Below are 125348 nucleotides of genomic sequence, written 5' to 3' on the forward strand. Positions count from 1 at the left end.
CAGTGATGCCCTTAGTTCTGATTAGCAGCTGGGTGGCTGGTGATAACATCAGAGGTGGGGAACAGGAAGAACACCCAGAAGAACACACGTGATGCAAGAGAAGACCCTTGTGGGACATGTGGGGTCTGAGGTGCTGGTCAGACATCCAAGGAGACTTCCCAAAGAAATGGGAAGCAGATAGATGGGTCAGGTGATCCACAGAGGGCTCCAGACCGGGGGCAGAGCCTTGGATACCACCAGGGTAGAGATGGTTCTGGTACCACCAAGGAGCACGTGTGGGGAAGAAGAGCTGAGGAAACACCTCCCCCAAGGGAGCTCAGGCCACTTCCTCCCTCTGCTTGGAGCCCGGTGGTGGATACCTGCCGGCCTCAAGCCTTGAGGCAGTGGGGCCTTCCTGCTCAGCAGCAGAGCCTACGAAGGAAATAACTTTATTAGCTCGTGGATGAAAAACAGGAAATGTACGCTGTGACTCGGGCACCGGCCGAGTTTCACTCACATCTGGTTTCTAGGAAACAGTTATGTGGCCTCAGGCTAGGTTGGGGTTTTCTCAGCCAAGTCTTTCTGGAAATGCCATGCTTTTCTCAGGAAAACCATGTCCTGTAGGCTCCCCCAACTAAGGGGTAGAGCGAGAAGAGGCCCCACTTCCCTTCCCAGTCCCTACCCCCAACAGCCCTCTAAGAGACCTGGGTTGGCCATGACCGATTTCCTGAGCACCTACTACGTGCTGTATGGTCGAAACAAATTGCATACATCAGTAATCACAATAACAAGATGAAGACTGTGAAAGTAAGTAAAAAAAAAAAAAAAATTTAGCTCTAAGAACACAGAAAAGTTGAACGTCAAAGGATGAAACAAATATTACCCAAAGAAATCCGGTATAGCCATATTAATATGAGATAAAACAGACTTGAAGACAGACACATTACTAGCGATAGAGTGGGCCATCGCAAAACGACCAAAGATTCAATTAAGCAGGAAGATATAAAACTGTTGATTTCATATACACATAATAATATCACTTCAAAACACATATACTCTATGTCTATTACTTTTAAGTAACACACACACATATACACGCATATATATATGACAAATAGTGGGAGATCTATCAGGATTTGATAGATCATTTAAAAAAAGAAAAAAGAAATCATTAGGAAGACTCTAGCAACTGAATACATGCATACAGAACCGCACATCTAATGACTGGAGAATGAATCTGATTTTAAAGCATAGAGGACTACCTCTGCATCCTGATAAAAGACGAGGCTATAAAGCAAGCACCAGCAAATTCCAAAGAATCAGTTTCATATAATCCATGTTCTCTGACCACAGGGTTCAACATTAGAGAAATCTATAAATAAACTGCTTTTTCTTAACAGATTAAAAGGCAAAAATTCAAATTATTTCTATAATTATATAGATCATCCATTCAATTTCCGTCCATGGTAAAAAATAAGACTCTTGGCGAATTAGTAATATAAACTTTCTAAACCTGCTATCTACCAAAACCAAAACACATTACAAATTCTGAAGCATTCAAAGCCTTCCCTTTAAAAACAGAACTAAGATAAGGTTGCCTACTATTGCTTCCAAAAACACAATAAGATAAAAAAGAAAAAAAATTATAAGGATGGAAAAGGAAGAAACAGAACAAGGCTGTGATTTGTGTTATGGTTTAGTAGGAGTTTCCAGATAAAAAAGCAAACTAATCTATGATTAAATGATTAGGACTTAATAAGAGAGTTTAGCAATTTGTCTGATGTAAAATCAATATACAAAAACCAGTTATTTTTCCATTTTTCTTTTCAGTTAGAAATGTACTTCAAAAATACAATTTGTACTAGCAATAAAAATATACACTATCTTGGAATAAATCTAACAAAAGATGCACAAGATTGTTAATAAAATTTTATTAAAAGACATTAGAAGGGACCTAAACAGAGATGCACCCCACATTCATGACCAGGAAGGCCCACTATCTTGAAACTGTCAATTCTCCCCAAATTGACCTATAGATTCAATGCAATCCCAAACAAAATTCCCAAAATTTCAATGGAAGAAAAGTTGGCTTGGGTTTGTCTCCTATTTCCTCATGATTAATTTCATCTGGAAGGGTAAAAGTCCAAGACAGGCTACCACTGATCAAAGATAGGATTATATGAACATCAATACTAATAATGAAAATAGATTGAAATGCATCAAAATTAGTAAGTTCACAATAATACTAAAAAGAAACAAAACCTTAGGGGCGCCTGGGTGGCTCAGTTGGTGGACGATGGCCTTCAGCTCAGGTCATGATCCTGGAGTCCCGGGATCGAGTCCCGCATTGGGCTCCTTGCTCAGCAGGGAGTCTGCTTCTCCCTCTGACCCTCCCCCCTCTCATGTACTCTCTCACTCTCATTCTCATTCTCATTCTCTGTCTCAAATAAATAAATCTTTTAAAAAAAAACCTTATTGATCAACTTTGGAAGATGCTAGAAAACTAATTCATAGTTACAAAAACTGGAGTGTAAAAGGAAAGACTCCAACATTTATCCTGACTGTATCTCAAGGAAATGAACCAGTATAACTGATGAAAAGGAAGTTTTTGTTTTTGTAATAAAAAAATTCTAGCTGATAAACAAAGAGAAAAATAGAATACCACCGTTTTGCATTTCCTTAGAGAATGCCTGACTACAGGTTAGGGACAGGAAAAGAACAAGATACACCTAGAACATCTTGTGCCAGAAAGTAAGGAAGTATTCAAAGAATGATGGGGATTTTTCAAAAGGATACAGAAGCTCTTTTGAAGGGACTCCCACCGGCCAAACTGGGGACAATTTGAGCATCTAGATAATGATAGTAACACATTATAACCCATTGAATAAAACAGAAAACCGTAAGTCCACCCTGATATAAACAAGTGAATAAATTAAAAGTTTGTTGAGGAATGAGATATTTGCAGAGTTTCAAAGTATCTCTATAAACTCACAAAGAAGAAAAGAGTAACTTCACTGTGGAGAAGACTGGCAGACGTCACCTTAACCACTGTCAGTAATGGGACAGATGAAAATCCCATGCCATCCGAAGATGCAATGTGGAAAACACAGGGTCACTTCCCTGATTACTTTTTTTAATTGTATTTTATTATAATTACCATACAATACATCATTATTTTTTGATGTAGTGTTCCATGATTCCTTGTTTGCGTATAACACCCAGTGCCCCATTCAATACGTGCCCCCTTTAATACCCATCACCAGGCTAACCCATCCCCCCACCCCACTTCCCTGATTATTGTGTGAAAGATGCATAATCATGAGGAAACATCAAACAAACTCACACTGAGGGAGATCTACAAAGTAACTTCCAAAATGTCAAGGCCTTTTTTTTTTTTTGAGACATAATCAGAGGCAATGAGCAACATTTGGATCTTAGTTTGGATCCTTATTCAAGCAGACACATTACACACACACACACACACACGTGTATATGTACACACATACGTATGCATGTATGTAAAAAGATAACCAGGAAAATTTGATACATTGAGTGCTTGATTATATTAGCAAATCATTAATTTTTAAGGTGTAAAAGTCTTTATTTTTTGGAGCGACTTGCTGAAGTATTAACAGGTGAAACTATATGATGTCTTTAAAATAATTTAGAGTTGCGAGTCTAGACGGAGCACGGTTAGCAATGAATTGATCATTGTTGAAGCTGGGTGAGGAGGTTCATTACACCATCCACTCTACTTTTGTTTATGTGTGGAGTTTCCTTAATTTTTTTTCTTTCCAAAGAAAATGCAAGAAAAAGCTAATGTAATAGATATGTGGCAATGGGGGGCCTGTTTTGGGCTCTGCACTCATTGCATGGAGTCTGCTTGTCCCTCTCCCTCTGCTCCTCCCCCAGCTCACACGCACATTCTCTCTCTCTAAAATAAATAAGTCTTTATAAAAAAATATGTGGCAAATATGAGTGGTGGATACACAGTGCCTACTATGTTCTTTGCTCTACTTTTACTCTATCTGTTTAATTATTTCCTTAAAAACAGTGTTGGTGACTGTGACCCACACGGTGATGCAGTGCTGGTGGGAGTATAAATCACTACAGTCTTCTTGGAGAGTAATTTGTTTATTGAGGTAGAAGGATTTTGAAAAATGATCTTTTGGAAATACCAACATACTTCAATAAGGAGTTGGTTGACTATATTAGAGTCCCTATATTCTCTAAAATAAGATACTCTGTAGGTACTTTTTTTTAATGGGGCAGTTCTATTTTTCTGACGTGAAAATATATTTGACATATTTCTTAGGTGAAAAGCCAAACGGCCCGACAGTGTATGAAGAATAATTTTACCATAATGTATACATAAATGTAGATATAATGTATACATTGTGTGTGTTGGTATCTACACTGAAAACATTTTATAAAAATGTTTTTATATACCAAACCAAAAATGTGGTATATACCAAACTGTCAAACTCTCACTTTCTGTGTTCCACAAATTTTAAAGTAGATCATTCATACTAATATTATGTTAAGAGAAATGTTATATAAATGAACAGTGCTAAGAATTTTTTAATGACCTTTAAAAGACACACAAAAATATAGCAAAGACATTACAGAAGAACAAGATGAGGGTGGGGGAGTTTTGCTCTACCAGATATTAAGACTTAGTATAAAATTCTAGCAATGAACATTGTGAAGTGTTGCAGAGACAGAAGACAGAGGCAGCAAGCAATAAAGATTTATGCTGAGCAGTTGCTTATCTATATTTTAAAAACAAAACTAGCACCCTACTTCACACCCTACACACAAATCAATTCCAGATGAATTAAAGAGGTATGTGAAAGGAAGTATTTTAAATTTTTGGAAAAATATAGGAGCCTCTCTTATAACCTTGAGATAAAAGTGGGTTTTTTTTTTTAAAGATTTTATTTATTTGACAGAGAGAGCGCACAAGCAGGGGAGTGGCAGGCAGAGGGAGAGAGAGAGGGAGAAGGACCCTGGAATCACGACCCGAACTGAAGACAGACCCTCAACCGACTGAGCCACCCAGGCACCCCAAGATAAAAGTGTTTTTTAAAGCAGACAACAAAAGCACAGAGCATAAAGAGAAAAGATGGGTAACTTTGACAAAATGAAAATGAAGACCCTCTGTTCATTACAAGGCATCATATAGAATAGGAAAATACAAGTCCCAAACCAGGGAACATAGTCACAAAATAGGTAACAAATTTATTATCCAGTAGGCCAATCTATTTTTTGATCTATATATACATTTATGAATTTCCGTACTCAATAAGACATACCTCATGTTTCCATCAAATGGCCACCTGCTCCCTCATATGTATGCCCAGTGATGTGGCCCTCACTCCCCAGAAGCAGACACCTCCTCCAAGGACTTGCTCTGACTGGGAGAAAGTCCTTCCCCTCGTGAAGCTGAGAATTAAGTTCTGTTCTACCCCAGGTCCCAGTCTGTCTGTGTCCTGAGGAAGCCAGGGGGACAACCTCAGCTATATGAGTTTCCCAGGGCTGCCGTAACAGAGGACTACATCTGGATGGCTTAAAACAACAGAAATGTTTTCCTCTCACGGTTCTGGAGGCTAGAAGTACAAATCTAGGAGTTGGTAGTCATGTTCTCTCCGAAGCTTCCAGGGGAGGATCCTTCCTTGACTCTTCCAGCCTCTGGTGTTCTAGGCATTCCTTGGTTAATGACAACATGGCCCCAGTCTCTGCCTTTGTCCTCACATGGCTGTCTTCCATCATCTTATAAGGGCATCAGCCATCTTGGATTAGTGCCCACCCTAACGGCCACATCTTAACTTGATTACACCTGTCAAGACCTTATTTCCAAATAAGGTCGCGTTCACAGGTGTGGGGCTAAGGACTTCAACATGTCTTTTGGGGGGACACAATTCAACCCACAATACCAGCCTCCCTTCTGCCCCCCTGATTGGGTCCTTGGTGTCTCAGGACCTGGGGCTACCACAGCCCATGGGAGAGGGGAACTCTGCACACAAGTGAGTCCAGATCTCATTCAGTCCACCCACCAGCTTCCATGTGGGCCCCGTGAGAGCCAATGTGATGCAAAACACAGTCTTACAGCCAAGTGATATAAAATCCAGTCCTAGGTCTGCCATACACTGGTTGTGAAATCTTGAATGGGTCATGCCCTTTCTGAGCCTCAGTTTCTTCATCTGTAAAATGGGAAGTGATAATATATACCTCAAAGGCTTACTGGGAGGGTCGAAAAGAATGATGTTTGGTGGAAGTGCCTGATATAACCAGGCACATGGTTGGCTCTCCCTAAATATTAGTGCTCCTCTCCCCAGTTTCAAAGAGTGCTTCAGGGAGAGAGGAAGCCCAGCCCTGCCACCCCACAGCTTGTAAACCCCTCGAGAACAGGGTCGTGTCACAGATTTCTTAGATCCCTCATGCGTCACCAAGTCTGAGATGAGTGACCCCTGGGAAAGGACAGCCTGACACCAGGAGAAAAGCCAGTTACCACTGGGAAAGCCGTGGGAGTCTCCACACTCATGTCATGAAGCAAAGTCTTGACCCTCAAGAAAGGAACTGAAAGACAGACGCTGGACTTCTCAGTAGGCGGCAGGGCACGTTTTTGTCCCCTTTCCCCTCCTTTGGAGTCTGGGTCCCATTGAGATTTGAGAATGTTATTTATTTATTTATTTATTTATTTTTGGTGGGAAAACAGAGTAGGATAAAATATTTCCTTGCGTCTGGAGAGCTATTTTGAGCCGGGCCAGCCGGGTGATTCTCCTGGCGATGGACGCTGGCTGACCCAGGCTGGGCCCCTGGGCTTCCGGCCTCTCTCCTTCCTGGGCCCACCAGAGCCCTGGCAGCAACGCAGCCTATGGGAGCCTAGGTTCCAACCCCAGCCTTGTGACTCATCCCAGGGTAGGCTTGGGGAAACCTTCAGTGCTCCTGGACCTTGTCTCCCAAAGGGGAGACTGAGGCCTGTGCTGCCCCCTCCTGGGGATCTTGACAGGGAAACTCAGCTCATGGCTATGAATGTGCTGTAGGAATGTGGAAGCCTGCGACAGGACTGCCACACAGCTGGTCCAGCTCAAGATCCCAGAAGTGGAAGGGACCTGACTGGGGGCTCCTCAGACCCCCACCAGCCTCCACACATCTGGCTGTGCCCCCTCCTGTTCATCTCCACTCAGTGGCCACGCTGTCTGGAGAGCCGACCTGACTTGGCCCCAAACTTGCCTAATCCTCTAGCAGCTCCCACTGCTCCCAGACAGAAGTCCAACTCCATCTGACTTCTGCAGGCTCCATCCGAGCTGGACGCCCTCCCCCGCCCACTCCAACCTCCTCCTTCTGGGCTCTGAAGCCAGGCTGGCCTCTGTGCACTCTTCAAACTGCTGACCAGTCACCCAGGAGGTTCACGTGCTTTGTCCTATTTCATCCTCACAATGACCTTCGAGGCAAATGAACCTTCCAGGGCCAAGGGGTCGGCGGAAGTGATGTTTGTGAATGTGCCCGCCACACAATAGGACCTTAATAAATGTTGGTTTTCTTCCTTCCTTATGAACACACACCCTCTTTTCTTTACAAAACCCCCCACGGCATCCACATAAATCTCACTGCAGCAGCTGCTGCTGTCGGGCCAATGGGTGTGGAATGGGAGCAGGAAAGGGCAGCAGCGGGAGCCAGTCCTCTGGGATGCGGAGCTCCTAGGAGCCTGCTCTCAGATGCTTCCCCGCCTTCACCGGGGACCTGGGAAGCTGTGTAACAAGCTCCCCACATCCCGGGGCAGACAGGGCTCTGTCTCCTACAAAAGGCTGGAGGAGGGTCTTGGTGAGGCAGTCCCAACAGGAGGAAGAAACTTGAGATTTTTGATCCTGAAGGGGAAGCAGGAGCAGATAGAGGGGAGAGTCCCCGCAAAGGGAGGACGATGCTCCCGAGGAGTTGTGGCACCCTCTGAACAGCTCCAGGGACTGGGAGTGCTGGGATGAGGGAAAAAAGGGCATTTTAGAGCCCTAGAAGCTTATAGAAGGCTAGACCTGGAGGCCCTAAGGACTCCTCCAGACTCCTGCTCTTAAAATGTGGTCAAGGGCCAGCAGCATCAACAGATTATGGAAGCTTGTTAGAAATGCAGACTCTCGGGCGCCTGGGTGGCTCAGTTGGTTAAGCGACTGCCTTCGGCTCAGGTCATGATCCTGGAGTCCCGGGATCGAGTCCCGCATAGGGCTCCCTGCTCAGCAGGGAGTCTGCTTCTTCCCTCTGACCCTCTTCCTTCTTGTGCTTTCTATCTCTCATTTTCTCTCTCAAATAAATAAATAAAATCTTTAAAAAAAAAAATTTTTTTTTAAATAAAAAAAAGAAATGCAGACTCTCAGGGCCCTGTCCCAGAGCTGCTGAATCAGAATCTATTAGCAAGATCCCAGTGATTCATAAGCACGTGCAAGTCTGAGAAGCACTGTTCGTGGTGATGCCCTTATTTTACAATAAAGAAATGGAGGCCCCGAGAGGAGAAACCCTCCGCCCAGTTCCCCACAGCAAGTGGGCGGCAGTGCTAAGCCCGGAGCTGAACACTCCTGGCCCCATCCGGCGTCCCAGGACTAACGCCCCTCCTCTTGGTTCCCCCATGCAGAGGCCGTCTTCTCTCCCTGGGTACATTCAAAAGGGAAAGGACTGAAACTGGAATGGAAGAGCCCTGGTTAAGGAGGCAGGGGGCCTGGAGTCCCGTCCCAGCTCTGTAACCAATTCGTGGTTAATCTGTGCTGTTGGGACCTCAGTTTCCTCTGTGGTTCTCTGAGATGGGCTGGAGTAGGCATTACAATCAGGCAGTACATTTACTTTCTCACAGCTGCCTGGTGAGGCAGACAGGCCAAGAAATCTCATCCCTGTTCTACAGATGAGGAAACTGAGGCCTGCTAGGCAGTGGCTTCCCTGGGGCTGCCCGCTCTGGCTGCCTTACACTGTTCTGCACAGCCCAGGCGACTCTGAAATGTGCCCCACGATCAGGCTGTCCTCTGTAATGGCTCTTTCAGCTCCTGTCAGTTACCAGGAGCCTTGGCTCGGCTGACAGCCAGCGTGTCTGCTGCTGATGCTTGATGCCCACATTCCTGGGCTGTGACAGGAGCACACCCCAGAGCCTAGGCGAGGGGCACCCGGAGGGGTTCCACTTGGCTGCAAGCCCTGGGGCCTGGCTGTCTGCGAAGTGTCAGGGAAGCAAAGAACTTTCTCTCCTTCTCACTGACAGGGCAATGGGAGATGTCTCTAGAGGTCGATATGGCAGGAGCTAGATAGGGAGCAGGCTCAGCCTGGCCCCGAGGCAAGGCCTAGTCCAGCAAAATGCAGGGCAGCAAGTTGTGAGTGGGGTCAGTAGCTGATCGGGGAGAACTATCTGAGCAGCAAGACTGAAAGACCTCAGGCTGAAGGCCAGACCTGGCTGGATTTTTGTCCAAGTTTTGACATCTTCTAGCTGTGTGACTGGCAGCATGGCATCCATCATCTCTGACCCTCAGTTTCCTCACCTGTAAAGTCCTCAACACAGCCTGGTGCCTACATACTAAGCCTGCAGTGTAACCCTTATGAGGCTAGAGATACTCATGTCTCAGCCTCAGGGTGGCATTGCATTTAAAAAGTGCTCCTAGGGACCCCTGGGTGGCTCAGTTAAGCAGCAGCCTCTTGATTTCAGCTCAGGTCATGACCTCAGGGTTAAGAGATAGCCCTGCATCGGGCTCTCTGCTAGGCATGGAGGGTGCTTAAGATTCTCTCTCTCTCTCTCTCTCTCCCTCTGCCCCTCCCTCTCCCCCCTCTCTCTAGAGCTTTCTCTGTAAAAAAAAAAAAAAAAAGGCGCTCCTAAACAGATAAAGCCTTTAGGATAATCTAATCATTATACTATTATGTAATAATAATCTAAAATAAGTCATTCTTTACTTGATTCGCTTAAAGAGAAAATGAACCTAAATACAGTCCATGCAATGCTCTCAGAATCCACTCTTCTGTTCATGTCTAACCTCTGCCTGGTTCAGCTCATCTCTCCTCAAAACGCTCTGAAAACATCAACCCCAAACTATCTAGCCCTTCCCATTTCCTCCTCCCTCGCCCCCCAGTACTTTATTATGTGGATCCCTTATTATGCGGATCCATTATTTTCCCTAGGGGAAATAATGGGGAAAACTGCAGGACCTCTGGCAGGGCTCCCTTTGGCAGGATGGAGATCCTGCACAGGGACCTGAGGCCCAACCCAATTACTATTTACTTATTATTACTATTATTTAAAGCTGCGGCAGGACAAACATGATTGACACATGAATATCAACGGCTGTTCCTAAACCCTGCCCACTGACAAGCCTCTGCCTTTTCCCTCCGGTTCCTTCCCATCCTTGCCCTGAAGGAGGGTCTTGCAACGCCAGACAGGGTCTTTTACTTTGGGAATGGAAATGGAGCTGGAGAGCAGCCAGCGAAGAGCCAGATCAGAGGGCAGCAGGGAGGGGTAGGACTTGGTAAAAGAAATGCGGCCTGTTTACTTTACTAAGAATACAGGAGGGAGATTTCACTACTGCCCAAGCTGTAGGAAGCTGGAAAGAGTTTGGCTCCCATCCTCTCTCTCAATCTTTCTCTCTCTCTCTCTCTCTCTCTCTCTCTCTCTCACACACACACACACACACACACAAACACACACACGCCAGATAAACTACAAATCAGAACTTTTCTTGAACGCCTCAGAGATCTGAGGTCAGAGGACAACCAAGTAGTCAGACTCTTCTGGAGGGACAGGCCCCTCCAAGGAGAGATGAAAGCAGGGCCTGGCTCACCTGAGACAGAACTAGACATTCTACAGTCACCATACAGGCAGATAAGCAGAAAATAGCTACAAGTTTCCTAACTGCTAATGGCCGAGTGTCGGCTAGCATGACGGTGTCGGGCCCCAGACTCAAGGAGGGCTTGAACATATTTGGGAGGCTGTTTCCCATGGACCTCTACCAGGTACTTATAAGAAGTATTGGAGGAAGCCTGTGAGACTGTAGAGAGCCACCGCTGGAGAGCAGATGTGCAAGAGGAGTACTAGAGGAAAGTACTGTCCCCTGCCAAAACCCTTCTCCCATATGGAACAAAGCCCTTAAGCTACTTGCACAGGGGCAGCAAATCTTGTTCCCAAGGGCATGGGCAAAATCCCATTGCTGATGAGAGAAGGATACAGGAAAAAATCCTCCACACTAATAGAATGCAGAAAACTGTCCCACATCCAAAATCCTGAACTGATACCACTAGTCTATTACTGCTGGAACAAGGCAGGAAAACCCATCCAGTGCAAGACTCACCACAGATGTAAGGCAGAGAGTGGCTTTCATGGGGAGAAGGGGCAAGAATGCTCAGAAAACCCCACCTCTGAGGCCCCGGCACACAGGGCCAGCCTAAGACGGAGGCAGGGGCACAACAAGGAAAACACCTCCCTGGGCCTACAACAAGCTTCTTGTAAGAGTAACAAGCAAATCAGTCTACTACTGGGGAAGGAGAAAAACGTAGAGTGAGTCCCTCTTGTGGTGAAGAAGTGCAGGGATGGCGGAAGTCTGAGGAGGGAGGGTCACTGAGAAAACTCCCCCAGCACCTTCATTCTAATCCTAAACATGAGGCAATTCTAAGGGGATTTGAAAGCTGTGATACACTGAAGATAACCAGTTATAACAAAAACCCAAACACAGCTGAACTCCTACCAGATCAACTCAATCCCACACACTAATAGTTTTGACAGAATAGGAGGCATAAAGACTTTTATCTCAGTCTCTACTATTCTACAAATAGTGTCTGACATTCAGTAAAAAATACCAGATACATCCAAAGAGCAAGAAACAAATGACTCATTGTCCAGAGACAAGTAATCAGTAAAACCAGACTCAGAGATGATCCAGATGTGGAACTATCCAAGGAGGACTTTAAAATAAGTAAAAGTAGTATGCTATAGAATATAGAGGGAAAAGTAGACACTACACAAGAACAGATGGAGAAGGCTCAGCAAAGAGATGGAAATTATAAGATTGAGTCTAAAGAAAATTCTAGAAATAAAAATCACAGTACTAGGGATGAATTCCTTCCATGTTTATAATAGGCTGAAAATAGGTAAGGAATGAACCAGCGAGGACAAGCCAACAGAAATTACCCAAACTAAAAACACAGAGGAAACAAAAGTGGCAAGAAACAAACAAAAACAGAGAATTTAAGAGCTGTGAGATAGGGACACCTGGGTGGCTCAGTCAGTTAATCATCTGCTTTGGCTCAAGGCATGATCCCAGACTCCTCGGATGGAGTCCCACATCAGGCTCTTTGCTCAACAGGGAACCTGCTTCTCTCTCTGCCTGCTGTTCCCCCTGCTTGTGCTCTCTCTCTCTTTCTGACAATAAATAAATAAAATCTTAAGGAAAAAAAAAAGAGCTGTGAGACAATATCAAACAGTTTAAAGAGGAGGGTTAAAAATACGAACTACCTTGGATTTTGGTAAATTCATGATGATCTTTTAACTTCTAAAGAAATCACTAGTAAGATAAAAACAGAATGCATATCTTTCAGACTAGTAGAGGGAAAAATGGAATGGCACCAAATAATCCAAATGAAGGGGGAGAAGGGGAGAGAAGGAAATAAAATGAATGGAATAAATGGAAAGCACAAATAAATGATAGATATAAATCTAACATCAGCACTCAAATTAAATATGAATAGAGTAAATGTTGTAGCTCAATTACAGAGGTTTTCTGTTCATCAAGAGGCATTATAAAGAATGAAAAGCAAGCCATAAAGTAAGGACAAACGTGTACAATATATTTCCCCAGAAAAGAACTTATACCCAGAATACAAAAAGAAATATTAAGAAAAAGATAAGAATCAAATAGAAAAATGGGCAAAAACTTGAATAGGTCCTTCATAAAGAGAAAAATGGCCAATAAATATGTGAAAAACAAATTCAAGCTTAATAATCATAAAAATTAAAATTAAAATATGTGATTACACTCAATCTCATTTGTCATTAGGGAATAAAAAGTTAAGACAATGAGATTCTACTACACACTTATTGGGAATCCAAAACCTGACAATATCAAATGCTGACAAGGATGTGAAGCAACATGAACTCTCATTCATTGCTAGTGGGAATGCAAAATGGTATAGCTACTTTGGAAGACAATCTGAAGGTTCTTATACTTAAAACACAGACTTACCACACAACCCAGAATCACACTCCTGGTATTTACTCAAGCAAATTGAAAACTTAAGTAAATACAAAATCCTGTACGTGAATGTTATAGCAGCTTTATTCATAATTGCCCCAACAGGAAACAACTAAGAGGTCCTTCAAAAGGTGAATGGATAAACAAAACTGCATGTAACAGTCAGGGTTCTCTAGAAAAACAGAACAAATAGGATATATGTAGTTATAGTTATATTTACATGACTATAACAAAAATCAGAAGAGTGGTTTTCTCTTGAGAAGAGAGAAGGAATGTGACCAAGAAAGGTCACACAGACTTGTGGGTGATATCCTATTCTTAACTTGGGGAGTGGTTACACGAATATTTTGATTTATAGTTATTCTTTAAACTGTATGTATATGTTTTATACACTCTTCTGCATGTGTATCTAAACTTAAAAATTATTAAAGAGTATAGAAATATCTATTCCTACAGCACTAGCCTCTTCCCAGGCACTTTAGCCTGGTAACCTCCAGAAAGCAGTCCACCTGTCCCCCTCCAGCCACACCACTGCTAGGGGCAAGGTTGTGTCACTTGGGACACCTGGGTGGCTCAGTCAGTTGAGCATCTGCCTTCAGCTCAGGGTCATGATCCCAGGGTCCTGGGATCGAGTCCCACGTCAGGCTCCTTGTACAGCGAGGAGCCTGCTTCTCCCTCTGGGGCTGCTCCTCCTGCTTTGCTCACTCACTCTCTCTCTCTGACAAATGAATAAATAAAATCCTTAAAAAAAAAAAAGGTTGGTGTCACTTAGGGCATAATCTTCACCCACTCCTGCATCCCTTCATGCCTTGCTTCCTAGTGCCACTATTTGCACCACCACTGCAGACTTCTGGCAGTTCTCTCTGGCCTGGATAACTGGATAGCTCTTATTCGGTCAACAAATAGGGTGCCAGCCATTATTCCATAAACAGTGGATACAGCAGATAGTAAGACAAGAAACATTTTCCTCAATGAGTTTACACTACATTCTAGTACAGGAAGCACATATGTCAATAAACAAAAGGTGGTTTCAGATACTAAGTTCAATGAATAGGTAAAATAGGGTAATGTGAAATAGGAAGTAAGCTTTCCCAGGATAATCTGGAAAGACCTCTCTGAGAGGATACTCGAGATGAAACATAACTGATGAAAAGGAAGCAGTTTTGTTTGAAGAGTTGGTAGAAAAGCCTTCTAGGCTAGCCCTCTAGCCTTCTAAGAGTTGGGTAGAAAAGCTGTATAAAGGTCCTGAGACAGGAATCAGCTTGCCAATGTCCAGGAGCAGAGAGAAGGACACTGTGGCTGAAACACGGTGAATGAAGAGAATGGAGGAAGATGAGGTTGGGAGAGGTGGGCAAGGGTCAATCACGACCAGGATGGGATTGGGCTGTTATGCTAAGTGCAATGAGAAGTCAGCAGCTGTTTGTTTGATACTTAACCCAAGAGGTATTTTACATTTAGAACTACTTTTTAGTACACTGAATTGAGATATAACTCACAAACCACAAAATCATCTAGGTAAAGTGTAAAACTTGAATGATTTCACAATTTAATATATATTCAGTTAGGGCAATTACCACCTCCACAATCAATTTTACAACATTTGCATCACACCGAGAGAGAGAGGAGAGAGAGAGAGAGAAAGAGAGAATACCCCCATACTCATTAGCAGTCACTCCTTCCCACTCCTATTCCATGCCCTAGGCAACCACTAATCTACTCTCTATATGGATTTTGCCTATTCTGGACATTTCATATAAATGAAATTAGACATCTTTTGTGACTGGCTTCTTTATTTAGCATAATGTTTTCTTTTGTTTGGGGTTGGGTTTTTTGGCTTTCTTAGTATGAAAGTTTATTTATTTATTTTCTGTTTGTAATAAGAAAGGAATGCTGAAGACCCTGGACATAATTGTGAATTTGTCTATTTCTCCTTGCAATTCTATCAGTTTTCTCTAATACAGTTAGAAATTCTGTTACCAGGTGGATATGCTTTTAGGATTATGTCCTCTTGATGAATTGAGGCCTTACTCATTAGGAACTGGTGTTCTTTATCTCTGACAATATTCTTTGCTCTGAAATCTACTTTATCTATTAATATAATCAATCCAGCTTTTTTGGTATTCTTTCTTTCGTTCGCATATATTTTTCAATCCATTTACTTTTTTTTTAAAGATTTTATTTATTTGACAGAGAGAGACACAGTGAGAGAGGGAACATAAGCAGGGGGAGTAAGGAGAGGGGAAAAGCAGGCTTCCCTCCGAGGAGGGAGCCCGATGCGGGGCTCAATCCCAGGACCCCAGGATCATGACCTGAGCCGAAGGCAGATGCTTAACGACTGAGGCCACCCAGGTGCCCCTAACCTATTTTACTTTTAAGGTGTGTTTCTTGGAGGCAACATATAGTTGGGTCTTGATTTTATATTTAATCTAATGATCTATGCCGTTTAATTGGGTGTAGATCATTTACATTTAATGTGATTATTTATCTGGTTAGGTTTAAATCTATCATCTTGCTATTTGATCTATCTTTCCTTGTTCCCATGTATACTCACCCAGCTTCACTTAATGACAGCATCCTACATAAGCACAGTGTATTGTCAAAATCATCACCTTCATTTTTAAAACTTACTTCAGCAGGTACAGAATTCTAGGTTGATAGTTATTTTCAGTACATTAAAGGTGCTGTTCCATTCTCTTGCTTAAATTGTTTCCTGAAAAAGAAAATGTTACTATCCTTATTTTTGTTCCTTTGTATTGTAATGTGTCTTTTTGCCTCTGGTGCTTTTACGGTTTTCTCTTTATCACTGGTTTTGAGCAATTGACTATGAGGTGTCTTGGTATACTCTGTCATGCTTCCTGTACTTGGAGTTTTTGAGCTTCCTGCATATGTGGGTTTATAGTTTTTATCAAATTTGGGAAAAAGCTGGCCATTATTTTCAGGTATTTTTTTTCTTCCCTTCCCTTTTATTTCTCCAGGATACCAAATTATTCATGTTAGACCATTTGAAGTCATCTCACAGTTATCTGATGCTCTGCTCATTTTTAAAATGTTTCTTATTTCTCTGTTTCATTTTGGATTATTTCTATTACTGTCATTAAGTTACACTTTCTTCTGAAATGCCTGATCTGCTGTTAACCCCGTTCACTGTATGTATGTATATATATGATCCATATATCAGATGTTGTAATTTTCACCTCTAGAAGTTTGACTTGGATTTTTTTATATCTTCTGTGTCTCCATTTAACATTTGAACACATATATGCCAGTTATAACTTTTTAAATGTCCTGTCTGCTAATTTTTACATCTGTGGTGGTCCTGGGTCTGTTTTGATTGCTTGATTTTTTCTCATTGTAGGTTGTATTTTCCTGCTTCTTTGCATTTCTGATCATTTTTACTTGATGCTAGTAATAGTGAATATTACCTTGTGGAGTGCTGGATATTTTTGTATTTCTGTAAATATTTCATGAACTTTGGTCCTGAGATGCAGTTATATTCGTTGAAAATTGTTTGATCCTTGAGGGTATTTCTTTCAAGATGTGTGGGGCAGGATTAGAGCAGCAGTTAGTACAGGGCTTGTTATTCCTCCTATTGAGGTGAGACTTTTCTGAGTGCTCTACGTGAAGCCTTGTGACATACAAAGTTTTTCAGACTGGCTGGTCAATATTATTCTTAGCCCTGTGTGAGTGTCAGCTACTGTTCCTCTAATCTGCTCAAGTGGTTCTTTCCCTACTCCTGAATTGTTTCTTCACGTGCATATACTCATCAGTACTCTGGTGAACACTCAAGTCCCTCCCGCAGATGTCAGGAGTTCTCTGTGAAGCTCTCCCTTTCCACTACTTTGTCCTGCACATTTGATCTACCTTAGTCTCTCTGGGCTCTTAGTTCAGTCTTCTCGACTCAGGGAGTCCATCAGCTCTGCCTGGGTTCTCCTCCCTGTGCTGGGCCTGGAAACTCTCTCTTGTGTTTGTTTCCCACCTCTCAAGAATCACTGTCCTTTGATGCTTGATGTTCAGTGGTCTTGAAAACCATTGTTTCATATATTTGATTGTTGTTTCAGGCAGAAGAGAAAAACCTAGTTTTTGTTACTCCATATTGGCCAGAAATCAGAAGAATGTGGCCTCAGGGGTCATATTGAGGCATGTTGCAGGTTGGAACGATCCAGGAGAGAGAAACAGAAAGGGATGGTGCCAAAGAGAAAAGGGATAATTGCAGGAGAGAAATCCTTAAAGAAGCAGGAGGGATGAAATCTATGTCCCTGGTAGAGGGTGTGTGACCTTATGAAGGAACTGAAATACTTTCTCCATTATTACTACAGGAAAATCAGGTATGTGGATCCAGATCTAAGTGGATCAGTAGGAAGAGTGAATGGAGGGTCTTTAAAAAAAAAAAAATTATTTGCGAGAGAGCAGCAGGGGGAATGGTAGAGAGAGAGGGAGAAGCAGGCAACCCACTGAGCAGGGAGCCCGATGTGGGGCTCCATCCCAGACCCTGGGATCATGACCTGAGCCAAAGGCAGATGCTTAACCGACTGAGTCACCCAGGCACCCTGAAAGAAGTGTCTTAATTGGGTTTCCCCCAGAAGACCCTGAGATTAGGGTGTCCGTCAGTCACTTAGAAGAGGATCCCAGGAATACTATTACAGGAGTGGAGAAGCAAGGTGGGGGATAAGAAGGCAGCTGATAAAGGCACATTATCAAACAAGTTACCACTATAGGGCTTAATGTGGGGAAAGTGCCTCAGAGTTATCCCAAATTAAAAGGAGACAGAGTTGGCTAATTTTTACATTCCCTCCTACCAATCCTTAGCTGACTGAGGGGCATGAATTTCCCAGCACTTCAGTACCTGCATGGCAGCCCAACACCCCCCACCCCCGGCCGCCCATGGCCAGAGAAAGCCCTCAGGCAGAGAGGCCTATCACTGGCAGAGGGAGTTGGCGAGTCTGTCCTGAAATGGAAAGGCTCAAAGGGGCAAAAAGTGGGGCACTTGACAGCATCTCTGCACATGCCACAGATGGTTACTGGGATTCCAGCATTTAGTCCACACAATACAAGACGAGGACATCATGTGAAGATGGAGATTTGAGGGGAGAGGAAATATGACTCAGTCTGGGTGCATGAGTCCCATGTGTACAGCTGTTGATCAGTCTTTTAATACTGGCACATCTGTGCATGCACATGCACCGTTTTCCCCACAGCGTTCCCACAGTGCTGAGTCCACAAGGCTGGGTACAGCACACAGCATAGATGTGGTGATGCAGCAAGAAGTAGTGAAAAGAGCACTAAATATGGAGCCATGAGCCCTGGTTCTGCCAATTACTGAGGCTTGGCAATGTCAGAAACTGTTTCCCAGTTGGTAAAAAGGTGCTAACTTACCTCTCAGGACTGCCGTGAGAATGTGAAGAGAAACAGGGGAACATGAGACCACTCTATAAACCTTAGAGCACTGTGCACATGGAGGAATTATTACCACCAGAGGCCACCTGGTACTTGTAAGATGCCCCAGGAAAAGAATCGCTAAAGATAAGCTTCCCAATAAAACCCACTGAAGGTCACAAGAAAAATCTCTGGGAGGTCAAATAAAGACCTGATACTGAAAGTGTGGTCTGGTCCAGCAGCACTGACATTGCCTGAAATCTTGTTTAAAATGCAGAATTCAGATTCCAGGCTAGAACTGAATCCAAATCTACTGAATTAGAAACTGCATTTTATCAAGTTCCTCAGGGGGTTCAAAATGCACACTAAGGCAGATTCACTGATCCTATCACTGGGGTCAAGCTCTGCCTCTTTTTCCCTCATTTAGCCCTCTGATTTCTGGGGCAGCTCAGCTGCCTCCACCTTAGATTTTGAACTCTAGTCTGAGTCTGCTCCAGGGAGAGACTGAGCCCAAGTTTCCCCTCCTCTTACGCTTTAGTGAGGCTCTGTATTCTTGTAGCTGAGATGGAAAATTATAACTATGTTCATGATAATGATTCTGAAGAAATAAAGAGTGGGTAGTAGAATCATGTTCAGAAAAGTATGATAATGCATTTCTCAAGTTTACCATCTAAAATGGTTAAAATTAACAACAACAACAACAATGTCCTGTTGCTTAATTTATTTGAACTGTGGCAATCCGGAAAAGTCGTCAGTACAAAATGACTCATTCCTGAGGGTTCTGAATAAGATTCTAAAATCACCACCCATGGTTTTCCTGCACTTTGAAGTGACAGAACAAATGACAACAGAGATGGGCACTGTTCTCTCTGGGTCCAGAGTGCTGATACACAAACATTTCACAACAATAACATCCTCATCCCCAAACAACCTGCAATAGGGATGTTATTTCTGGATGTGCTTGTGCATTTTAGTTAGTGAGCATTTGTGCACCTGTGGGCAGAGCCCCAGGGCCAGTCTGGGAGTTTTCTATACAGCCAATCAACACACTTGTGCCTCCTCCACACCGGGTACTTTTTCCTAAGGCCATGAAGATGAATCCAACTCTCAAGCAAAACTTCCGGGGAACAAACATTAGGAGCCATAAAGGAGATGTAGAGCAGCCATAAAGGAGATACAGATGAGGTGAAGAAGGAGAGAGTCAGGGAAAGCATCCAGGGTGAACTTGGAGACGCAGAGAGAAGGGACCCTGGTCAATAATCAGAGGTCAGTGCATTGTGTGTGAGGAGGGGACAGCCTGTGCAAGGTACAGAGTGTGAAAGGACTGGACAGGGTTCTTCTTCCAGCAGGACAACAACCTAATGCTAAGGAAGAAAAACTCAAAATAAATAGCTCTTTTAATCATGTAACAGCCTCCAGGTGACTGCTCTGAGTTCACTGCCATCTAGTCACCAGACACCCCATCTTAGAGTCCTCTACCTAGTTCATTTTACTCCCTTGCCCATGGAAGAAGTCCACCCTTCTTCCAAGAGCCTCAGCTCTGGGGTTGCCTTTTTGTTGAGGCCTCCACCCCAGCCCCAAACCTGACCTTTCCTCTTCTCAGCATGGATTGGGATGCCATGGACAGGTAGTAACACAGCAGGGAGCATGAATCAGAAGGGAGCTGATCTTCAACTCCTGACAACCTGAAGCTGAAGTGTTTGTAGGAAAACCAGTCAGGGATGTCTCAAGGCAGTGGGCTTTGGCTCAGGAAGAGATAACAATTGTAGACAGGAATTTGGGACTCATTAGAAAATTGAGGCAGATGTAGCTACCTGCCTACCCACTTCTGTCCCTGCATATCTTCTTTCTCTTCTGTTAAAATGGATGAACCCAGAACCTCCACAAATCTCATCTCCTACTATTCAAGAAGAGTACACCAGCAATTTGCCTCTCTTCTGCATTATAAACACTTTCTCCTCTCCACTGGATCAATCTCATCAGGAATCCCATTTTCTTATATTAAAAAACAACAGACCTCTTGGCCCCATTTGCCTTCCAGCAACTGCTCCATATCGCTGCTCTTTAACGGCAACTCATTGAATCACCTGTATTGTCTCTAATTCCCTCTTCACATCCTCCTCTAGCTTTGTCCCCAATTCCACCAAAATTGCTCTTCCAAGGTCACCTATGACTTCACATGGTTCACTCCCTGAGTCCTCATCTTACTTGATTTAGGAGCTTTATCTGTTTCCAAATAAACATGTTTCCAAGACACTAGAATCTCAACTTCCAGCTTTACCTCCCATCCTCCTAGCCATTCCTTCTCAGTCTCTTTTCTGGTTCTGCTTCATCTTCTTGACCCCTATGTACTAGACCACCCAGGGATCAGCCCTTGGAGCTCTTTCCTTTTCTACCTACCTACTTGACTTCTCCATTTGATGTCTAATAGGTGTCTTGAATTTAATTTATCCCCAACTGAGCATTTGGTATTCTCCTTCAGAATTAGATCCTCCCAGAGTCTTTCCTATCAGTAAATGGTTAGTCTCCTCTTCCAAGTTGCTCAGGACAAAAGCATAGTGTTGAGAGTGATGTCAGCAAAATGGCAGAGTAGATAGCTCCAAGCTCCTATACTACCCACACAAACTGAAACATAAGCAGAAACTACCAGAACCAGTTTTTGTCAGAACTCTGGAAAATAGTCAAAGTTTTATATAGCAACACAAATGCTGAATCAAGAAAAAGGCGACTCTGAAAGTGTAGGGTGGTTAATAAGGGATGGGGAAGGTGGGAAGAGGAATTATTATATAATGGCTACAGAGTTTCAGTTTGGGATGATGAAAAAGTTCTGGAACGAACAGTGGTGATGGTTGTACAACAATATGAATGTACACAATGCCACTGAACTGTATGCTGAAAAATGGTTAAAATGATAAGTTTTATCCCATGTATATTTTACCACATAAAAAAAATGAGACAGAAACAAAACTATAGGAAAACTTTGTGGCATTTCTACTAGCCCTCACCCTACCCTCTCCCTGGCTCCGCAATAATCTTAAGGATGCCCATGTTGCCAGGGGTGAGGCCCTGGTCCCTGCTTTTTGAAAGGAACACAGCACACTTTATTTGCAAATTATTGTGTACATTTATTCTAACCTGCCTCAGGGCTATTTGAAGGACTGAAGCAAGGCAGTCATCTCTGTTTCACCTAACTCAGAACTCAGCCAGGCTGGAAATGCAGAATACATTGCTTGTAAACACTGTAAGGCTGACAAACAATCTGCAGACAGCTAAGGCAAAAGATATGGTTGAGACACGAAAGACCACCTAAAGCCTGGGAGGAAAAGACCACGACGGTTTGAGAAATTAGGGCATTCAAAAGCACTTTATATAAAAGAGGAATTTAGAAAGCCACATACATGCTTAGAAAAGAACTGAGAGGACCTCAAGCTTTCACCTCAGGCTGGTCCCTAGGCTCAGTGGAAGTCTGGGTAAGTGTTTGAAGGACCATAGCACAAGGCCAATCTGCAAAGACCAAGAAGTGTGAGTCTGTGTGCATGTGTGTGTGTGTTTGCTTAGCTCCTGGGGTTCAAGGAAATCTCTGTCAAAACACTAGTTGAACACCTGCTGAGAAACAGAGACTTCAGTGACCACACATGAGAAGAATACAGTCTCTGGAAAAAAAAAAAAAACAGAAGACATCAGTAGACAAATGAACCAATACAGTCTTTAACAATAAAAAAAAAAAGAAAACCCAGTAAACCCTGGGGGAAAGGGGAAACTGATTTCTAGTTACCATACCATAATATTCAAATGTTCACTTTCAATAAAAAAAATCACAAAGTATACACATAAACAGAAAAATATGACCTATTCAAAGAAACAAAATTACTTGACTGACACAGTTCTCAAGAAAACCCAGACATTGGACTTACTACACAAAGAGTCAAAGGATAACATGAACGAAGAATGAAAAGGAAATACAAAAAGTGATTTGAGAACAAAATGAGAATTATCAATAAAGAGAAATTATAAAAGGAACCAAATGGAAATTCTGGACATTAAATGTACAATTATTGAAATGAAAACTCCATGGAAAACAGTATAGAGGTTCCTCAAAAAAATTATGAACTACCACGTGATCCAAAAATACCAATTCTGGATATATATTCACAGGAAATGAAATCAGTATCTCAAAGAGCTACCTGCACTCCCATGTTCACTGCAGCATTATTCACAATTGGCCAAGATATAGAAACAACCTAAGTGTCCATCAGTGGATGAATGAATAAAGTAAATATGGTATGTGTGTGTGTGTGTGTGTGTGTGTGTGTGTGTGTGTGTGTGTGTATAATGGAATATTATTCAGCCTTAAAAAAGAAAATCCTATCATTTGCAACAACATGGATGAACATGGAGGACATTACGCTAAGTGAAATAAGTTAGACACAGAAAATAAATACTGCATGCTCTCACTTATATGTGAAATCTTAAAAAGTCAAAGAAGAGCACAGATTGGTGGCTGCCAGGGGCTGGAGAAATGGGAGATGTTGGTAAATTAAAAAAAAAAAAAAAAACTTTACTAGAGGGGTTTCTATAGAAAATTTGTGCATGCAGAAGACAGAATGAGTAAACTTGAAGATAGGACAACTGAAATTATCCTGTTACAGAATTATCCAGGAACAGAAAGGGAAAAAAAGGGAAGAAAAATTTATTAAAAGCACCTATGCAACCTGTGGGACACAATCAAAAGGCTCAATATATGCATTATGGGAGTACCAGGAGGAAAAGTGAGAAAGGGGCAGAAAGAATATCTGAAGAAACAACTGAAAATTTACCAAGTTTGATGAAAGACATGAATCTACATTCAAGAAGTTCAATGAACTCCAAGTAGGATAAACTTACAGAGCTACACTAAGATATATTATAGTCAAACTGTCAAAAGAAAAGAAAATCTAGAAAGAAACAAGAGGGCAGCAACTTGTCAGGTACAAGTTCTCCTCAATAAGGTAAATAGCCAATTTCTCACCAGAAACCATGAAGCCTAGGAAGGCAGTGAGATGATGTAAAGTGCCGAAAGGAAAAAAAACTGCCAATCAAGAATTCAATATCCAGGGCAACTGAGTGGCTCAGTTGGTTAAGCGACTGCCTTCGGCTCAGGTCATGATCCTGGAGTCCCGGGATCAAGTCCCACATCGGGCTCCCTGCTCGGCGGGAGTCTGCTTCTCCCTCTGACCCTCTTCCCTCTCGTGCTATCTCTCATTCTCTCTCTCTCAAATAAATAAATAAAATCTTAAAAAAAAAAGAATTCAATATCCAGCAAAACTGTCATTCAAAAATGAGGGAAAAATTAAGACATTCCCAGATGAACAAAAGCTCAGGGAGTTCATTACCACTAGATCTTCCATAAAGAAATACTAAAAGGAGTCCTTCAGGGGTGCCTGGGTGGCTCAGTAGGTTGAGCATCTGACTTTTGATCTTAGCTCAGGTCTTGATCTCAGGGTCCTGAGTTCAAGTCCCATGTTTAATAAATAAAATGAGTCCTTCAGATTTAAACAAAAGGCCACTCGACAGTTAGTTGAAGCCATATGAAGAAATAAAGACCTCCAGTAAAGGCACCTACATGGGAAAATATAAGAGCCAATATTATTGCATTTTTATTTTGTAACTCCACTTTTTATTTCCTACGTGATTGAAAAGACAAATGCATAAAAGTAATTATAAATCTATTACTGGACACACAATGTATAAGGATGTAATTTGTGATGACAACAATGTAAAGGGGAGATGAAGCAATATAGGGGCAAAGTTTTGTATGCTATTGAAGTTAAATTATTATCAATTCAAACTAGGCATAAATTTAAGATGTTAAATGTAATCCCCATCATAACCAGAAAGGAAATATCTAAATATCTAAAAAATGTACACAAAGGAAATAAAAACAGATCAATACAAAAAAAAAATCAATTAAACACAAAAGGCCATAATGGAGGAAACGAGGAATTTTAAAAAGTATTAGACATGGCAAACAAATATCAAATGGTATAAGTAAATCCTTCCTTACTACTAATTACATTAAAAGTAAATGGATTAAACTCTCCACAATCAAAAGCCAAGACTGGCAGGTTAGATTAAAAAAGGATCCAATATGTTGTCCATAAGAGACTCGTTTTAGATGCAAAGACGTAAATGGGTTGTAAATTAAAGGACAGAAAAATATATTTCATGCAAATGGTAACCAAAAGAGAGCTGAGGTGACTATACTAATATCAGACAGAATAGACTTTAAGTCAAAAACTGTTACAAGACATAAAGAAGGACTATATACTGATAAAGGGGTTGATTCGTCAAGAAATAAATATACATGTACCAAACACAGCTCCTAAATATATGAGCCAAATATTAATAGAACTGAAGGGAAAAGTAGCTCACAATAATGGAGACTTCTGGAGACTTCAGTATACCACTTTCAATCATAGATAGAACATCCACAATGGAATGAAGATAGAAATCAGTAACAGGAAGAAAACTGGACATTTCACAAATATGTGGAAATTAAACAACAAACTCTTAAACAACCAGTGATTGAAGAAATCATAAGAGAAACTAGAAAATACCTTGAGATGAGTGAAAACAAAACATACTAAAATTTACAGAATGCAGCAAAAGCAGTGCTCAAGAGAGAAATTTACAGCTGTAAATACCTACATCAAAAAAGGAAAGACCTCAAATCAATAACTTAACTTTACACTTTGAGGAACTAGAAAAAGGGCGGGGAAAAAAAAAAACAAAACAAAAAACTAAGCCCAAAGCTAGCAAAAGGAAGAAAATAATAAAAGAACAGAATGGAGATAAATGAAATAGAGAATAGGAAAACAAGAGAGAGAACAATAAAAACCAAAAGTCAGTTTCTTGGGAAAGATCATCAAACTGACAACCCCTTAGATACTGACAAAGAAAAAAGAGAGAAGACACAAATAACTAAAATTAGAAATGAAAATGGGGACATTATTGTTGTCCTTGCAGAAATAAGAGGATTATAATATTATGAACAACTGTACACCAACAAATGAGTACCTAAATGAAATGGACAAATTCCTGAAAACACACAAATTACCTAAACTGACTTAAGAAGAAAGAAATAGAAAATCTCAACAGATCTATATAACAAGAAAGGAGATTGAATCAATAATCAAAAACTTCTCAACAAAGAAAAGTCAAGGGACTAGATGGCTTCACTGGTGAATTCTACCCAACATTTAAAGAATTAAACCTAATCCTTCTCAATCTTTTCCAAAAAATTAGAGGGAACACTTCTTAACTCATTTTATGAGGCATTGCCCTAATACCAAAGGCAGCTAAAGACATCATAAGAAAATTACAGACCAATATTCCTCATGAACATAGATACAAGAATCCTTAACAAAATACTAGCACATTGAATGCAAGAGCACATTAAAAGGATTATATATATAACCAAGTGGGATTTATAAAAGGAATGTAAGAGTGGTTCAACATAAGAAAGTCAATCAATTTACATTTATAGAACAAAGGGAAAAACCCACACAATCACCTCAACTGATGCATAAAAAGCATTTCACAAAATCCAACACCCTTTCATAATAAAAAGACTCAGAAAAGTAGGAATAGCTTCCAGTTCTCTCTCTGACCTTATACCCTACTACTCCCTCTCTCCCCATTCACTCTGACCCTTTTTTTTTTTTTTTTACTGTTCTTTGAATATGCCAGGCACAGATCTGTATGCTATTGTTCTTGCTGTCCCCTCCATGTTGAACACTTTCTGCAGACATCAGCCTGGCTGACTCCCTCACTTCCTGCAGTTTTCCAATTCACCTTTTCAGTGAGAACTTCCCTGTCTATTCCATCTAAGATTTAACACCCATAGATCCTAGAATTTCATATTCTCCTTACCCACTTTTCTTGTTCTAATTATCATGATACTATTTATTTTTAACTTATATTTATAGTCCATTTAGAATGTAAGGTACATAGCACAGGTTGTTTTATTTTTCCACTATTTGTTCACTGCTATATCCTAGTGGCTAGAACAGTGCCTGGGTCATAATAACTGCTCAATATTTATTCAATGATTTAACTAATTAATCCATATATGGTAGAGGTCAAAGTGATAGCATAGATGATCGACCCTGGTGAACTCTACCATGCAAGGAAATAGCAGTTGATCCTGTGGAGAACCAAATAGGATGCTACTGACCTGAATATGAGAGTGAATCCTAATCAAGATTATCAATGATTCCACTAAACTCTTTCTAACAAACTTGAATATGTTGATATTCAAGGGCATAAGAGAAAAAAAAAAATCCAGAAAGCTCAGCACCTCTTACTTTAAGCTGAAAGAATTCAGAATGACTCCTTAGAATACTGCATTTCAAGGACCCTCCCAGAGGCACACTGTGAGAAATTGCAAATAATTCACAGTAGATAACCAATGTAAGTGCTAAGTAAACATATTATTTCTCCCCAAATGCTAGAGGAACCCAGCAGTGGGGTGGGATAAGTTCCCCTTGAACACATCCAGGCAGTCTTAGTGAAGGATGTGGTTTTCAAGCTCGGCTTTGAGGAATGAGTGAGCCTTTCAAATACAGAGCAAAAACTGTATGTGTGATGGGGGGGGGCAGGGAGTAGGTCGGGGTAGTGAAATAGGTTATGAATCTAGAGATGTAGACTGAAGCTTTGGCTAAGCCCTTGAATGCCACAGACTCATACTACATATTGGGGAACCAGCGAAGATGTTTGAGAAAAGGACATAAGGAGATGAGACTGGCATCAAAAATGAAAGGTCAAATGTATTTTTCTGTTCTAATGAACCAACATTAACTCCAAATATTTTGTACATGTATTAATTCATTTTGCCGGTTCAATGGCTTAAAACTTTGCAGTGACTTCTTGTTGTTCTAAGAATAAAACCTCAAACCTTTATCGTAACCTGCAAGATCCACACAGAGGTCTGTCTCTACCTTCTGCTCCCACGCTCGCTGCCTTCACTCACTGTGTTGCTGCGACACTGGCCTACTCAGAGTTCCCTTCTCCCCAAGCCCCTCCTACCACAGGGCTTTCATAGCTGCTATCCTTCTGCCTGGACAGCTGTCCCCCATCCTTTTTGCCTAGTTAAATCCTCTTCCTTCAGATCACTTTATAATTCCTTTCTGAGCAAAACTCCCCAACCTCAGTATTTATATACTTATTTTTCCATCATAGCACTTAGCGATGAATACATTTAGTTGCTATCTTTGACTCATATATCTCTTTTACTAGGCTGAAGTTCCATGAGCGTAGGGGCTTCTTTCCCTGGCTCTTATATACCCAGTGTCTGCACGTAGAAAAATGCCCAGTAACTAACTATCTGTTGGAAGGAAAAGAGAAAGTCAGGACATGTAAAAGTGGGAATTAGATAACATAGTAGTATAAACCATTCCATCTTGTGCTATCCAAAGCCTCTTAGAGCTTGTCCAAGCTCACATGGCTTATCAAGATTCAAACCTAGGCTTTTTTTTTTAAGTAAGCGCCATGTTTTCAGTTACAGTCTGTGTGAGCAAGGAAGAGGTAAGAAAGCAGAGCAAGACTTCTCACAAGTACAAATCTGATCGTATGGTGTTTCAATCCTTTTTTCAATATATAGGTCATCAAGCCTCACTTACTTAAAGGCTTATAAATCTGTAAGCAGAGGCAGCAGACTGTTTTCTCACTCTTTTCTGGAAAGGCCTTGCTTATATGGTGCTTTTTCACTCTACTTCCTCTTACCTGGGATTCGTGACACATAACTGAACTCAAAAAACAAACGTGTGTGAGCAACTCTGTGTAAAGGCACCTAAGACTGACAGATTATGTTACAGGCCAACATCAAGTTCCCCTGTCTTTCCAAAAGCCAATCCTATGTTTGGTGGCACACACACACTCCTATATAGAAAGTAGCAACTTGGGGATCAGCAGGATGCCTATTAGCATATAATCTGTGCGTTTTGGTACTTCATTTGTCTCTGAGCCTTCGTTTCCATTTATAAAGTGGGAGTGGTATAAATACTAGACTTAAAAAATAAGAGCACCTAACTCTGTGCCTGGCATTTTTACATGCACTATTTCATCGTCTTCACAATAACTCGAAGGGGGTCAGAAACACTCAACTTTGTATTACGGGGACGGACTGGGACTTGCTCAAGCTCCTATGATCCATTAACACAGGAACCTGGGACTCAAATCCAGACCACTTGGCCACTATTTCCTTGTACTATGTCTCTTATCCTAGCAGGTCATTGAGAGAACCTCACAAAGAAATGTATTTAAAAGTGTTTTCAATTATAAAGCTCTATGCAGTTTTAAGAATGTTAAGCAATTTGTTCCATTAGAGAGGAAGAAGTAAAACGTAATTAAAGTTTTAAGGGTGATGAATTAATTACCAGAGAACAGGTTACTTTTAAGAGTGGTATTATTGCCTGTACTTCAAAAGTTCTCAATTTAAATAATAAAATAGAAAATCATTTAATTTAAAAATGGGCAAAGGACATTTCTCCAAAGATCTTTGAATGGCCAATAAGCAGAGGGAAAGATTCTTATCATTAGCCATCAGGGAAATGTCAATCAGAACCACGAGGTACTACTTCACACACTAAGATGAATATAATTTTAAAAAATAATAAAAACAAAAAACGAATAATAGCAAGCACTGGTGAGGATGTAGAAAAAGTGGAACTGTCCTATACTGCTGTAAAATGTGCAGTCACTGTAGAAAAGATTTTGGAAGTTTCTCAAATCATTAAACATAGTTACTGTAGGACCCAGCAATTACACTCCTAGATATATACCAAAGAGAACTGAAAACATATGTAAAAACTACACAACTGTCCACAGCAGGATTATTCAGAATAGCCAAAAAGTAGAAACAACCCCAATGTCCATCAACCAATGAATGGATAAATAAAATGTGCTATATCCATGCAATGGAATATTACTGAGCCATAAAAGGGACCAAAGAACTAAAACATGCTACAACCTTGAAAATACTATGCCAAATGAAAGAAGCCAGTCACAGAAGACCACGTATTATATGATTCCATTTATATGAAATGTCCAGAATAGGCAAATCCATAGAGACAGAAAGTAGATTCGTGGTTGCCTAGGGCTGGGTGATGGGGTATTTCAGGGGTAACAGCTAAGGGGTACAGGGTTTCTTTTTAGGGTCATGCAAATGTTCTAAAACTGGCTGTAGTGATGGCTGCCCAACTCTGTAAATATAGTTAAAATCACTGAACTGTACACTTTAAATGGGTGAATCGTATGGCATGTGAATTAATTTCAATAAAATATTTTTTTTAAGTTCTCTTAAGTTCAGCATAAACTGCATTCTGCAATGTAAGGCATTTATCAAATTTTAAACCAAATGGGTTTTTCTTATCACTGCCTGTAACAGTTGTTGGGACTCTAAAAATTCTGTAGTATTTGCGGCATAATCTCTGAATATCTTTTACAAGGACTGACTTAAAATTATTTAATTTATGAACTTAAACATATGAAATAGAAATAGATCTAATGCTACGACTTTCAGTAAAAGGATACCTGGAGATCCATATATGGCATCACCATCCATCCACTTAATCAAGAAACCTAAGAGTCACTCGTGTTTCCTCCTTCCTTCGGCCCTGGCATCCATTCCATCAGCAGGAAGCTCTGTTTGTAAACTCCGTAAGGGTAGGATTTTCTGTTTATTTACTGTGGAACCCCTGGTGCTTAGAACAGTACCTGACATGTAGAAGATGTTTTAAATAATATTTGCTGAATAAACAAAAGAATTCACGCTCTCCTTGAACGTAATACCTTTGAAAGAAAAAAAAATGTTAAATCCCTCACTTGACAGTTTGTTAATATATACACACTAATTTTTAAAAGTGTAGCTTGTGGAAGTTTCATCTGCCATTCCAGTTGCTGGAAACATATTAAGGCTAAATTCTCAAAGGGACACAGGTATGCTATGCTGCCAGAATATGGAGAAGTAGAACGTGATAACTTTATTCAAGTTTGCTCTTGTTACCTGACCCGTGAATATTTAAAAGATATTTTATTTTATAAAAACTTACATCTGTAAGTAATAGACTGACCATAACAGAGGGCTTAACCTTGAATACATGGTTAGGCTTAGGGGTCCACAAACCCCTAAGATTGTATGTAAAACCTAACATGTCAATTGGTATGCATGTCTTTTTGGGGAGAGTTCATAGTGTGATCAGATTTCAAAGAAGCCTATGACTGGAGAGGTTAAAAAGTTACTTAACTAGAAACAATCACAAAGTCTTTTAAACATGAATTTGTACAATAAAATAAAATCCAACAGCCCCATCTATGGGTAAGTCATTACCGCTCAGGAGAAATGATGGCAACTACCAGAGGTCAGTGCATCTTATAAATGCTTGTGTTTAAATCTTCAGTGTCACTCTAGTGGGAATTTATTAACTATAGTATCACAGTATTTTTTCTAGATATAGATGCAAAAATTAGGAGACTGTTGATGAAATCTACTTACAGTACTTCAGCACCAAAAAATTGGGCAGTTATGCTGATATATGTATGTACAGTTCAACATTTGTCAGTCTTAAAATGCTTATTTATAGTGAAATCTATATAAAACCGTTAAAAACTTTTCTATTTACATTTTTTAAAAAAAAAATGAAAAGAATTGCTTCCTTTGCCACAACCTGTCAAAACTGACCGTTACCCTCCCACCCTCTTACCCCTCACTCTACTTGTGACAGACAGTGATCACAAGACCCAAACATATTGCTTAAACAAACCGTGTCCTAAAAAGGCAGAATGCTTAAAAACATTACATTTAGAACTGTAAATGAATTTTTATACATTTCAAAGGGGGTTAAACAAAAGTATGTAAAAGTTATCTTCAAAGTCTCAGTCCAACATGAATGTGCAATTTCAATGTTAAGATAGCATCATATGAATAATTTTTCCTGAACATAGCTGAACATTTCCTTTGGGCCAGAAAATGTTTCTTTTCCTCTCCTTCACAATGAAACATTTTCTCTTAAGTTTTCTTAAAGGAGCAGGGAGGGGTGGGAGGTGGAAAGGGCAGGCAATCCTGGTTTACAGAAAATCTGTCAGAAAGAATATGGCCTGCTTTGAAATGTTTACATTTAAATAAATAGAAGGCAAGTGTGCTGCCTAGAGCACAAAGGAACAACAACACAATAAATTAGCATACAATTGGTGAGAATGTACAAGCCACCCAAAAAGCACTTCCCACTGGTTAGGGATCTGATTTCCACCATCTAACAAGGATTCTTTAATGCCAGTATTTTTCTAGTTATTTTATAAACTATAAACTGAGCAAATGTAAAATGTTAACCAATTCAACACTTCCAGGGATTTTCAAAAACATACAAGGTTTTTTAAAAAACTGTTCCTGACACACCATTTCAAAATACAAACTATTAACATTCTCCTTTTCTGATGGTGTTTTGCTCAGTAGAAATCAGTTGAGGAACATTCACAGGAAAAGTCTCTTTCCACTGCATGGCATACTTTTCCATCAGCTGTGGTCCAACAGAGAAAGAATATCAGGTCTTCTGTCACTGCAGATGTGCATCTTTTTCTTTTCTTTCTTTTTTTTTCTTTTCCTTTTTTTTTTTTTTAAAAAAGTACAGTCCCCTGTGAGTTTTATCTTGTTTTAAAATGCTGCTCCTGCAGCAGTTCTTGTTGAAACACTGCGATTCTGGGGTCCACAGCCTAAGCATGGGCAAAGTGCTCTCTTTAGACATCAAAAATCAAGGGCTTCCCTGGACACTTGGTAACCAAGTAGGTTTTAAAGTGCACTCCTGTTTCCAAAACACTTAGGACCGTTCAGCAGAACTCTGAGAGGGGCTGGGCTCGGTTCCATCCTCTGTGCTACTGTCTATGTCTTGCTCCATTGCCGTCTCATCGTCATCCAACTGCTGGCTAGTGAAGTTGTTTAGCTCAAGAAGCCCACTGGGCTCTACAACCACGTTGGAGCTGGAGTGACAAGGAATAGCGTACTGGGGAATGGCCTGGAAGAGAAGACACAGGAGAGAGGCTTTATGGTAAGAAAAAGAAACACGAGGATTTCCCCAACACTAAGGAAGAAAACAAGGAAACTGACATTTATTGGACAACTACTACATGCCAGGCACTGTGCTAGGTGCTTTCTCACATGATATTCTACTAAATCCCCGTAATAACACTATAAGGAAAATGTTACTCCTGTTTTACAAATGAGGAAACCAAGAGGGTAAGTGACTTAATCAAGGTCACACAGTTGGTCAAAGTTAAAGTGCCAGGATTCAAGCTCAAGTCTTCTAACAACTTAAAGTGATCTTTCCACTTCCTGATGGCACCTCTTCTAGTAAAGGAGGCTGAAGTCTGTGCCTAATTCAAGAGAGAGACTTTAAAGGACATTTTCATTTGATCATTAAGCAAATTTTAAATGTAAATGTAGTCAGATTTCACTCATTATTATCTGCAAGATACATGATTAATTCGCTGACACCACAATATATTTTAAACCCTTCAGTAACATTCAGTAACCCTTTGTAGTTAAAAGGGGAAGTTATTTATTTGGGTCACATACTAATACTCTTTCTAAAGAGGACAAAACTGTCTTTTAAACAATGAAAATACCAGTAGACAAACACATATTATGGCCATATTGCCTTGTCAGGTTCTTCTTTCTCATCTTTATCAGATGCCTTTTTAAAAGGTCTATCAGTTCACATTATACCCCTGCTTAAAGTTCTACAACTGTTTCCTATCGTGTTTGCTATAAAATCAAACTTCTTATCACGGTTCCAGGCTCATGCCAAACACACTCGTACTAGGTCTTCCCCTCTTCCTAGAATACTTTTTCTCCAAATTTCTGCATGGCTGGTTCCATCCTGTCATCTGCATCTTAGCTCAAATGCTTTAAGAGTAAAACGTTTTGAGAAGTCTTCCTTCTTTATGACCATGAAACCAGATCACTGGGTAGGTCCCACCCCCACCTCTATTACATTGTTACTTTTTCTTCATTTGTTAAATTTTTTTCTCACCCTTAGAATGGAAGCTCCAGGAGAGTACAGATCTTGATTATCTTTTTTCACTGCTAGATGCCCAGAGCTCTGAAGAGGGCCTGTCACACATTAGATGCGCAATAAACACTTGCCAAATGAATTGACCTATCTTTAACATTAAAAGTCCCAGGGCAAAACTGAATATCAGGAAATACACCTGACCAAAAGAATCTTCTACTGCCAGCGGGGGGGGGGGGGGGGGGGAGAATGGGAACAGGGTTGTAAAAATAATTTTAACAGTATAAAGAAAATACTGTAAGATGCCAAGGCACTGAATCTAGAGTAGTGGAGTTTTCTGTTATTTGTTTTGTCCCACTCTGTTCCATACAGCTAATCTGTGAAGAAGTCTTAAGTGGGGTCAGGAGGCCTGGACTGTAGTTCAACTCTGGCTCAGACTTGCTGTGGACCGCTGAACAAGTCACTTCACCTCATTGAGCTTTAACCTCGTGTAAAATAAGATAGAGAAGATATACTCTAAAGATCCTCAAGGTTCTAAAATTCTATGAGTTCCACATATATAGACTCCTTCAGAACAGAAGATATATTTGTCTTGTTTACTCCTCTAGTCTGCACCTAGCACAGCGCCTAGAACACAGAGGTTAAATAATACATGTGGTATGAATGAATGGATGAATGGACAAACAAATGAATGAAATACAGATTATCTGTCTACAAAGAACAAGGCTTTTCATTCAAAGCACTTATTATTAAACATGTTGGATTCTTATAAAACATTTTTTAAGAATCAAAGCACTTCTGCAGACTGCTTTCATTCATCCCCATACTATTTTACTGAATCTGTAAAATCAGTACTTCTGGTCAAAGCTAAGTGTAACTAGTAAGATCTGAAAATATCCTAACAATATATTCATGATGATTATAGTAACAGGAGCTATAGTTATTGAGTGTTCCTCTGTGTCAGACACTTAACTAGCTGCATTCCATATAGTTTCCCATGAAATCCTCAAAACAACCCTGTGAGGCAACGGTTATGGTCTCCATTTCACAGGGAATGAAATGGTGGTACAGAGGTGAACCCTGCTGCTCCAAACCACAATGCTGGGAGGGAGGAGTACAGGTGAGACTCAAATCCAGGTGTTTCTGACTCCAAAAGCTCGGTTCCTAAACAACACACTGTCCTTCCCTCTGACATGACCACCTAGCACATGGTATACACTGAAAGTTAGTTGTGTGTTCTGTAGAGAGCCGACTCATTTGATACTATCCTTGATATACAAAGCAATTTCAGCCCTGTTCATAAAGTGTAGAAAATTATTTCCAAATAAGCTATCCCAAATTATTTCCAGTTTAGGGAGTACACCAATTTAAACTCTCCCATCCAAGTACTAACCAGGGCCAACCCTGCTTAGCTTCCGAGATCAGATGAGATCGGGCGTGTTCAGGGTGGTATGGCCGTAGACTCTCAGGAGCCACAGTAAATTTTAGTAAAATAGTTAACAGCTACCATTTATTGGGCAATCACCAAGAGCCAGGTACTGTGCTAGGTGCTTCATCTCAATTTTGTGTAATCCTCCCACCAATCATGTAAAGTAGGTATTCCTTATTCCCATTTTTACTGATGAGGAAACTAAGGCACAGTGAGGTTAAATAGCCCTGCCTAAAGTCACATAGTGAGTGGCAAAGCCAGGAACTCATTCCTTTTCTACCTCTGCGGGGGGGGGGGGGGGGGGGGGGGGGGGGGACAACGACGAATCCCTCCATCAAGAATTACTTAATTCGCTAACAATTGTTTTTACAGAGGAACAAATCATTTAATTCAATGGCCAGTTCTATTTGCCTCTGGCATTTTCCCCATACTTATTTATATCATATTTGGGTGAATACTGGTCAGTTTGCATTCTCTTGTAGCCTGGCATCATGGAAAAGGGAAAGTTTACCACAGAAACTTCCAAGTCACACAACAGTGACTCTATGGTAAATCCTAGATTATCCACATTTCAATGAATCCAAATTCTCCATTAACTAAAATGTGCTGTTCTGATAACTTCCAAGCCATCTATCAGCATAGCCAAAAAAAATGACAAGTGTCAAGAAAACAACCTGAAACCCTGCAAGGACAAAGGGAAGTAAAACACAACTTTTAAAGGCTAATCTGAACTCAGTAATTCTTTAGTCTTGATCTGTTATGCATGATGACAGATGAGTTTTAGAATGAAGGGAATGTGAGGCATAGAAGATCTACTGCCAATGAATAATTCATTATGTTCACTAGCCTGTACTTACCAAGGCAGGACAGTAACCATTAACAAGATTTTTCAACAATGATTAAAATAAGAAGCAAAGCTTTATGGTTAATCCCAAATTAAATATAAAATTAAATTATGTAGAAACATTTTCTTACAACATGTTTCTCCAGACAATGCAGTTAATTAAGGTTTAATTGTCCTGAAAACAATAAATTTAGATCAAGATAAAGAACTATGTTTTTCCAAGGAAAGGGTCCCTGAAATTAACTTGAATAAAAGTGCAATCCAGTTATACCCCTTTTTTGAGCAAAGACCGGGGAGTTTGACCCCATCAAATTGCTGATCTTCTGGGTTGACTTAAACTGGCAAGCATGTTTTGTATCTATAAATCAAGCTGACATACGGGCTCAGGGCCCTTGACTGCCTCCGAGGGGTGCTGTGTGATAACATCCACCAATTTTCTAGGATTCTCTTCCAGAAAATATAAATTTGTATATTTGCAACAGGTATTAAACCAAATTTTTCAAATGCCATCTCAAAAATAATCACTATGTCTCTTGCCATCTTGGCTTGACTCTTCCTGCAACACCCCAATCACACCAAACCCACAACCCCCAAGATGCCCAATACTTCTCATGTTCCTTCCAGTTCTTACCTGGATGATAATTTCTGCTGGGCTCTCTTCAGCTTTCTTTTGGCCTACATTCTGAATACGCATGAACTGGCCTGTCGCAGGCACTCCTGGTGCATCGATTTTCCTTGTCGTTAAGGGAGGGCCAACAGCAGATGGACTTGAAGAGGACTCTCTACATTTCTGTTGCTGGGGAGTGGAATTCGCCATCCCTGCCACCACCACGTGGGTGGAAGGTAATGATCCTGCTTCACCAGTGAGCATACTAGTGGCAAGAGCCTTCTTTGGGGGATCCACTACCATATGCTCTACATTTGTATCAATCTGAGCTTCCATCAAAGACATTTTCAAAATGTCTGACACTGCTGTCTTCTCAGAGGCCTGAATGGGAGATATGCTTGTAACTGGTGATGTCAGCTTAGGCACAGAACTGCCACCAGTTATCTTTGTAACTGTGGGAGGCTGGCGCCCCTCAAAAGTTATCTTTGTAACAGAGGATCCTTGGGTTATAATTGGCTGCTCCACCTGAAAACAAATTGGGGTTGTGTGTGTTACAGCTACATCTCTTTGAGAAAAACCTATCCAATACCCCAGATAATATGGCAAAAGAAACATTCGTGCGGTATACTAGGAAGACATTCTGAACGAAGCTTGGTGTTTAAAAGAGGGCTGGATGGGAAAGTATCTGGTTATTTTTAGGAAACCTAGGGAAAGAGGAGGGGTAAAAAGAACCTTCATCTAGCCAGCCAAGGTTCATAGCAGTAAACGAAAAAAAAAGTCACAGCAGCCTTGTTTTCCTTTGGGATTTATATCCCCACACAGTATACCTTCAACCCATTCTCATATTATTTACATCATCTTCAGTTTTTAAAAATAAAAAGTAGGATTTTCAATTTTTTGCTTCAAAATACAGCTATACAAATATATTTTCTATATATGTATTTATAATACACATATATACATCACTCCAAAGCCACTGGTTTTCCCTAATATAATTTTTCTTTCGAATATCCAGATAATTCCTCTGCAATCTAGAAGATAAATCTAGAAAGTAAATTTATTAACTAGATGATGCTGATGTAAACTACAAAGGAAGATGGTTCAGTGAAGCTCCTTAAAAGATTGTAGTTTACTTATTAGCATTACTACCACAGATATGAGAGTTTACAAGCATGGAAAAAAAAATATTTTATATCTAAAAAATACAAATAATTTAGGGATCTTGCTTCTATGCACCGCTGATCAATGCTGAAGTGATTTCGTTAAAAACTGCCTGGAAAATCAAGTTCTGCGTGCTATGCTTTTTTTTTTTCCTTCCTATATTAATGCGTGCATTTCTTCCCTAATGTCAACCTTCTGATGGGGTAAAGTAATACCAGCATAAATGAGGCTTTTGAGTTTCCTCTTGCCAGGAGAAAGCACTGCTAATCACGATAGGGTCGTGATGTTCTCATTTTTTCCGTGAACAGAGAAGTTTAACTTTGCATGCTACCAATATTCCGTTACCTGGCTTGCCGGCTGTTTCTCTGATGCAGCTGGGAGCGGCATTTGGCTCTGGGGGGTTTGGGGTTGCACGTAGATTTTTGGTTGGTTCGGAGCCTGCTGCAGTTTAGGGAGCTGCTGCGTGGTTTTCACTGCGAGCACCTGTACTACAGTTTGCGGGGGCTGTGCCATTAAGGTAGGAAGCTGCCTGTCTTTGGCCACCATGGGATGCTGTGTGTGCTGTACGTCTGGCTTGGGCTGTGCTTGTTCTTGCTGAAGAGGGGTGAGTTTTTGATGCCTGATGGAAAGCTGGGGCATTTGCGGGAGTTTGTGCTGGAGCTGGTCTGCCTGCAGGTGGATGGTCTGCTTCTGTTTAGTCTGGAAGCACTGCAGAGTTTTCACTTGCAGCTGAGTCTGTTCCAGCTGGGGCTGGCTAAGTTTCTGCTGCTTAGCTGACTGTGACTGAGTCAGGGCAGACCGGTAAAACAGACCTGTCTGAGGGTCTAAAGTATCCATCTCTTCAACCTCGCCCTCCTCAGTTCCAAGTTCCTCGCTGTGTTTGGTAAAAGCAGTGTGACTGCTTAATGCCTGAGTAAAAAAGGCACAAAGTAAGAATGAAATAAGAAAAACACCTACATTGCTACATTTTCCTCAAACTGGAAAAGACTTGGTTATGAGATTCATTCAAAAATTTTCAGAAGAAAGAGCCTAAAAAGAAAACTGCAAAAACTGGTCTACTCACTTCTAGAAGAAAAGTCCTCAAGGGCCCAGAATGCATAGGTAGGAGGAATAAGGTTGCCCTGCAGGCACAGCTCAACACAGAAAAGGAAGAGGCTCCCTGGCTCAGGACACAGCTCTCTCGCCTGGTCATCACAGATACCGACCCATCCAAAGAAAAGAACACAGTGACCCAGGAATGAGGTGTTCAGAGAAAAGCCAAGGTTCAGAGAAGCCCGCGTGTGTATGTCCAATGCTGTCCAGAAGGGAAGAGTTACTGTCTGAGGATGCCCATCGGGTCCCCACAGAGGGCCTCTCTGCTCAGAGTGGAAATGGTTCATCAGGCTTCACCAAGGCCTGTGTGAACAATCCTCCGCACTAGTTGCCCTCGCCCCTTCAGTCATATTCTGGGCCCACTGGGCAACAGTTTCCCAGAGACTCGGCTGCCAGGAGGGAAGGAGACTGGGGGAGGGGACGAGAGCACTCCTGTCCGTGGAAAGGGAGATTGTTCCATGTTGGATATAACGGTGATGGGAGGAGGCATTGATCTTGAGGGACATGGTTAGGGTCAGCCTGTTCGACCTCTCTGGGGGTCCTGAGAAAGCTCAACGTCAGGACTTGCTAGCATCCAGGCTGAGATCTGATACTTAGCTAAACCTCTGGCCACCTGGCTTTCCTCAGTGACACAAAATCCACCCCAACCCCATCCTTCCCACTTCCTTATCATGCTATTCCTTCATTCTAAATTTTAAAACTATGAGATTCAATTGAAACTCTCCCCTATCTCATAATGACCTTACACATATAGGTTTTTAATGCACCAATTTCTTTATTGCCATTCAGGTTAGTTTGCTTAAAATTAGGATCAACTGCTACCAGTCAAATGATGGTGATGTATGTGACAACCGATGATAAGTCACGCTTAAATCTGGCATCTATGACATCACTTTGTATAGAGGCAGGATGCTCTGAGTTTAAATCCTGGCTCTGCCACCCAGAATAAGTTACTTAACTTCTGTAAGCATGAGTTTCCTCATTTGTAAGAGGGATAATACACCCACCTTGCAGGATCATATTTGAGAATTAAACAAATTAATGTATTTAAAGCTCAAAGCACAGTATGTGACACAAAATCAGCTGATCAGCATATTCTTTTCTTTTCCCCGTTACTCCTGGTACCAGATTTTCTGTTTTGTATTAACTCATTCTCCTTCCTCATTGAGTCTCCTCCTCCTTAACTGGCCACATATAGTGAAAGAAGTCAGATATTTATACCTACTTATAAATAACGTTTCCTATGAGAATTCATTCAAAAAGCAAAACACCTAGCAACAAACAGCTGAACAAGCCAACTTCTATTTCATTTAAAAATCTCACCTCAGTGATAAATGCTTCCATAACAATGGATATAGAAAGAGTACCAATTCTGAAGTCATAGATTCATCTAGACAGTCCCACCCTTTTGAAATGTTCCAATTTTACAGAAGATCCATGAATACTGTACTTTCCAAGTGTTAAGACTCTCAACTCATTTCCTCTACTCAGTCCTCACAGATGAAAGAACTACACAAATGCTCTTCAATTCAGTTATTTCCTCTCCCATAATCGATGAGACTAAGCCTTATTTCAGGAAGAAGGCGGTTACAGAAGGTAGGAAGAGAAAGAAGAGATACAACCTGCTGCATAATGTGGGTGATTGCTCCAGGGGAAGATGCTGGGATGGACTTCACCACCACCGAAGTCTGTGTTGCGGTCTGTGACTGAGCCACATGCTGGAGCAGGGTCCGCTGGGGCTGGGAGGGCTGTTGGGGCTGGGAGCGATGGCTGACTGAAAATAGAGGAGGTGATGATATTTCTCCAGAAATCACCACAGCATCTGTAACCAGTAGTCATTTTAAACAAATGTCTGTGAGATTGCATCACAGAGAGAATGTGTGGTACTGTGAACTAGGAGCAGAAGACCAAAGTCTGCCCATCTATGAGCTGTGTGACTCTGAGAAAGTCACTTATCTTCTCTGAGACTCTGTGTTCTCATCTGTAAAATGGGAATAACAGAGCTATTATAAGGATGAGATGAGAAATGCAGAAGCACTGTGAAAACTATTATCACAAAGGAGGAACAAACCCCTTAAAGTTATATCCTCCTGTGAGCTGTGCTTAATTTCTCCAACAACCTTCACCCCATTAAGGTAACAAAACAATAATACATTTCTATAATCAAATCCTAGACTAATATCTTTAAGGATACTAAGATAATACTTAATTTACTAAGATAATAATTTCTTGGTCCCAGTTCCAAATGCAATACAAAACCCAGAAGCATTCATTCTTTTACATGAAGTGACACTGTCTTGTAGCCTTATAGTTCCTAAAGATGTAAGAGGTCAAGATGATACTGCACAAAGAACTGCACCAAGAGTCACACCTGGCTGGATTCTGTCCCACCCTGCCACCAACCAGCTATGTGAATTTAAAAAGGTCATTTAAATTCTATGAGTCTCTAAACTTAGAGGTTTTAGTTTTGTTTATTTTTGTTTTTTTAAATAGGATAATAAAATTTTTTTTCTACCTAGAAGAGGATCAAATGAAGTAACAGATGGAAAATGGTCCTTAAATTGTTAAGTCTTATAAAGTAAACAAAAGAATAGAAAAATCCAAATTTTGCTCATCTGACATAAATGAGAATACAGTGTAACAGGAAAACAACCCCATTTCCTATTTTCTCGCTACAAAGGTCCAAAGGAATAAACTAGACATTTATATCGATGTAACAGATGTAAACCGATACGTCTACCTTGATGCCAAACTATCTCTTACCAGCCTCAACTTCAACTTTTTAAACAGTAAAACATTCACCACTTCTTATTCTATAGAGCCTTAAAAATGGCTTATGGTTACTGGGAAATAAGCTTTTTGAATTAAAAACAGAGTAAAACAAATCTGTAAGATTAGCTAAGGATTTTGAGAATATCAAAATTCTCTGAATAACCCAGGATTCTAATGCTCAAATATCTTGATTTGCAATTTCAAGTAGTTCCATATTCAAGTGGTTTCATGTTTAGAAAACTCATAGTGGAATGTCCAAGGAGAAGACGATCACTACAGAAATTAATGTCAAAGTACTACCTAGGTATTGTAAGTACAGAACTAAAACTATCCAGTGAAATATAAACAAGCTTTATTTATTTTTGTAACTCATTCTATATTCAGTTTTTCTATTGTTGCTTATACATATGCCTACATGTGATGTAAGAGATTATAGGCAGCACCACTGGGATAAATGTACTGCAGTGTCTTATTGCATTTCACAGTATGCTTTATATGCATATTTTAAATTATGAGTTAATAAAATCTTCCATATGTGCTCAACCAAACTGAAAAAAAGTGTGGATATTAAAACAACTATTGAAATCATTTATAATGTGACTGAGGAGAAAAAACAAATCATACTAATATTAAAATTAAACAAATTAATGAAGTTTTTTACTGATAGAAGCACCATCAGAAATGAATGACATTTGAAAAATAGTAATTTTTCATGAAATTATCAGATTATATGGAACATTTCTGCTGCCCATAATCTTAATTATAACATTAAATTTTTTATTAAGAAAGGAAATGGATTTAATAGAAGATCAATTAAAATCATTTAAGAATAATCCTCATTCAAGATACTGTAAATCCGTTCATAGTAATTCCCCAGGGTGCAGTAAAGTCAGAGAAAACTAACACCTACTGTAGGATAATACAAGAGATCAGGTCCAGGAAGCTGGATCTGAAGTCAAAGAAAATGCTTAATGTGGCTTAGGATATGATAGGGAGGAGATAATGGAAGGAAGTCAGAGAGTGAACGTTTGGAAAACAGCTGAAGTGATGTTAACTGGGCCATATCAATAGCACAAAACAGTCACTTATTTCTTTAAAAGCTCTTTATTTTTTCCAATGTCAAACTGCTCATTTCTGAGAAAAGAATCCCACTATCCTGTGAAAGGAAAGTCTGCTTTTCACTGAGCGGAGCTTACCTTTCCTCTACCAGATCAGAGTAGAGCGCATCCATTTAAGTGGTTTCCCCCCCAAACAATAATATTTTACCTTCAGTTATACTACAAATGGATGCACACCACTTACCTAGAAGGGGAAAAGCAACCTCTGTCCCCTCATCAGTGCGTTCTGAAAAGGATAAGTAAGGGAAGAAATCATAGGTCTTTTCCTCTATTTAACATTTGACAATCTAGTCTATCCCCAGAGGTTAATACTGATTGCCCCAACATACTGCCCTCTGCTTTATTTAGCTTTCTGCTAAAGATCTCTAAAGAAAGATGCTAGATGGCTTTCCATAGTCTCTAACTAGATTTTCCCCTCTGGCAATTTTAACCCATTAATCTTTAAAAATATCTCTTAAAATGATACCAAAGAATTCCTTTTCTGCTTTGGTATTTTTTACATCCTTTAAATATTTGTAACTTCATATTCTCTTTTAATCACTGCTTAAGAAAACTTAAGACAGGTGTTCTTGACATACTGCCTCATAAGTCATTTCTCCTAACCCCTAATTACTCATATTACTATCCTCTGAACTATTTCAAATCTCAAGGTAATGAAGTGTCCAAACCAGAAAGCAGTATTCCAGGTGTGGTCTCACCAGACTATGAGAGAAAGAATCTATTACCCTTCCTGCTCCACTTTTCTCTCTATGCCATCCAAAAATCTCATTAGTGTTTTACTGCCAGACCACATTTTAAACAAATACCTAATTTGCTTTCCACCAGAACTCCTAAGTATTTACATGGATTTCAGGTTTTCCACATTTTTTTTCTTTATGTTAAAAAAGTATTGGGTTTTATACCTTCTTTCTCCCTTGACCCACCTCCCCTCCCCCAAAACTAAAAAAACTCAGATGCATCAAAATACTTATTCTTATATAAAAGGTATTTTATCCTCTCTATAACTGTCACCCTGTATTCACAGACATCATATATGGCCAACTTGCAATTCTTTATTATTTGCAATTTGCAATAACCAATTGATTTTTTTCCCCCTCATCATTAAAGATAGGGTAAGTCCCAAGGACAATGTGAATTTGCTCTCAGAGCAAACTGGAAAAGATCTAGAAATATAAAACCTATATTCTCCCCCAAAGAACCATCCCATCAAATTCAGAAAGGTAGCTTTCCTACCTTAATACTACTTTTTAAAGGACACCTACCAGTAGTGATGTATTCAGCAACTAGTTCTGACTCTACCACAGCAATGGATGGACTCTCAGGAGAATGTCTCTTTTCCTGGGTCATCTGAATAGGCACTGCCATCTGACTCAAGTCAATAGTGGGTTGTCTTGGTTTAGATTCCAATTTTTCCTTTACTGCATAAAAAAGTCGGGGGAAAAGTTAACTTTTATTACAAACAAGTATCAAAACCAGAGTTGTCCATGGGAATAATGAGCCAGACCTCTGTGGTGCCACACTGGCCATGACTAAGGAGACAGTGAATTGAAAAGAAAAAAGCAGACTGCTATGTATGGTTGTAGAATGCACAATTTGTGCAACCATACCAAGCAGCCTAGCAAGAAGAACTCATACGCATACAGACTAAAATTCCCCCCTACTATGACTAGGCCAAACAATCTGTTTCCCTTGTACACACTCCTCTTAGAACATTTCCTTTACCCTTCTTCAAGGTAGTCCCTGGTATCCTCGAGTTCAACCTGAAAACAAAGGGTGAATAAGCAGTATACACCATGATTTGCTCTAGGGCATATCTACCCAGAATAGCACAATACAATGACCGGTTTAATTTGATCTATTAAAAATTCAAGATAATCTCCAAAGAAATCTACCAAGTCTTCAACGACTCTTAAAGAATAAAAATTTTCAGTGTTAAGAAAAAAACAACCTCTCTGTTCTACAAAAATGTTTTATGGAATGGTCTAAAAACAAGAATGGGTTCCATGGATAAATATACTTTCTATCTTATCACTTTTTCTAAAAAAATCTACTCATTCGGTTTCCACCCTCTATAAGATATTAATGGAAATGGCTGAGTATGTCAAAGACAAGGAGCTGAGGAAGTGCCTAAGGACAAAAACAACACCAATAGAAAGATTAACCAAAGATATTAAATCCTAGTATTCTTTGGCTAAAGTGGATGTTACAACAAATAGTTACCAGTAATTAAGTCCACTGAAAGATCATTCAGATCATTCCTACGAAGTATAATATGACAAAATCAAGCTAATCATTTAAACAAAGAAAGCAAAACAAAACTAAAATAATATCACAGTCACCCCACAAGTAGAGAGGACACTGAATTAGGAATCAAAAGACATGGAGTCTCACTCTGACACTAGCCAATTGGGTAAACTCTCTGGATCTCAGTTTATTTACGCATAAAATGAAAGGGCTGGATGAGATCATTGCTAAGGTCCCTTAAGTACCCTAACAATCTTTGACTTATTGTGTAACAGGAAAGTCAGTATAACTGACACAGGTTTTGCCTAGAGTTTACTGAAGATATTTAAGCAACCAGAAATACTGACAGGATCTTGTTAAATGAGGATGGCTTTGCACAGAAGCTCAAGTGGTTAAATTATACAATGAAATATAAAGATAAAACAAATTAGAATGCTAGCAAGGGCCATTAATGGTGTTTCATGTCCACAAAACTGCCCACCAATATCAAGGAGGATGGCAGGGGCCCTGCAGTTTGCCTCCTACTATTCTTATATACAACTTATACTGCATCTATCCTCGTGCTTAGAAATGATAGAAACTACTGCCTTCTGGTGACAAGAGGCTACAGGATTGCCCTTTTAAGCAGGAGACAGAAAAGAAAGAGTTCTGTCTTTTTTTCTCCCTGACTAGTCCATCCTTCAGTACTCCTGGGCACATCTTATTGAACTGACAAGTAAACAGACTGCGGCAATGATTATAGACCAGTCCAGAGGGGGGAAATGTGCTCAAATAATAACAAAGAAAATATAACAGTGGTAGTATTTTAGCACAACCCATCTCTAGAGAAAACATGCTTCATTCCATTGAGCATGTGAATTCATACCTGTTGTCTGTTGGAGTTCTAACAGAGCTTTGATTGTTGAAGTAGCTGATTGTGATTCACTGGATACATCCTGATAAATTATGGTGGGGCTAGTCTCCATTGCAATCTCATGTTCTGACCAATCCTGACGCCGGGAAGCAATTACATGAACTACAGGCTGGGAATCTGTTTTATATTAGTTAAAAAAAAAAAACCCTATAAACAAAGTTTCTCTTAAAAAAAAAAACAATTTGTTTTTTTTTTTTAATCTTTGTATTTACTGTAAACTTCATGCTTTATCTCCCCAAGAAGACTGTAAGCCCCCAGAGGGCATAATATCTTTTGTGTCTGTATTTACTTACTCATTCACTTGTATACACTGATTCAACAAACTAGGCACCTATATGCAGGAGTCTATATTGGCATTGAGGATATAAAGGAGCTTACGGAATAACAAAGGATGCTCAAGAAGCACACAATCTGGTTGGGGAGACAGACATGTAAAAAGACAAATTACAATTCAATGTGATAATTGCTATAATAAATAGGTGTGCATTTGTGTAAGTAGATGCATGCTTGTGTATAATAAGAACAAAATGCTGTAGGAAGTCTTTTTTCCCCCAATACACCTGAAAATGTGTTCTGTATTACAACCTGAGCATCTAGTCAACACTTACTGGATGGCTGAAATACTGAAAAGAAATCCTGTCCACCAACAAGAAGAATGGATAGATGATCCAGAAGCAGGATGATAAAACAGGACATATATAACATTTGGAGTTCAGTCTTAGGTTACAGCCCCAGCTCTATCAATTACTTGCAAGTTGAGTCTTTGAGTTTTAGTGTCATTATTTCTAAAATGGCAATGATAAAATTACCTCTGTACCTCACAGACTTCTGAGGATATAATGAAATAATATATGTATAAAAGAGCTCCATAAACTATGAAGGACAGTAGAAATGTTATTGTTGTTGTGTGCTAAAAGTTCTTGATTCTGAGACTCTTCATTAGTTTCAAAAATGAATTACAGCCCTAAATCAAGGCTAGTTATATTTATGTTATGAAGTTAGGTATGTAAATACTAAATGTGCATCAAAACAATCAAGAAATTTTTGAGTTTTCCATTTACAGAATAGGCAGGTTGGACGAGACTATTAAGTTCCTAAACTCCTTTGTCAGGATACCACACAGGACAAAAATTATGTTGGATTCCCACTCCCAAGTTTAAATTACAATGGAGGAGACACAAAATAAACATACATATAGCTTTGTGTTCTTGGGTAAAATCAAATGACTAGGGCAAACAAGACAAATACATGGAAAGAAAAAGACTGCTTTGATTTGGATTAGTCAGTGAAAGCATTACAGAAGAATGAAAAGAATTCATGTAGCCCCCCAAAAAACAAGAATAAATCCAACATAAAAGTTCAACGTTCTTTGAACCTTATATTTTTGAAAACCACAAAGTTGTCCAAAAAGGTTGGGGAGGTGAAATGACTCTTTAAAACAAACAAACAAACAAACAAAAAAACAGCCTTGCCAAAGAAAACACAACTGATCTACAATACAATTCTACATTATTGTATATTCCATATACAATGGAATTTTTAAATTACCATTAACAAACTGTATCCCCTGTTCCCCAAATACTGGGTAGAATACATGCCACACCAGGGATGTATAATTTCCATTAAACTTCTCCCCAAATTCTAGAAGATTGTGGGACACTATACTGCAATACCAAATGTCATGTGATGCATATTACAGTTTTTCTTCACTTGTTATAAGCAGACAAATAGAACTTACACTTAAGAAAACTTTTATTAGGAAATAATTCTTCTTATAAAACCTAAGTTCTCACATTTAAGAAATTCTCCCAGTGATGTAAGTACCCTTTTGGGTAGGTGAGAGGACCCATACACAAAGAATGACTGCAACCCAATTCTGTAATATTCATTGAATATCCAGAAGAAAACAAGGATTGCATTTGCAGAGAGATAAGGTAGAAAAAGACTAAAAAAAGAAAACAAATTTCCACAGGGGAGCACCTATCAGACATCACCCCAAATAACATCATTCTGTAGGGGCTAGAAATTCTTCATTCTTTCTGCCCATACTCAGAGAGTGGCTGCTCATCACACGGTATCACTGCAGCAACCCCAAGAGCTGTGACAAAGAATGAGAGTGTGAACCTACATACAAAAACCAATCCTTGAGTGACTTTCCTCTTTACTTTGGCTTTTATGCTTAGACCAGATAAATCTATTGCCTATTAAGTCTGATACTGAGGTCAGGATGCAATGACTGAGACATCAGAAGCCTGATCTCAAAGTACCATTTGATTATGAAGTGTATATGCCTCCAGATTTCCCCATCTGTCTTGAGGATGGTGGCCTTCTAACCCTCAGATATCTTTCCCCACAGATCACTTAACAAATATTTACTGGACGTCTACTACATGTTAGATACCAGAAATACACACTGTACTGTTATAAGCAAAGGCAGATCAGGCATCTCTATGGAAGAATGTCTCCTGTGACTTTACCATAAAAGGCCCATATCACACTTTCATAGTACAGTTAAGACCTCTCAGCTAGCAGGGATCTACAAGTTCATTTAATGCTATCACCAATCCTATGCTAAAATCTTCACAATATCCCCACCAATCCAGGAACTGCAACACCAGAGAACTCACTACTTTGTAAGATAGTTTCCTTCCATTTCTGCAGTTATGACAACTAGAAAAGTTTCTTATATGGAATGGAAACAGGGCTTCCTGTGACTTCTACCCAATGGTTCTAGTTTCCATCCACATTTCCACAAAGACCCACTCTTTTCCCTCTTCCATGTCACAGTCCTCAAGAAAAACTGACAGCTCCCAATGTCCCCAACCCAATCCTCATCTTCTCCTCTCCATAATAAGTGTCCTGTTTCTACCAACCCTTTCTCACATAAAATGACTCCCAGATGCCTTACTCATCTAAACCACCCCTTCTAAACCAAACCCAAGATGTCTATGTCCCTTCTATAATGTAATATGTACATTCCCTCTGAAGTATTGTCATAAAGCCTAAGGCCTTCATGGTATTTAACTGCCTAGACAGCATCACTCAAAATATTTCAGAGAACATTAGTTCCTCAAGATGTTCTGCAAAAGGTTCTATGGTCAAAAAAGTTGGGGAGCATTTTACATTACATACTCCACACTCTTCATCTTTCACAATATATACTAACACATAATAGCTCTGAAAAGTTCTGCAATAAGTATGTTTTACTTAACTTGGATTCATTCCCCACCCTCACTATGATCTACCAAAATCATAAAGCTTCTGGAAAAATCATCCCAGAAACCAATTTGTGGCCTCCTTAAAGCAATGTCTTTACAGGATGCATTTTTGTATCTGTCTCATACCTTGTTCCATCTTAAATCCCTACCCTTGGTTTTGTCTCCTTGCTCTCTTCCATTTCACTTCACATAATCTTATATTCTACCTAATCCACCTTAAACCTACTGGAAATAAACTAAATATAAATAAAGAAATCTTTAATATTTCTCTCTTTTTTAAAAATCTTGGGGTGCCTGGCTGGCTCAGTTGGTGGAGCATGTGACTCTTGATCTTAGGGTTGTGAGTTTGAGCCCCATGTTGGGTATAGAGATTACTTAAAAATAAAATCTTAAAAAAAAAAAATCACAGAGTTCTTTTTAACTCTTCTTGAAAGTTTTTTTGTAAGTCTGAAATTACATTAAAAGAAAAAGTTACCAAAGGTGGGGGAGGGGCAAAAACTACAAAAGAAATAGAAAGGAAAAATGAACTGCTATGTAGTGCTTACATTCCCAATAGGTATGACCCTCATATATTTTGAAAGCCAGCATGATCTTAGATTGACCAAAATCTTTATCCCTTTCTCTTTAAATCATAGCATATATATCACCAGTCATTGTGAGAATGCACTAAGGAGCTATACAAAGATATGGGGGATGGGGGAAAATGCAGATTATAGAAACTGGCTTTATAATCTAGATACACATATTCTGAATTGTTATCTTTTTCTGTATTACAGAATATCTTTTTTTTTTAAGATTTTATTTATTTATTTGACAGAGAGAGAGAGACAGACACAGCGAGAGAGGGAACACAAGCAGGGGGAGTGGGAGAGGGAGAAGCAGGCTTCCTGCGGAGCAGCGAGCCCGATGCGGGGCTCAATCCCAGGACCCTGGGACCATGACCTGAGCCGAAGGCAGACGCTTAACAACCGAGCCACCCAGGCGCCCCTGTATTACAGAATATTTTTAAAATAAATAATATGTAATGATACAGGACAAATAAATAAAAATAGATGAAGCCATGTATAATAAGAGATTGAAAAGCAGAAAACCTTCTACTCAATGACTTCCAAAAATAGCCAAACTTTTGTCCCATTCTTAGAATGAAAACTTAAGACTGCCTAATGAAATGGCATGTTTGGGAAGTAATGATTGGCTTACAGCTCCCTTAGGAAAAGACTAGCAATTTCAAAAGATAACCTGAGATTATGGATATAAAAACATCTACTATTCATGTCTCCCTTTTAGCACCAACTCATAAGCTAAACATTTTACCCGTCCTCTATAAAAATATTTCTCAAGGGAAAAAATGGCATGTATTATTCAAGGAACCAGAGACTTTAAAATAGAGGAAAATGCAGCTGATGTGCTGAAGTAAGAATGGAATCTTTAGATATCAAATCATTAAGAAATAAAGATCATATGAAATAGAGAATAAGCATCACGCCACTATAACCAGTACAAAGACTGATTCATAATCAATATAGAATGATAAACTGAATCTTCTCAGTAAACTGATCTAGAAAATATTACTATCATGATAATATGCTGAAGAAAACTATCCATTCTCTAAAATGAGTGTCATACTGTTTGTTTAAATCAACATTTTTGGGACACCTGAGTGGCTAAGTCAGTTGGGCATCTGCCTTCGGCTCGGGTCATGATCCCAGGGTCCTGGGATCGAGTCCCGTGTTGGACTCTTTGCTCAGCGGGGAGCCTGCTTCTCCCTGTGCCTCTGCCACTGCCCCTGCTTGTGATTGCTCTCTGTCTCTGTCTCTCTCTCTCTCACAAATAAATAAATAAAATCTTTAAAAAAAATTTTTTTATTTACTTTTAATTGATAAGTTTTCAAAGACCACTTCAAATGCTATCTCCTTCATGAAGCTTTCTTATTCTCTCCTCACCGGAGTGTGAATTTTTAGCCTTTGGCAGTTTTGTTACTAATAAACTTATACTGAAGTTGTACGTGTATTTTTTAATCCCCTACTCTAGATTTTTACAAGAACTATATTTTATTCAACATTTACATGGGCCTAGCACAATACTTAATATATAGTATAAATAAATGTCAAATTCAATTAATGGGCTAATCAGCAATTTGAACCATATAAGCAATCTGAACTTCCCACTAATCTGGAAAGACTCTGCTAAACAATTAGAATAATAAAAGTGCACCAGATGAATAATCTGCATTAGAAAAGTGAAGATGCTCAGAAAGCACTCCAGAGAAAATAATGGGGAGGTGAGGAGAAGGAATGGAGTGGGTGAGGAATGATTAGGGGAAGATAAAAAGCTTTGCTTATTAGATGCATCAGAGCATATAAGCAAGCTTAGGCATAAATATACCTAGCATCTGACGATAAGGGTGGTCAAGGTAACTGACAGACATGAGTACTAGATTTGTAGGTCTCTAAGCTTATGATCAAGAATTTATTTCAAGAGACTTCCTAGACGAACAACATAATTAAAACAGCACTGAGGATAAAGAGCTTCCCTACTATGGAGTCTGGATTCATAGCTCCTTCCTTATAATTAGGACAATCATATTGTATCACCTAAATTGGGATACCTTTGAGATGAGAGTGAAAAGGAAAGCTATTAATAATTATGGTAGAACAGACATAAACCAGGACTTGTCCTCTGCAAACTGCAATGTTTGGTCACTCTACTTATAGCCCACATATGGCCCACCTCTGGCCACCCTGATTCTCAAGGTTCAACAGTAACCATTCAAAAGATACATTCACTTTAATGCCCACTTCTCCTACTTACCCAAAAGGAAACAAGAAGAACCACAGCACTATTCAAGTTTGGTAACCCCTACCTGCCAAAATCACCATCTACAGTTTACCAATTATTTGATGAACATATGCCATGCAGGAAAGAACGGTAAAGTCTTACCAAAAACAAAACTTCAGCTCACCGATTACATATCAAACAAAGGAAAATAAAATCAAAAGAATCGACAAATCAAAGCATACATGTTTGTTTGAAACCCCTAGATTCAACTATTTTGGAACTGGGGCACTATGTCAGAAGTAATTACATAAATCAGAAGTAAAATGGATCTTACCTTGGGAACTTTGGGAGGACTCTGTAGAAGAGGAACTACTATCTGTATAACTCTGTGGGTCTTCTTTTCCCTCTTGAATAGATGAATTACCAGCTTCTGCCACCCTAGATGCTTGCTGTAATGTTTCTGTGACCAGCTGCCTTGTTTGTTCACTAACAACTGTGGCTTGAAATGTCACTGGTTTGGGTTTAATAAGAACCTAGAAGAGAATCGGAAATATACCCAGTTTAAATTTTAGAGCACTATTTAAAATGCTAAACTTCTAGTCATGAATAATATCTTCCTGACATGGGAAGCTGCATTCTGTACATTTCTTATGCTTTGGGCACAACATTGTTCATTAAAGACTAATTCAATCTATGAACAAATTAGAGTCAAGCCACATACATTTTAAGTGATATGTGCCAGACTGCAACAGCCATATTTTGACAAGAGGCTCTCCCCATTTTTTCTTGCCTATAATGACTTCAGAAGTCATTTTACAGGCTGTAGGCTATATAGCAGAATGACAGCCACATGCTACGGACTGCAGAACAGAAAGACACAAGAAGCCTGGACTCCCAATGCCACAAGAATAGTCCAGAATTTCCTCCCTCTGAACATTCATTAACATAATAAAATAATTAACTTATTATTAACATAATAAAAATACAACCCTAATTTTTGTAAGCCACTGTTCTTCAGGTTTCTTTTCATTAGCAACCAAATGAAATTCCTAAGACACCCGTACAAAGTAAACATGGTTGGGACCTAAGTCATCTTTGAAAAATCCCCCGAGAAACACTGACTTAGACAACTGTTATTAGAAGCAACATGAAACATGTGGCAGATCAACTCCTGGCAGAGGTCAAAACCACACACATTAAAATAAGTGAAATGGGAAAAAGATTTCAAACTGAACCATTCCACTTCAAGATTTGAACTCTAGGAGTTGACTTCATTTGGGTGCCTAGAATATAAAAATGTTAACTGCCCACATTTAGTTTTTATTTCTCCCATATGTAAGATTCGAAACCTTTTCAGACTCTATTAAGTCACCCATTTCCAAGAATTCAAGAATGAAAACATGGGTTATACTATGATGCAGATGATGGAGCAAAGGAGAATTGTTACCAGTTGAAACTTAAAGGCAATTTGGACTTATTTCTAATCACAAAACTTATTTGTTTGATTTGTAAACTATTTTGCTATGAATCTGAGGGAACAGATTCTAAAGGTAAATTATTAAAGGTAAATTAAAACCTTTTATAAGAATTCTAGGATAACATTTCTCAATCAAAGCTGACATTACTTCCTTTGATATCCTCACAAAAACAGTTAAAGTAGGTACTTTATAAAATAAATAGTAGTCTAACAACATAAGATTAAATCCTGGGCCTCAATTTTCTAGGCAAATTTCCAGAAAAATTCCCTTATCTTCTATTGCTTGAAAATGAACAGATATCTAGCTTCTCCATCATTTAGGTTTCAAGTAAAACAAATTTTTTATAAGTATATAAAGTGCTTTCAAAGGCCGTATTAGCTTACAAAAAATACTTTTTTCTGAGAGATTCTAAATAACTACCACTCTCCCTCAAGCATCTACTTCCCAAGGAACAATATATGCCTTCAGCAAATTTTACTCCGAGGGTTCGTTTCCCCAATCTTTGCTCATGATATGGCGCAAATATTTAGGTATCAAAAAAAAAAAAGTACTAAAGAGAGAAACACAGGTTTTGAAAACAGGTAATTATGCACATTTGGTCATAACTTTTAACAATTTGATTTTTTAAAGATTACTGATCTTCTCATTCAAATTTCCAACGTGGAATTTTAGTAATTTGAAATATACCAGAGCCAAGAAAAACCACCATATCTTATAGCATACCTGTGTTTTCCCTTGCTGCCCATAAACAATTTTTGTTGGGATGATTTTAGCTGCTGGCTGAACTGTGGAACCTATTCCTTTTGGTTGAGTTACAATCATTTTGGTGATGGGTCTTGTAGCAGTGATAATAGCTGGCTTTGCTCCTGTTGGCACCGTCTGAATAGTCTTTTCTCCCTAAATTAAAGTCAGTGAATATATGAGGTTTATATGTATTTCAATGCCAAAAACTGAAAAATCCTTTTACTGAAAAATCACAGTGAGGTTTTACAAGGATGATGGGGAAAGGACTGTAAATTAAATAGCAAAGTACAATGTTTCCAGGTGATCAAAAATGCTAGACTTAGTTGAGATAGTCCTAAAAGTCATCTGCCCAACTTTCTGTCCAAAGAAGGCATTATCTCCTGACAAGTGAATTTAAAAAATTATCTGACATAAGAATATTTACTATACCGTCACATTCATAGAATACATACATTAAAATAGTCAGGAAATTAAAAAAGAATATATACTAAAATGTTAACAATAGCTATCTCAAAAGAGTTGGGATTATAGGTCTCCCCCCAACATTACCTTTATTTTCTAATTTACCCCAAATAGACATTTATGTAATAAAAAATTACCGTGCATTATACCAATAACTAAATGTATACATACAAATAAACTAAGCTCCCCAAATACAAAATTATAAGGACACATAGCAATGTCTATGTGAAAATGCATGCACAAGAGATGAAATCAGCAGATATTAACAAACGTTCTGAGGTTATATGGGAAAATACAAAAAACAAACAGGGCATTTCCCACATTTTATTATTAGTATGTTACTAATATCACTTTAGTTTATTAACTAGATAGCTTAAGCTCATTAACTTTTCACCATTTTTATACTTTTGTCTGCTTTATTCTCAAGTACCTTCTGTCATTTATAGTCAATACTTGAGCTTACTCAAATTCAAAAACGGTGATTTTACTAAATTTTAATTTTTAAAAGTTAAAATCCATAAAACTGAAAAGAAAAATTTTCACCTAATTAGTTTTTAACTATTAGTCAACATCATCTAAAATGTGTGGCCATCCAAACTTAGCAGACAGTAAAAACAAAGCACCCAGCTGAGCTGGCAGAAGGTAATCACTCTGTGAATTTAGAGCTAAAGAGGTTACAAAAATCCCAAGTTTAACTATTTGCTGTAAGGGAGATTGTTATCTAAGGGAGATATGAAGTGTCTATCACTCATGTTATTACTTATTTTAATACAAACACACCCTTCACAGCAGCAGCTTTGGAAGGAGCTCTAGCTCATTTGCCAAGAGCCACTAGTTTGCAAGTAAGCATGCCTATCTATCAAATAGCTTAATGGGCCCTGTCCAAGTATAATGACCCATTCAAAGCCTATCAAAACCAACTAGCAGGCTATTTTTTGAAGAAGCTCTTCTGATGTATGTGTGTAGACATGCCCAGGTAACCAAGCTGTTGAGTACAGATGCATATACATATGTGTAGTCTTATGCTCTGATCTGATTGTTTTCCTAGTACTTCCTGAGTCCAATTATTGCTGGTAGGTATACCTAGCAGCTAGGATTCACACACAACTCTTCAATATATGTGACCATAGGACTCTGGGTACATGGCATCCCCTCTTACATATCAAATTCTATGAAACTGTAAACCAGACTGTAAAAGCGTTCTGAAAAGTGGAATTCTACTCCCAGGCTTTATTTTGGCTTACCATGTGAACTCAGGCTATGTTTTCCTACATGATGAAAAGATCTAATGCCAACATTATGAAGATTACGATACCTAGGAAGCTACTAGAGATCTACTACAATGAAGTACGGCATTTTTTTTCTAGCAAAGTAGGGACATTACCAAGCCTAAATAGTTAAGTACCAAGAGTAACAATAATAAGAGAAAAACTACTTATTGAGGACTTCCTATGTGTCAGACACTGTTTTAAGCACTTTTAAAACAGCTACCAGTTACTGAACAAACTCACTAGTAAAGATCACCATCCCCAACTTATAAATGAGGAAATTAAGGATGACAGAAGTTGAGTAAATTTGCCAAGGTCAAACAACTACGATACTAAGAGACAAAACCCAGATATGTCTAACTCCAAACCTCTGCACGACTGCCTTCACAACTATCAATGAAGCGGTTATTTAATTTTTTTTTTTTTACTAGCTCAAAGAGGTAAAAATGAAAGTAAATCCCCGTCAATTAATTTTCTTCACCCCAAATATTTCTCTTTGCCCAGCCTAGGCCAAACTAGCCTCGTGTCTACTGGCCAGAGGCAGGAATAAAACTGTCCTCCAACAGAGGTCACACTGTAGTTAAGCCAGTGGAATCCTCCATCTGGACTAAGCTAAGCATCTAAATCATGGTCATAAGCAACTTAGCGATGAGCAACATGTTTTAGAAATTACTGTGAAAAATGGCATCAGTTGGTGGTGTTTTAACAGTTATTACATCACAGTAGCGGTAAATCAAACCATACAGGCCATTGTGGGGTTCTGAAGTCCTTAGGCAAATATTTATATAGCTGGTCTTTAAAATCCTCAGTGGATTCACTGAATCTGCAGTATAAACTCTTACTTACTCCAGCATTTAGCAATGTTGTGACAACGTTTTTGCCCGGGAGGCCTTGAATGGTCGTTCCTTTTCCTGTTGTCTTTTGCACAACAATCACATTGGGCTTGGAAGTCATTGGGATTGTAGTGATTTTGGTAGTCGTTCCTTAGAGAAGGGGGGAGAAAAGGAGGCCTGAGTTAAGGACTAGTGATACTTGGTTATTTCTGTTTATGCTGTATATAATTAATACATGTAGTTAATGTCATCCCAAGATGACATGAAGGTTGTCACAAGGATGAAAATGAAGGCTTGGAACAGTAAGTAGAAGTTGTCCTAGAATGAGAGAATATTAAGAATTGACTTTTACAGCAGTCATCTTCTTGGAATTTGAAAACTTGCAAACCAAAATCAGAATCTAAAAATATCACTATCAGTTTCCCCATCAATATTCCTCCCCTGACTAGTTAACTGAAACAAATAAAAATCTGCATTCCACAACAAATGCTTCCCCAAACCCAGTATTATATTTATTTGACTAGTGTGGTGGGAAAATTCTTCAAAAAAGAACATTAAAAATCGGTAAATACTTATCAAAATTAATATAACATTAGGCTCTAGAGAAAATTTATGAAAATAAGCCATTTATGTTTATGTGATTAAAAAAAAACATTCATAGACCAAGGCACAGATTAAACACATGCTCTTGTAATCTGCAGCACTCTGAAGAGTCTGAGGATGAAACTCCAATTTATATATTTATATAAAAAAATTTATATTTTCAACAATTAAGATCTACTTGGTAGATCTACATCTGCTGATCCAAACATACTATCATGTTCTCTTCCCCACAACCTGCTTCTCTTATGCCTATCAAATTTGTACCCTATATTCTTTTGACTGTCGCAGTTAGAAATCCTAGTGCAAATCTTGCCTTGTGAAAGCCCCTTGAACTCCAAAGGATCTTTTTGCATCCCTAATTCCTCAGTGCTTAGCACATACTGTACGGCAATTACTCAGGAATAGTTGTTCAGTGAAGATGTGAACAAACTCAATTTGTCACCAACATATGTCTTCTTTCAAAATGTTATCAATGTCAACTCATCTCTTTTGGCTTCTCATATTTTCTCCCTATTTCAAGTTTCTCTATCATACAAATAGCTCTCATGCTCCCGTTATATCAAACATCCTTTAAAAACCAGTTTGACCCACAAAGTGAAATTGGTCAAAAACCTTTCCAGGGTAACTGGCTGACTCAGTCAGTAGAGCATGTGACTCTTGGGGTTGTAAATTTGAGCCCTATTCTGGAGGTAGAGATTACGTTAAAATAAAACAACAACAAAAAAACCTTCCTAATCCCTATTTTATCTAGATAGTTCTAACTTTCCCTCTTAGGTGTCACAATCCTACATGACCTGACCCTTAATCTACCAATTTGATCTTATTTGTTCCTATTCCATAATATACATAACAAGTTCTAATAATAAGTAATAACTCTAATAATAAGTAATAAGTCTAATAAGTAACTTCTTCTATTAAGTAACTTCTTCACTATGGCTTCCTATTATCTGTCACATAGAGCCCAAATTCCTCTTAGGTTTCCAGGTTCTGCCAGACTTTAATTTTCAGGATCATCCAATATGTACCTCTCCTTCAGTGTGTTGGTTTCCACATTGGTCCTTGAGCATATGAGTCCCAATGCTACTTCTATGCCTGTGATTTCCTCTGCCCATGAAAACAGGCAAGTCATACTTTTCTTCTCTAGGCTTGCATATCATTTATCAAATGACTAAGCACAGAACAGGTACTCATTTAAAAACATGACCAATTAATATATTCCCAAGAAGAAAAATTAAACAAAATTTTATTCTTTTCTACTAGAGAAACAGCATTCCTGACTAGAGTTTTAGAAATAAGGTTACACGAAGAATAAGAATATTCTAGTCAGTTTTTGGCAATCTTATTACGTTATGTATCTTTATACTTGCCATCATCTAATGTCTTGTCAGTCCAAGGTAACACAGGTTACATAAAAATGCACTTTTATCCACACACCAGCTTCACAAATGTTTTTCCCTTTATCTGTAGTTTTTGAATAGTAAGCTGTTAAGAGCCACAAAGACCACACTGGCCATTATTCATATGTATCAACTTCAACTCTTAATTAACTTTAATGCCTCATACATGATTGATTATGATGAATCCTTCAATAATACAGCCTCACTAAATACTTGGTTAGTAAAAGTGTTTTCAGAAAGTAAGCATTAATGGGCGCCTGGGTGGCTCAGTCATTAAGCGTCTGCCTTCGGCTCAGGTCATGACGCAGGGTCCTGGGATCCAGCCCCACATCGGGCTCCTTGCTCAGCGGGAAGCCTGCTTCTCCCTCTCCCATTCCCCCTGCTTGTGTTCCCTCTCTCGCTGTGTCTCTGTCAAATAAATAAATAAAATCTTAAAAAAAAAAAAGTAAGCAAGCATTAAAAATTATCTCAAGGAAATGTTAACTAAGCTTTAACCAAAGTACAAGGACCACTTTTTTGAAAAACTTTCTTAACAAGTGAATTATATTTGTATCCAAGTCGTTGTCTAATCCTTTCCATTACAGGGATCTGTCAATTTATTAAACAGTTGCAAATCAAGTTCACCACTTAGCAAAATGAAGGGTGGCTGGGGAGAAGTTAGAAAACAGAAGAAAAAGGCATAACATAAGGAAAAGTACAGTGTCATATTAAAACAGAATAGTTTATGACTAGAATTATCAAGCTATGAAAGTCTAAAATTCCAGTGAGCATGTTTCTTTCAGTTGATAACTATGTTGTATCGGTGAAACAAGTGTTATTCATTTTTTTAAAAAAGATCTTCCTCTAGGGGTGCCTAGGTGGCTCAGTCATTTGAGCATCAGACTGTTGGTTTCGGTTAGCTCGTGATCTCAGGGTGGTGAGATCAAGCCCCCAGTTGAGCCCCGCCTGATTGGGCTTTGTGCTCTATGGGGAGTCCGCTAGAGATTCTCTCTCCCTCCCTCTCCTTCTGCCCCACTGCCCACTTATGCGCATGCCCACTCTTTCTCTCTCTAAAATAAATGAATCTTTAAAAAAATAAAAATAAAAATAAAGGTCTTCCTCTACACTTTCACAATAGTCAGTCTACAGTTCTCATGCTATAACAGAATGTATAAAAGTTCATTTGTTTGGCATTCTTTAGGGCAGAGAATGCATCCATGTACATCCCTATGTATCACAGCACCCAGCTAAAGATCCGGCTCATAGGCTATCAGAAAACCCACTATATATACAGTCTTCAATTATAAAGAGTTGACACAATGGGTGCAAATTAACTGTAAGTCACATTTGGATCATGGCCTATGATATTGGATGCATTCCAGGGATTTTTATTTAAAAATAAGATTCCTGTAAAAATGTGAGCATTATGGTAGGATGGCTTAAAGAAACTAATTTATTGGCCCAGATTTTACTATTCAGAGATTTTTTTTTACATCACCCTAACAATTTGGTCTTTTGGATAATGTTTTATGCTGCTTTGCTCAAAGAATGAGCAAATGAATGAACGAATGGAAAAGATATATAAACACTAGCTCCTTGCCTGAACATTGTACTAAGGATCAAGAAAATCAAAATCAAGTCTTGCCACTGTCACAGGTTCTCATAATGTTCTAAGTGAAGAAGATAATGAGTTCATCTCTGAAGGATCCAATCTTCTGCATAAAATAGGCATGGTTCCTTAACCAACCCTCAACAAAGCTCACAAAAAAATTTACATATCTGATAGGTTCTCTATATATACACATATATGTAAATATCTGATTCTAAGGAGTTAAATAACTGCAAAAATAGTCACGCCTTCCATTTAGTTACTTATTCTAATGAAAAGAAAAAGCTGACCTTTCTAAAAAGCACTTTGGAAGCATGACTGCTTTCTAGAGAAAAGAAAGTAAGAACTTCACATAATAATTTATGTATAATGGGGTGCCTGAGTGGCTGAGTCAGTTAAGTGGCTGCCTTTGGCTCAGGTCATGTTCCTGGAGTCCTGGGACTGAGCCCTGCATCAGGCTCCCTGCTGAGTGGAGAGCCTGCTTCTCCCTCTGCCTGCTGCTTGCCCTGCTTGTGTTCTCTTTCTCTCTCACTCTCGCTCTATCTCAATAAATAAAATCTTTAAAAAAATAATTTATGTATAATGATGTTTATCACAGGATTATTTATAATGACAAAAAAATTGGAAGCAACCTAAAACGTTCAACAATGAGAAAATGGCTAAATTATGGTGCATCATATAAGAAAATATTGTGTAACCATTAAGTGGGGGCAGAGGAGGTGTCAAGATACATTTAAAAGAATAGGAAAATAAGATTATTCTGTGAAAAAAGGGTAAAAGCTGATTATATTAGATCTCAATGTAATTTTAAAAATACACACACATACACTTATAACCAAAAAACTGAACAGAAAAAGAAATGAACAGAAATATATACACTTAAATCTTAACATATTTCTCTGGATGGTAAAAAATTACATTTTAATTTTCTTTGTATCTTTCTGTATTTTCCAAATTACCCACAATAAGGGGGAAAGTATCATTTTTCTTTTTAAAGCCTTCTATTCTTACAGCTAGACGTCTGGGTATCTTTTAAGAAAAGCATTTCATTTTTGTTCGTGGAATAGGGAAGTCGGGTAGGTACAAACTCTAGAATCCAGCATCTAATTATGGATTATCCAAATTCATCCAACTAGGCTTACCAGTTCACTGTGAATAGATAACCAGGGACTGAAAACTGCTAATAAACTAACCTGTAATCCCACTACCACAAAATAAAAAAAAACATTATAAAATAAGAAAACTGTCTTTATAAAGAATATTGATATGTAACGTAAGGATCAGTTTAGAGCAGTCAGAAATGAGAGATTCCTTAAAATAAAAGTGTCAGTGAAGCAGGAGTAGACACAAAACAAGCTCCATGCAATGAATAGCACTGTTTCAACTTTGTGCCAAGTACATCCTATTGTACTAGAAAAGTTTTAGAACTCTTCTCATGTATACCCAATAATACTTGAAAAAGCAGCTAACCATGAGTTGTTTTGTATTTACATACAAAGGTGGATAAAATGTATACATGTAGAGGGTATATATCTCTGCTTCTAGGAAAATACGCTTGCTTACTATAGTGCTCTAACCTGATACAAAGCAGCTAAATCATAAAGAAGGCCTGAAAACAGTGGCCTCATGACATCTAGACATTCCTTCAAGCTATAAGGTTATTATGAATTCATATATAAGTAAAGAAAAACCATTATGGTGATAAAAAGCTACATACCAATGAAGAATGATCACTTTTTGAAAAATGTTTGAGAATGTGCTCTATACCATTAAGATACTGTCAGGTAATAAATCAAAATTTGAGTTTTCACTGAGTTATTTAAAAAATCCTCTTAAAGCTGGAGTATGATGATTCTTTCCTTACTGGTTTCACCCTCCTCAGTTTGGCAAACATTGGATTTTCTCACTTACACTTAAAAAGAGAGCCAATATTAGCAGCTTTAAATACAGTGCTTTATGCCAACACCATGCCCTGCTTTGTTTTTTTATTCCAAGTTATCAGCAACATCATATATTGCCAGGAACTTCAATCCCTTCACTTCAAAATGTCAGAACAACTCACCTGGGACATACAGAATATGGCTAGTCTACAAAAATAGTAGATAGTTAAAGTCCACAGGGCTTGCTTGATGAGAGATTATTTACATAATTTTAATTAAAAACCAATAACGAAAACAGATGCTATGTTAACACTCCACTTCGGAGTCCACAGTCCAAATACTGCAGGAATTAATGAGCTGATAAAAACCAGGTAAAGTCCCAAAATACCAATAAATATTAGCTTTCACTGAGTAAAATATTTCTTAAAAGTAAACAATCAATATAATGGTGAAAAGAAAATAAAGATACTCAAATATTTTTATTTTTAATAAGCTAAAAGTGACATTAGTAAATGAAATTATGAAATACGGTCCCTCAAAGATGAATAAATCCTAGTTCTTTCTTCCTCTATCTAGCTTGTGTGGCCTTAGATAGGTCAGTTTCAACTCTCTAGACTTAAATCTGTCTGTACCTGTTAACTGTGGGTGATACCAACTATTCAGATTTATCCATTTTGAAAGGACTGACAAATGGGAGAATACTTAGTAAATGAAAAATCTCTATACAAATGTAAATCATAGTATTTCCATTCTGATTAAAAACAACTAATGTTCTATTTTAAAACTGTCAAAAACTTAATGTGTGAAAATTTAATAGCAGAAATAAAAAACTAGACTTAATCACTAAACATCAGACTAAAAACAAAGCTCCAGATTTCTAAGCAGAAAACAGATCTAACAGAATCCTTCAACAGTGAAATGTTTTTTCCTCTTTACTGGTTACCTATAGCTTTAATGTATTTCAGATATACCTACCAGAAACTATATTACTGCTAATTATCTTGCCCCCCAGGGTAGCTAATGACTTGGGTACTACTGTGATGATGCTACCACTGGTAGTTTTCACATAGGTTGCAGCTCCAGGGGTTGCAGCCATCCGACCTATGGACGGGCTCACTGTTGGGCGGGTATAGGTTGCCTGTGTGCCTATAAAAAGGGAAAAGCCAAAAGAAAAACTTGTCATTACTTATAGAAGAATGACAATTTACACAGTTTAGCTATAATTCAATGTAATCTACATTGCTTCAACTTGAAAATGGAATTTCAAGGTGTCAAGACATTAAGTAACAATTTATAGACAGTTTTCAATGCACATAGCAAGAACTACAGCCAAGTCAATTTGGATTAATTTTACACATAAAATTTTGTGATGTGTTGCATCAAATTACCAACCTCAAGAAAAAGTATAACTATGTTTCTTTCTTCCACTACCCTTCTTCCACTAGTTCTATGCCAAAAGAAACTTAAATTTAATCATCTTTCCTGCCAGAGCATTTTAGAAATTTCTGTTACTGATTTTAAGGTTTCTACATCTGTTTTATGCAGTCACAGTGCCAAACCCAATGTCAGCATTCAGCAAATAAGGTAGTATTGTTTGCTTAAAATTTTATAAACTTACACTATTTTGTACTCTGCTACTCTCTAAATATATTTCCATCTTTTAAAGAATTATTCCATCATTTTACTAGAGATTAAAGTTGAAGCTGCCAAGAGTTGCCAGGAATATTTCTTTTGACCGAAAAAGTTCACTATTTACATATTTCCTCAACTCTAACTGACCCATTAGAATATTTTTCTTCATGTCTCTCAAAGGATTTTGCACTCTTCCCCACTATTCCAAAGACTTTTTTCTTTTCCCAAACAAGAATTAAATACTAACCAGATGAGCCTGTTATAGTTTCCTACAAGTCCAGTAACTCAGAAATACTATTCCTACACTAGGAACTATTAGTCTGGGGAAGAAAGAAGATGACTAAGATAATACCTTCTTTGACAGGAAAGCATTTTTTCATAATAATTAGAATGGGCATCGTGATAACCATTTTCAACAACTCCCTCCCTGCAAAAATGCTTTTATCAAGATATTTAAAAATTTTTAAATACAATCACAACCCAAAAAAAGGAGGAGGGGAAGAACATTAGGTAGAATTAATTTAAATCAGTTACAAACATACATTTGACTCCCCCTCAAAAAATCTAGTGGAAAGGGGGCACCTGGGTGGCTCAGATGGTTAAACGTCTGCTTTCGGCTCAGGTCATGATCCCAGGGTCCGGGGATCGAGCCCCACATTGGGCTCCTGACTCAGCGGGGAGCCTGCTTCTCCCTCTCCCTCTGCCTCTCCCCCACTCATGCTTGCTCTCTCTATCTCTGTATCTCTGTGTCTCAAATGAATAAATAAAATCTTAAAAAAAAAATCTAGTGCAAAGTAAACATGCTACAAACATAATGTGAACCAGCTAAATTTTAACAAAAAATTTTCCACTTAAGCTTTTGTTTTAAAAAAAGAAACACCTTTTCTAACAGAGATACACAGGCACAGAGAGACACATTATTATTTTTTACCGTCTTTCCCTAAGGTAAAGAATCATATATAAATAACACTATTATCTTTGTACCAAATGGAAAAAAGTTTGGGGCGGGGGGGGAAGGGGCAGGGAGGGTGGAGTATGATAAATTTAATGCAAGAATAGCGTGTTTTTAAAGCAAAGGTTTTGCAGAAACAGCAAGTAGAATGGTGGTTGGCAGGGACTGCGGGAAGGTGGTAATGGAGAGTTATTGTTTAATGTGCAGAGTTTCAGTTTGGGAAGATGAAAAGGTTCTGAAGCCTGATGGTGATGATGGTTATAAAATAACATGAATGCACTGAATGTCAATGAACTATACACTTAAAATGGTAAATTTCATGTTCTATTTTACCACAATTAAAAAGAAAAAAAAGAGAGTCAAACAGATGGGGGTTCAAATCCCAGATCTTCCTTTTATTGGCTGCATGACTTTGGGCAAGTTGCTTAACATCAGTCTCTGTTTTGCTGCTAAGAATAGAGATATTAAAGCCTAAGGGAGATTAAGTGTATAGACCTTTACATCCTGGCCAATAAATGATAGCTTTATAAACTTGAGACAGGTATCATTTTACACTATTTACATTCTATCATTTAAGTACTGGCCCTTCACAAAAAATCTGGTAAGAGTTATATAAATTTAAAATAGTAGTAGTAGCTAATTCTTACATTAATTAATAATAATAGCTATTGAGCACTCTGCTGGGGACTGTACATACCTGATTTCCTCTAATACTTATAATAACCTTATGGTACAGGTATTGTTATCCCATTTAAACAGACAAGGGAAAAGACTTACAGGGATTAGTAACCTGCTCAAGGACACAAAGGGTGGTACTATTTAAAATGTTCTACACTGTCACTTCCTTGGGCATACCCTGGTTGTTCTCATATATGGGCAAAATGGCATCCTGTGCTTCTCTAAGTCTGAGTAATGCTTACTACACCGCAATGTAATATAGACTTTCAACTTCCTAAGAGTGCAATCCTTCTGGGCCGGGAGAGTATGTTTTCAGTTCCTCAACAAATCCTGACTAAACACCTACTTCCAGACCAGCTCTACATATATATGGTGAATAAAACGAAGACGGTCCCTTATCATGGAGCTTATGGTCTAGTAAGGTGAACTACAATAAATCAACAAACAAGTAGTGAAGAAATTAGAAACTGTAGTTATGTGCTATAAAGTAAAAGAACAGAAGACCATGATAATAAAAGAAAGCTAATTTTAGTTGGGGGGGGGGAAGGCTCTTAAAGAACTGTCTCATTAATCTCTATATCCCTAGTGTCAAGCACTACGTTGATACAAAGAAATTACTCAATGACTATATGATGAATGAATGGACTGATGCTCGAGAAAACTTACCAGTAGGAGTGGTTACCAGTTTAGTTGTCATAATGGCACCATTACTGCTAACCACCATAATAGGGGAATTGCTACTGGTGGGCAGAGTTGCTGTCACTGGTTTGGGTAAGATTTTACTTGGTTGAACTTGTTGTGTGATGATTTTAACACCTTTGAAAGAAGAAAGAGAAATCTCAATACAGATTATTTTGAAAAACACTTTCCTTATACCAACCCAAGAGGGCAGTAGTTACACATTTTTGCTCAGTCTTGCCTAAAGAGAAGCTTTTTCAAAATGATGAAATTCTCAATTTTCATTCCTTAAATTCCTCTTTCCTGATTTCTCTCATTCAATAAAATAATTAAGATATTACAGAAACTATTAACAATTTCTTTAAAAGAACATTTTTTCTTTTGTCTAAGATCACGTCAAATAAGAGCTTTCAAACCAAATTAGTGTAACGATGTGGATTTTTTTTACATTTTTCAAAATTTTTATTTAAATGTTAATTGTTACATTGACTTTCCAAATGTAAAATATCCATTTAAAAGAAATCTCTCAAAAAAAGTAAAATAAAAAATAAAATGAATCTCTCATGCTAACTATAAATTTAAGTACTAGTAATTGTTAACTGAGGAAGGAAATTATTGGTAACACTTTCCCCCCCGACTAACTTACCTGAAAAAATCCATGGGATGGAGTATATTGTCATAGACAACTAAAAATTATATTACTTTTTAGATAGTGATTTAGGTTGAGATATTAGGAAGCAAATACATCTATTTATTTAACAACCTTAAATAATTTTAAATTTCTTGTAGGCCAACTAATTAGTTAAAATTATCATCATCACCTAGACATAACTGGGCAAATTATTATCTCTATAACTCAGTTTTCTCATCCATAAAATAAAGATACTATCAGTATATACATTCTTGGGTTGTTATAAAGATTAAATAAATCAAAATTGTAAAGTACCTAATACATAGCAAGAATTCACTAAAGTATTATTACTGTAGAGATAAAGAAATTCTGATTATAATAAATCATAACCAGTGAAGTTGTAGGGAAAACATTTTTTCCAGTATTATCTCATTAGTGAATTACAATAATGCTTAAGACACATAAAAAGAAGTACACCTCCCCCAATAACCACAGACAGAAAAAACTTAATGAAATCATAAGAGATTACTTTGCTCAGTCCTATGCAAATAGGTTGAAAATTTAGATCAAACAGATTATTATCTAGAAAAATATTAGTTATCAAAATGGGCTTCAGAAAAGACAGGTATCTAATTAGACAAATTTCCTTAAGATAAATTTTAAGGACTCCTCCCCCTTCATCAATAAATAGCAGGCCCAGATAGTTTCACAGAACAATTCTATAGTCCTGTAAAAAGAAGATAATTACAATGTATTTAAAACCATTCCTCTTTAAAGTTCTCATCATCAGAAAAAAAAAATTTGTAACTTTGTGGTGATCAGTATTAACTAAACTTGTTGGGGTGAGTATTTCATAATATATACATATATCAATCAAAAAATTATGTTATACACCTAAAAATAATACAATGTTATATGTCAATTATATCTCAATTAAAAATGAAAACCATTCAAAGACCAATTTCTGACAAGAGAGCATGAGGAGCTCTGCTAATCTGCTAACCCAATGGAACTAGTAAAATGATAACCAATGAGAAGTTCTGGAAATAGTCCTGAGGACAAATGAAGAAACATCTACTCAAGAGTATATAGAAAAATTCAGTAAGAAAGGAGAGATCTGTGGTATTTAAACTAAGACCTGTCCCTCCTTACCCACTAAGAGTGAGGGAAAGACTCCTCCCCAGACTGCTGTAGTCAAGAACACAAGGTTTCCTCTTATTCCAGCTCCCTGTTAGAGGGCTTTCTTCCGAGGAGCAGCAGGACTTCAGTTTACCTCATCCTGCCCCCAGGTAAGTACTGCTAAGCCCCAGGCAAGTGATGTCAAGAAGTATGCATTCCCTTCTTCTGCCAATCCCCCAACTGATGGAACAAAGGCTATACTTTGGGCACAAGGCTACTGAGAAACTGGAGTCCTGATCACCATTGCCCTGGCTTATGAGGTGGTGGCTCTACCACCAGGAGAAGCAAGCGAAGAGGATATCAGGCTGCTGCCCACACTCCTACCCTTGCCTTCACTGAGTGCTCAGGTTCTAGAGCAGGAGTGTCATTCAGAGAAGAGCTCCAGAGCTGCCTGAGGGTAGAAACAGATAATAAAATAGGTAGTTTGCAATCTCTTCCCAAAGGAACTGACTTCATTTGTAATAGAGCACGGAGAAGTTTAAGCTCTCAAGAACAGTTGAGGACGTGATGAAAGGCAACTGGAAGAAGATTTATGGATTTCAGAAAAAACAGTCGGGGCACCTGGGTGGCTCAGTTGGTTAAGCGTCTGCCTTTGGCTCGGGTCATGATCTCAGGGTCCTGGGGTTGAGCCCTGCGTCGGGCTCCCTGCTCAGAGGGGAGTCGGCTTGTCCCTCTCCCTCTGCCCCTCAACCCTGCTCATGCTCTCTCTCAAATAAATAAAATGTTAAAAACAAACAAGCAAAAAACCCCAACATTCAAGACAATAGGCCAGATAGCTTGCAGAAGAGGACTGAGGTATAAGGAAGCTAAGAGGAACCCTCCTGTAGTCAGAACAAATACACCTCTGAAACTATTCCAAAAATTTAGATTAGTTTGTAAAGCAACTTAAGACTCCAAGACACTGTTGAAAACAAAAGTAGTTTAACAGTTGGGTGTGGTCAGAGAAAGAGCAGGAGAGAGTCACACTGATTCCACTGTCATCTCAGAACTGTGGGCATACCCAGAGCTGTAACTCCCTGAGCAACAGGATCAGAAGCTTACTTCACTAAAATAATCGATCTAGTTACAAAACAACAAATAATGAAGTAAATAACAAAAAAAAATCACAGACTGGGAAGGTACAAGAAGATCAATCTAGGTACAATATATAATGCCTAATATCTAAAATATCAAGGGGTGCCTGGCTGGCTTAGTTGTAGAGCATGTGACTGTCAATCTCAGGGTTCTGAGTTCAAGCCCCACGTTGGGCATGGAATCTACTTTTTAAAAAATAATTAAGTAAACTAAATAAAATATCAATATAAATATCTAAAATGTCCAGTTCCAACAAAATACAAGGAGGCGTACAAAGAAAAGGGAAAATATGACCCATACACTGGGAAAAAAAGCAGGCAACAGAAATTCCCTATGAGAGCAAACACATGTCAGATTTAACAACAACAAAAGACTTCAAAGTAGCCATTATAAATATGTTCACAGAAGTACAGAAAAGCATTATCATAGAAGTAAAAGAGGGTATGACAACAAAGTTGCATCAGAGTATTAATAAAGCAATAGGAATTACAAAAAAAGAACCAAAGGGGAAATTTGGGGTTAAAAAGTATAGTAACTGAAATAAAAAATTCGCTAGAGGGGCTCAAGAGTAGATTTGAACGGCAGGAAAAAATAAAAGAGCAAATGTGAAAATAGAGCAATTAGATTATGCAAGCTGAAAAAAGTGTCAGAGAAAAAAGAATGAAGAAAAATGAACAGAACCTCAGAGAAATGTAGAACAGCAGCAAGTGCCCAAAAATATGTAACAGAACTACCAAAAGAAAAGAACAGCAAGAAAAGAGAAGAAGAAATATTCAAAGAAATTGCTGAAAATGTCCTAAATTTATTGAAAAGCAGTAACTTATACATTCAGGAAGCTCTACAAACTCCAAACAGAATGGGATCTACAAACAGACACATCATACTAAAAATGCTAAAAGTCAAAAGCAACAGAAGAAATCCTGAAAGTAACATAAAAAAACCAACTTATCACTTATAAAGGAACTGCATTAAGGTTAATAACTGACTTCTCAGCAGAAACTGTGGACTTTAACAGGCATTAAGACAACTATTCCAAGTGTTCAAAGAAAAAAACTGCCAACCAAGAATCCAATATCCAGCAAAGCTATCTTTCAGAAATGAAGGCAAAATAGACTACCAGATAAACAAAAATGGAGGGAATCTGTTGCTAGTAACAATGTGTTGCCTTACAAGAGACACTAAAGGAAGTTCTATGAAAAGAAGGAACAAGGAACAAAACTTTGATGTTCACTCTTGACAGTTATACTCAACATTTTACTAGAGACTCTAGTCAGGGAAATTAGGCAAGAAAAAGAAATACAAGGCATCCAGACTGTAACAGCAGAAATCATCTCTATTTATAGATGACATGATCTTTTATATAGCAAATCCTAAGAAATTCACCTAAAACTATTAGAGCTAAAAAATGAGTTCAGCAAAGGTATGGGGTATCAAATCAACACAAAAATCAGTTGCATTTGTATAAATTAGCAACGAATATCCAAAAAATGAAATTAACAATTTCATTTACAGTAGCTTCAAAAAAATACTTAGGAATAAATTTAACAAAAATGTAAAATTTATACTCCAGAAACCATACAACATTGATGAAATAAATTAAAGAAGATCTAAATAAATGGGAAAACATCTCATGTTCATGAACCAAAAGATTTAACATTATTAAGATGGTAATACTCCTAAACTGACCTACAGATTCAATGCAATCCCTCTCGGAATCTCAGTTGACTTCTTTATAGAAATTGATAAGCTGATTCCAAAATTCTTATGGAATTGCAAGGGACCCAAATAGTCAAAACAATCCTTAAAAACAGAACAAGATAATAGTAATTACACTTCCTGGTTTCAAAAAGTACTGCAAATCAGTGGTAACCAAAACAATGTGGCACTGGCATATGGATACACATACAAATTAATGGAACAGAATTGAGAGTACAGAAACAAACCCACACATGTGGTTGACTGATTTTCAATAAGGTACCAAGACAGTTCAGCGGTGGGGGTGGGAGGGAGGAGACAGTCTTTTCAATAAATGGTACTGGAAAAAATGGATAGCCATATGCAAAAGAATGAAATGGGAGGCTTACTTCACATCATAACAAAATTAACTCAAAATGGCTCAAAGACCTAAATTTAAGAGGTAAAACTATCAAACACTTAGAAAAAGACAAAGAGATAAATCTTTATGATCAGGGATTTGGTAAAAGATTCTTAAATATGATACCAAAAGCATAAGCAACATTAGAAAAAATAAACTGGACATCACCAAAATGAAAAACTTTTGTAATAGGACATCATCAAGAAAGTGAAAAGACAACCAACAGAATGGCAGGAAATATTTGTAAATCATATATCTAATAAAGGTTTAATATCTAAAGTATATAAACTAAAAAAAACTACTACAACTCAGTGATAAAAAGATAACCCAATTTAAAAATGGACTAAGGATATAAATAAATATTTCTCCAAGGAGGATATAAAAAGGGCCAATAAGCACAGGAAAAGGTGTTTGACATCATTAGTCATCAGAAAAATGCAAATCAAAACCACAGTGAAATACCACTTCACACAAGCTAGGAGGGCTAGAATCGAAGTCAGAGAATAACAGGTGTTGGAAAGGAGGACGAGAAATTGGAACCCTCATACACTAATGGAGATGTAAAATGGTACAGTCATTTTGGAAAACAGTCCAGTAGTTTCTCAAACAACTATACATAGTTAACATACAGCTGAGCAATTCAACTCCAAGGTATATACACAAGAGAACTGAATACCCAAAAACTTACACATGAATGCTTTCCACAGAATATACTCATAACAGCCAACGGGTGGAAAAAATCCAAATGTATATCAGTGGACAAATAGATAAACAAAATGTGAAATATTTGGCCATAAAAAGGAACGAAATACCAATACATGTATGAACCTTGAAAACACTGTTAAGCGAAAGAAACCAGTCACAAAAGACCACATATTACATGAGTCCATTCATATGAAAATCCAGAGACAGAAAGTAGATTAGTGGTTGCTTAGGGCTGGAGAGGCTGTCATAGGGAGCAGAGAATGATAACTAATGGTTACAGGGTTTCTTTTCAAAGTGATGAAAATGTTCTAAAATCAACATGGTGATGGTCACACATATCTGTGAATATACTAAATACTACTGAACTGTACACTTTGAATGGTTATTTGAATGGTATATAAATTATATCTAAATAAAGTTTTTTTTAAAAAAAAATTCCAAGCATTTTTAAAAAGGAAAATATTACAAGTCTTTCTTGAAAGCACACATAACATTAAACTAAAGTCTGACAAAGACTGTACACAAAAAGAAAACTACAGACCAACTTCCCAAGACTAGCAATACACAATCAATTCCTCATACTGAGATAAATTGCAAAATATTTAAATGTAAAAAATGTGAACTGTAACTAAAAATCTAGAAGCATTAAAGACTACACTGATAAATTCAACTATATAAAAACAAAAAAGGATCTATGCAGAAGTCCGCAGAGATAAAGTCAACAACAGACAGACAAATGGGGAGGAAAATCTCTGCAAATCATGAAACACACACAAGACTTACTAATTATCCTGATACAATAAAATTCCCAGAAATTGATGAGAAAAATACTACAGTAGAAGTATGGACAATGAATATAGACTACACACAAAAAATAAAATACAAAGGGCTCTCAAACATAAAGAGTTGTTCAAACTCACTCTAGATATAAGAAATGAAAATAAAACAACACAGAGAAAATGAAATACTTAAGTATAAATGTAACAAAACGTGTAAAGGATTTGTACACTGAGAACTGTGAAACACTGATGAAAGTGAAAGAAGACCTAACTGAATGGAGTGCCACACTCTGTTCATGAACTGGGTAACTCAACACAATGTCAATTCTTCCTAAACTCACCTAGAAGCTTAATGCAATTCCTAGAAAAATCCCAGTAAAGTTTTACTACACACAGATACATTTAATCTTCAATTTATATAGAAAGGCAACAAAACTAGAATAGCTAAAATAATTTTGAAATAGAAAAATAAAGTGGAAGGAATCACTCTATCTACATTAGAGCTTCCTATATAGCTATTATAATCAAGACAGTATGGTACTAACAGAGAGACAGCCACAAAGATCAATGGAACAAATGGAGTACCTAAAAATAAACCCACACAAATATGCCCAACTGATTTCTGACAAAGATGCCAAAGCAATTCAATAGAGTTTGATAGCCTTTTCAACAAAGGGTGCAAAAGCAATTACATCCACAGGCAAAAAAAAATTAACCTTGACCTAAACCTCACACTTAATTATATAAAAATTCACTCAAAATAGATTATGACTTGGATAAAACTATAAAACTTTTAGAGAAAAAAATAGGAGAAAAATGTTAAAACCTAGAACTATGCAAAGTTCTTTGAATTGATACCAAAGACATGATCCGTAAGAGGAAAAACTGATAAACTAGACTGAATCAAAATCTAGTATGAGTGAACAACCCAGAGCTAATTAGTGGGACTTTATTACTAACATATTCCTCCTATAACTATGATGGTTAGACTTCTTAAAGCAGTCATGGCATAAGACTCTACAACTGAGGAGCTTAAGACAGATGGGGAAAACAGGGTTAGAAGGCTAAAGTTTTTGAGTCAATCTAGAAAAGCTTTTATAAGCATTTTCACATGGAATAAAAGAGAGTCCAGACAACATAATAAATATATAGCATCATATAGCCACACTAGATTTTGTATAATTAACTATACCTTGTGCTCACTAGAAATTTTTTAGTATCTCCTACCCCTGCTGTTCAAAAGAGATGATTACAAATTCATTTTTGGAATAAGACAAGCATTACCCTGATACCAAAACCAGATAAAGACACCAGGGGAAAAAAAAGAAAAAAAGAACTATAAGCCAATATTTCTGATGAACACAGATGCAAAAATCCTCAACAAAGTACTAGCAAACTGCATCCAACAATACATTAAAAAAATCATTCACCACCATCAAGTGGGATTTATTCCTGTTGCAAGGGTGATTCAATATTTGCAAATCAATCAATGTGATACATCACATTAATAAGAGAAAGGCTAAGAACTATATAATCATTTCAGTAGATGCAGAAAAGGCACTTGACAAAGTATAACATCCATTCATGGTAAAAGCCTTCAACAAAGGTTTAGAGGGAACATACCTCAACATAATAAAGACCATATATGAAAAACCCACAGCAAACATCATACTCAATGGGGAAAAACTGAGAGCTTTCCCCCTAAGGTCAGGAACAAGACAAGGATGTCTACTCTCACCACTTTTATCCAACATAGAACTGGAAGTCCTAGCCATAGCAATCAGACAACAAAAAAGAAACAAAAGGCATCTAAATCAGTAAGGAAGAAGTCAACCTTTCATTATTTGCAGATGACATGACACTCTATACAGAAAACCTGAAAGACTCCAAAAACACCTGCTAGAACTAATATATGAAGTCAGTAAATTCACAGGATACAAAAAACACAGTAAATTCACAGGATACAAAAACAGAAATCTGTTGCATTTCTATACACCAATAATGAAGCTGCAAAAAAGAAATTAAGAAACAATCCCATTTATAATTACACCCAAAACAATAAGATACCTAGGAATAAAACTAACCAAAGAGGTAAAAGAGTTATACTCTGAAAACTGTAAAACACTGATGAAATTCAAGATGACACAAAGAAATGGAAAGACATTCCATGTTCATGGATTGAAAGACCAAATATTGTTAAAATGTCTATATTACTCAAAGCAATGTACGCATTTAATTCAATCCCTATCAAAATACTACCAGCATTTTTCACAGAGCTAGAACAATCCTAAAATTTGTATGGAACCACAAAAGACCCTGAATAGCCAAAGCAATCATGAAAAAGAAAAGCAAAGCTGGAGGCATCACAATTCCAGATTTCAAGTTATATTACAAAGCTGTAGATATCAAAACAGTATGGTACTGGCACAAAAAGAGACACACAAATCAACAGAACAGAACAGAAAACTCAGAAATAAACCCACAAATCAATTAATCTTTGACAAAGCAGGAAAAAATATCCAGTGGGAAAAAGACAGTCTCTTGAACAAATGGTATGGGGAAAACTGGGCAGCAACATGCAAAAGAATGAAACTGGACCACTTTTGGGGTGCCTGGGTGGCTCAGTCAGTTAAACATATCTGCCTTTGGCTCAGGTCATGATCCTGGATCCTGGGATTGAGCCCTGCATCAGGCTCCCTGCTAATTGGGAAGCCTGTTCTTCCTCTGTTCCCCCCACTGGTGCTCTCTCTCTCTCTCTCGCTCTCTATCTCAAATAAATAAATAAAATCTTAAAAAAAAAAAAAAAAGAAAAGAAAAAGAAACTGGACCACTTTCTTACACCATACACAAAAATAAATTCAAATGGATTACAGACCTAAATGTGAGACCTGAAACCATAAAAATCCTAGAAGGGAACACAGGTAGTAACTTCTCTGACATTGGTTGTAACAATTTTTTTCTAGATATGTCTCCTGAAGCAAGGGAAACAAAAAGCAAAAATAAACTTGGGGACTACATCAAAATAACAGGCTTCTACATAGTGACAGTGAAGGAAACATCAACAAAACTAAAAGCTATGGAATGGGAGAAGATATTTGCAAATGACATATCTGATAAAGGGTTAATATCCAAAATATATAAAGAACTTATAAAACTCAACACCTAAAAAACAAATAATCCAATTAAAAAAAAAGGACAGAAGACATGAACAGACACTTCTCCAAAAAAAGACATTCAGATGGCCAAGAGACACATGAAAAGATGCTCATCATCACTTATCCTCAAGGAAATGCAAATCCGAACTACAATGAGATATCACCTCAGACCTGACAGAATGGCTAAAATCAAAAACGTAAGAAAGAGTGTTGGCAAGGACCCTCATGCACTGTTGGTGGGAATGCAAATTGGTGTAGCCACTGTGGAAGACAGTATGGAGGTTTCTCAGAAAGTTAAAAATAGAACTACCCTATGATGTAACAATCGCACTATTGGGTATATCTACCCAAAGAATATAAAAACACTAATTTGAAGGGATACATGCACCCCTATGTTTACTGCAGCATTATTTTCAATAACTAAACTATGGAAGCAGCCGAAGTGTCCATTGATAGATGAATGGAGAAGGAAGATGGTGTGTGTGTGTGTGTGTGTGTGTGTGTATACACACAATGGAGTATTATTCAGCCATAAAGAAGATTGAAATCTGGCCATTTACAACAACATGAATGGAGCTAAAGAATATAATGCAAAATAAGTCAGTTGGAGAAAGACAAATAATGTAGGATTTCACTGAAATGTGGAATTTAAGAAACAAAACAAATGAGCAAAGGGAAAGAGACAGAGAGAGAGAGAGAGAGAGAGAGAGAGAGAGAGAAACTTAGAAACAGACTCTTAACTATAAAGAACAAACTGATGGTTACCAGAGGGGAGGTGGGGGGGGAGGATGGGTTAAATAGGTGATGGGGGTTAAGGGGTGCACTTGTTGTGATGAGCACGAGGTGATAAGTGGAATGTAGAACCACTATATTGTACACCTGAAACTAATACAACACTATATGTTAACTAACGAATTAAAATAAAATCTAAAAAGAAAGAAATCTTGTCATTTGCAACAATGTGGATGGACCCTGAGGGTATTAAGTGAAATAAGACAGAAAGACATGATCTCACTTACATGTAGAATCTTAAAAAAAAAAAACAAAAAAAGGACTCACAGATACAAAGAATACTGATGGTTGCCAGAGGCAGGTGGTGGAGGGCTGCCCAAAATGGGTAAAGGTGGTCAGAAGGTATAAACTTCCAGTTATAAGATAAATGAATCCTGAGCATGTAACCTACAGTATGGTGACTATAGTTAATACTGTACTGTATCTGAAAGTTGCTTAGAGAATAAATCTTAAAAGTTCTCATCACAGGAAAAGAAATGTTACTATGTGTAATAATGGATGTTAACTAAATTACTGTAATCATTTTGAATTATATAAAGAAATTATGTTGTACACCTATAAGTAATACAATGTTTGAGATATGTCAGTCATATCTCAAAACTAGTAATAAAATGTTCCTATCAAAAAACAAATCTGAAAATGTCAGCATCCTCAATGCTTCTTTTACCACCAAATAAAGTCCAGACTCATTGGAGGAAGAAAAAAAGCCATTTCCATTTCTTAAAGATATTAAGTATATTAAGAGTCTTTTCAATTTCCCTGTGTTTGAACCCCCATCCTACTTGCTTTTCCATTCAATACTTTTATGATTCAATAACTTACACTAATTGACTCCTACTTCTGAGTTTCCACTGTGCTAGAGATGCTTTCAATAAACTCCTAAATTATTATTCCACAAACTTCTTCATTGTACACAATGTCTTATAATCTTAGCACCTCTGCTCATACAATTTTATGCCAAATTCATAATATAGCATTCTAACATAAAACTCTCCAGACTAATTTTTTGACTGCCTACTTTCTATAACCCCAATGCATCCAGAGTATAATTTTAAAATCTGGGTTTGCTTCCTCAGCTTCCTTATCTCCCTGGAGAGTTCATTGAAAATAACTGTTCCTGCTGAGCAAATTGCTTTTTTTCTCATTTCCATTCCCAAACTCCAGTTCTTTATGTAAGTATTTCCAACAGGAGGCTCTCAAAACGTATTTTGGAATTAAAACTCTGGTGCTTGAGGGAACTGTATATCCATATATACTCACAGTCTCCAGAGAAGTAGTGACTAGGGAAGAATTACATCTTATAAACATTTTCCAGTTACCTGACTCCTGTTTGATTTGAATGGTAGGCTTGATACCAGGTGGCAAAGGAGATTGCTGAGGCTGTTGCTGATGAGATACTGGAGCAGGCTGGGCCACCTGTTGCTGGGTCTGTTGCTGCACTTGATGTAACTGCTGCTTAGGAGACTGTTGATGCTGTTTAGGAAACTGTGCAAGAATCTGAGTTGGGGCACCTACTAAACTTTTGGGGGAAGGAAGTCTGGTTGATGCCATTTTGATCGCTGATGTAGATACGCCTGTAGAAGAGGAGGGGGAAAAGAATTTATTTAATAGTAAAGTAGTTAAAGCTACTTCTTGTAGAAGATGATAAAGACCAGGTAAATCAATAAAAACAATGATTAAGCACCTGTTAAATGTCATACATAATATGTGGTATTTTACATATTTGACATACAGTCCTCAAACTTTGCAAGGAAGGCATTGCTCTCACACTCAAAAAAATTGATTTTCCCTTGGTGAGAGTTAAGAGTGAAAGATAAAATAACAGGAAGGATACTCACATGTCTCTCAATAAATTTTCTGTTGGAAAATAAGGTTCTAAATGTGAATAATATAAGAACACAGCAAACTAAGTTTTGAATTATTTGCAATACATTTTTGAAAAATTACTTTTCAGGTTCCAATAAGTCAATTTAAATAAGGCAAGAGAAAATATTTCACACTGAAACATTCATCTTTTGAACTATTCAGCATGGCAAAGTAGCTTTTCAGGATCTCATTTCTGATGATCTATAAATTAAAGTCATTTCTTGAGAACTCTAACTGGGTCATTAAGTAACCTGTGAAAAATTACAAGTGGGCATACTCAATACATCCATTGCAAAATAATTCTAATGACATATGGAATTAAGACATTGTTTCTCAGGGCAATGCTAATATTAGCAGCATGCATAGGTAAGGAGTACCAGTGACTTCCACTAAAGATGTACGAGTTTGAGAGAAATTCTTCCCTCTCCCAGGTATTTCTTCAGTAATTTTCTTACAATTCTTCAATAACAAAATAGGACTAGTATCTGTAAATGATTTAATTTTCCTAACAACCTGGAATTTAACTCATCAACTTTTTGAGCACTGCTGAAATGAAATGAAACTCATAAATTAATAGCTCAATTGTCAAATTCTTAGGCTATTTCACACCTTCTTCTTCCATACCCTCCATTATGACAATTACCTTGCATTACAGAAAAAATTTTAAACAATATCACATTCCTATCTAAAATGTTCTGGAGAATGATAAAGACGGAAAAGAAACCTTGAGAAGTCATTCTGATTCTCAGGGGCCTCAGCTCCCCCATCTGTTGAATTTTCCCTGCCCTATAGGTCTCTAAGGGTTGCTGTGTGGATCAGGTAAAATCAGACTGAGGACTACTTTGAGAGACAAAAGGTGTAATCAGAATCACCGGGAGGGCTTACCCACATTACCTACATATTGTCTCACCTCACCCAAACCCAACCCTCTCCAAATACTAGTATTTTACATGTGTGTAATACTGCTTAGTTGTGCTGAACAAGATTATCTCTGGAGCCCCGTTCGGCACCAACATTTTATGACTCAATGAATATAAAGTTTTATACAAGTGAAAGATATTATTTTTAAACTATTTAAAAGCTCTAACCTTTATACTAAATTTATAATGAACTCCTGTATTGAGATAAACTCTGTACATGGTAAACTCCCTCTGTTCTCCAAAGAGTTTTTTATAGTAAAAGTATGTGATGTAAAAGCAGTCAGGATAACTTGAGACTCTGAGAAGTATGTCCAAATCATGCCTTCAACATATAAACACATTACCAGCTATATAATCTGACTGAAGTACTTAATCTGAGTATTTGTTCATTCAGTAAAAATTTACTGAGCACATACTTTATGCTAGATCCTTGGGAAACTATACTGTATCCACGAAACTGTCCTGACCCTCAGAAAGGTTACAAGAGAAGATAATCAAATGATTATACAAATCTATTATTTCAAACCGTAATGAAGGCTATTTTTGTTTTAACAAGTGAAAGGTCCTCTTCCTTTTGCCCTTTGTTTCCCAAACAATTCAGCACTAAAGCTGTCAGCTAGTGCAAAGCAAGATGAACAACTAGGTAGCTAAACAGAAGAGTGGCTTAGCAGGTGCTCGCTTCAGCAGCACATATACCAAAATTGGAAGAAGAGTGGCTTAGCAGGAAATGTCAGAGCCCACTGCAGAAACAGGTCTAGCAGGGAAATCAGAGTAAGACGAGGAGGGTGTCCATGCTGGGAAACTCAGGACACAGCACGCATGTACAGTCACAGCCCAGGTAAGCCAGAGAGGAGTTCCATGAGTGCAAGCCACCCCACAGAGAGTCTCAAAGCTTGAGCAGAATGTCCACTGGAAGGGGTGGCTAAAGTGGTATCAGAATCCAAAAGAAATGAAAAGGCCTTCTGGGTGGGAGGGCAGCCTGTCATAGGTGTTAGAGCTGAGAAGGGGTGAGACTGGTATCCATGCAGAAGGGTAATGTGGGGAGAGTGTCAGAAACAGGTGGGGTGACACAGGAGTCTACAGGATGTCAGAGCCCGAGTGGAGTGAGAAAGGCCTCTGCATGGCGATGGGGGCAACGGCAACAACAACAGACTGGTTGCTTACGGGGGAACTGATAAAATAAGTAAATAAATGAAAGATAATGGAAGTTAGGTTTTTCACTAGCAAAGAAGGGAAAGGAGAAAAAACTAGAGTTGTTTGACTGAAATTAGATACATGAGTATGAACCCACAGTTTTCATTATATAGAAATAAACATAGATATAAATATGTGTGCGTATAAATGTACACACAAAACATAGCAGTAGCATATCTAGCACCCAGATTCTAGCTAATTATTACTTTCCACTAAAAGGAATCAGGGTTCCTTGGAACAATGGCTGATCCCAGGGCTAGAGTAGGAAAAGTACAAGATGAGCTTGGTAAATATAAAATTTTTACTCCTCTTTTGTTATGTCTTTAACAGGAAATTGACTGTTTAAAGCAAAAATAATAGCAGTGCAATGTGGGGTTTGTAATGTATAGAATTAAAATGGAGGACGACCATAGCACAGGATGAGAGAGAGAAAACAGAAGAGTACTATTCGAAGATTCTAACACAATATGGGAAGTGATATATTACTTCAAGAGAGACTGTTATAAATTAAAAACGCATAATGTAAGCTCTAGAGCTGAGTTCTCAACCAAGGGCAGCTTGCCCCTTCCTACTCCCAGCGGTGGCAATCACTGGAGACATTTTTCATTGTCACGACAGAGGCTATGGCTACCAGTATCTAGTAGTAGGCAGAGGTGAGAAATGCTATTAAACGTCCTATAATGTGCAGGTTAGCCCCTCATAGCAAATAATTATCTGGCCCAAAATGTCCATATGTGAAGGTTGAGACCCAACTCTAGAAGTATTTAAAAAGTGTAAAAAAAAGTATACACACACAGACACACACACACACACACACACACACACACACACAGCTAAGAAGCCTGTAAGAAGCCAATGGAAGAGATAAAATGAAATCCTTTTTTTAAAAAATCAACAAATCCAAGAGATGAGAAAAGAGGGAAAAGGAAACAAAGAACAGAGAGGATGAATAAAAAACAATTATCAAGATAGTAGAACTTGAATTCAATCATATTGATAATTACATTGAAATGTAAATAGACTCAGTAATTCAATGAAAAGGCAGAGATGGTCAGGATTAAAAAAAAAGTAAGCCTTAACTATATAATGTTTATAAGAGATACATTTTATTTTTTAAAAAGATTTTATTTTTAAGTAACCTCTATACCCAACGTGGGGCTCAAACTTAAAACTCCAAGATCAAGAGTCGCATGCCCTACTGACTGAGCCAGCCAGGTATCCCAAGAGATGCATCTTAAACACAAAGGACAGATGGGTTAAAAGTAAAAGGATGAAGAAAGATATATCATGGAAACACTAATTATAAGAAAGCTGGATGGGGCGCCTGGGTGGCTCAGTCATTAAGTGTCTGCCTTTGGCTCAGGTCATGATCCCAGGGTCCTGGGACCGAGCCCTGCATCAGGCTCCCTGCTCTGCGGGGAACCTGCTTCTCCCTCTCCTACTCCCCCTGCTTGTGTTCCCTCTCTAGCGGTCTCTCTCTCTGTGTCAAATAAATAAATAAAATCTTTAAAAAAAAATAAAGTTGGATGGCTACGTTAATATCAGAAAAGGTAGACATTAAAACAAGAAGTATTACCAGAGGAAAAAAGCAATGCTTTATAAAAAGGAGGTGACTTCATCAAGAAGAAACAAAAGTCAACTATACTTCACTAATAAAAAAATTTTTTTAAAAAGACAACAATCCTAAATGTGCATGCACCTAATAAAAGAGATCAAAATACATGAGACAAAAACTGACAGTGTTGAAAAGAGAAATGCACAAGGCTGCAGTTATAGTTGGAGATATTTACACTCCTCTCTCAGTAACTGATATTACAAGTAGACCAAAAAAAAAAATTAAAAAAAGGATATTTGAACAATTCTATTAACCAATTTAACCTCATTGATAGGTACAAGACCAAATAAAAAAATCAATTCTTCTAAAACCATTTACTAAAGAATCTAATGCAGTATATACTCTTAGTTGCTTGGTTAATTTTCTTTCTCCTCTGCCTTTTGTCCCAACAAAAACCCATTTTCTCCCCTCAAAAGGATCCACCTTCCTCGGTACTGCCATTTATTTTTTGGAGGGTCCCAAATCAGCCCTAGAGGGCAATTTCCAACTGATCTAGGCCAGTCATGATGGCTCCATTCCTCTTGCCAGGGACTAATTTAGGCTAGGGTGTATGACACAGTTGTGGCCAACAAGACATAAGATCCTTCTCCTGGGAACTTCTGGGAAAGGTATTCTCTTTCCTAAGAGAGACTCACGAAAGGGGACTGTCTCTTCTTCCTGTGCCCGTTGTCATATCTGGATGCGATACATGAAATTGTTGCACTCATCCTGCAACCATGATGTGAGCTACCTGAGAAAAAAGCTGACACACCAAGGAAAGCCTAGAAGAAACTTCTTGATGGCTCCAGTGAGCTGCTACTTAACTTAATTGGACTTCTCTGCTTCTGGACTTTGGGTTTTATGAGATAATAAATTTTCTTATTAAAAGCCAATTGCTCAGTCAGATTTATGGAAAGTTATTCAATTATTTATCGAATTTGCAATTCAAGTTACATATTAATAACCCAGGGCTCCATAACAATCAAACATCTGAATGCCGAAAGAATACAGGCTACAGTGAATACCACTGAAGCAAACATAATAGGCCATATTTGGAGAAATTAAATACAGTTCAGGCTACACTGGTAATTCTGAATAAACATGAACTATTTGGAGTTTTAAAATGAGCCCCAAGGAAAAATGAAGCCCAAGACACATTAAAAAAAAAAAAGTCATATAAGTGAAGGGGAAAGAAGATCTGTAAGAATATCACCTGTGTTTTGTCTTACAGAGATTAAAGGAAAAAAACAGGTATTAAACAACTGACTGGTTAAACAGTATGCCATTCAAAAATTTTTTTAATCCTAGAAATTATACTCCCTCCCCAATTTTTGTAAACAGGAGGAACAAAGACTTAATAGTGGACACATACTAGTAAAATACTCTAAGATGATATAGTTCAGGGAACTAAAATATAACTTTTAGCAACCTCTACTAAAAAAACTCCATCCCTCGGGGTGCCTGGGTAGCTCAGTTGGTTAAGTGTCTGCATCCGGCTCAGGGCATGATCCCAGGGGTCTTGGGATCAAGCCCCACACGGGGCTCCCTGCTCAGTGGGAAGCCTGCTTCTCCCTCTCATTCTCCCTCTGTGCTCTCTGTCAAATAAATAAATAAAATCTTAAAAAAAAAAAGATGACTGCTTCATATTTGATTCCTCCCCTTTTCCCCCCTGTAGATAGCATAGCTTTTTTTGTTATCTCTTAAATCTGTGTGACTCTTCCTGTTCCTCATAAGCCAGATAATAGGCTATTGTTCATTACACAGGTTGATTACCATGACCTTTCTATTTTTTATTCTACCTATTTCTCAGATAAATCCTGTTGCCCTTGTCTTTTCTCATATTTTCGTGCGAGTTTTCTTTCATGTCATTCTTCTCCTTATATTCCTTTGTGGATTTCATGAATTATCTACCCAATATTGAGTGTGTCTTCCACTGACCTTTTATTTTCCCTCCTTGACCCGACTTCAACCTGAGTAACATATTGCTTTCAATTGTATCCACTAAATACTCCTGTTCTCTTTACTATATTGATTTTCTTTAGGCTCTCCCTGAATGCAGTTCCCATTTTCCATTTCTGTTTCATGAAATCCTTCCCTTATTAAATCCCCCAACCCTGTCAATTCAAATGTGGTCCTCATTTAGCACCTACATTTTTTAAAAAACCTTAAAGTAGTAAATAATTTTAGAGAACAAAAGCCCATCAGTAATCCCACCACTGTATCACAATAGCACTTTCCACTTTATGTATTAATGCCTTTTTATGTATTTGGAATAAAAAACCCATATTCCGTTTGGTATCATACTTTTTCATAAAATATTCTATTTTTCTAAATTACCCTAATTATTTGCAATGCTATTTTAATATTTCCATTACTATTGCAGCTTATTAAATTCTCTCAAGGTTGAGTATTTAGAGTATTTCTAGATTTTGATATTATAGATTTACCTATAGCAAACATCTTTGTGAATTTAATTGAGCCCTCTCTTTTCTTAGAACTGGCTTTCAGGAGCAGGATTACCAAATCAGAGGGTTGGAATTTTTTTTTTTTATAAGTACTCCACGAGTTTTTCATGGATAGGGAACACAAGCTGGGGAAGCGGCGGAAGCAGGCTTCCCACGGAGCAGGGAGCCTGATGAGGGGGCTCGATCCCAGGACCCTGGGGTCACTACCTGAGCTGAAGGCAGACACTTAATGACTGAGCCACCCAGGCACCCCATGAAGCAGTCATCTAAGAAACTATTTCCTTCTATGCACATAAAGCACATTTCAACTACCACCTTCTTTTTGTATTACCAGCACCAGACCTACAACCACCAAATTAAAAATTATCTCTTCCAAACACTAAAGTGCACAGTGTGTATGTGTATGTTATTTTTCACCAAACAAAAAAAGAAAACATAATATGTACATATGTACTTACATATTAAAAAAACATAAAGATAAATAAAAAACTAGTTAAAGGAAAAAAAAAGGTTACCAATCAGGGAAAGACAAAAGAGGGTATAAGAATTGCAAATCAAAGATAGACTTCTCAGAACACACCTTGTTTGGTGGATTTGACTTTGGAAAATGAACTTTTATGCAATTATAAATTAAATTAAGTAAAAAATTTTTAAATTGCCATCAGTAAAAACAAAACATAATGACGTAAAGTAACCTAACTGCATACCAGAAGAGCTTAACTACAGGGAAAAAAGTTTATTTCAAGTGACTTAAAATAATTTGACTATATATCCTTACTGAGAATACCCTATATATTTGACTATATATCCTTACTGAGAATACCCTAAGAGCCAAAAGAACCGTAATAAAATCTTAAATTCTGTTCAATAATCATACTGTTAGTCATCATATTGATTCTGTTATTCTGAAACTATTATATGTTACAGGATAAACCAAATACATAACTTTATTGTTAGAAACCAGGATTTTCAGCATAAGGAGAATAAAGATACAATTATATAAACAGAAAAACAAAGAAGTAAAAACCCGTAATTCTAAATGGGAATTGATAACATAAGTATGAACTGATGATGTATTTCCTCCTCAAAAAAAGGGGGACTCTAGTTCTGTCCACAGAAAAGATTTAGAAACAATGACCAATCCAATAGCAATGACCATCCCCACAGTGCCCAGACTGTGATATCTAAACACCATTTCTCACTAAGAAATCAGGGCTCCTTGAAAAAATGTCTAACTCCAAATCTGGGGCAGAAAATGTATGAACCTAGAACATCTCGTCATATCACAAAACAAGGACTATTAAGGACTAACATGGTTGTGTCAAAAGAATTTAGGAGCCAACTTCAAGAATTTAGGAGTCTCTTCAGAGACTCCCACTGGAATGTACGGGAAAATCTGAGCACCAAAGGAATATCTGCAATAAATTAAGACATCAAAAATCTTAATAATATGGAGAATAAAAATTTTACTGGTCACTGAACTAACTCATTAACTGAAAAAAATACTCAGGCATTTATCCTGCTTCTTCTATATGAACTATACCTCAGAGTAATGAATGGTAATAAGGGAAAATTCTTTTTTAAGAATTCCACCTCGTAAATGAAGAAAATAAAGATAAAATTCATTTTGCAACTACCAATGAAATGACCTAGGCAAAGACTATCAATAGCTATTAAAACAGTAGGTGCAAGTTGGTAATACTTGCACCTACTGATCAATGTTAATATCATTAAAGAGACAAATCGGACATTATGTGCCTCCTAAAGAGATGCAACAGCAAGTACACAATACCACTTAAAAAATATTCAATCCCGGGGAGCCTGGGTGGCTTGGTCAGTTAAGTGTCTGACTTCAGCTCAGATCATGATCTCAGGGTCCTGGGATACAGCCCCACTCAAGGGGCAGTCGGCTTGTCCCTCTCCTTCTCCCTCTGCCCCTCCCCCCGACTCATGCTCTTTCTCTCTCTCAAAAATAAATAAATCTTTAAAAAAAAAATGTTCAATCCCCCATCTCCAAAAACAATCAGACTTAAATCTGATCAAGCTTCTTGATTTAACTACCAGTTTTATGGAAATATATGGAACAGGAGAACTTGTAAAACCACACCATGGGGATAAAAATCAGTAAAAACTAGACTATGGGAAAATTTCATGAAAAATGATGGATTTCTTCAACAAATAAATTGCAAAGAAAAAAAAAAGAAAAGGAAGAGAGACTTCTTAAGTTAAAAAAGACATAACCATATCAATCAATGTGTGGACTTTGGATCCCACTTTAAAAAAATTTTTTTTAATGCATGATCAAGGAACCTTTGATAGGAACTGAATTATTTTATTATATCAAGAAATTATCATTAAAAATTCTAGGTGATAGTGGCATTGTGAGTTGTGATCTTTTTTTTAGGGATACATACTGAAGTATTTATAGCTGAAATTATATAATATCTGGGATCTGCTTCCAAACATTCCAGGTCAAAGGTGTGTGGAAGGAAATAGTAGGTATAGATAAAACAAGACTGACCATCCCTGAAGCTGGGCAATGGGCTCATGGGGGTTCATTTTACTGGTCTCTCTACTTACATATGATTGGAATTTTCCATAATAAAAAATGCTTTAAATCATCCTTCAAACTTTTATTTTTTAAAGATTTTATTCATTTATTTGAGAGAGAGAAGCGCAAGCAAGAGAGCACAAGCAGGGGGAGCAGCAGAGGGAGGAGAAGTAGACTCTCCCCTGAGCAGGGAGCCTGATATGGGGCTCAATCCCAGGACCCCGAGATCACAACCTGAGCCGAAGGCAGCCGTTTAACTGACTGAGCCACCCAGGTGCCCCTACATCATCTTTTAAACTTTCAGATGACAAACTCAGAATAACCATTCTAATCGGTAGAATTTTAAGAATTCCCATACTCGACATATTAAGGGGTTCCTTTTCCTTCCCACAGCATGAGCCAACCATACACCCCCCCCGTTACCTTTGGAACCATCTCTATACTTATAAACATGGAATCACCTACCAAGTTACTGCCATTAAGACTCTTCCCCTCTAACACCAGCTGCCCCTACAAGAATAACCAGAGACAGATACATGAACTCTGAAACAGCCTATCTCTAGTCCCAACAAAGCCCACAATGAATGCCCTTCTCCCCCAGTTAGCCACACAGAAGCTGCTACAGGAGCCCTACAGGCAGAATGACAATTCTGGTCTGCATATTACCGCTTCCACTAACATTTATCTTTTTTAAAAGGAATTGCCTTAATTTTTTTTAGCATTAATATAATAGCTAAATTAAATGTCTCAAACAAAGACTCAACAGAATCATATAGTTTCCCTGAGTTTCTGCATTCATGAGTTTATTATTATAGCTCTCATGCTCTATTGAATTCCAGTGAATTTCCAAGAAATCTCTGAGATATCTTGTTCAGTGCCCCTATAACTACTTGAAGCTCAAAAAGATACAGGATACTAAGAAGCAAAGGAGAAAATAGGGAAGCCCTAAATTCCCAAGTTTCAGAGAATACCTAGAAAAAATAGTGTGAAAAACAGAAGAATGGAATATTCATTTTGCCTAAAGATATTTCATTAGTAGTGGGGCGCCTGGGTGGCTCAGTCCGTTAAGCATCTGCTTTCAGCTCAGGTCACTGCATTGGGCTCCCTGCTCAGCAAGGAGTCTGCTTCTCCCTCTGACCCTACCTCTGCTTGTGCTCTCTCTCTCAAATAAAGAAAATCTTAAAAAAAAAAAAAAGATATTTCATTAGTAGCCAAGAGAAATACCCCTTTTATCTCAAGTAATAACATCTTCCTTTGGAAGAACAGTAATCTTTTTTTTTTTTTAAAGATTTTATTTTATTTATTTGAGAGAGAGAGAGCACAAGAGCGGGTAGGGTCAGAGGGAGAAGCAGACTCCCCACTGAGCAGGGAGCCCGATGCGGGACTTGATCCTGGTACTCCGGGATCATGACCTGAGCCCGAAGGCAGTTGCTTAACCAACTGAGCCACCCAGGCACCCAGAACAGTAATCTTTCTAAGAGTTCAATAAACTTCAACAAACTGTGTGATGAGTACTGAAAGGGAAAAATAGTTATCACTGGATGATAGTTTTGATACAGGGTTCACTCAGGTAAGGAGAGAGGTGGCCTTTCCTTCTCTCACCTTCAAATTTTAAAATGGTGAATTTGGATCATGTTTGCAATCAACATTTTCAACAGACTTTCTGTATAAAAATTATTTCTATTTTTACTAATACTGTATTATAGTTTACTGCTGTGCAAATAGAAAAGTTAGAATTTTTTTTTAATTACTTAAAGTAACAAATAAAAGCAAATTTCAAGCCCCCTATTTTCTTGTCCTTGATTGAGACATTAAATAGGTATTAGAGGGGCGCCTGGGTGGCTCAGTCGTTAAGCGTCTGCCTTCGGCTCAGGTCATGATCCCAGGGTCCTGGGATCGAGCCCCGCATCGGGCTCCCTGCTCCGCGGGAGGCCTGCTTCTCCCTCTCCCACTCCCCCTGCTTGTGTTCCCTCTCTCGCTGTGTCTCTCTCTGTCAAATAAATAAAATCTTTAAAATAAATAAATAAATAAATAAATAAATAGGTATTAGAGCCAGAAAATAATGACAGATGCTTTCACATCCCAGCATCAGGGCTGTAGAGTAAAGGAATACTGACGGCGTCGCATCTACGTAGCCTCTTCCTTGCCTACACAGTTACACAGAACACACTAAACATTACGAAAACAATGGTGAAAAATACTTGTGTTTTCCTATTCTAGTGCTTGTGTTCACTCCTAGTTCATAAACTAGGATACTTTCAAGTCCCACTCTATGTTTAGCTATGTACTGTTCAAGTACAATTCAATGAAAACTAAGTCGTGTTCTATTGTCTCTACGCTCCCTCTGATAGACTACAACCATGAGTATGATTTCTGTACAGCACATACTTCTCTCCCATCCTCATCTTAAGGCTCACCAACACTAAGAAGATTTCTGACAGTGTGCTATCTGCCTTCACAGGGAGGAACATGAGCATATGGAAGAGAGCTAAGCTTATTTAGGCTAACATGGAACTGAGATTTCCACATTTCCTTTCCTCTGGAATTACTAAGCAGTGACTGTTCTTCAGTTCAGCCTTAGTTCCTCTTAATATCTCCCATCATCCACCAATACAGAAAAACTTAGGGAGACTGAAGAAAAGGTGAATGACATGTCCTTGAAATCATCCTCTTCCTCCTGCTTCTTATCATTGGGTAACTTACTCTGAAGAGGTTGTATACTTAATGTTTCCCCTAAGAACCGTGGGTAAAATATGGCTGACTCAAACGACACAGCTTTGAACTGCATGGGTCCATTCATACACAGATTTATTCAATAAATACAGTACAGTATGAGAAATGTATTTTCTCTTCCTTACGATTTTAGTAACATTTTCTTTTCTCTAGCTTACTTGATTATAAGAATACGGTATAGGATGGATACAACATACAAAATATATCGATTGTTACTGGTAATGCTTCTGGTCAAAGTAGGCTATTAGTAGTTGAGTTCTGGGGGAGTCAAAAGTTATATGTGGATTTTCAACTGTGCCAGGGGTCAGTGCCCCTAACCCCTATGTTGCTCAAAAGTCAATTGTAATTTCAAGTTCCTCATTTAAGAATTTCATTAGGGGGGCCTGGCTGGCTCAGTCAGTAGAGTATGTGACTCTTGCGACTCTTGATCTCAGGGCTGTAAGTTCAAGCACCATGTTTGGTGTAGATTACTTAAAAATTTTTAATAAATAAATAAATAAATAAACAAACAAACATTTCATTATATTCAAGATATTTGCATATGCCTTTGAAATCTGTTAATAGGGTTAACGTACATTTTGTAAATATTAATTGCCTACTAGGTGATTAGGTACTATGCATTTGGAAAAGATAAATCTTGGAGTAAGCCTGTTAATATGGGAAAACTAAGTAACCCACTATCTTGACATTCTCAGACTGGGGGAAGGGGAGTGGTAATTTCTGATATAAAAAGCAGGGATCTTCATACCCAAAGCCGAAAAATACACCCAGATGGTTTTCTTCAAACTCCCCATCTACCACAGGTACAGAATTACATGGCGGATCACCACTCACCTTGTGCTACTGTTGACATGACCACAGATGGTGTGGAAGATACCACAGCTGTCACTGCAACTGTACTGGGAATAGGTGACGGTGTAGAACTGCTGCTGCCACTGCTGCTACTACTGACCAGGGAGGACTGCGAAGCAGTTATAACCACTGGTGGCTTCTGGGTTGTGGAAGCAATGACTGATGTTGGTACAAGCTTAGTGACTGCTGCATAGTTATGGGATTTGGAGAGAATGTTGGGCACGAAGGTTGAACTTGGTGATGTGGTCACTATAATAACCTAAGGGAGGAAAAGTAAGTTATTTTCATGAACCCACTATACTACTAATGTATCTAGACTCAGTTATATATAATCCAAAAATAGCTTAGGAAATATGAAGAAACAATCCATCAAAGAGAAATACACAACTAAAAATATGCGTAAGCTTTCCTTTACTAGTAATCATCAAAATGTGTTTAAAAGAAACAACTTTTACCAACCAAATATTTTTAAAAACAATGTTCAATGCTGTATAAGATACAGTGAAATAAGCATTTCAATATACTGCTTAGGGAGTATAATGGGCACAATCTTTCTAGAAAGTAATTTGGATAATCATTCATTTATAAATATTTGTTGAGCATCTACTATGTGCCAGGCATGGTTCTAGATGCTGGGGATAGAGGAATGAACAAAGCAGACAAAGTTCACACTTGCAGGGAGCTAAATTCTAATAGGTGGGGAGGGAAACAATAAACAAATTAGAAAAGTAAATATATGTCATATAGAGATAAATGGAAGAGACAACAAAGCAGGGTAGGAAATAAAGAATATTGGGAGTACTGTGTTATTTTTTTATATAGTATTCAATGAAAATCTTTCTGATAAGGTAACATTTGAGCAGAAACTAGAAGCAGGGGTATGAACCATATTGCCACCTTGAGGAAGTGCATCCAATGGCACAGAAAGCAGCAAATAAAAAGGCCCTCAGGCAGAAGTAAGCTTGGTATCTTCAATAAACTTCAAGGACCTAATAAATGGGATTGGAATTTAGGAAATAGTAGTAGGAGACAGAATCGGGGAAGTAATGGGGGACTAGATGATGTAAGATCATGTTGATGCTATATACCCTTGATATGATATGATGAAAATGTCACTTTATCAATGTGGTCTTCCTTCTAAAAACCCCAAACCTAGTTTAATCAGGAGAAAAACATCCGACAAATTCCAATAGTGGAGCAGCCTACAAAATATCTGACCAGTATTCTTTAAAACTGCCAAACACAAGAGAAGTCTTGAGAAACTTTCACAGCCAAGAGGAACCTAAGAAGACATGACAAGTAAATGTAATGTGGTATCCCGGAACAGAGAAAGACAATGGGTAAAGAAATCTGAATAAACCACAGACTTTAGTTAATCTTAACGCATCAATACTAGTTCATTAATTATAGCAAAGTACGATAGTAATATAAAATGTTAAGAACAGTGGAAACTGAGTGTAGGGTATGTGAGAACTTTCTGTACTATCTTCTCAATTTTTCTGTAAATCTAAAACTATTCTAAAAAATACTTTTAAAAAGCATCACTCTGTCTGCTAGATGAAAAGTGTACAGTAGGGCAGAGGTAGTAAAAACAGGGAGACAAATCAGGATGCTCCTGGAGTAAAGCAAGCAGAGATAATTGTGTTCAAAGTGTTTATAGCATGAGTGGTGAAAAGTAAACAGATTCTGAATATACTTAAAGGTAAAACCAACAGGACTTGCTCATAGCTTGATACAGGGAATGGAGGGGAAAAAAGCAGCAGGAAAGAGACTTCAAAGGCAGCCCATATGGCTAGAAAAGTATAGAAGATATAGGGAGGCAAAGAATTTCAGATGAGAAAGAACAGGACAGAGCAAAGGATCTACAGTTGGAATCAGCCTGATGTATTTAAAAACAGAAAGCAAGCTGGTGTAGCAAAAAGCATATAGAGCAAGGAGGGGCTTGCAAAGTAAGGAGAGGCCAGATCATATTTATAAGCCACAGTAAAGGATTTAAATTTTATACTAAGTACAATAGGAAGCCATAGGAAGGTTTTAAGTGGGGAAACAACAAAATTTGATTTATATTTTAAAAGATCATTCTAGCTGCTATGTGGTGAGTGGCAAGAATGGGAGCAGTGAGACTAGTAAAGAAACTATTGCAGTAGAGCAGGCAAGAAATGATAGAGGCTGCTTGGACTGGAGTGTTAGTAGTGGAAATAAAGAGAAGTGATCACATGCAGATTCTATTAAGAGGTAGAGTCAATAGGACTTGTTGATGTAGGGAAATGGTAGGCCTAAGGAAAATAACATAATCAAGATGAATTCCTAGAGCTAATGTGCACTGGATAAATTTAGATCTCCCCAAAATTCTCTGACACAGACACAATTATTATCCCCATTTTACAGCTGAGAACACAAAAATCATTTACAAACCTATAATATCACAGTTTTATTCCAGGTGGGTATAATGGTGGTATGGTGATACCCAAAACAGAGCAGAATTTCTTTTTCTTCTTTCACCAAAATTACCTCTACCTATCTAGGGCAGAAAATTGTTTTGAAAAATCCAAAGAAATTAAGGGAGAAATTCTTTTTCAGTTTCACATTAGTCCTAAAGAAGGCCTGATGTTAAATCGGTTGGTCAAATTTTACTGAGTATGTCCGCACTCAGTACCAACATCTCAAGGATGACTATATCATCATTATTTTGACTATATCATCATTATTATATATTTGCAGTGTCATGGTGAATTATAAGATGTAACTACATATCCACTACTTTAGTTTGTTAATTATTTGACAAGTCAAGAGAGATATCTAAGTCTTGACCAGCAAACATCTATATAAAGTTGACCAGCATATTTCTAGATAGACTCGATCAGCAAATACCTATATAGCGTTCTTACAAAAACAATCATAAGCCATCATATAAACTGAGAAGTAGTAGACCAATATGGTAAAAAGACCAGAAGTTTAAGAGTCGAACCTGAGCTTAATTTTGCTTGGGCCACTGACAAATGTCAGGCCCCTGGACAGGTTAAAATCTCTGGACTCCAATTTTCATCTATAAAATAGGGATAATAATACCTACCTTCCAAATCACTACAAGGATTGAATGAGATAATGATGTGAAGCATCTAACATAGTGCTAGGCACATAGCAGGTGGTCAATATTTGGCAGTCAACAAACAGTAGTTATTAGATTACTATTACTATTCGGTAAAGGTGTTATAGATCAATTCAATCTGGAAATATATTTTATGTATTCTTTTTTTGTTTCATTAAAAAATGTTATATATCTTTTATAATGTTATATATCTTTTTCCCAAATTCTGATACCCCTGAGAATCCAAAGAACTCATAGCTACTACCACAGTCAAACCAATTATAGTGATAATGGCAATTAGGTTTCACATTTGCCAATTCTGAACTCATAGTAGTAGCTTCCTGGAGCAGCATTTATAAGGACTCTGTGACACAGATAAGGATTCACCAAGGCTTGGCAGGAAAGTATGCCACAGTCAATTAACAATGTCTGTCATGGGCAAAGGAAGGGGAAGCATTCACACTTGTGTCAATTATTTCCAATATTAAAACTAGAGTATCTATGTAGGCTTCTCACATTAAGACAAAATTTCAGCAAAATAAATATAGAAGTCTTTAAGAGCATGTTTTAGGCTACAGATACAAATGATAAAATATATTTTAAGATTTCAGTCTGCACGTTGATTTCTGATCTGAAAAGGGGTTATCCAAAATTAGAGATCCACCTTAAAGAAAATTTACTTGTACTTTAAAGTTACGAATTACAACAGGGGAAATAAAGGTATTTTGAAACCAAGTGAACCAAACAGTGTTTATTCAGGCCATAATTCAAATTACTGACCTTCTAGCACTCACAAAAACTCCTTAAGAGTGCTGGGACTTGCACCCTAAGGATAAAATGAAAAATATCAATCAAGCACGTGAAAGCATAAAGCTGTATTTTGTTGCTTTGTTCATATAAGTGCTGTACCAATGTTATACTTAAAATGAAGGCACCACATTAACATAGGTGGAAATTTGTCTACCCTGAAAATATATGACCTATTTGAATTTGAATCAAGTCCACAAATTCATAAATAATTATACTTAATGTAAAAGTCATTTACCTAAAATAATTCCTAAGTTGACTTACATAGGATTTGTGAGAAATCCAAGGTGAATGCAATAATGAAAACAGCCTTACAGAGATTTCAAAGAAGTCCAATAACCCAGCAGAAGTAAAACAAAAGACAAAAATCCCAAAGAAGATCTGTTAGTGCTACCATACTCAGCTTGTCCAAGAAGTAACAAAACCAATGGCATTGGGTACACATGAAATAAAGGAGTAGTATACTTTTGCCTCTGGAACATAGTAGATACTCAGTAAATATTTGTGGAATGAATGAGTCTTATTTCTAATTTAATTTGTTTTAAATGTTTATTTTTTCTGTACAGTAGGACAAATCTAAGGTTCTGAGCTTGGAATCTCCTGGTGTGGTTCATATGACCTTGGAGATAAATATGCCCTCTTATAAGCATCATATATCTGACAACCTCGAGTATCCATTCTCAATTGGCAATTCCGAAGAAAAAACAAAAATAAAGATATGATAAAGTCATTGAATCAAAACAAAACAAAAAACGCCAACTTCACTTACAGGTGAACCTTCCATCTTTTATAGGTATTTGTATATATGTCTACCAAAGAAGATTCTAAAGTTAATAATGTTAGGTGACATTTACTAAGCATTCATCATATGCACTATGTTAAGTACTCTCCATGAATCATCTCATGTAATTATCCTGATAACTCTGGGAAGTACTATGATCTTTGTTTTATAAGGAAACTGAGGTTCAAGAGAGGTGACAGAGTCAGAACAGGGATCAGATCTATTTATTCATTTTTTCATTCATTCATTCAACAAACATTAATTAACACCTTCTATGTGTCATGAACTATTCTAAATACTAGGCAATACAGTGATGAATGAGATGAAGTCTTTACCCTCAGCAACATATATACTCTATGGGAGAAATAGGAAATGAATAAATATATAATACGATGTTAACCAGTTATAAGTATAATGAGTAAAAATAAAACGAGTAAGGGAAGAGAAAGACATGGATGGGAGATGGGTGCTCTTTTAGTTTGACTTTGCTACACTATTTCTCAAATACCAAATTAAAAGAGTAGATGAGAAGGGGGAAGACAGAAGAATTACAGATAAGTAAGTCCCAGCAAAAAAAAAAAGGCAGTAAAAAATTACAGTAAGTAGACTTATAAACTCATAGAGTATAGCAGGCTGATAACACTTAATACAGGGCTAGTCTAGAAAGCAATAACTATATTATAATATTATGTGACAAGTGATATTCAGAAGGGTTACCTTGGAGTCATCAAGTACAGATGCAAAAATCATATTCACTGTAACATTTAAAAAGTCATCAAAAATAGTTAATTTCTATATATTAAGGGGTAAGCTTCAGTTAACTGATGAATTCATTTTGGAGGAGCTCATTCTCAACAGTGCAAATAAATAAAACACTGTCTTAGATAAAATACCAGCAAGGAAAGGGAGCTAACATTTTCTTGAGCATACACCTATTGCTGTACTTTAAAATACCCAGTCTTGGGGCGCCTGGGGGGGCTCAGTCGTTAAGCGTCTGCCTTCGGCTCAGGTCATGATCCCGGGGTCCTGGGATCCAGCCCTGCATCGGGCTCCCTGCTCAGTGGGAAGCCTGCTTCTCCCTCTCCCACCCCCCCTGCTTGTGTTCCCTCTCTCGTTGTGTCTCTCTGTCAAATAAATAAATAAATCTTTAAAAAAGTAAATAAAATAAAATAAAATACCCAGTCTCATTTAATCCTCACAGTAACTTTTTAAGATTCACATTATTCTCATCTCACTGATGGGAAAACAGATTTAGAGAGACTAATTTATCTCAGGTCATAGTGGAAGAGCCAGGGTTCCAACCCAGGCCTCTTTGACTACAAAAATTCTTGCTTGATTTTAACACGATACCATAATGCTTCATCCTAAAACTGAAAATAGAATTATATTCCACATATCAGCTCATTATCACTTACGGTTTACTAAGAAAATAATTTCTCATGTATCATGTAATGACATTTTTCCAGGAAACCCAGGGAGCTTCTTTAAATGAACGTTACTGTGTATCTGAGGTTCAAAGGTGGGAAAGATCACTGGCTAAAGATAAGGAGGTACCTCCAATCCTTCCCCCAAATCCCTCTAAAATGGTATGAAGGAATTTTTTTTAAAGGGGAAGAGGCATGTGAACCCCTAAGGTCAAAATGAAAAGAAGGTAACAGCTGTAAAGTTTTGTAAAACAGAGAAGTAGTAATCAATCAAGCATAACCTCGAAAGTGGAAACCAGAGAACCCCAGAAAGACTCATGAATTAAGAGCTTGAGACATGTCTTAAGTGGGAGTAAAGGTGGCACTAGAGAGAGGAAAATTAGTTGAAAATCTATTTAAGCAGCATTTATATCTACAGCTATCCTCCCCCACCCTAAAGGAAGACTAGGCATTTATTCTCTTGAGGGAGAGGCTGAATCCAAGGGAATTTGCTAACACTGGGTGGAGGGAGCTGAGTGCTGTGCTACAGAGGGGTTAAGTGAAGTATATACTGAAGACTATCCAGCCCGTTCCCTCCATTTACTCCCCAAATACTGGCAGACTAGCTAACTACTCTAAGCAGGAGACTGGAAAATTCTTCTCTGAGGAAATCTGACGAGTCCATGATAAAGCCCTAATGAGAGTGATAACTGATAGAGGTAAAGGGGTAGTGGGTTTTTCTCAAGAAAACAGCCCAGCTAGGTCAACCTACAATGAAAGTCACCAGCCAACATGCCCCACTCTACACAGACAGCTTTCTGTCAGCTTTTAGGGCCCATATTCATATATAAGCAGATAGACAGACAGGATTCAAGAAAACTCTAAAATGAAACAGATCAAAACAAATAGATAAAAGGAACTTACAGGTAGGAGAGAAAACATGAAAGAATAAAACATCAAAAAAAGTCATGGATATCATCAGAATATAGTGATTTTATGAAAGAACAGGATGCTGTTTTTTTTTTTTTTAAAAAAAGGAACTTTCAGAGATCAAGAAAGAATTACCAGAAATTTAAAGTATGATAGCAAAAATGACAAATCCAGAAAAGTAGTGAAGGATAACATGAAAGGATAGACAAAATAATACTTACAGAGCATTTACTATGTGCTAGGCTCTATTCTAACAGTTTTATATTTATTATCTCATTTATTTATACCCCAAAACCTTATAGATTGTTTTCCATTTTTCATGAGAAAACTTAATTCCAGGATTTAGTTTCCCCAAAGTCACAAAACTAGTAAGTGGCAAAAACTGAGATTCAAATTCAGAAGTCTAGCTCCAAAAACCCAGGCTTTTAACCACTGTATTACAGTAGAAAGAAAATGCAAACAAACGGAAAATGGGAGTGAGAAAAGACAGGCAAAAGGATCAATCCAGGCAGTTCAGCATCCTAAATAGTTGATCCAAAAAGAGAGAACAGAGAAACATCTAGGAAATAATTCAAGAAATTTCCTAGAACTGAAGGACATGAGTGTCTAGAGTGAAAGTGACCACTGAGTGTGCACCAATGGATAAAATAAAGACCCACACCAAGAAAAATTACCTTGAAATTTCAGAACTCTGAAAGTTACCAAGAGTTTTCAAAGAGAAAAGGAGGAAATTAAAATGTCATTGGGCTTCTCAAAAGCAATACTGAAGGCAACAGCCAATGGAGCAATATATTCAAAATTCTCAGGGAAAATTACATCCAACCTAAAAAATACTTTACCTAAACCATCAAGAAAGTGGGAGAATAAAATAAAGACATTTTCAGTCCACTACACAAGGTATCAAAAAATTTACCTTCCATCCACACCTACACCAAGAAGCTACCAGAGGATGTTCCAGCAAATGAGTAAATAAATGAAAGAGGAATACCAGCATGCTAGTGAAGGGAGACCCCAGAAATACAGGTATGCAACAAGCCTAGGGTGCCATCAACATCCATATTAGTGTGGAAAGTTAGAGGGTTCTAATAATATACAACTGACAGAATACTGATGATTTGAACATACTGAGAAAAGTTTAGGAAAGAACTAATGGTAGCATACAAAGAATAAAAAAAGAAGGCAACAGTAATTATTCACTTAATCATATCCTTCCTGTCTTCTATAAAACACCCACTTCTGACAACTTTGTTACTCTGGCAAAGTAGAAACTGAGTTTTTTTAGGAACTTTTTTTACTTTTTTTTTTACCTTTTTTTTTTTTACCTACTTTTTTACCTTTAGGAAAAGGTAAAGTTATCCATATACAGGTTAAAAAAAATTTTATATTTTAGTTTTTTCCCAAATGGCATTACAATAATAAAATAGAACAAAAGTCTTAGAAGTATGAGATCTGGCTACGTGACATTAGGCAAGTCATTTGGCATCTCTGGCCTCATCTACAAAAAGTGAATTAATAATACCTATCCCAAAGCTTTCTGTGCAGAATTAAAGTAAGAGACCTGATCATTCCCAGCATAATGCCAAGCACATAGTAAACACTCAGGCAATGTTTGTTAAATCTGAATCATACTGACTGAAAGAGATGGAAACGGCAATTGGCAGACAGAGACTCCCTCCTTCACATACCTTCTGTGTTGTTGTGTTTGTCGTCTGTGTTGATGGTTTGGTGAAGGTTATTTTCACAGGAGACATGTGGGGTGGTAAGGAGTTGGCAATGCTCTGCATGATGTTGCTCATCTTGGGACTGCCACTCACAGGCACAGTGATCGTCTTTGAGACCGGAACAACAGCCTTTGGAACTTCCTTTAGGACAACGGGGGAGGAGCTAGAAGAATTTGTTCGCCTTCGTTTTCTGGGTTTTTCATCTTCATCTGAACAGCTAACACCTGAAAGGCAATGACAGTTCTGTTGTATTTATCACAATCTAACCCTGCATTTTATACTTCATTTTAAATCTTTGTGTCATCAGCCATCCTTGACCTCTCCCTTTGCCTCATGCCCAAACAGTAAGTCCTATCAATCCTCCCTCAGAAGTTTTCTCTGAATGCCTTTCCTCCTTTCTTTAACCCTGTGGCTATGTCAGGCCTTCTTATCTCCTGCCTGTACTTTAGCAACCTCCTAAAAGATGTCCATGCTTCCTTCTACCCTCCATCCTACTGCCAGTTACAGAATCTCATATCTAATTATGTCAATACCTTGCCTTAAATCCTTAAGTAGTTTTTATCTCCCTACAAGATGAGGCACTTAAATCATTACTACATCATTCAAGGTTTTACAGCTTTCCAAGAACACAATACAGCTGACCTTCAAACACAAGTTTGAACTGTGCAGGTCCACTAATACGTGTATTTTTTCCGATAAATACAGTATATTACTATAAATGTTTCTCTTTCCTCTTATGATTTTCTTTGTAACATTTTCTTTTTTCTAGCTTACTTTATTGTATGAATACAGCATATAATACATATACAAAATATGTGTTAGTCAACTGCTTACGTTATCAGGAAGACTTCTGGTCCACTATAGACTATTAGTAGTTAAGTTTTTGGGGAGTCAAGTTATATGCAGATTTTCGACTGCACAGGGAGTCAGCATCCCTATGCCCCACATTGCTCAAGGGTCAATTATACCCTACTCTACCCAACCCTGTGCACCCTTATAATCCCAGTACACTGAACTGCTCACGATTCCCCAAAGTCACCTTAACATATTCTATACAACCAGTCTCCAAACACTATTGTTCTTTGGGGAATACTGCCTACCAACAACGAACTCTTCATCAGCCTGCAAACCATCTCCTCAGTGACACTCTCCTTTTACTCCTCTAAGCAAAACTAATCCACATCTCTGAGCTTAAGCACTTTGTATATTCTCTTCTGTATCACTTACCCCATGGCAATGCGGCTGCCGGTCTGCACATCTCCCATTATTAACGGCCTCCCAGAGGGCAAATGACTAAGACTTATTGGTTTGTTTCCCCAGTACAGTGCCTTGCACATATGAAGCTAGACTGATGAATGATTATATCCCAAACTAATGTTGCCTGTGTGACTTCTGAGAAAAAAGCAATAAACTTCCTATTATTTTAAACTACATTTTATGTTTAAAGGTTCCTCGGGTTTGGGATTCACTTTCAATGTTTTAAAAAAATATCAAAAAAAATAAATAAATAAATCACAGGGTGCCTGACAGGCTCAGACGGAAGAACATACGACTCTCAATCTTAGGGTCGTGAGTTCAAGCCCCATGTTGGGTGTTGAGATTACTAAAAGAAAAAAAAACTTAAAAAAAAGAATTTAAAAAAATAGATCTCTTGGGGCGCCTGAGTGGCTCAGTCGGTTAAGCGGCTGCCTTCGGCTCAGGTCATGATCCCAGCGTCCTGGGATCGAGCCCCATGTCGGGCTCCCTGCTCGGTGGAAGGCCTGCTTCTCCTCCTCCCACTCCCCCTGCTTGTGTTCCCTCTCTCGCTGTGTCTCTCTCTCTGTCAAATAAATAGATAAAAATAAAATAAAATAAAATAAAAAAATAGATCTCTTACAGTCACCTTGGCTAAATCTACAGAAATCACTTGATCTTAGCCAAAAGGCCGAGAAGCGATTAAATCTACAGAAATCAGATATAAACTTAATAGTTCCAGATTCTTAGCTTTTTCTTTATGCCTCAACTATTTTTGTAGACTTTTTTTTTTAAATCAAGTGAGAAACATAAATCCTTGCAACATTCATAGGAAATCTCTACAGAGCAGACAAAAAAAAAGTATACAGCATAACTCACAGAATTGTTAATAAAATATATCTCCTTATACCACCTTCAGTTTTTAGACTTTAATTTAAATAAGGCCGACAATGACTTAAAATCATTCCTAAAACAGCAAACTCTACCTCTAAAAGTTACAAAGAAATCAAGTTTATAACTATATTGAGAAAAATGAAAATCAAGTATTAATAATCTCCAGCTGATAACAAAAGCAAAACAATATTGACATAACAGACACTAAAACCAAAAAATGACCTAGACATTAAACTGTTTCACAGGATAGAATCAAGGGGCTAAAAACTGCAAATAAACTTCAAAGGCTTGTAGTTAACTAGAAATATAAAAGATGGACTTTCTAGAATGTATCACTGAAAATAACAGTTGGATGATATGCTATATAAATAATTTTTTAAAAAACATTATAAAGATTACACTTATAGGAGTAAACACTGAATAAATCACATAAGCACATTTCTTCAGTTTCCATTCACATTTCTAGTCCATGACAATGAAAACAAGTGAATACTTGGAAGATAGCACTGTTCAAGGCAGATTTCCCACAGAGAACAAAAAAGAAGTAATTTCTCAACCCCCAGAACTGATTAAAAAGCAATATATACCTAGTCACGTGTAAAGAAAAGAATTTACAACCTTCAAAAACTAACCACTGCTAATAGCCAGTGGACCGATGATTTAATCCAGGAAGGCAGATCTAATCAGAGCCTATGTTGCAGCATTTAGCCAAGATGGCCCTGATAACACTGAGAATATCACTTACTTTTGACATAAACAGTACTTCCACTTGGCAAGACAACTACATTGGAGGCAGGACTGGCAGGTCTTGGAGACTTAACCGTTGCTATGCTGCCACTTGGAACAGGGGTAGAGGTTGGGGTTGACGTGGTACTTGTGTAGGAATAGCAAACCACTACTGAAGGAACGATAAAAAAGTTTGCTGTTAACTTTCACCAAAACTGTCCACGCATATACATAAAAATAATTTTTTTACTGCAGGCCAATTTTAACATTTTCATGTGATCAGAAGTTAGAGGCCATTACTAGGTCCATTAAGTTAAAAGGTATTAATAACCCTTCCTGAAAATCATCACTTCACTGGGTTTTCCTCAAGTATTTAACAGCTGGTCTACCGGTGACATTGCCAATGGAGAAGAGCACAATTACAAAGAAATCAAGTTTAAAACTATACGAAGAAAAATGAAAATAATTTTTCATTCATGGCAGGAGTTAGACAAAAGGCACATACTTGTATTCCCTTTTAATACTGATGCAGTATTGATGAAGCACCAATGATGGAGTGATGCATAATTTTTCCCTAACCATAGCAATTTCCAACTTGGCTACTGGGGGGGGGGAACCACAGCAAGGTTACTTTATTATAAAACAACTTATTAGTCACTCGCCATCCAAGCAGTGCAACAATAACTCAGCTAAAGTAATGACAACATTATATGTCAACTTCTTGAATAACAACAAGAAGCAAGAATAGTTCATAATGCACCATTTACTGAGTACCATGCACTATGCTAAATCCTTTCCATATATTAGCACTAACTCTCACAGCACTACATCCTCCTTTTAAAGATGAGGAACCTAGGGTTCACAGAAGCTAAGAGCTGCTGGAGGTCACATAGCTAGGAAATGGCTAACTAGGACTCAAACACAGATTTGACTATTGGAAATCCTATATTCTTTTCCCTCTACCAGACAGTTGGTGGACAGAAAAGGTAAGAGTGGGAAGAGAAGAAAGATACCTCTCCTACAACAAAGGAAACAGGAACTGAGTGGAGGCCAAATTTGTACCTTGGTACCTGTCTCTCTCTAAATATAGCTTCCTTCAGCCTAAAATAGAGCTGGCATGCATGAAGAGTGTCTCATTCTGCTCCACGACCCACCGATAATCAAGAAATGACAATTCCCCAAAGTAATCTGACAACTTCATAATTTTCAGGGTTGTTTTCAAGCAACACCAAACTAAGCTACTAGAATCAATCCAAACATGCACTCTCAAATTTAATATTACTCTTGGCAACCTCAAGAGAATTCAAGTATTTTTAAAGCACGTGTCAATTACTAGATTAAATAACAATAAAAAAGCCTTCTCTTCTGCCAGGTAATCCCTAATGGATTCAGAACGCTGACTAGAACAGAGAAGCACCGTATACCATAGATTCCAGAAGATAAAACAGAGTTTTATTGTCTAAATAATCAGTTAGGCATCTTTCTCCAGCAGGTAAATAACTTCCATCATTTATTTTCCATGTCACCCATTAAGGCCTTTTATCCAGTTCTAACAAGATACACTGGTATCAAAAATTCACTCCAAGAAGGCTTTTTCCCATTTTGTGATTAACAGAATTCACACTTTGAAAAGGGAGATTTAGTTTTGGCTGAGACTAAAAACTTGCCAGTTTCTAGTTTCAAAATAAGAGTTGCTCACTGTGTTTTGTAACCTTCATACACTGGGATTAAAACAGATGAAACAGATGAAAACAGGACACCTTTCCTTGAAGAATCTGAGAAAAGTCATCTCTACACAAAGAAGTAGTTTTCTACTCACCTTCCTTGCTTCCTGTTTCTGCAGGCACTGGAAGAGATGCATTGTGCTGGATAGCTGCATTGGCAACAGCGTTAGCTGTTACAGTGAAGGCAGTTTGGGGAACCAACCGGGGCATCAGTGGAACCAAGCGACGACCCTCAATGGACCATTCTGAAGAGCTATTAGGTCCAGACATACTAAACAAAAAAGAAAATGCTGCTACAAGGGTTCTCAATCACTAAAAATGAGTCAACTATTTTATCAAACAAATATAACTTTTTAAATTATAAAAAGTATCCTGAGTGAATAAGAGAGGCTTTATTTTAAGCAAGCAAAATCAAAATTATGAGTAATTATCAGAATTTAAGGGATTTCACACACACTTAAGTTCTTACACATTTTATTCTATAATATAAATCTTATAATTAACACAATTGAAACTATGAAAAATTTTCCTATGCTTTCTAAATATTGGCATTATTTTCATTAGTTTAAATCTGGCATTGCTAATGAAAACTAGTACATCTACTAACTTTTAGAACTTAATTTTGTAATTCAACTAAAAAGGTAAAAAGTACTCGTAATTTTTAAATTAGATTTTCTTTAATAATTGAGGACAGAATTCACTGAACCTTTGCAAAAATGATCTAACTGCCTGCATGGCCAGAGGTTCTAAGGCTTTCAAACAAGGGAAACTGAGGCAGTAAACGAGGGAGACTAAGTACAGAGGGAGAGAAGAGGGCTGTATATATATCACTGCATGTGTCACTGACGATGTGTTACATTAGTATCCTTCCTGTTAAAAAATAGACTAGGTCTGAGGTCACTGGAAGAAACCTGTGACTACTACTTTAATTTTACTTATATCACTCTTCATTCTAAGAAATATCTGAGGCCATGGAACTATCCTGCTAAGCAGACACTATTCTGTTTCTCTATCTAAACTTGAGTAAATTTTATCCCAGGAATCCAACTGAAATATGGTTGAAATATGAAAAGACAATTTTGTCACTTCTCTTGATTTGGCTCCACATTTACATCACTTCTCCTGATGATTAATGTCAAGGTTTAAAATTTACCCAGAATCAATTAATCAATCTCTTCACTAAATCAGAAATATTTCTGCAACTTTTCCAAACCAAAAATTCTATAACCCAATCTAGGGCTTAAGACTCGAAATGTCCACTGATTCTTCATATTTAGATAGCATACACAAAAGCCCTTGTTAGTGGATAATGGAATGATGATGGTGATGGTAGTTAACATCAACTAAACACTTTTTCTATGTCAGGCACTGTTTTAAACATTTTCTATGTGTTAACTCATAATTCTCTCAATAATCCTATGAAATTGGTAATATTATTATCTCCATTTTGTGGATGGAGAAACTGAGTCACTGAGAGGTTAAATAACTTCCCTAAGGTCACACAGCCACTAAATGTTTCCTTCAACAAGCATACATCATACTACTGACATGTGCCACACCACAAGTAGAAAGTATAAAACTTTTCAAAAGGGTTTTATGTCTAACATTTGCCTTTGATTTATACTAATTGGGCACCGTTGTCTAATTACTACCAACTTTCACTGAATGGAACAAATAAATTACTTTACAACTTGAGAAGGATTTACATTCAGTTCAGAAAGGAATTTCTAGGAGCTGATGAATCTAGTTGGGTTACTATGAGAAATGTACAAACTGTTTGACCAGTCCTACCTAAAACAAGGGAAAGAAGAGTTCCTAAAACCCCAATTAACTCCATAAATTTGTTATCACATCATCTCCAATTTGACACTAGTTCTGAAACAGAGAATGGTATAAACAAGAAAAGAGAAACAGAAGTGGGCTATGGCTAACTGTCAAAGGAAAAAATTCTAAAAGCTATTTAGTGTCTTCTTGGCTTACTCCTATTTTGCTATCATTTTATTAGAACATCACCAGTAAATTTGCTAGGTGATTGTTTACACACAAATAAAGTGATGTCTACACTTACCTGGTGCATTGTTTAAATGGTGGCAGAAATTATGGAAGATCAATAATTTGAAACACATGAATATTTGCTATTGAAAAGACAGAATTTGCAGTGCAAAAGATACAACTGCAACTTTTAAAAAGATCTGTAAATCTTCCAAATTTCTACTCATGCAAACATGCTCAAACTTTTTTTAAGTGAGTGAAAAATTATGTTAGAATTAGATCAAAAATTCCTATTTGCTTAGTAATGAGGATGTAAATATGCATTAGTTGCACAAATCATCTAAACTGAATTTTACAGATTTTTGTAAACGTCTTATTGCAGGGCTTCCCTGGAGTACCTAAATTTCAATGGAAGAATCGCTTCTCTATTTAGATTAAGGATGGCAAGGGAGGGTAGAAACCTTGCTCCAGCCCCTTTCCTGAGAAATCTAACATGATACTAACGAAACTGCCTTGGCCCTCACATCCTTTGGTATGCAGGGCACCGGCAAAAAAAAAAAAAATCTTTACCCTCACATAGAAACTCACACAGTATCCTATAAACGTCTGGCTTATGGGGAAGGAGTTTAAGAGAACAGTAGTTAAAGACAGATAGCCACTTTCTTTGAAAACTAGAGACAATGCTGGCAAGAGTGGCACAATTAAAAACTCTGAAGCCCCTTGACATTCCAGGCTTTAATATTATGATATTCTGACATGTTTCAAAACTGAATTCGAGTATCAAACTTAATGAATGGTCTGGTGTCAAATAATAAACACGTGTTATGCTTCGGGCCATAAGCAAGGCTTTTTTCTTTGATCCCGGACACCCTGCTCCTTTTGTTTCCACCTCCTTTGTGCTCAATCTTCTCAGCTTTCTCTTCACCTTTCAACCACATTCCTTCAGGCCTAAGCTGCAAATTTTGAGTGGGGGAGGGAAGGGAGAGGAAAAAGGGAATGCAGTCAGTTCAGATGCATTCCTCCTCGGCTCCAGTTGCTTTTTTCAGGCTCAGAGTATGAAGCCATCCTATAGACAGTCTTTGGATTTAGGTTCTGTTGCTACTTCTGAGGGAAACAGGGCAGAGGAAATGTAGAGAATAAGGGATCTACGCCTTCCTCACCATGCCACACTCACCGACCCCTGGGCTCAACAAGTAAAATACGACACCTAGTCAAACTAAAACCGCAGCATAAAATATTAAAACAGGAGTAGAGAAAGACCTAAGAAGCTTTTAAAATTATACGCTGAAGTAAACTCTTCAGAAAATTAAACTCATGTATTAAAGAAATCAGAAAGGAGAGAAAAAAGGAAACACAGGCAGATAGAAGCCAACTCTCAATTATCCATGCTAACAAAGAGAGGAGGGAAAGGGAGAGGTCAAACAGATTAAAGAAATCCACATATTATCCAAAAATACTTTGGCAAATACTTGTAAATTCTTCCACCAAGCCATTTCCAGGACAACTAACAAGCAGTAAAATGACTAATTAAAATTTTCACCTCCTCTCCCTTCCCACCCTCTGACTAGAGGTACTCCCAAGCAGCAAAAAGGCTAAAGGGTGGGCAATATTAGGAGGGGGAGGAGGGGAAGAGAAGGAAAAGCAGAGGGCACGGTTAATTCATAAATGGGAATACGTGCCCCTGAATAATTGAGAGCTTCAATTTTGAAATAATACAAGAAAAAGCCTGAAATAATAATAACCTATTTGCATACCTGTAACTTGGTCTTTCACCCAAATATAAGGATAAATTCATTCTTTAAAGGGGAAAAAAGGAAAAGGAGACTAAATAAATGTTATCCTTTAAGTATGAAACTGATGCATCAACTTACAACTAATTGACCCACAATATTTTTCCAATGCTTTTAAGGTACTAACTTCGTCTCTAAGTGCCTCTGAATGTAAGCTATTGTTTACTACTTTATTATCTAGCACATAAGCTTCCTATTACCTTCTCAAATTAGAATCTAGGTTGTTATTATTTTTAGAGCATCCCAATTCAAAAGTTTAGAGCAAATTAAAGAAGGAACACATTAATATTTGAATGTTTCAACCACGTTGGCCTGACAACTACTTAAGGTCTCTAGTGGAAAAATTCCAAACTTCTACAGTGCATACATGCCTACCACTGAAAAATCTCAAAATCCAGATACCTAAACTTTCAAACTACACAGTTAAAAAGGTAGCACCCCATTTTATAAGTTAAGTAAAATGAGGAATAGCAAAGCACAACATGAAGCTAGCTAATGGATCTACAAGGTCAATTCAAATACTGCCAGTTGGTTTAAACACACTATTTATCACATTATGGAAATGCACTGAATTTTTTCCTTTAGTTTTATTTCACATTAAAACATAAAAATAAAAAATAAATGAGTAATACTATAATATATCTTATTTTTAATGAAATGCTCCTGTCATCTTGCATTAACATTTAAGGATAATTTCTGTGCCTTTCTATTCTTTAGGAGGCACTATCTCCATTCGTATTCTACTAATGTTTAATCCCTGCCCTTAGTCCTCCACCACCCTCCACCCCATCTGTCACACAGTTATAATGATCTGAAAACAATTTGATAAGAATCCTTTATAATTTTATTTTGTTGGCTTTTTTAAAGTAAATTAAGATATATTCATATTTCTTAAAAGCAGAATATATATTCTCACAATCTTTTTTCTGAATCTCAAAATACAAGAAATATTAGTCAGGTAGAAAGAAAATTTATAATGCCTATTTATAAAGCAATATATATACCACACACCATTACAAAGAACCTCTAAGGGGTGTCAAATTAGGGGAGCATACCACTTTATTACTGAACTTTGCTTTAAGTAAGTGAATCATCTGCTAAACTGTGGTGGCCTTTTATGCAGAGATCACATTGTAACTGGATTTGACCTGAGTACTTAAAGCTTGCCTAACCAAATGCAAAAACATAACCAACTGAATAAACAGTTAATACCTCTATGGTCAGGATCCCTGAGTACAGAAATATTACTATTAAGATAAAAGACTCAGGAATCTGCTATACAATAGGAAGACTGTTTCAAAACTATGTTATACTACGTCATAAAAAAATCAGGGGTTGTATGACTAATGGCTTACTTATGTGCAATTGTTGTTAACCGTTCATCGTTTACTGCTCTCCGAACTTCAGCACGGTGGCGCTCTGTTGAGATGCTATGAAAAAAAATAGCCATTATAGAACTCTGCCAAGCAGGCAGCTCTTTTCTATACTTTTATTCATGTTTAAGTCAACATTTTGCTTGGGGAAGAGGGGGGATTGATTTGTGGAAAGATATAGACGGGGCCTAAAATATATCTTCAGATGCTTTTATTAAAATCGTAGAAAAGGGTTCATAGTGATTCTGTGTAACTGCAGAGAGAATTAGTTGCAAATTAAAAATCACAGGAAGACAAATAGCTTGATATCAAGTCATTACTTCCAAAACTCAGAAATGTCAGACCGTGTTCAAAGATTAGCAGAGGTTCCTGTTATCTAAATGTGCAAACAGCCACTGAATGACCGCTAATCGTGGTTACTAAGAGGATTTTGGCACTTAGAAGAAAGTCTTCTGAAGTCTTTTTTTTTCTAAAAAAATAAAAAATAAAAAATAAAGTCCTTTCTAAAGCTTAAGAGTCTATAACTTTATGTTCAGTGAATTTAATAAAGAAACAAAAGCGGCAAGATAATGTTTATTGTGGCTATATGCTATGAAATTTGACACCAGGACCTTACTCCCTTATCACTCAACATTTCAGCTTTATGTCTTCTACATTACACTATATTACCATTACAGTAAAAATGTGCTTATATTGATCCTGATTAAATACATATAAAGTTAATACTAAACAAGTGAAAAAAGGCTACACTCATTCCATTCGTAAATATTCAATAAAATGAGTAACCACTCTTCAAATTGTAATCTTTACTGCTTAAGCTAAATCTATATCATGGACTAAAATAGGTAAGGGGCTGGAAAGTGGATTTATGAGGAAATAGAAACAACAAACAAAAAATATATAAGTTGTTAAGTATGAAGACAATAAGATTAAGGATTTGACTTAATAATATCCCTGTATTAATGTCAACCAAATACAGGAAAAGACTCTTCCTTATTTTCATTTAAAAAAAAAAAAAGAATAGGACAAAATGGTTTTAAATGTAGAAAGGAAACTTCAGTTAAAACAGAATATTTTCTGAGAAAGCTCAAGATGTCAGAATGGATCAAGACAAGGTATCAAAGAATTCCATTTGGTAGAATTTTTAATGGATTCAAGGCCACTCTAGCAGGACACTGAGGGGATAAACTATCCACAAGGCTATGACTATATAAAAACCACCCATTTCTATAAATTAAAACAACTTCCTAGTATCTCCTTCTTCCCTCCCAACAAATGCCACGGACCACTCCAAGTCTTCAGATCTTGTTGCTACCAACTCTTCTTTCCTTCACCCATGTAAAAAATACCTCCCCTTCCCAGGTGACCCAAACCTAAAATAACCCGCCTTAAACCCTTTCTGATTACAGAATAAATGATAAATTACATAACTTTCTGTAACAAAGCACACAACTGGGATGAGATATCTAAGCACCAACAACTTGAACACCTCTGTCTTCAACTTGAGAATGAAAAGTATTAAAACTCCTCAAAATGAAATTTCTAGAGTCATATCTCACAAACTTTTATAATTTACCTAAGAACTTTTGAGAGTTCTCCGAGAAGATCTTTCTTTTCCTTGGTGAGATCCCCCTGTGCCCGAAGTGCACTGATAACTCCAGCATATGCCTCCAATTCTAGAAGAAGAAAATTATTTTATCAAGATAGGCCTTCAATATTTTAATACTGTGGCTATATATACTGAAACTTCAGGGCAAAAAACCTAGAAATCAATAAAAAAAGTCAATACAGAAAATTTTAGAAGTTCCTCTCAAAAATTTTATCTAAGAGCATTGATTAAAATGTAGCTTTTATAATTGTATATCTTTTTTTTTATTGCCTCACAGAAGTCATGTGTACAAAGTGTTTAGGTAGAAAAATCTAATGGTAAATATTTTATCTCACACCTTATCAATGAAGAACATTTAACTCAGATGCTACCAACAATTGGGAACAGACTCCAAGTGATACAAGGCTGATAAGAGAAATTTTTAGCTTTACTGACAGGTACCTACCATGACCAATCCTTGAAATAATTCCTTAGCCCTGCCTTGAATTCAAACTACATTCTCCTGGGGTTGAGAATACCATGAGTACTGCACAATAGAAAAACTCCTAGAACAAGACTCAAATGACCAGATTCTGGCTCCAACACTCCCACTTACTAGTTATGTAACCTTGGACAAGTTCTTTCTCACCCTGAACCTCAATTTCTTTATCTAGAAGAGACATCAAAGGTATCTTCCAGATTTAAGATCCTCTGCATCTACCATCGAAATGACTGAGACTGGTTAGGAAACATGAGTTGCTCTTACAGCAACCAGGATATAATATACTGAACCCTAAGGCCAGACAGTTTCATTTCACTATCTTTCCACAGCAACAACCATTATGAAATGAAACTGTCAGTCTCCAATACTGGTTAAAATATAAAAGCAAAAAGTCCTCAACTGGCTCCCAATGAACCATGCCTGCCTCCCAGCGCACTCCTTGGGAACTGTACTACTTTTGTATAGTCCCTTCCCACACTGACTCTGGGCTTGGCATGTGACTTGCTTTGGCCAGTGGAACATGAGCATACATGATACAAACAGAAGCTCACTACCATTTGCCTGCAGGGCTTTGCTCTCTTGGAACCTTAAGATAACCAAGCTGTGAAGAAGCCCAGGATGAAAGGCCACATGGAGAGAGGCCCAGCCCTATCTGAGCTAAGCCCAGTAAACCAACTAAGCTACCAGCTGAATACAGCCACATGAGAGAGCTCAGGCAAAACCAGCAACCACAGAATCAAAAAAATAAATAAAATAGTTGTTTTAAGCCATTAACACTATGAGACAGGCATATCTAAACAAAACAGAATGATGGGAAGTGAGTGTCCAAACTACAGTTATCTTCTTAGTCAATTCAAGTTGCTACTAGTATTTGGTATATCCCAAGGCCTGACACACAAAGAATGAAGGTATACATATCTGCATCCTAGGTACTACACCAATAATAAACTAGTAGCCTTGTTTAGTTCTTGTTATTCACAGTTCTGAGAGTTAAAAAAAAAAAAAGTGAGCTGACTATATTAAACAGAAATATCTGATCCATGGGGCACCTGGGTGGCTCAGTCAGTTGGGCGTCTGCCTTAGGCTCAGGTTATGATCCCAGAGTCCTGGGATCAAGGCCCCATATCACATCCCTGCATCGCACAGGGCTCCCTGCTCAATAGGGAGTCTTGCTTCTCCCTTTCCCTCTGCTCCTCCTCCCTGCTCGCTAGAAAGAAATGCCTGACCCAAATGAATTATCCCATGTGTAAACATCTTGCATATTCAATCTATGCTGAATACTATGTAGATGTTTCATGTGGTCTCTCTGGAAGGACAAAGCTTTCCTGCTCTGAATAGTAAAGGAAATACTTAGTACCACGAAACATATATTTCAGCTTTTATCAGGTCCCAAAGCAGAGTTCAGAAAGGCACTGGGGATAACCAACTAAGAAATCACTATACTAAAAGTTTATGCCTCATTTATGGAATATTTTATTCAAAAGATCAGTATTGACTCCTATTATATATACCAGATAGTATGTTAAATCCTGCCTTCAAGGAGTTTACTCTAGAATAAAGCTACAGTGAAACAAGTCATCAGAAAATGATGATACAGTTTATAATACAGTGGTAAAAGCAAAAAGAAGAAACACATCATTCAGTCTAGAAGCATAAGCTTTAATCAGAAAGAGAAGTGTGCTCTAAGCAAGCAGGAGGAAAAAAAACACAAATAAGCGAAAGGAATACAGTAAGAGAGCAAATAATGTCTCATATAAACATCAAACTTCCAGTAACAGTCAGTGACTATTTTCGGAGTTTTACTTTAGGTAAAGTAAAAATATGTATTTGGATAGTCACTAACTCAAACCAAACTTAATTGCACATTACTACTACTACTACTACAAGGTACCATGGAGAATATTTATATGAACCAAACAAAGTCCCTATCTTCAAGGTAATTAAAATCCAAGAAGAGACACACATATAGGAATAAAGAAGGATAAAAATGGAAAAGTAGTTTGGGGCCAGACTAAGCCTCTAATTTCAGGCTAAAAAGTTCTTATTTGATAGAGGACTCAGTAGTTGATTGAATGTGGAAGGAACAGCAGAAGGAAAGGAACCACATTTTGTAGTTTGCAAGATATTTAGGAGAAGGGCAATACCATAAAAAGAAATGGGAGAGGTCTGAGAGAGGAAATGGTATGAGGAAAAAGAAGTTCACTTTTGGCCTATGTAATTTATGGTGATCAAGATACTACTACAAAAAGATTGAAATTAACCAAAGAAATGCGGCAAAGGTTGTTTTTGACATTTCAAGTCTCATTCCAAGTCTAACTAAAAAGTCATGGACAAAAGTTAGAGGTGGTAACCTCACACAAAACTGGGACTCAGACCACAGTTATCATAGTCACACAATCTGAGGCACTTCCTCCATTCTCCAGAAATTCACTCATAGTAAAGAACCTTTACTGGCTTCCCAACCTCCTTGACATTTGATTTCCATTTTGATGGGTATCCTCAGATCCTGACAAATATCAAACTTAGTTGAATTTCTGGTATTTTTGGTGCCGTTCTATTGTAGTGTTCACTCTAATGACACATAAATATAATAAGAGATACATGCAAACACCACAGAACACAAAAAGATTTCCCAAACCACTCTATAAAGTCCTCAACATTCCATTTAAACAAATCAGCCATTCAATTATATTATAGTCTGTGAAGCCCCACGTTGGAATGGTTTTTAAAAAATAAGGCAGGGGAAAGGCAGGATAGAGGGAGGGAAGCATTTCTCTATCACTGGTATGTTCAGTATATTATTAAAAAAATTCTTGACCCGAGTTTTTATATTTAAGTAAAATTTTAAATGTTTAGCATTTTATGTTAAACGATTTACAACTATTTTTAAAAGAACAAAGCTAATTCTTAAAATATTTTAAGTTAATTCTTAAATACCGTACTTTCTCTAAACTTTGGACCTAGAGCTAAGGGTTTGAATGCAATTCAAAAGTTTCATTGTTATGATAATGAGCCAACGGGTGGGGAGGAAGTCTTTCTGCAAATCACTATCAAGGCTCACCTCCCAAAGTGAAGGGTCATTGAAGATGACATTACCCTGTAGGAAGGCTGTTTCCTTTTGTATAGAAACAGCTCTCTAGCAACATTACCCACACAGCTCTGGCTAAAGCTAAGGATAAATTTAGACTTAAAGGTTACCATTTTTATATTTAAACATAATCTCTTGACTCAAGGCCCCAAAAGCCCAGAAACTCTAATCCAATCTACCGTAGTTGGGATCTGTTCATCTGCAATTATTCTAGCTATGGAGTAAACATCAGTACTACTTTATAAATGGTAGCTAGCAAGCTACAGCAATTGGCATGCAAGTGTGTAGAAAATCATCCTCGAATTAGTACTAAAAGTTTGGATGTAAGGTTAAAGGAAAAAAATGATAATGGATGACTGCCCAAAAAAGCTCTCTAAATATGCTAAAATACAATGCTAAGAAATAGTTTAAAATCAGAGAAATCCTCCCAGTGGCCTGACGGGAAATAAAAAGGGTAAATGTTACTAACAGACAGGACCAGGGCAGCTATGATTCAGATTTACACAAAAGAATTCCCAACAAAGATTTCCTTTGAAGATTCACCTGCAAATAAATATGTCTGAAAGCAACTGCTCTAAAACAGTATACCCTCAGATGTCAAGCACCGTGGTAGGACCCTTTTATATACAATTAATCCACATAACAAACTTATGAGGCAGATATTATTATGCTTTTTTACAAAAGTGTCAACAGATTTAAGGAGATTAAATAAACTGTCCTTGATCTTGTGGGTCATTAGTGACAAGACCAAGACCCCAGGTCCCTCTGAATTCAAGGCCCACACTTTCCCCTTCAAAATCATAAACAAATAATTCATATCCACTCCCAAAACATTTAATGTTCTTTTTCAAATTATTTTTTCATTTACTGAGCACCCACTATGTGCTAGCTTGGGATTACAGTGGTAAAGAAGACAACAAGGTCGTTCTTGGACCTTTTGGTCTAAAGCAGTAGTTCTCAACCAAGGATCCTCATTTGAACCACAGAATATAAAAAATGACTTGAGTAACTCTCAATTTTCCCAAGAATGGTACAAAACCATTACCATTCGAAATGCATAAAAAGAAGTTAGTTCATTACATACAATGGATTAGGTTTAGGATTAGTGCTTAATTCTCTCCCTAAAATGCTAGTTGAGAAAGGCTGCTCTAAAGGAAAAGAAGCTCAAAATAATGAATTATACACATAAAGCGTGTTTTATTACTGATAGTAACCGTAATTTAGGAAAGTCAGCATAGTTAACATTTACTTAGAATTCAGAAACAGTTTATAATTCACACATACATTCATGAAGGTTAAAAGTATCCTAAAGTAAGACTGGAATCATATTCCCTGGGTTACAATCCTGACTCCATGACTTACTATGAGCATCACCTTGGGTTCTAAGCTTCAGTTTTGTCATCTGTAATATGGAAACACACACACAAAAATACCTACCTTTCCCATTTGAATGAGGATTAAATAAGATAGCGAATGTAAATAACTCAGAATAACCCAATACCCTTCAAGACCTCTTAGCTACTATTTTTATTATTATGGTCCATAATAATCCTACTAAGTACAAAGCACTATGCTAGGCACTGGGGAAATAACAATGAGTAAGATGAAAAGTACACCTCTAAAGAATTTCTAATGCAACATGAGATATCACATCCAGGAAAACAGTCATGACAAAAACAGAAAGGGAAAAGTATCATAGAAAGGCATAAACATCAAAAATGAAAATCATACCCAATTTTCTAAGAATCCTTTTGCATTCATCCCTGCTGAGATCCAAAAGGGTTGGCCACACAACAGGCATTGCTGCTTCTTTTTGGTAGCCCCAAAGAGCTTGTCTTCCCTACCAAAACAAATGAAACAAAAATCAAATTACCAAAGTACATTCAAAGGCCACTTACCTGGAAATCCACCCACTAAAAAGTAAAACCAGTAAGAACATCTCACAATCCTATTTCACCACCACACTTTTCAACTTCTGATAAATGAAGAACTAAATATTCCGCAGCTCATTATCCCAGCACAGGATAGTGGAGAGAGCACAGGTTTGAGAGTCAGACACCTCTAGTTTCTAGTTCCAGCTTTCAATTCACTGTCTGGGTGATCCTGGGTAAAGTGGACTATCTGAGCAAAAGTTTTCTACATCTGTAAAACAGAGGTACTATCATCCAATTTGTCGTAAGGATTAAAGAACAGTATGTGAAGTTCTTATGATAGTGGCTGGCATGTTGTTTAATAAATAGGTACTATTACCTGTGTAACCTTACGCAAGTTACCTGATTTGTGTCGGCTTTCTCACTTGTGAGTTACAAGAGATAGAATATATAAACCTCCTAGCACGTTACCTGGGCTAATGGAACTTAACAAAAAACTTTCTTCTCAAGTCTTAACAATGAACGATGAATTTACACCCTGTAGTCATTAAACAATCATTTACCAAAAGTTTAGATGTCAGGAACTTACTTCATACTGGGAATTGCCTGGTCTAGAGGATAAAAAGACAACAGCGCTGGGCACTTGCACAATACCTGCTTAGCACACAGCAGATCGACTGTAAATATTTGTTAAGTAGATGAATGAAGATAGAGAAGAGTAGGTAAAATGCATGAGTGAGTGAGTGAGTGAATGAATGAATGAGCGAGCTCAATGTCTAGTCGAGAAGTCAGGAACCGAACCGTAGTAACTGCTATGTCTCGTTCCAGGCACTGGGGCTGCTAACTCCAACTCTGCGCCCGGAGTTGATCCCCCCTCCTCCGACTTCCCATAGTCCTCTCAACTACGAACCAACACAGAGCAAGAAGAACTGGACTGCGCGCCCCAGCCGGCAGAATGACATAAAGAAAAGGGGTGGGGAGGAGGAAGAAGGGGCAGAGCCAAAGGAATCCGCTCCCTCCACAAGCCAGTCCCCGCCCCCCGACAGGATCTTGGAGGCGGCCGGCGACCGCCCGAATCAAGCACCACGTCACGGCATCCCGACGCGTCCCCGCCAGCGCACCCCACCGCGGGGCCGCAGCGCCCTGGAAATCTGGGCAACAGTTGCGGGAGCCCGCTCCGGAGCCGGGATCTCGTGTAATCCTTCCCCCACTCAAGTGTCAAGGAGGCAAGCCCGCCCCGCCCCCTCCCCAAACACGCACTCTCTCGCAGCACCACAACAAGAGCAGCCCGCCCACCCTCCTCACCGGTGCCGCTCAGCGCCAACGCCAATGTCAAGCCCACTACCCAAGCCCTTCAAGACCAGTAGCCGGTGTCAGGGGCCCCGGCCAGCATCAGCGCCTCGCTCCCTCCTCAGCGGAGAAGACAACGGAGAGAGAGTAGGCGCGCGGACAGCCAGGCAGACGACCGAGACTCACCGGAAGGCTCCCAGAGCTGGACCCCCAGGATCCCAGCACCAGGCCTGCCAAAGTCCTCCTCAGCCCATCTCGGGGAGCCCCCACGATCCCGTTAGGAGACAACGGAGGATGGGGCTGGGCGCCCCAAGCCGGGGACCAAATGGTTGGCCCGGCGCTCCTCCAGTCTGGCTAACCTGCCAGCTCTTCCCAGCACCCTGTCTGAGAGTCACCCACCTGCCCGGCCTTTCGGGGCTCATCTAAAAGGCTCCTCCGCCAAGACTAGGGAACACCAGGAATTGGGTTTGTTTGCGGTGCCTCAGAAGGGGCAAGATGGCGACAGGCATCAGGGCGCAGGCGCACCCGCGCGCTGCCAATCGGGAGGTGTAGTTCGCCTTTCCCGCCTTTCGGAGAACCGACTCCAGAAGGCCTCCATTCTCCCAGTCCCTCTTTTTCTCCGCGTTTTGAAAGGAAAGAGGAGACATCGCGGGAGGTGCTGGGAGTTGTGGTCCGGACCCAAGCTCCCTTCTCTTTCGCTCTCGGTGTGCTGTCGCAGGCGCAAGGAAGGCCGGGATTGTAGTTTCCTTGGCTTCTCCTCCATACCCTCCTCTCTGGCTTCGCGCGCCTCTCCTCCGGCTGCCGTCTCCCAACCTATCGGCTGCGCTCTCTGCTACGTGTGGCGTCACACGTAGAGGCCAAAATGGCGTCGGTACCCGGACCTGAGGCTTTGCCGCGACCTTTACTCTAGGCGAGGTTAGGGACGATAGGAAAGCCGCTTTGTCCCTGAAGCGCCGTTGAGGATTAGGATCGGATTCCTCAGAGTCATGGGAGCAATTATCAGCGGCCTCCAGCCCCCACCAGGCGCAACTCAAGGAGAGAATCCACGCTACAAGAACCGACGTAGGGGACGTCGCAATTGCCCGAACCAAATCTGGGGGTTGCGGAGTTGCCCGTGGAGAAGGGGAACCTGAGCGTTCTCCGCTCCGGGTTTCTCCACGTGTGAAGTGGGAATGATAGTGATATCTCGTGCTTTAGCTGTCAAAGGGAAGAAGGAGAAGGTATTTATTAGAGGCCCTACGACGTGGTAGGTTCATCCTTCAGCCTTTGTTCTTATTTAATCACAGAACAATTGTGTGAAGAAGGTATTGTTGCCCTTATTTTACATATGAGAAAAGGGGCCCAGTGTGTAGTTACTCGCGGCCATAAAATCGAAGCCAGTGCTTGGTATTGTGGAAGATTCAATCCAAGTTTTGTGATTGTCCTTCTTCTTAAGTTGTGTCCTTTTGGAAATGTAGGATCTGGTAAAAATGCCAAGTCAGAGGAGGGGGCTCTTAATATGCTTTCTGATATTAACAAAGTTTTCATGTAAAATGGGTTAACCTCACCCTATGGGGATGTTGTGATACACAACGTAGAAAAAAGTTATTTGTAAATTGTGGACCACTGTGCAAAAGTGTGAGACTGGTCATATTCTTGAATGGAGCTATAGATAAAAAGAAAATAAATAACTGCATTTAAGTTTCTTATTACTATTTACCCCTGAGCTAAAAAAATATTCTGTGAGGTCCCAGAAAATTGTTTTTGTTGAAACCCAAGCCTGCTCCTCCAGAAAGTCATGAAGTGGGTCAGATAATACCCAGGCCCTTCTCTCCCTCCTTGATCTTACAATGCATTCTCTTCCATGTATTTCCCACCTGTTTTCAGGTCAATTACTTAACTTTTGGAAAGATGCGAAAAGAAACTTTAATAGATTTTGTAGTTTAACATACATTCTTTGAGCCTCACGGCATCTCAGTGAGGTAGGTATAATTTAGATCCTCTCCCCACCCCCACAAACACTTCTGAATGAGGAAAACGCGGAAGTTGAAGAACTCACCCAGTTTCAGAAAGCTAGGAATTGAAGGGAGCTGGACTTTATAACCCTAGGTCTTCTGACTACCAAGTGTCTTCCTCTACAACAAATGTCAAGATGACAGTAATGGAGTAGAAATGGAAAGACAAGCTGCTTATAAGACTGACTCTGACCATAATAAGTAGCATATAAGTCAAGAATTATAGCTTACTCTTGTGCTTACCTGGTGCCAAGTATTTTTATAAGCATCTCACGTATAATTCATTTAGACCTTAAAATTTAATGAGGTAGAAACTATTATGTCTAATTACAAATGAGAAAAACGAGGCACAGGAAGGAGGTTAAATAGCTTGCCTAGAGTCATACATTATAAGTAAATGGTAAAGCCAGGACTTAAACCCAAGCAGCTTGACTCCAGTGTCTGCTCTAGACCAGTGGTTCTCAGACTTTTCATGTTCAGTAGGAATCACCTGAGGATCTTGTTAAAAATGCAAATTTTGACTGAGTTATGTCTGGGTAGGGCCTAAGATTGTATATTTCTAACAAGCTCTCAATCTACCACATACCTTCTCTTTCCTCCTAACTATATATATTTGTATTTGTGGCCAGAATCTGCCTTCTCCATTCTGCCTCTGATTGCTCCATGTTCCCAAATATTCCCAATATTAAAATCTCTTCCTTAAGCGTCAGAGTCAAACTTTACCCTCAAGAAACTTATCCTGCCCCTGACTTTCCCTCTAGGGTAAACAGGCATTCTGCCTCTGCTTCTATACATCTTATTACAGAATTCAGAACACTTAACTTACGGTCATTTGTTCAAAAATCTTCCTGACTAGACAGTGAGCTCTTCAAGGAGAGGTCTTTTACTCCAGTGTCTAGCACATAAAAATAATAGCTAGTACTTATCTAGGGCTCTCTCTGTTCCAGATGCTGCTTTATACATTAACGTGTTTAATCTCCACAATAGCCTTATGAGATACACTATTCCCATTTTATGAATGAAGAAACTGAGGCACAGAGAGATTAAGTAGTTTATCTCAGGTAACAAGCTAGTAAGTAGCAGAGCCATGATTTCAAGTTAAGGCACTTTAAGTCCAAGAAATTTGTGATAAATGAGAGCCGTCTTCCACTTCCAAAAACGAAAAGCCAAGACTTACTGTCCTACTAGACATGAGTATAACTCCCTCTAGTCTGGGAAAATGTATTGGAGTACAATATTTGTCTCAAACTTTATTCCTCTATTGACCAACCAGGTTAAGCAGTTTTCTTTAAAGAGACTTCTTCAAGAGGCCTACCACACACTATTCTAATTTTGTAGTGCTATATTGGAGAAGGTGGATTTCACAGTTAGGAAAATATCTGTTAAGTTCACTGTAATACTGTACAGGTAGGCAAGTCGAAATGGATAAGACTTTAGAGATTCATTTTCAAGATGAAAAACCAGGTTCAAAGACAGCAAATGAGTTAACCAGAGTCATACAGGAACTTCATGGCAGGACTGGGACTGGAAACCAAACCTTTTGACTTACAGGCTGCTTGTCTTTCCACTGTACCACACTGCCCTTAGGAGTCTTACCTTTGGAAAGATTTATTACCACAATGGTATAGCCAAGGTGTATACTAAAAATGAGAATAGCAAAACCAAAAAAATAAATTAGTAATATTTAAAAATAAATTAGTAATAAATTATATTAGTAGAATATAAAATAGTAGATCAAGATACGTAGATTTGGGGGACAGAAAAAAAGTAAATGGGAAATGGTAATTACATACCTGGGTTTCTTGGAAGATAAAAATGCTTTGAACAATCTAGAACGGCTTCAGAAACGAGGTGAAAGATCTGGACCCTGCCTTGTCAACTGCCTTAACTCCTCTCCCTTACTGCCCACTAAATTCTGTGGTCTCTACTTCGTAAATAGCTGGCCCCATTGTTTCAGTGGGCTGATGATGAGGCCTCATCACCTGTGTGGAGTGGACCTTTTTCCCAACCCTCTTCCTCCAAAAGAACCTCTCTACACTCCTTGCCTAGTACATCTACCATACTGCCACTGCTGTCAGGGTGACCTTTCTAAAATTCAAAGCTCACCATATCAGTCACTTGTATAAAACTTTCCAGTGGTTTCTAGTTGCCAACAGAATAAAGTTCCAGCTTTTTTACAAGCAAACCCGTGTCAATGCAAAGAAATTTCCTTGCATATCTAACATTTTCATAGAGCACTGCCATCACTTCTTTTATTTTGCCTAAAATCTGATACTGTCCTAAAGTTAACTCCTTCTCTTAAAGCCCTTTCAAATGGAGTTCTCCTGTCCCCATCTTTAGTATCTTGAACCAGAAGTAAACGCTGGCATTCTCACCTTGTAACTACAACTTCCAGACCAGCTACCCCTGCTTTGAGGCTTTTACTGTCAAGCCATGCAAACTCTATCTTCATTCCATCTCTCTAGGGATGATGGGATCTTAGAAACTTTTTAACAGCCTGCTATCATCAGTTTATGTTGCCCTGTTGTCCCCTCTGCCCTTGTCCTCACGAGAAAGATTAAAAAAAAAAACAAAAAACAAACCTTCTCCCAGCACCGCCCTTCAACCACCCATTTCTTTGATCATATCCTGTACTTTGTTCTCTTGAACTGTTCCACCTCTGAAATCAGTAACCAAGGGATTCCACCTTCTAAACAAGACCTTCTTTTATTCCAGATTTTTTTACTCCTTTACCCTCACCAAACCTGTTCTTAACTTCCGTGAAATCTGTAGTTTACAGTCTACCGGTTACAAGTTTGTTCTCCTCCTCCAGCTTTACTTTCTTCCCTTTCAAAACTGGGACCTGTGATCATTTATTTCAAACTCGGTCTCATTGGCACTTTCAAGTTCATTCAGCCATTCTGTCCTTCCACATAAACCCTAAAACAGCCCTCAACCTTGGATCAGTTCCTCCCCTACATCCCTTCCCATGTTGATGTAGCTATTAGTTAACTGTTGGTGCAAAATAAATTATCCCAAACCTTGACTTAAAACAACAATAAGATTTTTTTTTTAAGATTTTATTTATTTATTTGAGAGAGAGAGAATGAGAGACAGAGCATGAGAGGGAAGAGGGTCAGAGGGAGAAGGAGACTCCCCGCTGAGCAGGGAGCCCAATGCGGGACTCGATCCCGGGACTCCAGGATCATGACCTGAGCCGAAGGCAGTCGCCTAACCAACTGAGCCACCCAGGTGCCCAAGATTTTTTTTTTTTTTTTAGCTTTTCAGTTTTCATTTCATACAGGTTTTGCAGTTTCTATGGGACTTAAGTTAGCTGAGTGATTCTGGCTTGGAATCTCTAAGTGGTTGCAGTCATGATGTCAGCTGGGGCAGCTGTCATCTGAAGACTGACTCTGGGGCTAAAGAAAGAATCACCTTCCCAGGTAGCTCCTTCACGTGGTTGGCACTTTAAAAAGGGAAGAGGTCTGTTTCTCTGTGGACCTCCCTATAAGGCTGCTTGAGCATCCTCACAGCATGGTGGCTGGCTCCCCCTAGAGCAAGTGAGGGGTTAGAGCAGTGTGGAAGCTATAATTTGCAATGTGCCTACCCATCTGTGTGTGGACAAAATCAGGTTTTAGGAATTTGTACAAAGCAGCAAATCTAGAACAACTTGATGGCAGTAAGTTGAAATAATATTAAGTAGCATTTATCGAAGTCCAGTTATAGAAAGAGCACTCATGTGCATTACTTCATTTAAACCTCAAAACATTCCCATGACATAGTAACCATTGTCCATTTCATAGCTGAGGAAACCAGGACCTAGAGAGAAAAGTAATTTGTGCAATGTCAGATATCACCGGAAGACTCTTCCCAAGAACACACAAGAATTCTGGTTATCTGTGGTTGCATATCAAACCATTGCTGTAGCTTAAACAATTTATTTCACTCACAAATCTTCATTTTGGTAGGGCTTAGTGGAGACAGTTCATCTCTCCTCCTCTGGTGTCCACTGAGGCAGCTTGGCACCTAAGATCTAGAATCATCTGAGGTCTCATTCATTCATATGACCAGCAATTGATGTTGCCTGGAATTTTTGTTGGGATTATCAGCAGAGACATCCATATGTAGCATCTCCATGTGGCCTAGGCTTCCTTGCAAACATGTGGCAAAATTCCAAGGGGAAGTGACTGGAAAGAGACAAAACTATGGAAGTTTTTATGGTCAAACTATGGAAATCATGTCATTATTTGTGCCATACTCTTGATTGGAATAGTCAAGCCCACCCAGGTTCAAGGGGAAGGGAAGTAGATTTCATTTCCTAATGGAAGAGTGGTGGAGTTCTGAAAGAACACATGGGACCAGAAATACTGCTGTGGCCATTTTTGAAAAACATCATCTGCCATAGTCAACCCTCTGTTCACAACATATCCTCATATGCAAGACATACTCATTCCTCCCCCCGCCCATCCCCAGCCCCCAAGTCTCTTCCCATTTTGACAGCAGGATTGGACTGTGAAGAGGCTAAGAGGTTGCAGTCATACTGTGAGATTCCATTTATATAAAGTTCAAAAGCAGCAAAAATAATTTTTGTGAAAGAAGCCTGAATAGTAAATAACTTCAGAGGAGCAACTACTTGGATGGAGCACATAGGAACCGTGGAACTATGAATGTTCTAGATCTTGATCTGGGTAGGGGTTATATGAATAGATATGCCTAGGTAAAAGCTTATCAAGCTGTACATGTAAGATTATATCCTTTATGTAGTTTATACTTAAATAAAAAGTAAAATCACTGTAATGGTGGATACATGTCATTAAGACATCTTTCAAAACCTGTAGAATGTACACCACCAGGAGTGAACACGCAGGTAACCTGTGGACTTTGGGTGGTAATGACACCTCAGTGTAGGTTCATCGATTGTAACAAATGTACTACTCTGGTGTGGGATGTTGATAGGGAGATTATATGTGGGGCGAAGGGAGGTGGAGGGGCTGGGTAGGACTGTAGGTGTGTGGGAACTTCTTACACAGTTTAACTGTTAACCTAAAAGTGCTCTGAAAAATAAAGTGTATTACTTAAAAAAAAAAAAAAAAAGGATTAAAAAGAAAAACAAAAACCCTGTTCGTACCAGTTAGGAGCGTGTCTGTCAAATGAAAGGATGGATGGATGGGTGAAATGGTTTAAGGAACAATGAAAATTTTTGGTTCACTTTACTTAAAAGTAAGTCCTAGAATAGTTCTGGCTACAGGCATTACCGAATCTAGAGTATCTCCATCCCTCAGCTCTGTCCTACTGTGTTGGCTTCATTCTCAGGTTCCATGTGTTGACCCCCAGCAGTTCCAGGCTTCTAACATCCACCCTGATTGCAGCCCCAGCAGAAAAGCACATGCCATATCTTCCAACAATCTTATTAAAAGTCTTGCTCTGTTGTTGGCTCCATCTGGGTCTCATGCCCATCCCTAAACTGTGGCCAGGGGAATGTAATACCCTGATTTGTCAGGCCTTATCTGCATGTTACTCTTTGGAAAGGAAGAAGCCGAGTGGCAAAATCAGTTATTCCAAAGTACGTGGAGTAGGGTGGGGGTGGGCTTGGCTCCCTTAGGAAAAATAGGGTACTGCACAGCAAAATTCACAGATGTTTATTAAAATAAGGCAGGGCACTGTGTGAGTCATAGAAATGTCCATACCCTTTGATACAGGATTCCCATTTGTAGGAATAATCCAAAATGTGGATGATTATTATCCAAAATAATTCAAAAAGTTACATTTACAGAGATTTTAATTTCAATGCTATCAAAAAATTGATAACAATTATCTTGCAATAAAAGTATTTGCATATCCCACATATCTACTCAGTATGTAGTCATTTAAAATGAAAATTACAAATAGTTAACATCAAGGAATATGCTTAAGTGGAAAAGCATGTACTTACATGTATATACATACACATATATAAAAGAACACACATTAAATATGAGAAAAATGGAAGAAAACATGCCAACCTAGGTGGCCTTGACTGTTCCAACCA

At 38.1% G+C, this 125348-nt stretch overlaps 1 protein-coding gene across 9 annotated transcripts; it reads right to left on the minus strand.

Moving 5' to 3' along the window:
* Positions 1-24005: 24005 nt before the first annotated feature.
* EMSY (EMSY transcriptional repressor, BRCA2 interacting) lies at positions 24006-119945 on the minus strand. 9 transcript variants are annotated; one of them, XM_027579060.2, is made up of 22 exons: positions 117747-117876; positions 115918-116026; positions 110585-110684; positions 108991-109065; positions 107600-107641; positions 103949-104124; positions 102149-102301; positions 99241-99500; positions 90529-90805; positions 77691-77945; positions 65950-66099; positions 62997-63167; positions 56567-56703; positions 53970-54143; positions 52103-52301; positions 45725-45889; positions 43878-44033; positions 42800-42841; positions 40348-40499; positions 37979-38542; positions 36497-36997; positions 24006-32596 (listed from the first exon to the last, which is right to left on the minus strand). In XM_027579060.2, exons 2-22 carry the CDS (start codon positions 115985-115987, stop codon positions 32402-32404), a joined length of 4014 nt encoding a protein of 1337 aa, XP_027434861.1. In that variant the 5' UTR covers positions 115988-116026; positions 117747-117876; the 3' UTR covers positions 24006-32401. The 9 variants fall into 9 exon arrangements, with proteins under 9 accessions (XP_027434861.1, XP_027434863.1, XP_027434862.1 ...); XM_027579062.1 differs by having other exon boundaries at positions 32178-32596; positions 102149-102298; XM_027579061.1 differs by lacking the exon at positions 117747-117876 and adding an exon at positions 117534-117660 and having other exon boundaries at positions 32178-32596.
* Positions 119946-125348: the final 5403 nt, after the last annotated feature.

Source organism: Zalophus californianus, chromosome 11 (genome assembly GCF_009762305.2).
Source record: "Zalophus californianus isolate mZalCal1 chromosome 11, mZalCal1.pri.v2, whole genome shotgun sequence".
In the NCBI taxonomy this organism is placed as follows: domain Eukaryota; kingdom Metazoa; phylum Chordata; class Mammalia; order Carnivora; family Otariidae; genus Zalophus; species Zalophus californianus.

Bases quoted from the DNA above. Each gene is read 5' to 3' on its own strand.
- EMSY (XM_027579060.2), bottom strand. From the start codon at position 115,987: ATGCCTGTTGTGTGGCCAACCCTTTTGGATCTCAGCAGGGATGAATGC. The intron at 104,125-107,599 runs GTATGCAAATAG...TTTTTTGTTTAG, and splicing joins GGTGAAAGACCAAGTTACAG to TATGTCTGGACCTAATAGCT. The intron at 38,543-40,347 runs GTTGTATCTCTT...TTTTTTACTCAG, and splicing joins TCACCCACATTATGCAGCAG to GCATTAAGCAGTCACACTGC.